Here is a 108,063-nt window from a genome sequence, read left to right on the forward strand (position 1 = left end):
GTTTCCAGACTGACGGTGCAGCCGCAGTTCATTGATCCAGCATGGATCTACCGTCCCAGTCTGCTTGTTTGACAGTTTTAGTCCATGTATCAGATATCAGCACCACTCAAGGTGACAAAACTTGCTTATAATTTTTGAAAAGATCCACATCTATATATGATATTTTGGTATGATAACCCTTCCTGAGTGGCAGCTGTATCATAGTTATCAGCTCATGAAGTTACCACCCCCTTCAGAACATTACATTTTAGATGCTGGTGCATTTCCTGGTTTAGACTCATGTACAGGATATCTGTCAATGTTTCACAATATTGTCTTTGGTATCATTTTAAAGGGGACCTTTTAAGCATTCATTGAAGCTATATGTGAATCTTTCTGACCAACATAGAGTTCACTGCAGCTCTTTAAACTATAAACAACACACATTTTTACACAATTTTCATCTAATGATACCTTTTAGCCCTGTGTCATAGGAACAAAAGAGACACAAAATACAAAAACTGGAATACTCACAGGACCATAAGGATTCAGGAAATGTATCACATCTTAGCTTGAAGGCATGCTTCAAAGGTCCCTTTTAAAATGATACCAAAGACAATATTGTGAAACATTGACCTATATCCTGTACATGAGTCTAAACCAGGATATGCACCAGCATCTAAAATGTAATTTTCTGAACTTCATGAGCTGATAACTATGATACAGCCAGTGGCGTCAATTCAGTCGAAGCTAAGGTATGGCAAGGTTACGAGTCACATAACTTAACTAGAGTATCAATCAACACGTCCAGCAAATACTCATCACAGAAGTCTGCTATGTAGCTTATCTGTGTGGTCAAGAAAATTTGAACTTTTTCAAATGCAGTCTCGCTCACTGCAAAAACTAAAAAAAAAGGAATATTTGTCTTATTTCTAGTTAAAATGTCTAATTTTTAGTCAAAAAATCTCATTACACTTAAAACAAGAGTCATCACCAGAAAAATTACTTGTTATTTTACCATGTTCACCTGTTTCAAGTAAATTTTCACTTGAAATAAGTAGAAAAATCTGCCAGTGGGACAAGATTTATCTTCTCATTACAAGCAAAACAATCTTGTTCCACTGGCAGATTTTTCTACTTATTTTAAGTAATAATCTACTTGAAACAGGTGAAAATGGTTGTTTTTGAGTCTTGTTTTAAATGTAATGAGATTTATTTTGACTAAAAATTTGACATTTTAACTAGAAATAAGACAAATATTCTTGTTAAGATTTTGAGTTTTTGCAGTGTATAATAACTAGTGAAATCAATCATGTTGTTCTGATTTGCATTTGTAGTTATTCTATATGTATTAAGTAATAGAATAATCAATACAAATAGACACAGAGAAATTCCATAAATGTATTAAAAAAACAAACATTTACATTTTCCCTTGAAGCCAAGGTGTGGCGGCTGCCATACCTTGCCATACCCAATTGACGCCCCTGGATACAGCTGCCCCTCAGGAAGTGTTATCATACCAAAATATCATCTATAGATGTGGATCTTTTCAAAAATCATAAGTACTTTTTGTCACCTTGAGTGGTACTGACAAGTTACATTTTGGGCTCTGGCCCCTGGACTATTTAGGTGGCCTCCGTTGGGGGGGAGTCTCCATATTCCGAGTGTGCAACGGGCTTCCGCGCGGCTCCGTTGCGCAGCGTGCTGCGCCTCATCGTCTGGCGCAGGGAGGACATGCGACTCCTGAAGCCCTCCCCGGAGAAGAAGTACAGCATCGGATCGAAGCAGGAATTGGCGGCGGCGAGGCACAGAGTCACCACCACGGATTTCTGCATGGCCACTCGCTCGGGGCAGGTGGTGTCTTTGCGGGCCAGGAAGTGCAGGTGCACGGTGCGCTGCACGTGGTAGGGCGTGAAGCTGATCAGGAAGGTGAGCAGGACCACGGCGATCATCCGGATGGCCTTGGCCGCGGACTCCTTGTGCCGGGGGGCCGTGGGCGTGCGCGACAGCAGGGTGCGCACGATGCCGGCGTAGCAGATGAGGATGATCAGGAAGGGCAGCGCAAATCCCAACACCAGAGCCAAGTAGTTCAGCACCTGCAGTTTGGGCAGGCGCCCACCTGAAGGCAAGGCAAAGCAAGTTTATTTATGTAGCACAATTCAACACAAGGTCATTCAAAGTGCTTTACTATGGAGCTAGAACAGTCTCGTAATTCACAAATGCACAGGACAAATTTCACAAATGCACAGAACAATTCACACGTGCGTAGGACAAGATACAGAAATGTGATAAACACACAAATATACAAACATTTTTTTTGTCTGTGAGCTGTGCTGGATTTGTGTGTGACTTTTGAGACTCCCCTGATGTGCTCACAGACAAAAAACAGTTTGTAAATACATTTGTGTATCTTGTCCTACGCACGTGTGAATTGTTCTGTGCATTTGCGGATCGGCGTGTGCATTTGTGAAATTTGTCCTGTGCATTTGTGAATCGGCGTGTGCATTTGTGAATTATGAGACTGTTTTAGCTCCATAAATAAATGAAATGAAATGATAAGAAAAGAGATAATATAATAAAAAGCACACGTTGTTAAAAATAAGGGCAGTAGAACCTAGTACCTGAAGGCTCTGGGGGCTCGAAGCATTTGATTTTATTTGTCGAGTTGTCAAAATGCTGACCAGACATCAGAAAGGGGGAGGATGAAAAACTGCTAAACATCCATATGGACACGCACACGATGCGCGCACGGTTCACCGTCACCAGCTGCAGGTTCTTCACGGGGTAGACGATGGCCAGGAAGCGCGTGACCGACATGGCTGTCATGAAGTAAATGCTGCAGTAGAGGTTCACGTAGAGGAAGTAGGAGCTGATGCGGCAGAGGAAATCCCCCTGGTCCCACTGGCCCTTCTTGGCGTAGTAGAGCACGCGCAGCGGCAGGGTCATCACGCACAGCAGGTCGGACAGGGCCAGGTTCACCATGTACACGTGGAAGGGGGAGCTGTTGCGGCATGTCTTGATCAGCACCAGCAGGGCGAAGCCGTTCCCCACAAAGCCGAACACGGTGATGAGGGAGTAGAAGGTGGAGTACACCTGGTTCCGGAACTCGTCGATGGATGGGCACTTGGTGGAGTTGAGGTCCAGGCTGCCTGTCATGTTGCCCGGCTCCATCTGTGCTTGGACTGCAGAGACACATGGACCGGACAGCATCAGAGAAGCGCATGCACGTCAACACCACCACTTGTTGCACCTACAGACGCGCATACTTGCGGCAAAATGAGCGGTATGAAGCCTAAATTAAAATAAAAAACAGAGATTCTTTTAATTGGTCCAAGTGCTCTAATGGCAACATATTCTCCCTTTATTAAAGCAGCACAATGTAACTTTCAGCTTTTGTTGAGTTTGGCGGCTCCTTTGGACAAAAGCGGTAGTGCTTTACCAGAAAGAACACTACATTTCCCATGAGCACCAGCGCGTACTGCCGGAAAACTCCTGTGCCCGTCGCGTGCATTTGCTTTGATAGCAAATGAAGACGGGACAGACTTTCAAAACTACTCTTCTGTTTCACCAAGTGAACAGACGGAACGCAAAAGAAAATATGTTAAACTGCTGGAAAGGAAATGGAATTTACTGGGAAACCTTAAACAAGGAAGCCAGGGAGCGGTATATGGAGAAAATAATGATTATTAACGGTTTGGGTTCATATTAAATCCCTATCAAAGAGTGGAGCTCCGATGAGGACTTACTGCCGCAGTTCTGCACAACCCACGTCTTAGGCCACCTTGTTTAGGAGTGTTTGGCAGCTGTTTTGGTAAATGTTTGACTCGCCATGTGTTTCAATAAATTAGTATAATAGTACAACATACAGTACATGTTTTGTATTACTCTTACTTTTTTCTTTTCATTTTTTTGACTGCTATATTATGCTGAAGAGGCTCCAAGGAGTGAGCAATATTTTTGTTTTCCTCGTGAGATTATTTTTTCCCTCTGCAGCTACCAATAGAGTTAATATCTTTTCCTCAACAAAGAGGATGGAGAAGTGGGGAATAAAACCTGTGTTTTGATCCGACCCCGGTCTGTGTGAGTGTTTGTTTGTGATACTGTGTGGAAGGTTATGTTTGGTCGTTACAGCCGTGATCCAAGCGAGCCGACGACTCTCTGTTATATCAGATACTTGGCCTCCGTGGTTCTTCCTCCGAGCAGGAAACCGTTGAAAAGTTAAACCATTAGGATCTTTTCCCTGGTCTGTTATGTGGAGCTGCTGCAGCCACAACGCAGAAACGGGTTACCAGCTTCTGCTGAGCTGCGCTCCACGCCCCGCCCATTTTCGTCTCGACTACGAATCGGGAAGGAGGGGGAAGTGACTATGCCGTAAAGCAGTCAAAGCCGTAAATATTTGTAGTTTTTTAGTGTGGCAGGATTCCTACCATGCTCCTCAAAGTTACATAGTGCCAGTGAAGGCGATACAGACACCTCAGACCATGAAAGAGGTGTCATTAAACCTGTTGGAAGTTGATGTACCATCACAATGACTCTGGAAATATGATATTAAGGTGGAAAAGTTACATAGTGCTCCTCTGTCAGTAAAACCTTGTGAACTTGTCAAAAACTTGGGTGTTATGTTAGATGCTGATCTTAACTTCCAGAAATACAGCTAATGTCTCCAGGACTGCCTTCTATCATCTTAGAAATATATCTAAAGCAAGATCCTTTCTGTCACAATCAGACTCTGAAAAGCTGGTTCATGCTTTTATCTCCAGTAGATTAGATTATTGCAATGCACTTTTTGCAGGACTAACAAAGCAAGTGTTACATAAACTCCAGCTTATTCAAAATGCTGCGGCCAGAATTCTAACAAAAACCAAGAGGTATGAACACATCACTCCTGTTTTATCCTCTCTTCACTGGCTCCCTGTTAAACAAAGAGTAGAGTTTAAAGTACTTCTTATTGTCTTTAAATCTATAAATGGCTTAGCTCCCTCCTACATGGTTGACATGATCACTGAATACATACCGGACAGATCCCTTAGATAATCAAATAAGAGTCTTCTCATCATACCTATTTAACACTAGATCTGCTCATGGTGCTTTCAGTCACTAGGGTCCCACTCTCTGGAATTCCTTGCAGGAACTAAGGTCTGCTCCAACAGCCCTCTTTCAAAAGCAGACTAAAAACGTACCTTTTTGCGCATGCGTTTGAGTAAACTCTACATGGTTGGCTGGGTGATCGCACTTTTGTTAAAATGGAATTATGGTTGTTATTGTTGTTTTTCTCTTGTCATACTTTTTGTCTGTTTCTGTTATTGTAAACTTGTAATCTTGTTTGTCTGTTTGTTTGTTTATGTATTTGAGCACATTGAGTCCATGCTCATCATATAAAATGTGCTTTATAAATAAATTTGCCTTGCCTTGCCTAAATTATGGTTCCGCGTTAAATCGACGCAGACCTTACGCCGTAGAGTACGGCGCAGGGTTTGCGTTGGTAACGCGGAACCATAAATCAGCCTTAATTATGCAGGTGCAGTTTCAAATGGTGGCATATTTTCTGCTCATGTGAAAAAGTAGAACCACAAAGATCAGATAATGTTAAAAACCCGTTATCCTGTCACAGTGACGTGCATGTCAAAACAAGATAAGATTGACTAATATCTGTTTCTGCCGAAGGCTGCGTTGGTTCAGATGCATTTGTGGTTATTTTGTTGTTTGTTGTTGAGTTGAGACACAGTTGCAACAGGCTGTGTTAGTTCTCACAACATTTCTGAGCTGAAGGAAGAAAATTGAATGGTATGAATGTCAAATTTAACGGTATCAATACATCTGTGTTTGGGGGACAAAGAAACAGCTTGCGCACTTGTTCCGCTGAGTTGCGGTCTGAACTAACACAAACAGAAAAAAAGCCTGTTCCGTGGAACTGCAAAGCACTTAATATTGTATATAATATCGACTGTACAGTTAAGACATAATAATATTCAACACTCATTAATGCGTATAGTTTTGTTACTATTCTATTTGTTTTCTATATGACACAAGTTTTACGAATGTATAGATATATCATAAATATGAGACATTATACTTACTTGCTCGCGCCCAGGTTCCAATCCCGCAACAAAACCGAAAACACTGTAAAAGTATCTTTTTTCCGATTAAAAAAGATTAAAAGCAGTGAAAAGTGAAAAGTGAAAAGTCTTAAACCGGCTGGTATATGAGCGTCTCTGCTGATGCTTCAGAGTGCGTCTCCTCCGCCTCTCTGCTCATCTGCCAGATGTCACTGCAGCAGGGAGAGCACGCTTCCTTTTCACACCGTCAGATGTTTGAAGGCTTTTAAGGTAGGACCGCTCTTTTCCCCTGTGCAAAAGAGCGGACCTCGTGACATCACAAACCTGCAGCCCCATGCTTTTGGTAAACGAAGAACAACTGGATGCTCAGAGGAGATATTCATCCATACCAAATGTTGTGTTTATTCACCTCATAACGTCAGTTTTGAGGCAGCTAAATGAGCCTTGACAAGTCCTTAACCCATGTCTTGCGCTACTTCTTCCTCCAAACAGGAACAAGTGCGTGCCGGTGCCAATTCATTCTCTTCCTTATCTCATGCTCAGACTGCCACTGGCTTGTTTTTTCTTGTCAGACTTGCTGTAATTTAACCCTGTTTACACAGTAAACATCTTCAGACCAGGGCACTCTTTATTAAACATGCAGTGGATGATTCATTATTTTTATTGGTTCTAAATTGCTGGAGTCAGAGTTGTTACCTATAATCTGACCAGTTTCATGCGGTTATTTCGCATGAAAAACTCAGAAAGAAGTTGAGATTACACAGTGATGATAATGATAAAGATACTTGAGCCAACTAAAGCAGTCTCTCTTCCTTGAGGCATTTCCTCTCCTTACTTGCTAATGACTGTGGTTTACAGTAAGTTAATGGTTTGTCCATTTCCACCACACAGATAATAGATACACCCATTTTTTGTTGCTGATAGGCCTTTACATTGGAAAGGCGATATAAATCATGTGTAACTCATTTAGTTGTCAGACACCAGCAAAAGCCAACACTGCACCACAGTTGTATATCAACACCAGTGGCTCTGTTACTCTGTGGGCTCCATCAGAGTGCATCAGGGGGAAACCAGAGAAGTGCAAGTGGCCTTTTGAAAGCTGTTGAGAGTGCATTTGTAGGGTTTAATAATCTCCACTCAGCCCTTCCAAGGCGATGATGCCTGTTTTTTCTTTACAAAAACACACACAACAACAACTTTGGCTGTTTATGTGTTCATATTTCATTTGTGTCATTTGTTTATGGCTCAGCCGCCAAGCTCTTAAGAGAATATTTTCCCAGTAAGATCACAAACAGGCAAAAATATACCAAGGAAAAGGAGTCAGCTCTATGGTTTTGACAAATAAATCTCATACAAATGTACAGCTAAATAAGGCCACCTTCCAGTATGTGTACGATAGCAAATACCTGCCCGATGCAGGTGGTTGTTTGAGCAGTTGAGGCTGCTAATGACAATAAATGTATTGATCTTCAAAAAAAAAGTAAAAAATCTGATGATGTAGGTGGAAAGTGGATTGTCATGTTGCATACAAGTTTTTTTTTTTAGTGGATTCCTGCTAAATACCTCTGGTTTACAATCCAGTAACATAGCAGCATGTTATTATTGTACAGACTGAAAAAAAGTGATGTGTTTATCCCTTTAACCCCTGAAATATGAAAACACACACACACACACACACACACACACCCACACACACACACACACACACACACACACACACACACACACACACACACACACACACACACACTACATTTGTTTTTGGAAGTGTTAATTATATATTCCAATCAAAGAAACATGAAATACATTTGGTACGCTAAATGTAATATTTATTTAGTTGTTTGATTTTTTATAATTTTTTTGGTATGTATAAAACTGTTTTCTCCCCTCCTTTGATTATTGAGGCTGTAGAGAGGTCTCAGAATTGCATACCTGCAGTTTGATGGTGGCATGCAGGTGAGGAGCAGGCCCACAGCCTCCCAGTGTTCATGAAGCTTTCAGATCGCAGATAAAATCGCAGAGTGAGTGTGATGAGGGTGATTTGCAGAGGAGTTTAAGTCTTTTATCTTTATTTTTTTTCACAAAAATCTTCTCAACGTCCCCATCCCAAAATATGAGCATTCTCACTGAATGATGTTAATAATGATGTTATTTTTTTTAATCAACTATGATGACTGATGTCTATATGACAGTAGTCAGATGTGATACATGGTGAAATCTTGTTGACCTCCACATTTAGCCACGATTACTGACTGATCTGATATTCCCCTCGGACTATTGCTGCTAAATCTTTGGCTATGACCGCTCTAGGAGCTCACATTTTCTGCGGTTTTTGGTGCTAAACAGATAGCACACGCTCGAAAAGTTGAATAAACACAGCAGCGAGTCAACACAGGGACTCTGGGGCGTTATCTATCGGATTGGGAATCGCTGATTTGAACCTTTGAGTGTTACATTGGTTCCTGACCTTTTGGCCGTTCTGCATCCCAAATTATCCAGATCTGAAGCTGGAGTGTGAGCATTGAAAGCTGGATCAAATGTTTTATTGTAGTTTTTGGGTTATAAAATCATACCCACAAAGATGACTCGCACAATAACCGAAGGCAATTTATACTTTAATGAACTGATCAGTATTTAATGACATCAGTTGCAATGGTTTTGGATGAAGCCTGCTGGAGCCACGTTGTTTCGGAGGTTGTGTCTAGTGCCATTAGGGGTATTATTGCACTGTAAGACGCTTATGCCTCAGCTTTCCCTCAGTAGATGGCTCCGTCCATCCTTTATACAGCGCATGATCAGCACCTGCTCATGGTAGGCATGGTGAGGCAATAACCCCAAAGATGGATGTATCCTCCCAGTCTAAGAAATGAAGTATGTTTTATCCTTAAAACTGCATTCTAAATAGTGTCCAGCAGGGGGGCAACATTTGAAGGTCGCAAAAGTAAGTTAGTACAACTGTTTATGGGAAAGAGTCACAATCTTAAGTGAGTTGTTTTGAAAAGCAGTGACAGGCCTCGCATTTTGTCCTCTTTGAATGAGCACTTATTCACTTTTGTTTACTGGACATGGATTGCCTGCATATTTGACCGGAGCTCAGCCCCCCCACTGCCGCTGCAGCTGCCCCAGTCCTTTCATGGAAGTGTGAGCAGCAGCGCTCTTTGTTCCCAGATCATTCTCATCCGTCACTAGCTCACATCAACATCTACGAGCGTGCACACAGTTAGGACGATTCTTAACTCCTCAGAGAAATGACAAACAGTAATCAGTAATGAAACTGTCGTGTGAATGTTTGGAGTTTAGACACACAGTAGGAGCACTGGCTGGTGTGCTGACATCCATAAATGATCACTTTACGGTCCGTCATTCATGCACTCGTCGTTGTTGGTCTTACCGGGATTTCAACTCATGGTTCTCACCTGCAAGACAAGGATGTTTATGTAGGTCGCCTTCAGTCTGACATTTACCTTTCTCTGCAGGCGCTCGTGGATAGTTTCATAAATCAGACCTCAGATAAGCATCCCTCCTCTATAGCCTTTGTGGTATCGTAGCTGCTGACAATACACAAAGTTTGCTTTTTGCAGAAATTGTCGCATACATCGCAAAGGCTGCAAACTGTATCTCACGTACTGAAAGTAAGAACGACGCCTTAATGGCACATTTTTTGTGAAAAACTGTGCAGTATGAAAGCCACAATTCAAAATCCATTTACAGTATCTATTAAACTGTAAAAGTCTTCAAAAAGTCTTCAGTCTTCAAAAAATGTTAATGCTGTGTACAATGTTTTTTGGTGTTGTTTTGTGTTGCAATGACTGAATAAGCTTCATTCATTCATTCAAATTAGACCAAGGGGTGCAAGCAAACATACACAGAAATTTGTATCTAACAATGCACTTCTCTTTTCTTACAGTAATAAATGAATAAACTCCCACTAGTTAGTTTTTATTGGAAGGATGGTGGTCACAGTGTACAAGTATAGTGTCAAACAAACTATTGTCAAAAAAAAGAAGTAAAATGGTTCATTATTCTTCATTTTCTTTTTCGCCAATCAGTAAAATTGTTGGAGAAAGGCCTTAAAACAATTACTTTTTGCATAAAAAGCCTCTCATCACATCAGACTTGAGAGCGACTTGAGAGCAAACGTCACCCTGCAGAAAGGGAGAAACGTGTGGATATATTGCATCCGGTCTTAATGGGCTAAATGGAAGTCAAACTGTCCACATTGAATGAGGTCGGGCTCTCGATTAGACGTTTATGAGCTCACTATCTCAACTCCAGCCCTAGTTCACCAGAGTCGGCTCTGGGTCTGAAGCGCAACTCTGGACAGATATTGGAGGAGTCAATCAAATAATTCCACAAAGTTTCCCGTCTCTGTAAAGACACCAGCCTTCTTTCTTTCAATTGTGTCTTTTGTGTTTGTGATGTGCACACGAGGAGCTGTTTGTTCCTGTTTTTGCAATATCTTGATTTCCATTCAGCTACCCTGCAGCATCAGACTGGGCTACACTTTCAAAATGATGTTTCGAATTAAATAACAGTTGTCTGATAACTAGCCTTTCTTTTATTAACTGGCATCAGCTGTAAAAAAAAACACCCATATTGTCAATATACACAGAATAAAACTGCACAATGTTCAGAACAAAATGGCCGTACAAGTAAAAGTCAGCATTAAGCGACCCCTCTCAGAACCAAGCTCAGATATTGCATATTGCAGATCTATGAGTGGCTGAGGCATTGTGGGGTTAATTATTCTGCCCCAGGAACATGACTGGGCTGGAGATCAAGCCACAATCGTAAATCTTCCAGCTGGAGGGGCCACCAACTCTGACCTAGCTTTTGATCAACACTGACAATTCCGTGTCAGACAAAAAAATAAATAAATAAATAATAATAATGATAATAATAATAATCATAATTGGACTATAATTTATTTGTTGTATATGCCTGCACTTTATTTTTGCCTATTCCTCACTGCGGTGTTTGTGTCTGTGTTTTATTTATTTACATGTGAAAAGAATGCTCTGAGTAGGCATACTTTTACCAACGTGACAATTTCCTATGTGTGTTACACAAATGGCAAATAAACGCAATCTGAATCTGAATTCGGCACCAGAGAGACTCATGGAGGAAGAAATTATCTTTAAAAGACCTGTTTCCTCCATCGCCCCTAGAGTCCAGTCGTACAAGGAGACACGGATAAAGTAAAGATAGTGTTGTGGAAAACCTATTAAGACCTCGGTGTAATATGCTTTAACACTAGTTGAACATCTGGACTGAAACTATCTAAATTACCAGGAATAAGACTTGAGAGATGAGCCAGATTTCAGTAGATTTAATTAAGCAGTTGTATGCAAGTGGGTCAGAAAATACATATCGCATCTCGATGCAGGAAATGACCCAGAACAAGGGATGCACATTGATTTTAATCACACCAAAATGATGACGAGTCCTTAAGATTCTGATAAACAGTTCAGGTAAAGCATTTTTTTTCACTTTGCACGCACACATTTACAGAGACATAAACACCTGCTCGCTCACCTGACATGCTCACCCCCGCCAGACAGATAATCGTAGCTTAGTACTTCAGTTTTAGAGACCTGGAATGGTTGCCGTTTGGGTCTCTCTCTGTTCCCGTTTCTGTTTGTTTCTTTTCTTTCTTGCAGATTTCAAAGGCTTGGACTTGCCCGTTGTGTGTTTTCCTGTGTTTCTCTCATGTCAGACTTTGCAGCGGGATCCCAGATAGCCCAAACATGACCACCACCTAAAAGACTGCGATTGTTGCAAAAACAAAATGCTCCAAAGTGCTGCTGATTAAGGGAACTCTGGTCCCCCTGAGAGTAAAGCAAACATTAAGGCAGGGAGCTGGAGTGGGTGTGCATGGCTTCAGTTATGATACTGACATAAGACATATACAGCTTTTTGCCAACAAATGTCAACTTTGTTTAGATTATTAAGCTTGTAATAGTTGGTATTTTTCCTGACGGGAGCTGTGTAAATCAACTTCCAAATGTGGTAAGTGGGTCTGGATCCAACCCAGCCAAGTGGAGTAAGTTTGTCACCAGCTCTGAGAGCCTATACTTAGCTACAGACGGGCGTTGAGTCACGGCCGAGTATCATCACTGCTGGGAGGCTTGACGATGGCTTCAAAGCTTCACATCACGGTTGAGTCAGATGTTTCTGATGAGCCATTTAGTTAGAAGAAAAAGAGAATAAATAAAATTGAATTGACATCACAATTCCAGAAAACACAAACGCCTGGATTCTTAAGAATGCGTTTATTATGTATACAGCACTTCAGGGAGTTGGTTAACACTTTATAATACAAATGAGATTTTTTTAGTTTGTATGTATAAGCACAATTCAACAATAAGGAGATTCATGTGCGAAAGTGCTTTACAAAGACATTACAACATAACGGCAGGGCTGCCCTTTGTCACCGGTCCTGTTCATAATTTTTATGGACAGGATTTCTAGGCGCAGCCAGGGGCCGGAGGGGATCCGGTTTGGGAACCTCAGGATTTCATCTCTGCTTTTTGCGGATGACGTTGTCCTGTTGGCTTCATCGGACCGGGACCTTCAGCATGTGCTGGGGCGGTTTGCGGCCGAGTGCGACGCGGCAGGGATGAGAATCAGCACCTCCAAAACCGAGTCCATGGTTCTCCACCGGGAAAGGGTGGCGTGCCTTCTCCAGGTGGGTGGAGAAGTCCTGCCTCAGATGGAGGAGTTCAAGTATCTCGGGATCTTGTTCACGAGTGAGGGAACGATGGAGCGTGAGATTGACAGACAGATCGGTGCAGCGTCCGCAGTTATGTGGTCGGTGTACTGGACCGTCGTGGTGAAGAGGGAGCTGAGTCGAAAGGCGAAGCTCTCGATTTACCGGTCAATCTACTCACCTACCCTCACCTATGGTCATGAACTTTGGGTAGTGACCGAAAGGACGAGATCTCGGATACAAGCGGCCGAGATGAGTTTCCTCCGCAGGGTGGCTGGACGCTCCCTTAGAGATAGGGTGAGGAGTTCGGTCACCCGGGAGGAGCTCGGAGTCGAGCCGCTGCTCCTTCACATTGAGAGGAGTCAACTGAGGTGGCTTGGGCATCTGTACCGGATCGTCCTGGACGCCTCCCTAGGGAGGTGTTCCAGGCATGTCCCACCGGGAGGAGACCCCGGGGAAGACCCAGGACACTCTGGAGAGACTATGTCTCTCGGTTGGCCTGGAAACGCCTCAGACTTCCCCCGGAAGAGCTGGAGGAAGTGTCTGGGGTGAAGGTAGTCTGGGCATCCCTGCTGAGGCTGCTGCCCCCGCGACCCGGCAACGGACAAGCGGGAGAAGATGGATGGATGGATGGATACAACATAAATAGAAAGCACGATTTAAAATTTAAATAAACAAGAAAGACATAAGTACAATACATAAAATCAATTGTTAAAATATGATTAGTTTTTGAAACTCAAGCTTAAAAGTAAACGTGCTTGAGCTTTGTTCAGATGCAGCTGAGGACAGGTGAGTCTTCAACCTGGACTTAAGTGTTCCAGCAGATCTGATGCATTCTGTGAGTTTGTTCCAGACATGTAGAGCATAGAAGCTGAATGCAGCTTCTCCATGGCTGATTCTGACTCTGGGAACTGATAACAACCCAGATCCAGATGACCTGAGGGGTCTGGAAGGTTCATACTGGGTCAGGAGGTCGCTGATGTATTTCTGGTCCTGGACCATTCAGAGCTTTATGGACCAGCATCAGAACTTTAAAATCTATCCTCTGACGGACAGACAGTCGGTGTAAAGACCTCAGAGCTGGACCGATGGTGCACTTTTTTGGTTTAAAGGGGAAATATTATGGCATTTAATGTATATTTTAAACAGGCCTTGAATGTCTTAAAAACAATCTAAAGCTTGTTTTTTCTACATAAATTAGAAATTCAGTCTCTGGGCCGTGTCTTTGGTTTTACCGCTTCTAAAGCCTTTTTCTGTGCTTCATTCTGAGGGGAGGCGAGGCTATGATAATGAGGCTCTGCGCTGATTGGCTGCTTAAATGACGTGTAGCAGGGGAGGAGACAAAGCGTCGCTCCGGGGAGAAGAGCAGCGGCTGCGTAGCAAAGCGTGTCCACGGTTCTGCGTTAAATCGACACGTACCCTACGCCGTAGGCTCTGCGTTGGTGAAACTCGGAACCATAAATCAGCCTTTAGTTACCTCGTCTTCACACAGGAAGATTGAATTTAATTCTAAACAGGTACACCACGGTTATTTACTCCAATTCCTTCATTTCACTTCTTATGTTACAAGACAAATGAATCATGTTAACTGTAAAGAAATCACAACACTGAATTTTCACAAATGGCAACTTTATTGTTAAAATATATAAATAAAATGTATGCACTATTGCTGGCTCAAGGAAGGACCGCGCGTCTTCTGAATGTGTCGTTGAACAGCTCCAGGTGCATTGCTTGGAAAATCTGAAACCACAGAAGAAAAATGTATAACGGTACTGAGCCGCCGGCCCCCCGGAGCCCCCGGGTTCGGAGCTCCGGGCCCGGGGGCTCCTCACCGGTCCGGTCCGTGAGCAGCTCCGGCAGCTCCGCATGCGGCCCCGGTGCTCCGGAGCTAAGCTAAATACTTAGCCCATGCAAAGATCATACAAATATAAATAACATTAAAAAAAACCTAACTTACCGCTGACTCGTGTGCAGTTGCCGGGTCCGTGCTGTTGGAACTGATCCTTTTATGAGGGTAAATGTCGATGCAAAACCTCATTTTAACTCTCCCTCGCTGTTGAAACCGGTGGAAAACCACTGCTGAACAATGGCGGAGCTCCAGCCGGCGGAGAGAGCTGGTTGTGGGCGTGGTTTCAGCAGCGGAGGCTGAACCTATGGAAATCTGCTCCCGTCGTGACGTCACGACAGGAGCAGATTCTAAACCGCTCAAAAAAATCACGTGACACTGGGGGATTCTGTCGGGCGGGGGTCACAGACCTTGCAGAAATTCATGGGATTTCGTCTCCCCTCTGCTGGCAGGGTGAGGAGAGACCACTTTATATATGTTAAAACAAGAAAAACCGTGTTTTTCCCCTTTAATGCCCCCTTTCATTTTTTTCATGAATAGAAACTGAATTGCATTTACAGTATATTGTTTTCTCTTTTTCATATATGAAATAAAACAATCAGCCAGTCCTGCTCGTGTGCTGTTTTATTAACTGTTTTAAGTCCCGTGAATCGTAACACCCACAGTGAGACGAGTGATTCATCAGTTTAGACATGAATATCCCAGTTGGACGGCTTTGGAAAAGAGTTCACACCCCGGTTGTTGTGGATACAGATGTTTGTTTTACACGTGAAACATCCAACTGACAGGTGAGTTGTTACCTTTCAGTGAATCAGGAGCCTAAATTAGTCAAAAAGCTGTGTAAGAAATCTTATTTTTTGGGGGGTCAGTTTCATGTAAGACATTATGAAAAGCTCTTTGTTTGATGTTGATGTCAAAACTGTAAGTGAAGCATTATGGCTAATCCTTCTCAGGTACTGACTCCTTTCGTGATTCTGTGTTACCAGAAAGAAAGAGAGAGAGAGAGAGAGAGAGAGAGAAAAGCCAGTTGAATGCTGTGAGTGATGCAAGACAATGCCCGCGAGCATAAACTGAGAACCATGAATCATTTGCTGCATGACTTTCCGCCAGAGACATGATGGCATGTGTCGACAAAGCCGCTGGAGATGAATCAAACACCTGAAGCGACCAATCATAAAGACGAGGGAGAGGTGAATCCTCACACATTTTCAGTTCTGTCACAGTCGAGCCAGGAGAAGGGATAGACATGGGAACCAGGTGACAAAGGGACCATGAACTTCAATCTCAACTGCCTTTTTGTGCACAGGTGAGTCCTGACAAGGTGTCCCCTTCACTGTACGATATCAGGTCTGCATGATTTGTCTGTATTCAGTTCAATATCTGTCTGTCTGTCTATCTATCTATCTATCTATCTATCTATCTATCTATCTATCTATCTATCTATCTATCTATCTATCTATCTATCTATCTATCTATCTATCTATCTATCTATCTATCTATCTATCTATCTATCTATCTATCTATCTATCTATCTATCTATCTATCTATCTATCTATCTATCTATCTATCTATCTATCTATATAAAATGGGTTATAGCTCGTTTCATAGCAGACTTAAATGTAGTGTGTAATGTGCAGTTTGAAGTTTATCTTCTGAAAGAATGTTGTGAAGAGACTTATATGGAAGAAATGAGCCGGTGCCTGCATGAGTACGTGCATGAGTACGTGCATGAGTGTGTGCATGTGGAGCACTGATACAGTATTTTTTTTTGTCTTGCTGCTGTTACAATGATGAATTTCTATAATAAAGGAAAATCTAATCTAATCTAATCTAAAATGAGATCCGTCTCTCTGAACTAATCTCCACATGTTGAACTCTGCAGATCACATCGAGTCTTACAGTCGGTGTGGCAGGCGAGCTCCCGGTGTTGGCCTGGCTCCGTCACAGAAGGAGGCTTGCCCGCCTCCAGGGGATGGCTGCGCCGCTTCTTACTGCTGAAGTTGATAACTGTGCTGCTGCTTCCCCACGGAGCCGCCCCCCCTCTGCTAGTGGGCTGCACGTTCAGCCTGTGGGCCCTGCTGCTGCTGCGCTCCCCTCACATCTCCACCAAGCCCTCCACGGTGCTGCTGGCCCAGCTGGCTCTGGCAGACAGTCTGGTGCTGCTGCGCTGGCTGCTCCAGCTGGGGATGGCTCTGGACCAGTTGATGAAGAGAAGGATGGGCCGTGAAGCTGACAGCAGCCACGCGAGGAGGGAGGGGTCCGTTTGGTGCCGGGACACTGCCAGCATACTCTGTCAGCAGCTGCTGGATGCTCACCAGCTCATCTCTCTGCTCCTGCTGGGCCTGCTGGGTCTGGAGGCCATGCTGGTGCAGCGCTGGCCGCTGCAGACTCGCAGGATCAGGACGTCTCACTGGACGCGGCTCAGCTGCAATCTGGTGTGGATCTTGGTGCTGCTCGAACTCGTCTTTCAGGTTTACTCAAGACATTTGCAGGACTTCAGACAGCAGGGTCCCCCCTCATCACTGCCCGGTATCTCCGTCTGCCTGAAGAGGATGCTGTGGATGGTGAATTCCTGGTTGCATTACACTGTGTTTAACAGTAAACCACGGAGGACAAAGAGTTCGTTTCATTAAAAGTGGACTAGAAGCTTTAAATCCATTCAAGTTTATGCTTCAGACTAGGGCTGTGCGATTAATCGATTTTAAATCTAAATTGGATTTATTAATCACAATCGATGTTAAAAAAAGGAAAATCGGAAAATCGATTTTCCTTTTTTGCAGCTGGCTGCATTACAGACAGAGCTCGTCTGGTCATCTTTGTTTGGTCAAGAAAATTGTAAATGTTGTCACTTTACTAAACTCAAGGAGGATTTACAGTATCTTTCAATTGCACTTCATTCCCAATAGGGAAATTTGTTTGCTATTTTTCTTTAAAAATAAAGATAAAATATTTGAAACAATTTATTCCATTGTCTTTTGTAGTTTTACCAAAAAAAATCGAAATCGAAATCGAAAATCAGGTTTTCAGAGAAAGAAATCAGGATTTTATTTTTGTCCAAAATCGCCCAGCCCTACTTCAGACTTTGAGTCTTTAGACAAATTTGTTTTGTAAATCTTCAAGTAAATTGTTATGTAGTGTTTTGCAAATGTTTGCATATAAGAGCTTTGTGACTGCAGGACAGTGCTGCTCCAATACCACTCCTGTGGTTTCTTGCCTCACCTTGATGTTGTTTTATGGTGTTTTGTTAAAACATACACCCTAACTTGATTTTTTTTTTTTCTCAAACTGAAATTAGCTTTATGTTTTCTTGCACCATCTTTAATGTCTAGTCTCCCAGCGACTTTAAGTGAGTTTAAGTGAGTTTAAGCCGTCTCTCATACAGGCTGGATTGGTGCGGCTGCAGGGATGGTTGTCCTTCTGTAACGTTCCCACGACCACATGATCTCATCAACGATGACTATCGGCTTATTGGTTACCCGTCTGACCAAGACTCGTCATTCTCCCTGTGTAACTCTGAGTCTGGACTATCGTCATCGCGGCGGAGCTTCCTCCTCTGATCTCAACCTGACACTTCCAGTCTTGCCGGTTTAGGGACAAGTGTCTCGTCTTTATTGTGTCGCTTTCACCGTGACCTGAACCACCAGCTGACAGACATTATACACCTAGGTGTGAACGTCTTCTTAATCATTTCCTGTAAATTCAACGAGGAAGAAACAAACTTGTACAGTAGCAAGTTGAGACACATAACAGCCACCACTAACAGAACTAAGGTGCAGCCCAGCACAGCAGTCACAAAAGGTCCATATATGTAAAAATATGACATTATTCTGTTATTTTTTCATGTTTGTTGATACTTTATATATTGTGAAGTATGCAGATGTTGCTGTGAGTTCTCTCTATTGAAAATTGAAATATTTATGTAAAAGAGCAAGAAAAGAGTGTGAGTGCAAGAGTATATGTATATATTATTTATTTAACAATTGAAGAGTGCTCAGGTTAGCCAGCAGGACGTGCCAGACATGTCTTATCAAACCTCATCTAGTAAAAAATAAAGTTTCTAAGTGACAAGAAGCCTTTTCTCCTTTTCTTTTTACAATTTATTATTTTTATTTGTGATTTATGACGTACATAATTGTCTCTCCGGAAGTGCATCCTCAGTTGAGAAATGAGATGACACTGATCGTAAAAAGGCTCTAATAAATACTTTAGCTGGAGTTTAGTGTTGTAACAGGCCTGTTAATGTTGTGAAATGTGGCCATATAAGTGATGTTCAACCAAAGCCCTCCACAGGCTACCTTCAGGAAGTTTATGAAGTGATCTAATGTTTTAGCAGCCGCGCCTCAAGCCCTCTTACTCAAGGTTCACCCATCCAACACTGTGTAACCAAACCTCCCTATACCGCTCTGCATGAATCAATCTCCTCTTCCCTCTACTCCTCCTTTTTTAGGCACCATGTGTTTTCACTGGCCGCTTAGGTACGCCAGATGTAGCTAATAAACCCAGACAAGCCCAGTCGAGGGCTCTCGGCATCGAGCTGTAGCCCCACACACACAGCTCTCTTTTAAGGTTCCTGTTTATATTTTTCTGCGTCACTGTTAACAGCTAAACCCAATCTGGTAGCTAAGTAGTGGCATTTTTAATGAATGGAAATGGCCTGCAGTTAATTTGCTTAATGCCTTCCATGGACCCAACCTTTCAGCTTGCTGATTGCTATTATTTAGTGCGCACACTTGTCGGAAACACATTTTCTGTGTATGAGTCAAACTGGTGAGACGAATGCCGAGCACTAAGCATTGGAAGAGTATCGAGAACAGGGATGGCAGATGTAGCAGCTGCTGATATTATCCTTGCGTTTTGAAATTTGTCACAGAAGATGATCAAAGAAGGATAAAAGAGGAGCCATGTAAGGGAATTACTTGTATTTGTGACGTAAACGTGACGGCGTCTTTGTCATAACCACTTCAAACACAACAATAAATGGTGAGTAATGTCTGTTGTCACACTGATGCAGAGATGACAAGGAAAACCACCGTAAAGGGACAAGGGGACGGATGCATCAGCAGGTGGTCTGGGACACTTGAGGCAGCTCTTCTGAATGAGCCTCTGATGGTGAAAATGTGCTTCTGTGGCCGTTACTCAGATGAGTCTGGAGTCTGGAGCCCCATCAGAATCCTTCACTGTGATGACACGCTAAGTACTGCAGATGGAAATATCCCTTCAAATATGTTTGTCACACTACTCCCACCACAATCTTGCCGAACACAGTGACACGAACAGGCATTTCAAAGGAGTGCACCTGTGTGTGTAAAATACAGTCTGTCAACTAACCAAACATTTAATATGTAACCATACCACTTTGTGTACATATCAATAACAGCAGTCTAATATTTGTTTATAGCTTTAAAAAAATGAAGAAGGTTCTTTCGTTTTATTCAGCGGCTGGTTTGCTGGTCCGACTCCTCCTATTCAGGGATGTCTCGTGGCTCCCCTCAGCACGCAATCCTTTTGTTCCTGCCTCCTACTTCCAGAATACGTTGTTGCCTGCAAGCACTCAAATTTTGCATTGCACTAAATCATGCATTAAAACTAAGTTCTGACTCAGTTTCTCAGATATTATTACAGTTTTATAACCATCACTGTTCTCCAGTGTTCTAGTTTGTTTGCAGGCCAGAGCTTCAGGAGCTGCATGCTCAACTGCAGTCCCACCGTCTGATCACCCCACTGCTTGCTCCACCTGTCTGTATAGATGTCTGTTATCTACTGACATCCTGACTTGCAGTCGGGGGGAGTTTTTTCTTGACACTGTTTGGCTTAAAGGAGCATGAGGCAAGAATAAGAAATGAGACTCATTAGCGCCACGACGACTGTCGGGGTTACTGCAGCCAACAGCGAAGCCGGCACGGGAGCGCGCACGGACTCCTCACAGCAATGCAGGTGATGTGACTGAGTTGTTTACGGTGTTTACGTGACGTGTGCAAGACCTCTTCAAGCATCATGTCAAGCGACGAAGTAAGTAACTAACAATGTTCATTTTAGTCTAACTTTAGTGAACAAGTATGGCGTCAGCAACCATTCACTGTCTGCTACACAGCTGTGGACTAAGTTACTTCTTTGCGGCTAACGCTACTTAGCACGTTAGGCCACTCCGACTCCTTGGTAATCTCATGTGATTTTCAAATCAAGCTCTAAATATGACTTACAATGTTATCTTACCTGGTCAGTAGGAAATGAGCAATGTCAGCATCTGTTTTCAGTCCCAATTCAAGTTGAAGCTGCCTCCATGACTCAAACGCGTATCCAATGTTTACTCGTGTGCCTGCCCGTTTTTGCTCGTAATTTCTTTTCGACTCGCGACTTGTCTCTGATAAAGGCTTCGTTTTCTTCTTGGTAGCACTTTTTAGTGGGCTTTGAGTGGCGCTGGGTCGTTTGCCGGCTGTGGAAGAATCACATCCGCAGGACAGTGCGGGAATATCGGGCCCAGAATTGCAGCGCATTTTGCCGCACACAGCCTGTTCAAGGCAACGGAGAGCTACACTAGAGGGCTCATTCTTTTTCGTTTGAAACGCTTCATCTGACATTATTACTAGAAAACTTAAAATGTATACGGATTTTTTTCATAAATCCTGCCTCATGCTCCTTTAACATTTTTTCCCACTAGGGGAGTTTTTACCTGTCATTGTTTATGTAATAATTGCTCAGGGGTCATGTTCTGGCTCTCTGGAAAGATCCTGGAGACAACTTCTGTTGTAATAGACGCTATATAAATAAAATTGAATTGAACTGACCAACCTAAACATCACAACATGATAATGTCATAATGATCAATAAAGTGATTTCCATCAGCAAGCCTACATACGTATGATTGCTGAAGGTTATTCGCAACCTTGATTTAGCCAAGTCCAGGAAATGTCCCAGCAGCTCGTTGCCGAGCTTAGAAGATGCACACTTCACACATTCTTTAATTGTAAATAAGGTCTCGTCTCTACTGTCCAGGGCAGAACTTGCACCTAAATATTTATTTCTGCAGCACAAACTATGCCCAGCAGGAGGAAGTAAAACACAGCCCAGTCTTCTTCTGCAGGGAAGCTGCTCTAAGGAGCTGGTGCAAAAGGCTGAGGGTCCTGAGGAGGCCTGAGGCCCTCAGTGTATACACCATGATAATTAGCAGGTCTGTGTCTGTGTATGTGAGCAGCTTCAAGTGTTCCCTTGAAATTATCAGTTAAGGCGGGAAACCCAGGGATAACAAACCAAAGAAGGGTGGCCGCTTCCTTCCCAGGATGCTCTCTGCTGCGGCAGATCTACACATGGCTGTCACTCCTGAGTGAACAATGTGATAGGCCAAACTTTGGGAGGTAACAGAAGTTCTTGTTTGGCTTGTTTGTGAACTTCTGACTTTGAATGAGGACAGAAGAGGGATGGTTAATTACAAAATGTAAGACAGTGAGGTGGCATGTGTAGTTTATAGGCTTGTATATTGAAATGATTGATGGGAAAGGCTGGTTATGTACTAAAATCATTACACTTCTCAGTCACAAATATATCAAACCCCATCAAACACTGCAACTTTGTACAATGTGCTAAATATCCTCTTACTTCGACATGCGGCTCAACAGCGCCCCCTTTAGGCGGTGTAACGTGCTCAGAAAACATACCTCTTACCAAAACTAAAGATACAACCCTTTATTTGAGATGATATATGATGCTAGTTAACCAGCTTATTGTATGTGAGGCATTCTGCATAATAAATGCGTTTCAACTTGTTAAAACAGAAGAATAAATAAACACAAGGCAAGTATTTGTAATTTACCTTGTTCTTAACTGAAATTAGTATTGAACTAATGACTAAAATACAGATATATACAATCAAATATATATATATATATATATATATATATATATATATATATATATATATATATATATGTGTGTGAAATAAGGCAGGTAGAGGAACGTCACAGGACTCACATTTGAACTTGAGTTAATAAACACCTGTGTTTCACTTCATCTTGTTAAGTTGCCTCAACGTGCACTTCTTCTACTTTTTGAGTCGTATTTTGAAAAAAAAAGAAAAGAAAAAGGCAGCCATCACAGCTTTCTTTGTCTTTTTTTTTTTACATCAACATGGATTCTTTATGAAAAGCTTCACAAGGCCAGCGTCCTGACATATATGACATGTTACTGCCTGTTTCTCCACACGCGGTGCATCGCACATACAACAACATAGAATAAAGTTAATTAAATTTTATAAAAATACAAGGTTTGGTTGGAGGTGCTTGGCAGCCCCCACAGCAAACACAATTCCCCACTCTTACCCAACGGACTTTGTGAGGGCCCATTAAAGGTGGGGTACCTCATTTTTGTGGAAGGGCTGTTGATATTTGAACTCGACAGCCAAACTAAAACAACGCCGTCCTTTAGTGCTCCTTCAAAAGCTGCAACCCCCCCCCAGATTCATGGACGTGCATTGCCATAGCTACAACTCCAGCAACTGGGCAATCTGACCAAAACAGAAGGGTTCAGACGTGGATGCCTCCTGCACAAAGCTCAAGTAAAGCGTAAGTTAAGAGGTAAAACCTCACGTGCATCGACACAAAACTCGGATGACATATCGGTGTTATGTTACTTTTAAAAAATCACTTTGATAAAAGAAAAAAACACAAGCAGTACGATACAGTTTATAATACAATTATAATAGGTATCCCAATACCATATATGAATGTATCATACATGTAAAAACCAACTGCAGTAGTTAACAGGAAAGGTTTGGAGGCATCTAAATACTGTATTCCCACCATGATAAATGCTTTAAACTAAACAAAATGCTGAAGACTTCTGTACACTTCCTGTCTGTGACACACCCATCAGTATCCACGGTCAACTGGTTCGAAGTTGCTTGAAGAAGAACTGATTTTAAATATTACATATATTATATATAAATATATTTCACTCGTTTATTATGGTTACTATGTCATGTTTTTGATGTTTTAATTGTTCTTAATTGTATGTCTGTCTTTTTATGATGACTGTTTTTCCCATACTGCTAAATGAATTTCCCCTCGAGGGACAATAAAAATGATTCTGACTCAGACTCTGACTCTGATATATTATTTATATTATATTATTCATATCTGATATATTATTCATATTATATATATATATTATATATTATAATATATATATATATATATATATATATATATATATATATATATATATATATATATATATATATATATATATATATATACATATATATATATATACATATATATGGTTTTCACTATCTTGTTTTGTTGCTTCAACATGCACTTTCTTCTGCTTTTTGAGTCCTATTTTGAAAAAAAAAGAAAAGTTAGAGAAGAAGGTTTGCGTTTCTGTTCATGATTCATAAGCAGCTTTTGCTTTCCTGAAGATGTTCTGTGTTAGATTTACATTTAAAAATTCAGACACATCTGAACAGCTCAATAGATACCACCGCGCTTCTGTTGTTAACGATAAGGAGATTCCAACTAAACACTTTGGTCATGAGGGACATGAAATGATTCTGCTTGCTTGGCTGCAGCTCATAAAACGGCCCGGCTGTAACCAGGAGGCCTTATCTGCTGGGTCATGCCAATAAAGCAGATAAGAAGTGAACAAAATCCAATTGTTCCCCTTGAGATGTGCCAATTTACTCCTCAAGAGGAGCGTATATGGGAAAGGAAGTGATAGGATCTTTGAGAGGTGATCTTGTCTGTACCCTAGATGGGGTCAATCGGCCTGTTACATCACCGAAACAAGCAGCTCTGTCTGCCCCGGCTGAGGTCAGCCTGGTCAGCCTGTCTGCCTCTCCTCTCAGTCTGGGGAACAGGCTCTCACCCGTGGCTGCTCACGCCACTCCTATCCCTTCTGTGGAGTAAACAACTTCTGCTCAATCTGGAGATGTAGCAGCCACAGAGGGAGTGTGTCTGCGGCCTGAGCCGCCGCGGATGAACCGGTCTCTCAGGCCAGGGATGCATTCATGTTAATATCAGTCCATAAAGCCCCCAAACCCTCCCCAAAGCCTGTGTTGTGTGGCCTTGCTGCCTTTGTTCAGCACTGTTGTCAGGGCAGAGGTATGCATAGCACGACAGGGGCTGCTCCTAAACCTTGATGGAGCCACTGAATACAAGGATGAACTGAGGCGAGCGGAGGAAACTAAGGAAATACAGTCATCATCACATTAAAAGAGGGCAGGACGGAGGGGAAAAGACGGGAGATGCAGGGACAGAGGAGGGCGGAGGAGCGGGGCTGCAGTAATGGGGTCTTTGTTGTCGCCGGTGTGAGTCACAAAGCCTCGGTCGGGCAGCCCAGCTTAGTTACCGTTACCAAACACATAGAAAGAGGAGGGAGGCGCGTATAGGGACAGGGGGGATAATGCTGAACTCCTGTTTAACCTTACATGTGTATCACTTGATCCAATTATGAAATGTCAGCCGAGTCTTTGAAGCTCTGCTCGGATTTTATTAGATTTGTCTCCTTGCACCTGGTTGGTCGGACAGTCGGTGTCCCACAGACACGTATCATTACAGGACAGCAGCACAGCCACCTTGAAACACATTGTTTTGGGGTCAGACACCGTGACTGGAGGAGTCGCTGATAGGTGGAATGAGCATGAACTCCGGGATCTTACAAGCCTTGGCAAGCCAAAATATAGGATTTGAAGAATGTTCTATCAACTATTTTTTTTTTGTTTTGTTTTTTAAGAAATCCTGTATTTAATAGCAACATTTGTGCCCCAGACTAAGGAAAGGAAAACCTATGCACAACCATAAATGTTCTAATTTATTTGCTGACCTGAAACTGTAGCTGCACGTAACGTAACACGTAACGCAGCCTCAATACGAGACATGTCAGCTGACACAAAGTAAATATAATAAAACCCTGTCAAGAGGGTCATTCAACATAAGGTGTCATAAAAAGATATTTTCTGTTGTTTTTTTCTTGTTTTTTTCTTCTTATTTGTGTCTTAATTAGGTAAGGTAAGCAGGATAAGGTTAGGTAATCAGAGTAATAAAATATGAAATATGGCAAAAGCAACGATAAACAAATGAGCAGAAGCATTTGGGACAAAGATTTAACAGGATTTATGTGAAGAAATGCAAATACAGGCCATCATCAAACATGCACGCAGAGAAAAGCAGATGCAGACATGCCCGTTCTGGAAAAGGAGATGATGCTCGGACCAATAAAACATATTAATATGGCTGCCTGAAGGAAAGTCCACATTTACTGATGCTATGGGTGATGTGTTCAGTAAAAGAGCAGGAGAGATGGTTTTTGTTGTTGTATTATACATTCAAGGTTTTCCTCAGGAAAGACTCACCAACTCTGACGTGACTCTGAGTCTCATTTAACTTTTATTTGTTATTTAATCCATGGGTGGGACTCGCCTTGGTAATCTTGCAAATGAAGGAGCGGCCCGTCTAATTTCATGGTAGCACCGGTCATCCGTGTTCCCCTCAACCCCCATAATCACATTCATCAGGTTCCAGCTCCTCTCTATCTACAGCCAATTTCCACCGAGCTGCAACCATTGAAGATACCGAAGATAAGTAGTGAGACGTGTCTCCGTCATTGATCTCTCGCTTAAATGACTGGAGATAGTCCAGAGACCTACTTCCAGCTGCTATCGCTCAAAACTTCTCCATGCTTTTTCATCCAAACTGTGTTGATATGTTGAAGTGAGCAGATTAAGAGGTTGGTGCAGGAGTAAGGCGAGGGGTGGGGGGGGGGTGTGGGCTGCAGCTTCTGAACCCATCCAGCCATAATAAATTGAAACTCACCTAATGGAGAGTTATGAAACTGAGGTAATATGTTTTCACCGGAGTATGTGACTCCTGCACACACATGCTCTTTAACGCCAACAATTAAGAGGGTTAAGCACATCTGCTGGTGCGTGTGGCCTCGTGTGCGTGTGCAAACAGTGTGTGTCTTACTTCAGCAGTAAGCAGGATGTCCTGTCCTTGCTGCTGCTATTGTGGAGTGGTCAGTCTGCCAGACGCTACCCCCAAAGACCACTTCCCCTCTGTCAAGTGCCTCTTTCTCCCTGTGTCCTCACACCCTCTCTCACACACACACACACACACACACACACACACACACACACACACACACACACACACACACACACACACACACACACACACACACACACACCCTCTCACACACACACACACACACAGAGCCCAATGCCAGCCTGAACACAATGGGAACCTGTCCAACGCCGCCCTGTCACCTGCTTATAAATAACTCCTTTAGTAGCCTCAGACATCGTGATTGTGTTGTAACAATGGCGTGGCAGCACTTTGATCAGCCAAAATAGCACTTTGCTTTTATTCTGAGGTATCACTCCTTGCAGTTTATGGTTTATTTGGCCTGGGTGACACTAGCATTCCACTCTGGAGATGCTGTCGCTATTTTGGGCTTTCATATTGGACTTTCTATTTTTTGATAACCTTTATACAGCAGGTTTATTATGATATCTAAAGTTAGCCGACTGTTGGACAATAGCAGCAGGAGCTCTCTGACCCTCTGGCTTTAGATAAATGCCTGTCACATTTAAAAATTGAAAAATTGCTGTTTATTTGACAGAAAATAAAACTAAAATGTGATGAACATTTTCAATTAAGTTTTTGCCATCCTGCTGCCCTCTTCTTGCAGACATTTCTATTAATAATATAGATACAATCTGTTGGATTGAAGAGCGTAGCAGACCTGCGCCCAAGTTTAAAGCTACCTCAGGTCTGAAAGAGTAAAACAATATCAAAGTAATCTGAGAGTCGATGATCGTCCTAACTGGAGCAGCTGTCTGCTGCTAAAGAGCATGTAACACCTCCTCGTGCTGAGCCTGAGCAGCCTCTGTCCTCCCAGCATCATGCTATGATGCACTTTTTTAAATAGCTGCTAAACTAAAAAAAAAAAAAATTGCTGCTAAACTTATTTTCCACTTAGTGTTGGAAAAAAAAATACTTAACTCGATCAAGCCACTTTTTCTGCAAGAATTTCACTCCAGTTGGACACTGTTCATCTTAAAGACCTTTTTGGCAGTCAAGGCAAAATGTTGTTAAAGCTCTGAAAGTGTGTAATTCAGCTAACAGTTCAGGTTTTCAGGGAACTGTTACATCCCAGAGCCCTGAGAAGAGCTACCCAAGCTCTTTATCTTTGATACTAGTGATCTACGAGTTAGTTTTATATCCCAGCCAGACAGCTCTTCGTCTTGTCTTTGATTTCTTTTCAGTGGAAAATCCAACTTTCTATTTTTCATCGACAGCATAATGGCAGAAGATGCAATAGTAAAAAAATGCATGTTTACACTGGTGAAAAGGTGCCCATGTAAAAGAGAGAGGACAGAGGAATGGACCAAGAATGAAGCCTGAGGTTTATTGATCCTTGATGTAATGTATAAATTATGATGTTATTATGACTAATTCAACCGGATCAGCAGCAGCTCCAGACCTGAACGGCACCATGTAAGTACAACTTGAAAAATAAAACCAGCAGATTATTGATTTGATGATTTGATTAATGGTTGTGTGACCTCTCAGACCTGATACTTTATACTTCCACACATATCAGTTAAGATGAAAGAGGAAACCTGTACGCGCATTTTAATAAAAGCCGCACCCTGGAAAAGAGACATTTTAATCCAACCGCTTGAGATGGAGCCAACATGAACTATTCTAATAGATAGATAGATAGATAGATAGATAGATAGATAGATAGATAGATAGATAGATAGATAGATAGATAGATAGATAGATAGATAGATAGATAGATAGATAGATAGATAGATAGACAAAATGGATTAAATTCATTTTTCTCCTCAAAATTCTACACACAACACCCCATATTGACAATGTGAAAAAGGGTTTTTCGAAAATTTTGCAAATTTATTAAAAATAAAAAAACTAAGAAATCACATGCAAATAAGTGTTCACAGCCTTTGTCATAAAGCTCAAAATTGAGCTAAGGCGCATGCTGTTTCCACTGATCAGCCTTGAGATGTTTCTACAGTTTAATTGGAGTCCACCTTTGGTAAATTCAGTTGATTGCACATGATTTGGAAAGGCACACACCTGTCTATATAAGGTCCCACAGTCGACAGTGTATGTCAGAGCACAAGCCAAGCATGAAGTCAAAGGAATTGTCTGTAGACCTCAAAGAGAGGATTATCTCGAGGCACAAATCTGGGGAAGGTACAGAAACATTTCTGCTGCTTTGAAGGTCCCAGTGAGCACAGTGGCCTCCATCATCCGTAGATGGAAGAAGTTTGGAACCACCAGGACTCTTCCTAGAGCTGGCCGGCCGTCTAAACTGAGTGATCGGGGGAGAAGGGCCCGAGTCAGGGAGGTGACCAAGAACCCTATGGTCATCCTGTCAGAGCTCCAGCGTTCCTCTGTGGAGAGAGGAGAACCTTCCAGAAGGACAACCATCTCTGCATCAATCCACCAATCAGGCTTGTATGGTAGAGTGGCCAGACGGAAGCCACTCCTTAGTAAAAGGCACATGGCAGCCCGCCTGGAGTTTGCCAAAAGGCACCTGAAGGACTCCCAGACCACGAGAGACAAAATTCTCTGGTCTGATGAGATGAAGATTGAACTGTTTGGTGTGAATAGCAGGCGTCATGTTTGGAGGAAACCAGGCACCGCTCATCACCAGGCCAATACCACCCCTACAGTGAAGCATGGTGGTGGCAGCATCATGCTGTGGGGGTGTTTTTCAGCGGCAGGAACTGGGAAACTAGTCAGGATTGAGGGAAAGATGAATGCAGCCATGTACAGAGACATCTTGGATGAAAACCTGCTCCAGAGTGCTGTTGACCTCAGACTAGGGCGACGGTTCATCTTTCAGCAGGGCAACGAATCTCAGCACACAGTCAAGATTTCAAAGCAGTGGCTTCAGGACAACTCTGTGAATGTCCTTGAGTGGCCCAGCCAGAGCCCAGACTTGAATCCCATTGAACATCTCTGGAGAGATCTGAAAATGGCTGTACACCGACGCTTCCCATCCAACCTGATGGACCTTGTGTCACGGAGTGGTTGGATGAGGACCCAGATGCAGGAGAGCGAGAGGCAGGAGTTCCAAAAAAAAAAGGGTTTATCTTACAGAAACCAAAGCGCTGCTTAACAGGATCAAAAAACACCGAAACGGGGATCGAAAAACTATGGGACAACATGGAGGGAGTAAACAATACGGAACCACAAGGAGCAAGGGGAAGACAAGACCAGATATACACAAGGGGGTAACGAGACACAGGTGTGAACAATCAGGGCAGATGGAAGACAGGCGGGGCAGAACAGAAAACAAACTGGGGGAAATGTCACACACTTGACACCTTGAGAGCTGCTGCAAAGAGGAATGGGAAAAACTGCCCAAAGATGGGTGTGCCAAGCTTGTGGCGTTATATTCAAAAAGACTTGAGGCTGTAATGGCTGCCAAAGGTGCATCAACAAAGTATTGAGCAAAGGCTGTGAATACTTATGTACATATGATTTCTTTGTTTTTTATTTTTAATAAATTTGCAAAAATCTCAAAAAAACTTTTTTCATGTTGTCATTATAGGGTGTTGAATTTTGAGGAAAAAATAAATTTAAGCTAATTAAGAATAAGGCTATGACAGCAAAATGTGGAAAAAGTGAAGCGCTGTCATGTGAATACTTTCCGGATGCACTTCACTGTAGATATATGTAGATAGATATAGGTAAGTGGATGGATGGATGGATGGATGGATGGATGGATGGATGGATGGATGGATGGATGGATGGATAAATAGATAGATGACACCCTTCCTCTCTGTTCAAGCCCCCCTCTCTCCTCCTCCTCCTCCTCCGAGCAGACGAGCTGCTATTGTGTGGTTTCCTGTGTCAGGAGGCGCGCCCCCGGGCCGCGGGAGCGCGCCCCTTGCGGGGCTGATGGGCTGATGCTGCGGGTCCGAGTGTGGGTCGGGAGGGAGCGCGGCTCCGGGATTAGGATGGGAAGGACTCACGCCCGCCGGATCGCCTAGGGGTTTATAAGCGGCTGCGTGCGCGCTTTTTCCACGCAGGTCAGCGCGCAGTCGGACTCGGAGAGGTGGAAAATGCGACGGGAAGGAGCTTGGAGAGCAAGGGTTGTGATTGAAACGGTCGGGAGTGTTTTCCTCCTGACAGCTGCAGCGCTGCTGGACTGACGGACATCAGCAGGAGGTGAGCTGTCACCACTCTTACTCTCTACACATTTGCACTTTTTCTTTATAACTGGGCGAAAAAAAGACACAGAAAACAAAACATATCAGTTTTCACCTGAATGAAAAGGATCAATAACTACCAATACTAAAGCCTGAATTATGGTTCTGCGTTAAATCGACGCAGAGCCTACGGCGTAGGGTACGGGGAGACGCACACCATACTCTGCGTTGGTGTAACGCGGAACCATAAATCCGCCTTAACATCAGGTGACTCACGGATGGTTCATCTGTTTTCCACAGTTTTACTTTGTCCTGCATCAGCCACAGACTTTTGCTGTGGCCTCAAATACTGAAGGACTGAAATTTCAAACAGACATATGAGATTTACAACAGGGAACTTGACAAAGAGGTTCTTCAGGGGAACTGTGTGGGGGCAGTATGTAAATAAACATTTCAGGCCTAACTGAGCAGTTGTGTGGGCTATTGTTGAATATGCAGCTCCACTAATGAGACCCTTTTTAACTTCACACAACACCGCCACGGATGGAAGCAGCCGGGACACTGCACACAGCTCGACTTGTGGATTTTCTCCAAAATCTGATTTAAGTAATTCAGTTTAATAATTTAAATTAGACTAAATTTAAGTAGTTTAAATAATGGCTATGATATTTTGCCACATCTGAAATCCCCTTTGAGTCCAGTGTGAGGGCAGATGGACCCGAGTGGGCTCCATCTGCATTAAAAGTGGGCTGTTTGGGTACAGAGGGGGGGGAGCTCGGGCTTGAAACAGGCAAATAGCATGGGTCCCTCATGGTTTCAGTGTTACGGGCTCCAAAAGGGAAGCCTGTGTGGTCCAAGTGTAGGGGGCCCAAGAGGGATGCCAGTAAGTGCACTAAACGGGCTCAGAAAATGGCAAATTGTGTGTGTGTCTCACACAGTTTCAGTAACACACGCCCCACTTTAGAAAATTAACCCGTCGGGCCCTTGTAAACTCCAGGTAGGGCCCTCTCAGAGTCTGTAGCCTGCAGACGAACCCGTGTGGGACCTCATTTTGCAGTCTTGGGATGCTGTCTGGCATCTGATTATTAGAAAGAAAGAAAGTTAGTAAAGGAAGCCAGCAGCTTGTGTAAAAAGGGATTGAACTGAATCACTCATTTTCTGATGTGACTGCTTCTGCTGCTTGAATGTGACTGTTCAAGAGATGCTGTTGAGACGTTCACGGAGGACTCGGCATTCATGTGTTAATTTTTATGAGTGGAGTGTACGTTACTTGAACGTAGGGCTGGGCGATATGGACCAAAAGTCATATCTCGATATTTTCTAGCTGAATGGCGATACTCAATATATATCTCGATATTTTTTCTGTGCCATGATTGGGGTTTCCCCGTAAGCATAGCATCTCTGTTAGCTTCATTTTTTTCAAAAACAGTCAGTTTTAATACAAAGCCTCGTGCCAAATGTCACACAGGTTCCTTTATTAACAGAGGTCTGCACAATATCAAAATGTATAAAACAAATGAAATAAAAATAAACTGCCTGCATATATAGAATAAAAATGCTTCTTGAATAAATTAAAACAAATATCCCTTTCCTGCATAACAATTAAATTAAAATACACTGTGCAATTAATACAAGGTAGACAGTAACAGGCAGACTTTTCCACTGAGGTTGACAGTTGTGCAAATAACAAAACATTTGTGCAAATCTCAAATAAAACATTCAAGTCAATTTGTCACAAAATAAGCTATATTAAAATCATTAAAATGTATTTATTTATTTTTTAATTTTTTTAATCGATAAAAACGATATTTTCTCGTACCATATCGCGTTTGAAAATATATCGATATATTAAAATCTCGATATATCGCCCAGCCCTACTTGAACGTGAACTGTAATCTCTTAAACAGTGAGATTTCCTCTTTAACAACACCGCGAGCGAGCGGCCCGCCCTCCACCTTCAGCTCTCCTCGTCCTCCTGCTCCTGGCACGTGAGAGAAAGGAACAGCTGGACGTGAGCCGAGCTGAAGTTGATCTGTTCGTATCAGCGGGTCCCAGAGGCCTCTTTCTGACACCGCCGTAGCTGTTCGCGGGGGGAAACCCTGTTATTGTGCAGCTGTCCATGGCAGGACTCCTTCTAGAAATACCCAGCACGCTTAACTTTGCTCCAAATCTGCAGCAAAGGAAGGAAGAGACTTTTTGTTGTCCTTCTGAACCTTTAACTGTAATTGCAGCTGAATTCATCGTGGTACAAGACGGCGCTCGCTGCGCAAACATCACGAGCAGAATTTGAAACTGGCACTGCGCGGGGTCCCGGGCCCCGGGCCACAGTACACAGAACCCTGTGTGAACACTGGCACATGTGAGTGTTTTCCTGCTTGTGTGTTCGCATGAAGAGACTGTCAAATATGTAAGTGTTTCTGGTGCAGATGGGTACAGTGAGGGCATTGTGAGGGCTAGTAGGAGCTCTTTGGTGGGGTGTGGGCGCGCGGGCGTGTGAAAATGCAGTAAAGATGTCACACTGCAGCTGGCACAGGACAGGGCTGATGGACTGGGAGTTTACGCTCACAGCGTTCCCTTTGTACGTGCGCTGGGGAGACAAAGTGAATCTCATCCAGGCAGAAAAGCAAACCACCTCACTGCTGGTTTAACTCTGTTGCGTAACACAGGATACGGCCAGTTTAACTTGTTAAATCAGGCTCTGTGGCAGTTAGGAATCCCTCCCCGGCTAACGTGGCGGAGCTCGGGTCCACCCTGGAGAAAACCAGCGCAAGCAACAGCAGAGGCTGAGATGACGTGAGATCGGCGGCAATAATACACGTCAAGTTCAATAAAAGTGGGGTCAGCATCACTTCTAAGGTGTGTCAGTGTTCAGCTTAATATCCCAAAGCAATTGTGCTGTGAAGAGTCTTTCTCTTAATTATTTTATTCCAAATTTCAGACAGCTTGGCCCTGAGTAATACACTGAAATGAATGTGTCCAAGTGTAAACTTTCCCATTTTAAGACTGAGGTTAAGTTCAAAAGGGAAAATCCTGAGAGCAGTTTAAGGACTGAGCCCTGCAGCTGAATGCTGTCATTTGTTTTGGCTTTTTTTTGTTTTTTTCTTGACTGAACTCTGTTAACTTGGATACCGTTGCACTCTGTCGCCTCGTCCCGTACGGCTGGGGCAGGAATCAAAATGAAGCTTTTAGTTTCTTCATTCCCTAGTTTGATTCAGACTTTAATAGTTTCCTAAAACTTCCAAAAGCATCTTCTGATGGACCACTAGATCGGATGGAGTTAATGAGCAGCTTCGTCGGCATGAGAAGAACCATCTCATGTTTCACGATAACATCAAATCCTCATTATGATAAGCGTAAAAACCAGCAGGACGATATGCTTCCAAGCATTTTCCATTACAGATTACAAACTTGTTAATACGTTATAATGACATCCATGTGATGATATGATTTACTAAGAACTAGCCATTACACAACACCTAACCCAACAAATCCGGGGTTGGACTTGAGGTCGTCCCCGAGTGCCCTCAGATGACCTTTGTTGTGAAGCGGAGCTGCGTGAACAAAGTCAATTGAATTAAAATTGAACCCAAATTGTACATTTTCTTAATGGAGGCGCTGCCATTTCCGGCGTTGAATAAATATCCAGCGCGTTGGTAGCGTACAGCTGGACAGCTGGATGAGATTCAGAGTGCTCCACGAACTCAAAACATTCCCAACAGTCTGCTTCCAGCCCCGACGTCGCACATTCAAACACAGATTCGAGTAAATAACAAGAAAATACATTGTCTGTCACAATGGTGCATCGCTGTAATTGTAAATGAAATCAAACAAAGCTATTGTGTTTGGTGTGCAGCGGGGCTCTGTGGTGGTGAGAGCCGCTCCGTGCTGCGTTTCCTACGTACCGACCTGTTTACGTCTTCCTGCCGGAGCCCGGCCAGATATCCTCGCACCAACTTTAATGACTGGAAGTGGATTTTACTCTGAGGTTCAACAGTTGTGGATCGTGGAGGCGAAGATGTTGTTTGCTCTCATCAACAGTCACTCCACCATCCTAGAGACCACATGAACCCCCGGCGAGCCCCGCTGCCCCGGGGGCTGCACCCACCCGGCCACACATGGACTGCGTTTACATGCACTCAATGACCCTTTTAAAACCCAAATATTGGCAATAACTCGAATTTGCACGGCCATGTAAACACCGAATTTGCTCATATTCCGGTTTTTCAAAAACCTGAATATGAGCCCTGGGTTACTCCTTTTAAAACCCGAATATTCGATCATGTAAACGCCTAACGGAATATCCCCATCAAACGGAACATTAATTTGTTTTCAGCGCATGCTCTGTTCGCAAGGAATCCTGGTCTTTTGAGTCCAGGAAGTTCTTATAAACACGGAGAAACGCAAGACCACACCACACTTTTGGAGTGAGGAGGAGACTAATCACTTCATAAATGTAATGAAGGATATGAACATTTTGGCATTTGTAGACGGTAGAAAGTACGGGGATAGCGAGATTTATAAGAAGGTGAGCGAAAAGTTGCGCGAAGCAGCATTTGTTTTGAATTTGGATACAGGAAAAAGACGCGGAAATGACGCTAATTGCGTCATCACGTTCTCCGCGCGTCGCTGGTTTGATCCAGATATCCCGAATTATTAATTACCATGAAGTAGGGCTGGGCGATATATCGAGATTTTAATATATATCGATATATTTTCAAACGCGATATGGTACGAGACAATATCGTTTATATCAATTTAAAAAAAAAAAAAAAATCTTTTTTTTTTTTTGATTTTGATATACCGGTAGCTTATTTTGTGACAAATTGACTTGAATGTTTTATTTGAGATTTGCACAAATGTTAACCTCAGTGGAAAAGTCTGCTTGTTACTGTCTACATTGTATTAATTGTACAGTGTATTTTAATTTAATTGTTATGCAGGAAAGGGATATTTGTTTTATTTTATTCAAGAAGCATTTTTATTCTATATATGCAGGCAGTTTATTTTTATTTAATTTGTTTTATACATTTTGATATTGTGCAGACCTCTGTTAATAAAGGTACCTGTGTGACATTTGGCATGAGGCTTTGTATTAAAACTGATTGTTTTTTTAAGGGTTGCCTCAGAAAAAATGAAGCTAACAGAGATGCTATGCTATAATGCTTTGGGGGAAACCCCAAATATAGCACAGAAAAAATATCGAGATATATATTGAGTATCGCCATTCAGCTAGAAAATATCGAGATATGACTTTTAGTCCATATCGCCCAGCCCTAACATGTATACAGGGATAACCCTGTTTGCTCACGCATGTAAACGGAATATTCCGAATGTCTCAGTAACCGGAACATTAGCAATAACCCGAATTTTGACTGCATTAACGTAGTCATGGAGGGTCTGGGTGTGCTGCTGGGATGTTATAGCTGTATGGATGCCAGTACGATTAAGGCTCCTCAGTAGTGTTTTGTGTTCTGCTGTTATTGAAGAGGATGTGCATACTTTAACTAAGCACTTTCATCATTCACAACTGTGGTTTCCGCGGTGATCCTGGGATTTTGATTCGTCCTATTGCTTTATCAAGCTTCAGATAAGCAAACTGATGCTCTTTTGCTTTTGCAACCTAGTTTTGTCTGAAGCTTTATTTTCTGTTTTATTCTTTACAAGTGCCTTTCCCCGGAGCGTGACCTATTTTGTCATCCTCCGTCTCAAGTGTCCACAGCTGCGTCGTGTCAGCCCTGGAGTGTCCGTCAGTGTGCACATAAAGGGGATGTTTGTAGCCACGTACCGTACGTATGACCATCCCCGGTCCTCGAAGGCCGCTGTCCTGCATGTCTGAGATGTTTTCCTGCATCCACACATAAACAAATGGATTACTATCGGCTTGCCATCAGGGTCTACTCAAGTCTGCTGAAGAGGTGAAACATCTAAAACTTGCAGGACAACCGCCCTCGAGGACCGGAGTCAGCCGGCCCCGGCGTACTGAATAATGCACATACAGTACAGGACGAACTATGTGATACATCCTTGTGTGGTGGCTGGGAATGGGCGATATTTTACCGTTCACGATATACCGTCCAAAAAATTCCTCTAAGAATTTGTCATCTTGCGGTAAAAACGATAAATTCCCTTTGATAAAGTTTTTGTGTAAAAATGATTTATGGTTCTGCGTTAAATCCACAACGTACGGGAAGGAAGGAAGGAAGGAAGGAAGGAAGGAAGGAAGGAAGGAAGGAAGGAAGGAAGGAAGGAAGGAAGGAAGGAAGGAAGGAAGGAAGGAAGGAAGGAAGGAAGGAAGGAAGGAAGGAAGGAAGGAAGGGAAAAAGGAAGGAAGGAAGGAAGGAAGGGAGAAAAGAGGAAGAAAAGAAGGAAGGAGAGAGCAGGAAGAAAGAAGGAAGGAAGGGAGAAAACAAGGAAAGGAGGAAGGAAGGGAGAAAAGAGGAAGGGAAGAGGGAAGGAAGGTAGGAAGGAAGGAAGGAAATGAGCCTGAAAGAAAGAAAGAAAGAAAGAAAGAAAGAAAGAAAGAAAGAAAGAAAGAAAGAAAGAAAGAAAGAAAGAAAGAAAGAAAGAAAGAAAGAAAGAAAGAAAGAAAGAAAGAAAGAAAGAAAGAAAGAAAGAAAGAGAGAAAGAAAGAAAGAAAGAAAGAAGGATAAATTCCCGTTGATGACGATTTGTGTAACAAACATGGCGGATCTGAGAGCGAGATAGATTTATAGTTACAAAGGTGGAGTTGAATTGGTATTTTTTAATCGTTATCGGGATAAATGCCGGAAATTATCGTGATACATTTTTTAGTCCATACCGCCCATCCCTAGTGGTGGCCGTTAGTACGTAGCATGAGACTGTAAAGGGGACTGAGTTTCGGCAGAACCAGAGGCCGGACCCTTCCAGCTGCTCCAGGAAATCTTTTTCTTCTGTCTTGAAGTCTTAAAGTGGTTTATTTCTGCACCGGTAGCTTCAAAGCGAGGAAGTGACCAAGTGCTTTTTCCCTTTCTCTCTCCTCAGGCGGACTGGCCAGCCGTGCAGCGCTGCACCCCGACTCTGCAGGTCTCCATCTGTGTGTCTGAGGGCCCACGATGAGGAGGCTTGACTGGAGAGTTTCCTGCTGACATCTCAGATCCACAGATATCTGCATCTTTTTTTTTTCTGGTTGAGATTGTTCCCTGCGTGAGCCGTCGTCATGGCTAGCCTGGTCATCAATGAAACGGGAATGGAGGACTGTGGGATCGACGACTCCTTCAAGTACAACTTGTACTCGGTGGTTTACAGCGTGGTCTTCGTCCTGGGCCTGCTGACCAACTGCGCCGCCCTCTTCGTGTTCTGCTTCCGGATGAAGCTGCGCAACGAGACCACCATGTTTATGACTAACTTAGCGTTTTCTGACTTAGTGTTTGTGTTCACGCTGCCGTTCAAGGTCTTTTACAACGTGAACCGTCACTGGCCTTTCGGAGACGGGCTGTGTAAGGTCTCGGGCACGGCCTTCATCACCAACATCTACGGCAGCATGCTCTTCCTCACCTGCATCAGCGTGGACCGCTTCTTGGCTATAGTGTACCCGTTCCGCTCGCGCTCCATCCGCACGCGCAGGAACGCGGCGCTGGTGTGTGCCGCGGTCTGGCTGACCATCGTGGGCGGAGGGATATCCGTGACCTTCTTCTCCACCATCAACAGCAGACACAGAGCCACCACATGCTTCGAGGGCTTCTCCAAGAGCACCTGGAAGACCTACCTGTCCAAGATCACCATCTTCATCGAGGTACGCGTCTAATCTAAACACCTAAACGCGCAGCAGGTCCTGCTGTTTTGTCTAGGCCTGGGGATCGATTCAAATGTCAAGAATCGATTCGATTCCGATTCTTTAGATTCAGAATCGATTATCAAGATTTGATTCGATCCGATTCGATTCCGATATTGATTTGGGTTAGTGTTATTAAAACTGTTTTTTGAGCTGTTGCATGAATGATTTGACTGTAGTTATGCAAAATATTACTACTAGTATTATATTGAGATTAAACAGCAAGTATTGGCAGCTAATGATGCTGTAAGGACCAATCAGCTCCCAGAATGCTGATAGAACTGATTTAGGAAACATCATGTGGGTCAGAATTATCAAACAGATCCAGGGAGGAAACAGAGACGGATGAAATCGGTTTTATTTTTTCCCACATTCCGTTTTTATTTGTTCCATTTTCGGTCTATTTTGGTTTAAAATTTTTGAGCATTTGGTTTTTAGCATTTTTTGCAAATGTAACCCCAAGACAGTATATAAAGTAATGAAATATAGACAATTTATGCAATTATAACACTTTAATGTTTTCATACCTTTAGACATATATAAAGGCAAAAACATGGCACCAGTTATTCTCGTGTCCAACAAAACATTCCTTTTTTGGGGATAAACAAAAAAATAACCAAAAGTTGTAATGTAATGATGAAAAAAAAAAAATACATGTACATAAATAAATTAAAAAAAAAAAAAAAAAAAAAAAATCGATCTTTAGACATATTAATCGATTTTTAGGAATTAATATGAGAATCGATTTAGAATTGGGAAATCGATTTTTTCAACACAGGCCTAGTTTTGTCATGATTTTATTTCCTCTCATCATTCCAGATTGTGGGTTTTCTCCTCCCTCTCTTGGCCAACTTGGTTTGCTCCTCGCTGGTTCTGCGGACGCTCCGTCGCCCGGTGGCCGTCGGTCATGGCTGTGACAGCAAGAAGCGTGTTTTACGAATGATTCTGGTCCATCTCGCCATCTTCATCATCTGCTTCGTCCCTTACAACTCCATCCTCTTCGTGTATGCACTGGTGCGGACCCGGGCGCTGGCTAACTGCGCCGTGGAGCGCTTCGCCCGGACGCTTTACCCCATCACCCTGTGCCTGGCCACTCTGAACTGCTGCCTGGACCCCGTGGTCTACTACTTCACCTCGGAGAGCTTCCAGAAGAGCCTGACCAAGGGGGGCAAAGGGCCCGGCTCCCGCCCTGAGAGCACCCCCCGCAGCGACGCCGAGACTCAGGACACGGCGGTCGCACAGCCCAGGGACACCCAGGCGCTGGCCAGCAATGGAAAAGAGACAGTGATATCTGACAGTCAGCTGTGACTCAAACTGGAAGAAGGATGGTAAAGAAAGACGAGAGGGGGGGGGGGTGTTTGTGTGACGGCAACCCCCTTAACTTAAAAAATAATACAGAAATCAGCTGTTTGATCCTGGAGGTGGCAAACAAATAGCTGGCCAGATTAGTTAAGGCCTGAGGTAAGTCCTGAGGTATGGCCTGAGCTTTGTGGATTAATCCACCGGCGAAGGACGGAGGAATGTATCTGTGATTGTTAGAGAGCCCTGCAGGACCGCAGGCCCAAACCCACCAGGACCCCCGCCACAGTCCAGACACTCAGAGTCTCTAAAAGAGGCTGGAGCAAGTCATCACTCAGGCTTAACACGCAAAAAACACTTACAAACGCACTGAACTGTGCTTAAGATGGACAATTACTTCCACCTCTGTGAAACATGCTGTTAAGTACTTTTATAACAAAGATATCCTTAAGTCTTAACGTTAGAACGTTCAAACTGTCACTGTCTATTACGTCACGCTCAGTACTCGAGTTGTAAAAAAAAGTCAGGGGGGATGGTGGATTTTATCATATGGGGACAGATAATTTGTGCTGATTACAAATAATATAATATATTACAAATAATAGCACTGACCAAAACACCTGCAGAAATATTGCAGGAATGACATAGCAGCAGTTTTCTGAACTTATCAATATGCCTCTGTCCTTCACAGGATAAGTCAAATTTAGTTTCTAGTTAAAATGTCTCATTTTAGTAAAAAAAATCTTATTACACTTAAAACAAGACTCATCACTGGAAAAAACAACAATTTTCAGCTGTTTTAAGTAGATTTTCACTTGAAATAAGTAGAAAAATCTGCCAGTGGAACAAGATTTTTATTGCTTGTAATGAGAAGATAAATCTTGTCCTACTGGCAGATTTTTCTACTGATTTCAAGTGAAGATTTACTTGAAACACATGAAAATTGTCAAATAAGTTATTTTTCTGGTGATGACTCTAAATGTTGTAATAGCAGTAAAACCACATTCATTGATGAAATGACATAAGGGATGGAAAGGGGGGATGGCAGTTTTTCAGGGGGGATGATTTTGACCGTTTTTATTTCAGGGGGGGATGCCATCCCCCCTCATCCCCCCTCAACTCGAGTACTGGTCACGCTGAACATTAATGTCCTGACTGTTGTTGGTGTGTGAGATCTGTTGTTACTACTGTATAACACAGTACTGTGTTGAACTGCTGAGTTAAATGTGTCTTGTGTTGAAGTTTGACGAGACTAAATATCCGTTTTGAATTTCTTTTATGGCTGCATTTATTATTTCTGACCCCGGGTCTCATGCTCGCTCGCTCTCTCGTTCAAACCTCCCCATGAACTGCTCTTTGTCAGCGCGATTGTAAATCTGAATTCACGGAGGAGGTTTTTTTTTTTTCGGCTCCGGCCCTTGGTTTTCCCCCGCGGGGGCCACTGTGAGCCCACTTGTGGAGCAGAGGGCGGCCCTGATTTATTCGAGGACCTTGGCCTGTGTGCTGTGTCACAGGCCAAATGCTTATTATGACTGGAGCAATGGTCCATTGTTTGCTGCTGAATGAGGGCTCTCTGCCTTAATCTGGCCTGAGACTGCAGATCTGCTCAAAGTCTCTTACACGCAACAAATATGCTCACATTCCAAAGTACGGATGAACTGTTTACCCAAAATCACCATCTTACACAACATCAAGCAGGAATGAGTCAGCAGATCCAGAAATGTGAAAAGTGATGAAGTTGCATGTATATGGCTGAAAATGTCCGGAGCTTGACTTCAGGTTTAGCACGCAACCCCAGCCTAACACAAGCCCAACAGCAACATATGTGCATGAGCTGTTAGCAGAAGTGGATTTTACCTGCAGAAATGAAGCTATAGTTTATTAGTTGTGTCAGCAGAGAGGAGGATAACGCCGCTGAAGGGGCTGGAGGGACAGGAAATAAGAGGAGAGGGAGTGTAAAAGTATGCAGAAGCCCCCTTTCACCCTCTGTAGGATCAGGCTTAGTCTGACAGAAGAAAGTACTCAATTGTTTAGCAGTAAAAACATCAGTGGAAGAAGCAGACTGTCACAGGTTCAGGAGGGAAAAGCTTCCAGCGGCTCAGGAAACTGAACAGTGTCCTCTTCTGCCATCTAGTGGGCATAATGAGGAACAACGTACAGTACATCTGTGAAAACCGGCCCAGTCTGAACACTATGAACACATATGCCACACATCTCAGCATTGGTAGCAGTGGCACAGGAAATGCATACAGTCACCCTCATGGGAAAACCCTGTACACCCTCAGTAACTTACTTTCAACGTGTGTGAAAACAAACCTAGAGGTACGAAACTACCAGGATGAAAAGAAGCTCTGCTCTTGTGCTGACGTGTGGTTTTACATAGTTGGCTTGTTGTTTAGGTGGGACACGGCTAATAGTTGAACTGAAAACAATCAATTCACTATCAGTCAACACGGGAAAAAACAAGAAAAGACACAGACGCACTTCAAAGTTCCAACGTATTAATAAACTCATGCATACAGTTTGCCTACTTACTTTAATAAGCATCAGATTAAAAAGGGGAAGTGGCTCAAGTGATTGGGGAAGCAGATAAACGTCTGCATTTTTGACACAACAGAATTCAAACTGAGTCAACGTTTATGCAGTTTTATTGTGTCAGAAAGGAGCTGTGGTAATCAAGTTGGATGAAAAGAGAAAAAAGTGAATTCTCATGGGGGTTTTTTTTTGCATCCAGTCACATTTTCACCTTTAGATACATCCAAGAATCGAGACAGTACACCTAACATCCATTTGTCGTCCTCCATGTCGGCTGTTATGTTGATTCTTAACCACACCTGTCCCCAATTCTATGTCAGCGTTCTGTTTTGGCACAGTTGCTAAGAAAGCAGTGACGTAACAAACGGCAGAAAAACACTTCAGCGCTCTGAAAGGGCAGAGCTTCCTCTTTCCTTCACCATCATGCTTCAGCAGCCGAGAGCCAGTCAAGTCTGTGAGCAGCCCACAACAGAGCCCACCGACTCATGAAACCGCATCGGTGGCTGGGTAAGACTAAGTTCAGATGCAGAAGTGGGATGTATGTTTGTTGTTTCTTTTGTAAACATTGTCACCAGGAGGTGTTGAAGCTTCTGTTTGCTACTGTTTAGCTCCAGTAGGAGTCCGTGTTTGTAACGTTGCAGGACCACATGGTCCCCAGTGGTGCTCATCTTTGGGTCCGAACTCTTCTCTGCATGCATGCTGATGATTACAGGAGCACAATGTGAGGACACACATTTTTATACACAAATACTTAATGAGAAGTTGCATGGTTGTTCCTTGCCATGTTTGGTGTCAGATATTTGCGCTTAAATATGTCAACATTCAGTAAAAGAAATGCTACTTTTAAGTTTTATTTTAATTTTCAAATAGAAAATGTTGCAAAGTTTTTGATGATTTGCTTTTTAGTGGCATGCTACTTTAAAATGTTGTCAAGGATTTTATTTGAAAGCAGTTCATAAGACTGCTCACGAGCATCTTTTCATGCAAATAAAAGTCTCTTTTCTCATTAACAAATAATATCATAGATCAATACGAGTCAAAACTTCAGTAAAACCACAAAAAAACTACCTGTTCTTTTATCTTCCCGTCGTCAGACTTGCATAGGAAGGGTGTGGACCGCTTTTTACGGCTTTCGGAGGAGTGATGCTTCCCTGCTTACCAAGTAAATACACTGCTTTTCTTCCATCCATTTTCTGCTGTAGCTACGCGATCTATCGTACTGTTATTTTTATTCATTTTTCTGTGTCTTACTTCATACCGAGCAAGAACAAAAACACAATTTTACAGTTATGTGAAAAAGGTGCATGCTTTTATGTATCACGGTATGAAAATGTTAAAATGCAAAACAGTTCAAATTAAGCAAAAATAACCTGAGATGAACAGCGACACATGTCATATGACACTTTGTCAGAATGTCTTTAAGGAAAACTAAGCGCAGCAACGGTCTGCAGCATTTAGCAGTAACTGAGTCATTGTTTCTGCGCGCTGTCATTGGTGTCTCATGTTGCTTTTTCTGGTGCACAGTCTTTAAAATATCACTGCAACCTTGAGGTTTATGCACAGAACTCTTGCAACAGCGTTTCTCTCTGTCGTTTTGAAAGCTGTCCTGTTGCATGATGAAGTTTTATCCAGGCGTTCGCTTCAGGACATCAAATCCGGTGTCTGTAAGGTGCCCAGACTGCGGCAGCAAAGGAAGCTCAAGTCGTCACTCTTCCACCGCCGTGTCTGACACTTTGCATGAAACATGCTTGCCTGATGTGCTGTTTTCACTTAACATGAATATTCACTTCGCTCTTATTTGTGTAAAGGACAGTGTTGCAGAATAATTGATTTATGCAGAAGTAGGTAAAAGGGTTGACATGATTACGCTGGCTTGTGAAAATGCCGTTGATCTCCGGCAGCATGAAAGTTTGTTTTTCAGCAGCACTTTCATTCATCTGGAAGACCACTGCAGACTGGTTTACCACGTATCTTACACTGCATCTCGGTCTAAATACAATTCACTATGAATAAAAATTGATCCTACTTGTCCCATTATAGTTATACAAAGATTCAGGTTTGTTTTCTTTCTTTTTAAATTTAGAAATGCAACCTTTATGGAAACACAAAACAATATTAAGTTAAACAACAGTAACATGACACAGCAACAAACACTTAACATTTACACGTAAAACATCTTAGTGGCAAAGAAGGAGGAACAACAAGGGCATGTACATAAAAGACAGGTCTACTGAGACGTGCCCTCATTCAGAGCCTTAATGAGTTTTTAAATATGTTCCGGTTAGCCTTTGGTACATTGTACCGTCTACCTGAGGGAAGTCATTTAAACTCTAAAGCTGCAGAGTGGGTGAGTAGGATCATTTACTATCCTAGCAGCTTTTTTCCAAATAACTTCCTTGTAAATGCCACTTAAGTTTCTCTGTGTCTTCCCTATTATTTTTGAGGCTAGATTCACTATTCTTTGTAGCTTGGATCTATTTTTTGTGTTAAGGTCGCCGTACCACATTGCCATGTTGAAGGTTAAGATTCCCTCTATGAGGATTTTATAGACAGTCTCCATAATCTTCTTGCTCACACTAAAAGAGTTGAGCTTGTGTAGTAAATGTAGCTGTTGATTGCAGGATTTAAAGATGTGGTATTAACCTTAAATAGGTGGAATAGGTTAGTACCATTAAAGAAACTGTTAACTTATTTATAAAACTGCTCAAAAATGTTGATCATTTCTGCAACATACACATTTAAATTTGGACTGAACTTTCCAGAAAACTGGAAAACTTTAGCGCTCATTTATTGATGATTACCAACAATCTGAAGCTGCAGACATGAGATACAAAGTCGAGACTGAGAAGCCACGTAAGGTACTCTCTACTCCCACGGATTAAGATCTTGGCCCCGGATATTCTGCTGCCGTTAAAGGATCTTGATAGGTTTTATGTAGACGTGTTGTTTTATAGGCGCATAAACACCTGCCGAGCACAAAACTGAAAGTAAGCTTGTTTTGACACTTCGCCCACTGCTGAGTTTCAAATATGAGCTTTCAACTGTAACTTCCAAATCAAGAAAACAAGAAGTCCTCAGAAATGTATGTTTGATCATTGATAATAAAAGTGGTATTACTTCTTTTCACTATTATTATTACTTATCAGTGAAAATATATCATTGATAAACTGTGAATGATTATAATCTGTTAAGTAACACTGTAACTGACTAAAATGAGATAATGTTGCAAATGATGACTGAAATTGTACCCATAGCAACCTGTGAGCTGTTTCTGAAGTGTTGTGTACCAGATGAAGTGCAGTTCGTACCCGTCATACGCTTTTATCTCACTGCTGTTTCTCTTTAAGGTGCTAAAAATGTCTGAGCAAAACACGACGGGCTGAAGGAAGGAAGGCGATGCCACCAGTACCCGCCTGAGACACAACATGACGTCAAACACGACCGGATCGTTGGGGGGGTTCTCAGCCCTCTCCCCGTGCAATGACAATTTAACCAGCTGGAATCAAACCATGGACAAGATGTACACGTACTTCTACCTGATGCTCTTCATCCCTGGGCTGCTGCTCAACACGACTGCCCTCTGGGTGCTCTGCAGGCACATCAGGTACTCAGACAGCACGCAGAGCATCACCCACGACGAGCAGGGTCTGACTCCCCTGTATGTTGTTCCACAGCAAAAAGACCAAGGCGGTGATCTTCATGATAAATCTGGCACTGGCGGACCTGGCGCAGATCCTGTCTCTGCCCCTCAGGATCTACTACTACTTCACACACGACTGGCCCTTCGGACAGGGCATGTGCCTGTTCTGCTTTTACCTCAAATACCTCAACATGTACGCCGCCATAGTGTTTCTGGTAAGAGGTTGATTTACAGAGAACAGTGCTGGATATTATACCGTATTTTCCGCATTATAAGGCGCACATTCAATGAATGACCTATTTTAAAACTTTTTCCATATATAAGGCGCACCGCATTATAAGGCGCTACAGTAGAGGCTGGGGTTACGTTCTGCATCCATTAGACCAACGGTCGGCAACCCGCGACTCCGGAGCCGCATGCAGCTCTTTCAACCTTATACTGCGGCTCCGAGTGGCTTGGGAAAATAAATTACAAACAAAAAAAAAATATTTTAGTTCTAAATTGGAATATTATTGTGATCTTAACATATTAGAATAAATATATTTTATTGTTTTTCGTCGCTCAAAATAAATGTCATACTCGCGAAAGCCGGTATACCCGCCAAAAAAAGCAATCCATTCATCGCGACTTTCAACCCCAGCAAGGCCAAGTATGGAGAAATGTAAGAAAAGAAAAATATCTGAAGAAAATCAAACAATCAATGATGCCTGGGAAGATTCATTTGCATTTAGCTCTGATGAGAGTGACCTACCAGTAGGCCTAATTTGTGGAGAAAAACTGTCTAACAATAAAGGCTCAAATGTCGCAAGATATTTCAACAATACACACAGAGCCTTTTCTGAAAAATATCCAGAGGGAGAAGAGAGAAAAAAAGCTGTTTCGGAACTGATGCGGAAGGCTGATCTGACGAAAAATCACTTCAAGAAGTGGGTGAAGTTGCGACTCAATATTGATCCATATATAAGGCACACCGGAGGCGCATGGTCAGCTTTTGAAAAAATTGAAGGCTTTTCGGTGCGCCTTATAGTGCGGAAAATACGGTAATTAAATTCACAAGGGGAACAAGAACATTCAGATGAGAACTCAAAATAATGTCAATCCCTGTTTATCTGTTCATTTATAACAGGAAGTCATTGTCTTTCCTTTCGTCACATTTCACAAAACAACTTTGTGCCAAATCTCTTTCAGGTGTGCATCAGCGTGCAGAGGTGTGTCTTCCTGCTCAACCCTTTCTCGGCTCGTCGATGGCGGCGCCGCTACGACCTGCTGATCAGCCTGATCGTTTGGGTGGTGGTCGGTCTGGCCTGCTCCCCTTTCATCCTGATGCGGACCAAGAGCAGCGGCGTGTCTCACGTGCCCGTTCCGCAGGTCTTCACCTCCACCCAGCAACCTACGGGCTCCACCGAACCCATCCCCATGACCTTCGCCACGAATTTAAGCAAAAGTGATCCCGCCAACGGAAGCTGCTTTAAGGACCTGCCCATGCGTAAAGTGTCCCTCTCTGTAACGGTCACCATGCTGCTTCTGGGCGAGCTGTTTGGTTTCTTGATCCCTCTGTTCTGCATCAGCTACAGCTCCGTCCGCATCGCCTGGTCCCTGAGGCGAAAACAAATCCAGGATAAGCAGAACGACTCGACGCGCAGCCGCCTCCAGTCCAACACGTCCTGCAGTCTCACAGATAAATACCAGCAGAAGCAGGTGAACAGGGAGAAGCAGCGGGCGCTGCGGATGGTGCTGAGCTGCTCCGCTCTGTTCCTCATCTGCTTCGCCCCGTACCACATTAACTTCTTGCTCTACCTGATGGTATCGCAGGATGTCGTTTCTGACTGTGCCACCAGGCTGGCTGTGAAACAGTTTCACCCGGTGTCTCTCTGCTTGGCGAGCCTCAGCAGCTGCCTCAACCCTCTTCTCTATTACTTTCTAACAGCTGAATTCAGGATGCACCTGACGATCCGCACCTCCTCCTTCTCCTCGTCCCACATACCCTCCCCGATCAGCTCCCCCACCTCGTGCCCGGCGCAGGGCAGGTTACTGAGGATGGAGAGCAGCTGCTCAGAGAAGGAGTAGACTTATTCACCAGATAAGCTTGTGTTTCCTCGTGGAAAAAGGGAAAGGTGGAAAACCAACCCTGGATGATTCTGTTCAACTTGAAAACAGTTCTGAGGAGGATAAAACTGTTAAAGATCAAATCAAAACTGACCTAGAAAGTTTTAACCAGAGTGAGAGAAGTCGTGCGTGATCAGATGATGAACATGTGTTTCTTGAGCGTGCACAAAAATGTTGGGGAGTTCTCTTTAAGTCTGTGCGTCTTTGGGTGTCACCGTCTCTGTAAAATGCCACAGCTTCCAATAAGCTATCTCATAAAAGCTGTATCTTGAGCTACTGTCAATAAAAATGTTCTTCTTGTCTTATCTGTGCATTTGATGTCTGAATTGAGAGTGCGTGTTATCATAATGAGGTTTCCTCTAAGTGACAGGCAGCACATGCAAACAGGTCCCCCCAAACTGCCTTTGCCTGTGCTTCCTGTCACGGTGCAGAGCAGGCGAAGACAGTTGGCAGCAGTTGTGGTACTTCTGAAAATCAGCAACTGTCAACTTCTGAGACTGGCGTTTCGCCAGAGATTCAGGTCGCGATGCACACTTTTGCAATCCCTGAAAGAAAACTGTTTGGTTCAAACTGGTTGGGTGGCCGCTCTGACTCTACATCACCACCAAACTGAACCTCGCTCTTATCTCCCTGCTGTGAAACTCCAGCATCACACCTCAGCTATCATTTACGTGTCAAAAAGAACGCACGATAACATATCTGGTAAAATGCATAGATCTGCCGTTTAGTTGGCTCACATCACAGTTAGATATAGTGCTATGGGCCATGTGCTTAATAATAGAAGTAGTGATGTTAAAAGTTCTTGTAAGCCACACCCCCTCTGTTCATAGGAAGCTCTTGTGTGAGCCAAAATCCCCAGTGCTGCTAAAAGAGAGACAGAGAAAGGCCACAGAGCTATTGATAAAAATAAGGAGCGAGAATACAACAGGAAACGCTTCTTCTCCACACAGCTGATGGATTTGTAAGATAGAAAAGGTGATAACGTGAAAGGAAACAGTGACAGAAGAAAGGAGACTGATAAAACTGTTCGATGAGGAGGGAGAGAGAGAGAGCAAGAAAGAGAGAGAGAGAGAAAGAAAGAAGTGTGTTGGCTGATGTTTCACCCTTCTGCTTTTTGATGTTATGGCGGTGTGAAGTTTTGAAGACAAAGAGGTGAGAAATACCGTCGATATTCTATATTTTTACAATTAAAAAACCGCCCGTGAACATCTGAAAGTAGATTCTTGGAGTGTGGAGTCATTCCTCGTGGGGGATCTCGCATGTTACTCCAGTGTGAGGAATGTCTGTTATGTTGAGGGAGTGTGTGTTTGTATGGATGTGTGTGTGTCTGCCTCCGTAGGCGGGTGTCGGGTACGTCTGTGCTCATATGTGTCCATGTGAAATGTGCTTGATGGGGGATTGTGACATGTTTTTGTGTTGTTTTTATGTGCCGGAGCAGCACGCATGTGGAGGAGACCTGCTCTCTCCGGCAGCGTTACACGAGGCCAGATGTCACGTCTAAGTGGAAAAGCTGTCACACATCAACTGCCCACACACTGATGATTCACTGCCGTTCCACCGGGGTGCCCACTGGCACGATCTGAGGACTGAAGGAGTCAAACCCCAAGGTAAGAAAATGTAACCTTGTTGCAACCTTAATCTGAAGTTTGAAACAAAAAAAAAGTTGTATTCACATTCCTTCAGCTGCAACTCAGAGGCATATATATATATATATATATATATATATATATATATATATATATATATATATATATATATATATATATATATATATATATATATATAATATATCCACTGATGTCGTCGTAAACAGGAAATGAAAACTCAGCCTTAGACGATGGCGAGCGATATGTGCAAAAGGGAAAGTAACAAGTGGAAAATCCGTAACACAGAGTTCTCTGCTCATAGGCGTTGAGATGAAGTCTGAGGACTGATCGTCTCTGGGGGCTCTTTCTCAGAGCTGTTTAGTGAGCCTGGCTGTCAGAGAACTGAGGAAGAGTTCAAACTGAACACAATCCTCTCCTAAAGCCAACATTTCCACCACTTTCTGACGGGAAACTGTTATTACATGTTTTTTAGACTTGTTGAATATCGTGGTTCCTTCCTGATGAGTTCCTGGCAGCAAACCAGCCAGAGAGCGTGACTCACCCCCGGGACCCCTCGCCTTGTTGTGAAACCCCCGTACCTAAAAATGTAACTTTCCCCCTACTGCCCTCAACCCTGCACTCCATCCACCCTCTACCCCAGTTAAAAAAAAAAGAAGTTGACAGTGTTTGGTTTTTTTCTTTTCCACCCCATTAATCAAGCCCCACCCTCTCAGATGTATCTTGTGAATGTTTGGAGGAGGCAGATCCGGCCAAGAGAACTTCCTGATAAATCTTGCTAACTTTATTTGAGGACGTGACACCAGCTGCATCAGTAATATGCTAATTATGACTGTTTCGTTCTGTCGACCCACCAGTATTTTGATATGCTGATACTGATGTTTAGGCCTGGAGACATAGTTTGAGTTAGTGGATTAAGACACCCCCGAAGCAATGAAAACAACAGGTTGGGGGCTGGATATTGTCTATATTCTTCTTTTTATTTATTTATTTATTTTTTATTTTATTAGTTTGCACACAATAAAAGTAACACTTACAATCAAAATAGTAAAACAAATGTGACAGGAGAGGTCAAAAAGCCAACAGGTTTATGCAGCGGACCTCCCCTCAATTTAGGAAGTAAAACAGTAATTACAAAAAACAACTTTACCGGTAACAGTAAATTTTGCAATATATTTAACATATTTAAGCACGGAGAAATACCTATGATACGATCTACAACCCCCCTAAAGTGGAGTGGAGTGGAAGGAGTGTTGCTACTGCTCCTGTTGATGCTGTATTAACTCATCCACCCGTCCATTTTTATATTATTTTGTTGACAGGGAAATTATCAATCAATCAACAATTATTGACTTTTTTTTATTTAAATCAAACTGTGGCTTAACCCACTTAATACACAGGACATGTGGTGATTTCCCCCCTAATCCTCCAACTGTATGGTCATTTTTCTATGGCATTTGACATCCCAGTTAAGGGCCATAGAGAAAACCTATGGAATAAAATAAAAACCTTACCATAGTCCATCCAGCCTTGTTGTGGCCAGACTTCTACCTTCTTGGAAAACATCCTGCTGGAACCTTCTCAAGCTTTAGATTAGATCTTTATTTGTCATTGTTATATAAAAACTAAATTAAAAGAGCCATCAGTCAGTGTTACCAAACAAACAGTTAAGTGGACGAGATGCAGCAGCATCTCTGTGATCAAGATTCAAGGGTCTTTATTTGTCATCGAGCCAACGTCAGAACAAAAAACAAAAAAACAAACAATCAACAGGAGGCATGGGTAGACAGGTGCCTGAGGCTGCAGCATGAGGAGGCGCCGCCCTTAATCCACTCTCCTCTAGTCATCCTCCTGTTTATTTAAAGCTAGACTCTGGCGTTCAAGCAACAATAGGTCTGTCGCTACGTCATAACGAGTGTAAACTTTTATCGGAGAGCTGAAGGGTCTGAAGTAAAGCAGTTTTAACTTTGTACTGAATTTACACTTGCAGCACGATGGCATTAACTTTGGCCCAGAAGACGAGTGAGAATAAAATGTTATTTTAATCCCCTGAAAAGACTAAAACATGTCATTCCACTGCAGTGATGTAATTTACAGGATCCCCAGAGACAAACTAAGGTCAGTGTAACTTTATGAGCACATAAATAAGTGTGTTACACAAACTGTTTGTACTTTATGTCTCTGCCGTCTTAAATAATTAACTACTGATCGTCAAATATTACTGTTAATAGTGAAAAAATGAGGAGTTCATGGACACTGCTTTCATAGTTCTGTCATACTGATCGGGTTCTGTGGAACTCAATATAGTTATTACCATCTGATAATAGCCCGAGTTGATTTATTCCTTTAAGGAAAGGGAGGACATACGATGTAATGCAAAATGATATTCCTTAAAACAAAGATTGGTAAGAAAATGATGTTCACTTAAATCAGTGTTGAGCAACGTATTCCCTCAAGTCTCAACATTGATTTTTCATAAAAGTTTCGACAGTCTGTTTCAAAAAGTATCCCTCCTTCTCCCTCCCTCCCTCCATCCAAGAGTTGTTTTAGGACTTGATTTTGCATCTTATTTGCATTGTTTATCTCCCATCAACCTTGCTGAGATAATGACAAGCATCCGTGCTGCTAAACCCTTAACATTTCTGCTGGATCGTGTCCTAACTAGTGTTTAAGTATGTCACGGTCCTCCTCAACACCTCTTATCACCATTGTTTCATGCTTGTTTGTATTTAGATATGTATACAAAAAGACAACTGAAGAATAAAGAAATAGCTGATACAGATAATTTAAGAAATGACATATTTTTGCCGGAAAATGCTTAACAAATGCCGGAGAAGTGAGACGGCGTACCCTGAAACCAGTGTCTTGACTCTTTGGGTCCTGGGCTGTAGAGCTTATTGCCCAAACGCAGCAGCTCTGTCGGTATGCATGTTTCCTTGATCCAGACGGCCGTACTGCTGCAGCACAAATTATCTCCGGGCCTTATCAGTGCTGTCTGGTCTCAAGGGCTCCTCCGTCAATAACAGGACATCAAACATCAACAGAGGTGGGCAGAGTAGCCCAAAATTGTACTCAAGTAAAAGTACTGTTACTTCAGAATAATATGACTCAAGTAGTAGTAAAAAGTAGTCATCCAAATAATTAAAGTAAAAAAGTACTTGGTGAAAAAACTACTCAAGTAGCCTACTGAGTAACGTCTGATTATTTTTTTTTTGACACAACCATTCAAACAGACAAAAGTACAAAATTATCATCTTCAGGCAAATTAAATCAATAAAATAATAAAAATAAAAATTAATAAAAAATAGCTTAAATTAAAATAAGCTTAAAGTAAATTCAAGTACTTTAATAAATAATAAGATAAATTAAATAACCGAATAAAAAAATAAATTAAGCACAATTAGCACAAAATTTCAAGCCTTTGTACTTTTCTTTTTTAACCAGGCAGAACTAGAACAAGCCCATGAACTCATAGAAACTCTGTGTGTGTTTGAGTCTGTGTAAATGTGACAAAACATGCAAAACATTTTTCCCAAAGAATCACCCAGTGATGTCATGAGATTGACGCGTACGTGGATAAAAGGGATAAAAGAAAAGTAACAGCTCAACGTGGCCTAATGTAGCAGAGTAAGAGTAACAGTTTCTTCTTCACAAATCTACTCAAGTAAAGGTAAAAAGTATAGTGATTCAAAACTACTCCTAAAAGTACAACATTTCCCAAAACTTACTCAAGTAAATGTAACGGAGTAAATGTAACTCGTTACTACCCACCTCTAAACATCAAGCACGACAGTCTAGTCAAGACCTGCTGCCGCAGAGAACCGTTTTGGGAAGCTGTCAGCAACTGAAGTTTTTGTTTACTAAATAAACGACTACATGAACTCGCACCAAGAAAAAAAAGATGGAGTCATGTTGACAAAAAAACAAACAAACCTGCATTTCAACGGTCCTGTCTTGCGGCTCCTGCAGCCTCCTGTGGTCCTCTTTTACTCTTCTGCCTCTCCGTCTCCCTGCCGTGGCTGCACCTCCCCGCTGCCCGTCTCCATCTCCTCTGACTCCCACTCAGTCCCCTTTCGGAGGACAGAAACGTTGACATTGATTTTCAAAAACTAAACCATAAGAACTAAAACCTCCTACGCGTCAGTAAACCTACATGTGTTATACTGTGCATGTACCAGACTAAGTGGGAACACTAAATTGCTCAATTAGTCTCCTCGCCCTTACAGTGACCTGTCTCGTGGTTTACGTAAAAAAAAACAAATGTTAAAAATAAAGCTGAAAGTGAAGTACACAACCCGGCTTATTTCATTTGTTCAAGACTGTGAGCTGTCAGTGATTACGACGTTGTACAGAAGCTTCTGTGGCCGTGCATGTTCAGGTTCATTCAAGGAAATTCATTTTGTTTTAGATGATCAAATTGTTTGAGATCTCAGGTCAAATAAGCCTTTGAATTTTGCAACACTGAATAATGAATCAACCTGCACAGGCCGGTTTATGAAACAATATGCGTATTAGCTTTCTCCGACATCTCGCCACAATAATTGATTAGTCTGCAGAGTCTATATTCAAATGCTTTACCATGAAGTCGTTTGCCTAGCTACTTAAAACAAACAGTGTTTATATTTGGCCTTTTGTGTTAGCAGTAACGGCTCTACCCTGTGAGTATTTTTTTGCTTCCTCTGTAGTCCCATTGCTTCTAAACCCCATTAAATTGATATACCACTATTGATTAGCACTAGTCAAAACAATATTTAAAAACAAATGTTGCTCATTTGCAGCCACTGACAACTAGAGCACCTAAAAAACTTGAGCATAGAGTCGGGACCGAGAGTGCAGCATTGGAAGATTCTTAAACCACTGGGATTACAGGGTTATTTTGGAGACAAAACCCTATTATGACATTATTTTTATTTTAAAACAATCAAAACTAGTTGTTTCTGGTGCTAAAAATGTCAGACACCCTATCTAACTATACCTCATTTGCAAAACTGTAGTACTATTAATGTTACTAAAGCAGAAGCAACTTTTCTCATAATTACGCCGAAAAATTGGTTTGTGCATCATCATTGAGATGACTAACTTCTTAAAAATCCTTCAAAGAACCGCCTGGTACCTGGTATCACTAAAATGCATCATAATTCTCTTATCTTGTCTCGTCGTATCATCTTTCCTTGGATTTATGTATATTTTAGATTGAGTTTAACATTATTTTATGACATGTAAAACCTTTCAGATCGTATCGGAAGACTTCCCCACTCTCACAAAGCCAGTTTAGATTTTCCAGGAAGTAAAGCTTTTCATAGAAGTGAAAAATATAATAAACATTTAGACAACAAATTACTAAATAAACTAAAAATATTTCCATAAAATAGAGTAAATAGATGAGGGAAGTAGGACATCCATCAGGCAATAACCTGAGTAAGTAATGCAGACCTACTGTATGTTGGGTTGGTGAAAACTTAACATCTCACATAAAAACAAACAAAAAACGCTTTAAATGATTTCAGTGCTCTTCTGGGAGCCAGTGGAGGGGGTAGACGACAGGTGTGATATGGTCATTTCTCCCTCGTTTGTCAACAGGTGAGCAGCAGCATTCTGTACAAGCTGCAGGTGATATTGTGAAATTTGATTAATATCAAAAAATTAATGTTGCAGTAATAGAGCGATCTGACATGATAAAGGTCACTACTGCGCAGGAAGGGATGACTTTAGCAGGGATTGGAAGTTGAAATAAGGCTTGACTAGACAAAGAAAGTCTGTCTGTTTATCAAATTTTAAACTGGTGTCTGAGGCCACACAAAGATTTTTGATCACATGATTAAGATGAGGGGCCAGAGCATCAAAACCTGGAACGATTGTAGACACTGCTGGGCAGCTTGGAGGGGGAAAAGACTAACTTTTAGTTTTGCTCTCGTCTAAACAGAGAATTTGATGTCATCTAAACAACTGTGGGTGGATTTGAAAGTGCTTGATGAATTGGACATGAATGCCAAATAGATTTGTAAATCATGCAGATAAAAGGAGACATTATTATGTGAATTTACTCCCGCTAATCGCAGCATGTAAAAAAACAATAGAACAGGGCCCAAAATAGATCCCTGTGGCACACCAGAAGTGTTGAGGAGGGGGATGGGTCATTGATCATGATAGAGCGAATCCTGTTTTTGAACAGGACGTAAACCACTGCAGCACAGGTCCCTGAACGCCAACAAGCTGATCCAGACATTTCAGGAGGACTGGGTGGTCCACAGTATCAAGCGGTGTGGATCACTCAGTGTGGACCGACTACAGCATTTGATACTGTTAAATTATGAGCCCTCAAGTCCTGGTCCAAGACAAATGCTCTTGCTCAGACAGCGCCACATCAGAACAGGGGTGTCCCTCCTTGAGGGCCGGTGTCCTGCATGTTTTAAGTGTTTCCCCCCTTCAACACAACCTAATACAAATGAATGTGTCATTGACAGAGTTGTGCAGACGTTGATGAGACATTGATAATGACCATTAATTAGAATCAGGTGTGTTGATGCAAGGCAGCATTTAAAACATGCAGGACAGCGGCCCGTGAGGACCGACTTTGCACAACCCTGCCCCAGAACATCTGAAACAAGGAGATGAGTTTTGGAAGTCTGTCTTCTGGTTTGACACACAGGGATGTTGAAGGAGAAGAGAGGCCTCCAAATCAAAAGACACCGTTCTCATTGTGAAACATGGCGGTGGGAGCACAATGCTGTGGGGCTGTTTTGTTGCTTCAGGCACAGGGAACCTCGTTTCAGTGAACAAGATCATGAAAAAAGAGGATTATGTTATGTTCTGGTATTCTGAGGAGTGATGTAATCGGTTTGTAATCGGTTTCTGCAAAATCTTCCAACAAGACAAAGACCCAAAATGTACATCTAAATTTGTACAAAACCTTTCGATGACCACCACAATCAAGGTCCTGGAGTGGCCCGCTCAGATCACAGATCTCAATCCTATGGAGAATCTGCAGAGCTCGAGGGTTTACACACAGAATCTCACAATTTGAGTAGCCGGAGGAAATTGCTGTTGAACATTAGGTTCACATCCACCAAGAGACTGTTGTCATAGTTAATTGTCAAAAGTCTAATCACTTTGATCTTGGCATATCTCTGTTTTTCTTGTTTCACTTGGGCACAAGACCAAAACATTTTAGTTTAGCTGAATGGAGTTTGTGTTTTGAAACCAAATAAACCAAATAAACTACTAGTCATGACCTTTGAAACTGTCATGGCAGATCTTATATGGTACAAAGGGTTTTGTTTGTTTTGTTTCATAATGGGAGGGGGGTAATTCTGACCTTAACTATAGATAAGACGCAAAGTTTTCCACAGTTCAGAGAGTTGGGAACCAACTGCCAAGTATTTGACTTCACTGGAAAATCTCAGAGTCACTGCCTGAACGGACGGTTAATTCTTTTACGATATAAATCTTTTCTTGTCCCTTTACTTCAGTACTGAGACAATTCAGTATGTAAAATCTGAACAACTGATGTATCTTTCATCCTTTAATTGCAACAGTATTGGTTGTGTTACGTATTCATTGTCAGACACTTTGATATTAGTTGGTCGGAGCCTGTTTTGTTTTTCCACAGGTCAGTTGTGTCTTTGGTTCTGGAGCAGTGTTGTGTACGTTTTGTGTGGCCTTTGTTTACTGGCTGTCATCTTTAAGCAGCAGACTTTCTTACTTGAAAGAATCAGTGAAAGAAGTGTATCAGGTCTGAGTCAATAATTACACCAAGATTTCTGGCTTGATTCGTAGCTGTCAATGACATGGAGTCAAGGTGAGCGCTGATCTTTTCCCTTTCATTTTTAGGGCCAAAAATAATCACCTCTGTCTTTTCTGCATTTAGCTGGAGAAAATTCTGGCACATCCACTCATTGATTTGGTGAATACAGTTACTCAATGACATCAGAGGACTGTAGTCACGTGATGACACTGAAATATAAAGCTGTGTGTCATCGGCATAAGTATGGTAGGAAATGTTGTGATGTTCCATAATCTGAGCTAGCGGTAGCATATAGATGTTAAATAGAAGCGGCCCGAGAATGGACCCTTGAGGAACCCCACAAAAAAGTGAAAAAAACAGAGACTTAAAACACCATAAATCCTGTGTATTTAACAACATTCAAAATCTGTAAGAGCATCAAAAATGATAACCTTTTTGTGACTCTGGTAAACTGTCCAAATGAGTTTGCAGCAGGAACTTTACACCCACAAACGTTGACAAAGGTGGGTGAAGCGCTGGTCTCGATATTACTGTGTATTTTCCACCTGAGATAAATGTCAGTATGTGCAGCTGATCCATGTAAAAGAAAGAAAAAGGTATCTCAGATCGTGTAAACTACATTTATTTTTGTGGTCTTGTGCACATGAGGAATTAAAATGTGCTCTAGGTGTTAATCGCTTTTTTAAAAAACACTGGTGCTTTCGCTCATCGTGGAGACGGCAGGTTTGTCTAACCTGTTAACCATTTGTCTGGTGTACCTCTGCAAACCCTGCTTGTTTCACTGGTGCTTACCCTTGTGGTTGATCAGACCGGCTCATCGTACGCTTAGCAGCGAGCGGTATGTGGGCGTTCGTCACATCTACTTCTCTGTGGATTTTCATACTTACTGTAACAGTCAGTGCAAAAGGCTTTGAACAGGAGGGGAGCTGCTTAAGAACTGAAACTGACCGGTTTATAATGTGATATGTGTGATCAATAAAAATGCCTTCTGCAAAACTTGTTTGGTTGCCTGTGAAACATGCAAATGTCGCTGTCATTAGAAGCAGCTTTATAACAACAAAATGTCTATTACATCTATCCCACTATGCAAAATGCATGAGGTGGAGCCTGATTCTGGTAATCGCAACAACCATATCTCTCATTCATTTGCTTTAGATTCACTCACTCACTTTTTCTTTTTCTTTTTCACCAGGCTACTATGGTTTGACAGGAAGAGCTCAAAAACAGAGCAGCGCAGGACGCAAACGGCACCAAAATACCTGATTCTTCTGTTCAGACTGCTGCAGAGAAACGACAGCACAGGTCACAGCGTGAACTCTCTACAATGGACAGCATGGATGCACCGACCTGACCGCCAGCTGATCACAAACCGCTTCTTCCTCTTATAAACTCGCTGCAGACTTAAAAGGCAAATCGCTGAAGAGCTGACATGTCTCTGATGGAGAACGCCACCTGTGACAACGGCACTCTAAAGATGTACCAGCACCACATCTATGCTGTGGTGTATAGTGTGATCCTAGCCCCAGGCCTGCTGGGTAACGTGCTGGCCATCTGGGTGTTCAGGATCTACATCAGAGAAACCAAGAAGGCCGTGGTGTTCATGATGAACCTGGCTGTGGCCGACCTGCTGCAGGTGAAAACACCCCATTGGTTTTCATTCTTTTATTTACTGGGCTTTTGCATGTAACCATACTGGTTCGCTTTCCCATCTGAGCGCTCATAACTTGTTTTGTTTCCTTGAGCAAAACCAAATAAGGCAGTCATGTGATGTGAATGTGGTGAGTTTCATTCATAACTCAGGTGCAAATGTCAAGCCTTCCTGCTGAGGAATAACTGTGGAAGTCACACTCACTCCAACTTTAAATTAATTATTCATTATATTTATAATTTTCCATGGCTAGACAAGTCACTATGAACTTTTGTTCAGAGCCACATTGCCAGGCAACCCGTATAAATATTTGTCTTACATTGGAAATAAATAGTGTGTAGCAACTGTGTCAGAGGACAACATGTCACTTTCAACCTATAAAGCAATTCCAAGTGTTTATGCAACCTATAAAACTATTTTTATGTCGTGCAAATAGAGATTTCCAGGTCCCAGCAAACTTCTCTCAAAAGTCTCAGAAGCAGCACAAAGGAGTATTCTTCATGTTACAATATCAGTTTCTGCCTCATTTTGAAGGACTATAGATTACTTTTACGAAGTGTCATCAGGGTCTCGCAGCCTAAACAGGCCTAAATAAATCATGACTCCCATCTTGGTCCTTTCTTGCAAATTGAACAGCCTTATATCACCCATCAATTTTGGTAAAATGCATATTACTAAACGAATTACTAAATAAATACATAAATAAATGGTCTCATCTCTGAAGAGTAAATTAGCTGTGTTTGTGTAAAGGAGCTTTTTGAAAGCAGCAAACCTCCCTCATTGGTCAGACAGCTGATTTCCACTCTTTAACCCGCTTTTCTTTGCTCAAGGCCAAATGGGCCACAGAAAAGGATGCTAAATAATAATAATAATAATTTGTGGCAGCAGATTTACAAAATGCAATTTCACGAAGGATTTAAAAATGCAGCGGTGAAAGGAAAATGGAAATGGAAACATAATTAGCTTTTTAACTCCCTGAATAGAAAATGTATTCCTGAATAAATGCTCAAATCCAATTACTTATTAATTTTGAAAATGCTTTTTCAAAAAGGATATTAAAATGTACTCTTTAAATGTATTTTTTTTTAAATTTACATCAAATTTACATTAAAAATTACATTTTCTAATAATGAATTTATTATACATCTGATGGTGAAAATGTTTTTATTATATCATCATGGTATGGCTTGTCCTGCAGGGTGCAATTTACTGGTAGAACGAACAATGGATGTGACTTCATAAATCAGCAAATACTTGAGGTAAACATCATACAGTTAAAAAAAATGGAGGAAGATGATAGCAAATGGTTTTTACCATCATATAAACATGAATGAATAAACTTCATTGATTCATTCATATCTTAAAATCCTCACCATTAACTGTAGGCTTGTGAAGTGGGTTAAACCAGAGGAGCAAAACTGCATCTGCTGTGGTTGAAATAACGAATCCGCTCTATTTAACCATCATTCAAAAGGACAAACTAAAAGCACTGATTAGTCATTTACAAAAGAAAAAGCTAAAATGTTCCTTCACTTTAAGAATAGAATAGAATAGAATAGAAAGCCTTTATTGTCATTATATTTCTACAATGGAATAAGGCAGCAGCTCCGTCAAAGTGCAAAACAAATGTAATATAAACAAGTAAACTGTACACAAGAAATATGAACAAAAGAAAAAAAAAAAAAAAAAAAGTAAACATAAATATATATATATATACACTATAAGGAAAGAGTGAATGGGAGAATAAAATAAAAATGTACATGGATGGGTGGAGGAGTGTGCATTTATAGATGATTTAGCTTTTCTTTTCCCTGCAGTTCTTCTTCAAATAACTTGACATGTGCTTCTCCTCAGGTGCTGTCGCTGCCTCTGCGGATCTACTACTACCTGAACGACACCTGGCCCTTCGGTCATTTTCTCTGCATGATCTGCTTCTACCTGAAGTATGTCAACATGTATGCCTCCATCTACTTCCTGGTGTGCATCAGTGTGCGTCGCTGCGAGCTCATCATGCGGCCGCTGGTGTTCCACTCGTCCAAGCGCAAGGGAGACTTGTTGATATGTGGGCTGGGCTGGCTGCTGGTGTGTCTCTGCTGCCTGCCTTTCCCCGTGCTGAGAAGTTCGGACCCAGATATTCTCTCAAATTCCACCCAGTGTTTCTCAGAGCTGCCGACTAGGACTATCAGTCTTCCAACGGTCTGGGCCATCCTGGTCACAGCAGAACTGGCGGGCTTCATCATCCCCCTCATCTTAATGCTGGCCTGCGCCTGCATGACCTCTTGGAGCCTCCGGGGGACGAGGGCAGGGGCTATTCCTGACACGGGGGAAAAGCGGAGGGCATTAAGGACGGTGCTAAGCTGCGTTGCCGTCTTCTTAGTGTGTTTTTTACCTTATCATATCACTATGCCCCTTGATTTCCTGGTCAAAGCCAAAGCCCTCACCAACTGCACCCTCATGGCTTTCATCCTGCGATGTCACCCCGTGACTCTCTGCCTGGCCAGTCTGAACTGCAGCCTGGACCCCATCATGTATTATTTCACAACCAAGGAATTCTGGAGGAGACTGAGCAAGCCAGAGATACCAGACAGCATCCCCTTCAACAGACGCCTGTCCTGCATGACGGGAGGAGATGACGACTAGTCTGTGTTTGCTGCTCACGGAGAGCGCTGGCGTCTTCTCAACCACTGACTCCTCCAATAAAGACATTCACATATAAACCATAATTAACATTCAATTAAGTTTGTGAAAAAGCAGAACTGATGTTTATGGGTTGTTTTTTTTTTTATTTATTTATTTCTCATTAAAATATGTTTTTAATACATGTGGACCTCTTGGTAAGTGAGACGCAGAGCCGCTTGGGAGATTTGCGAGGCCCTGTGCGAAATGGCCGGGGGGGGCCCTCGAAATTTTTGGGGGTTTTCGGGTCAGATCGGGTGTCTATATGCGCAATTTTAACTCTCCAATTAGCAAAATACTGGATACCTTCCCCTGCCTCATCATCATCTGGGCTTGCCTGGACGCGGGGCCACACGGCTGCTTGAGACCCGGTCGGATCAGTGATTTTTGTAACAAATTTATCAAACGAGCCTTTCAGAGAGGCATTAAACTCTTCCATTTTCTTTAGTTTTTTTCTTTTTTCATCCCCTGATGGAAATTTCCTGATTCTGTCTCGTTCTCTCGACATTGTGTGACAGTTTGTTCCAACTCCACCGTCTGGATCAGAGCAGCTTGTGTCTGCGCTTGGTCTGATCAGTTGTATTGAACAACAGACACGCGCATCATTGCACATATATTTATTGATATCCACATACTAGTACACATTTAGGTCTGTAATGGAACGTGACTGTTGATATTTATAAGGGAAAGAACGGCCCATAGCGCGAGGCCCCGTGCGGTCGCACGGTTCACACACCCCTTGCGCCGGCCCTGGTGAGACGTATCTGTAATGTAGAATCTGCATCAGAAACCTCCGTCTGACTTGTTTTGTAAAATCTTTGAATAAGTTTGCAGTTTGTCGCTGACAGTGAGTGGGTTGGTGTGAGCCTTCGTTGGAGCTGCAACAATAATAACCACACTGGCACAGTTTTCAGTAGGTAAAGAAAGTAGCTTTATTCAAACAACAAAGTGAAGTTCAGTTCAGTAGTTGCACATAACATTGTTTCTATCTAATGCATTAGTGTTCAGGTAAAAAGCAGACAGGAACCCATTTTTAGAAACAAACCTCCTTTTGATTGTCTTCCTGTGCAAGCATCGCATATGAAACCTCTCAAAATGACTTTGAGGTTATTTGGCAGAAACTTTCTTTTTTTTTTTTTTTTGTATTTTGGATCTTTTTCACAAGGGATTTCAAAATCAAAGACAACTGTGTCGCTCCTTTGTATAAATGAATCTGAACAAGTAAAGTGTTCTCATAACAATTTCAAATCTCAGACGATTACGACAACAGGTGTCGTCATTGCAGCTGCCGCAGTTAAAACTTAACTCCTGAAATAGGACTAATCTTCCATAAATAACAGCTCATTTTAGACAATCGTGTGCTTTCATGTCATATTTTGTGCAATTTCCCTTTAGTTCACGCCGCCCCTTCAACTCATTCAAGTTTACAGTCACGAATGTTTCGACACAAACACAAATACTGCTCATATAGTGCGTCAGAGTTTTTACTACCAGTTACAATAAACCATAACACAGCGGGACAGAGGAGATCTGTGGGAGCAGCAGGGCATTCTGGGAAATATCTACAAACGTAGTGGCTGGTTTTGCATGTCTGTTATGATCCGGTAAACATGTTTTTTAAAGTATACTATCACAGTTCTGGGCCATACCCCTTCACACGTACCCGTGCCACACGACGGCGGTCCACCTCACCCGAGCTGCTGCATGAGAGAGGTGACAGGAGGACGAACAAGACAGGTCTGACATGAGAGACTCCCACTAGCACCCCCAGTATGGTGACTAACCGCTCTAGTCTGGGGGCGGCTCAATGTTTTAATACAGTAACATCAATAAGATCAGTCTGAAGGAAACTACAGTGACGAAACAATATTTAACGTAACAAATGAAACCTAACGACGCTTTAAGTTAATAGTACGAGACTAGCTAGTGAATATTGAGCGAGAGAGCAATGAGCTTTAGAGGTTTAGAGGGAAAAACATCAGGGGGGGGGGTTTAAGCGTCACTGCTGCAACTTAAGGTCACTCAACACAAGCTAAAACGCAAGAAGAGGCAAAAACTAGATTTTTATACAAAAGTAACTTTCAGCTCAACCTTGCTCCCATCCTCATCCACACCCACCCATCCCCATCCACCCCCCCATCTGTCTCCATCACTCGGACATCCCTCTGACACGCGCTCGTACGCTCTCTGACCTCACGATCGCATGTTCCCATCAAGCCTTGCAGATGCGTGTCTCTGTCACAAACTTGTTCTCAAAGTGGTGGATGGTGAAGCAGTCCTCGGCAGAACGCTTCTGGATGCCCCCACCTGAGAAGTACAGAGGCACAAAAAAACTGTTGAAGAACATGTTTTTGTTCTGTTTCAAGTGACACTGAACCTTGTCGGAGTTTTGACAATCAGCAGTACTCGAGTTGTAAAAAAAAAAAAAAAAAAAAAATCAGGGGGGTGGTGGATTTTATCATATGGGGACAGATAATTTGTGCTGATTACAAATAATATAATATATTACAAATAATAGCACTGACCAAAACAGCTGCAGAAATACTGCAGGAATGACATAGCAGCAGTTAAATGCAGCCTTCTGTAAGCTTTAAATATCCACTGGGCTTACATCAAATACATCAAAACACAACAATAAAAAACACTTTTCTGAACTTATCAATATGACTCTGTCCTTCACAGGATAAGTAAAATGGATCACTGCAAAAACTCAAAATCTTAACAAGAATATTTGTCTTCTAGTTAAAATGTCTCATTTTAGTAAAAAAGAAAATCTCAAGTAGATTTTCACTTAAAATAAGTAGAAAAATCTGCATGTGGAACAAGATTTTATTGCTTGTAATGAGAAGATAAATCTGGCAGATTTTTCCTACTTATTTCAAGTGAAAATTTACTTGAAACAGGTGAAAATTGTCAAATAAGTAATTGTTCTGGTGTTATTTTTCTGGAGATGACTCTAAATGTTGAAATAGCAGTAAAACCACATTCATTGATGAAATGACATAAGGGATGGAAAGGAGGGATGGCAGTTTTACAGGGGGGATGATTTGGACCGTTTTTATTTCAGGGGGGGATCTCATCCCCCCTCAACTCCAGTACTGACAATGAAGTGAATCGATGGAAGAAAGACTGTTAACGTGAGCGAGTTGCTGTCAGTTGGTTCTGAAATACTAAATGAACACAACAGAAATAAGTGCTGCTGTTCCATCAGCTGAGTGTAATAAGTGACTCAGCGTTAACAGTACAAAGCCCGTCTGGTTATCCAACCAGCCTCCTTTTTGTGAGTGAAAAACAAAGTTTCCAACAGCAGATTCATTATCAAAGCTGGCGTGCATGAAGGGAGCGTGCAGAGAACAGATATCAGTGTTGTTATCAGAATGCTATTTCTTATCAAAAGGAGAATAAAGCCTACATTTAAAGAGACATAATAGCATCTGCTGTGCTAGAGAGAGTATATTACTGAGTAAATATATTGCTACATGTAAGAAACACAAAGATGTACCACAAATTTAAAAACAGGCATGCCTCACAGATGTGGGTGGAGTTTAGATGCTGACTCTAACCCCTAAAACTTCTTACTGCTATTAACAATTTTAAAGAGGGCTAGTACTGTATTTTTAATTTTATATATATATATATATATATATATATATATATATATATATATATATATATATATATATATTTATTTTATTTTTTTTTATTCAAGCCTGTTCATTTTTCTTTCTGTAGTCTTTAGTGCAGCTCCTGGCTTTTAGCACTTGAATAATCAAGAGAAAATTAGCTTTTAGGGAGTGAAATCTTAAGAAGACCCTAAAAGATGACTGTCAGCTGAGCTGTTTAATGAGCTAGTATATCATACATACATTTTGATTTGTGCATTAATACTTTAATGCAGAATCCCAGAGTAAAAACCCAACTGGACATGAGCACTAGGATTGAATGTGTCCAGCACAGCTGTACCTGGCAGGGTGGAACGGCGCTGCATCTTGTATGTCTCCTTCCCATCACACAGCCGGCGGATATAGAAACCCAGAGGCTTGACATCATCAATACGCTCTGTCACCACGAGGTCCTCGTGCACCAGGTAGCTGCGGTATGAGTCAGACTGGGGCAACGAGAAGGAAAACAAAAGCAAACATGATTATAGCTCTATGGTAGCGCCACTGCCTCCAAACAACAGTTAGTGTTGTGCAACGTATCACCACACATTAACTGTTTACACCCAAAGTGAGAAAAAAGAATATTTTCATCATCTACAGGACTGTCTCAGAAAATTAGAATATTGTGATTTTCTGTAATGCAATTAAAAAAAACAAAAATGTCATACATTCTGGATTCATTACAAATCAACTGAAATATTGCAAGCCTTTTATTATTTTAATATTACTGATCATGGCTTACAGTTTAAGAAAACTCAAATATCCTATCTCAAAAAATTAGAATATTCTGGGAATCTTAATCTTAAACTGTAAACCATGATCAGCAATATTAAAATAATAAAAGGCTTGCAATATTTCAGTTGATTTGTAATGAATCCAGAATGTATGACTTTTTTTTTTTTTTTTTTTTTTTTTTATAAATTGCATTACAGAAAATAAAGAATTTTATCACAATATTCTAATTTTCTGAGACAGTCCTGTATATCTAAAAAACAATATAAAGGCACATTGAATCCTTAAGTAATATTTTATCTGTAACATAAGAGCTTAGCCATGCTCCTGTGTGGGGATGCTGGGACACCCTCAGGTCCTGCTAGTAACTCACTCACCATCAGCTGAGAGAACAGATCAATGAGGTCCTGAGGGGGGAGCACCACCGAGGTGTTGAGAGGAATCACGAAGCAGGTCCTCAGGGTCAGGTCCAGATACGCCGTCAGCTTCTGCTCACATGAAATCATCAGGAAAACAAATGTAAACGCCTCCCTAACACGCCCGCTCAACTCCACGACTGCACGCGTGACTCTCCCTCGCCCTCACCCTGTTGAAGTCGTGGAGGATGTAGGCAGGGTCTCCGGGTCTGAAGCGGGGAGGGGGCACGCTGATGACGGCCATGCTGTCCGAGATCTCCACCTCCTCCTCCACTCTTGGCAGGTAGTACGGCTGGCTCTCAGGTCCGCTCGACATGTCGCTGAACTGCATGGCGCCATGATACACCCTCTGGCAAGCATAAACGAGAGCACATAAACGGCTCTGCAGCACATAAAGGTGAGTGTACACAGATGAAAACTGACATATGCGCTCAACACATTCGTCATCTAAAGGTATTTCAAGCGTAATACATAGGCCTGTGTTGAAAAAAAATGGATTTCCCAATTCTAAATCGATTCTCATATTCATTCCTAAAAATCGATTCATATGTCTAAAGATCGATTTGTTTTCTTTTATTTATTTATGTATTTTTTTTTTCATCATTACATTACAACTTTTGGTTATTTTTTTGTTTATCCCCAAAAGAGGAATGTTTTGTTGGACACGAGAATAACTGGTGCCATGTTTTTGCCTTTAAATATGGTTAAAGATATGAAAATATTAAAGTGTTATAATTGCATAAATTGTCTATATTTCATTACTTTATATACTGTCTTGGGGTTACGTTTGCAAAAAATGCTAAAAACCAAATGCTCAAAAATTAAAAACCAAAATAGACCGAAAATGGAACAAATAAAAACGGAATGTGGGAAAAAATAAACCCGATCTCTGTTTGTTGTTCTGGATCTGTTTGATAATTCTGGCCCACATGATGTTTCTGAAAGCAGTTCTATCAGCATTCTGGGAGCTGATTGGTCCTTACAGCCGTCATTAGCTGCCAATACTTGCTGTTTAATCTCAATATAATACTAGTAGTAATATTTTGCATAACTGTCTACAGTCATATAATTCATACAACAGCTCAAAAAACAGTTTTAATAACACTAACCCAAATCTATATTGGAATCGAATCGAATGGAATCAAATCTTGATAATCGATTCTGAATCTTAAGAATCGGAATCGAATCGATTCTTGACATTTGAATCGATCCCCAGCCCTAGTAATACATATTCAGGTCGAGTCAGCGTTAGAATGTGACCGTGACCGCCTCCGCCACCATGAAAGCCTCGCAGGCCGTCAGTTTTCTACCTCTCTGCTCTTCGACTGCCCCACAAACTTCCTTCTCCAGCAGCTGTGAGCGGCCAGGCTGCCAGGGGGAGACAGAGCGCATGCTGGGTTTGGGTACACTGACGGCACGGCTGTTCTTTCACCGTTCCAGACCGTCTGAGTGCATCTTAATGGGATGAAACTGCCACGTGATGCAGAGAGAACTTAAGTGTCTAAAGAAGTGCTACTAAACTGTTAAGCAGTAATAAAAGGTTGAAAACGGACTCAGTGCTGCACAAAGTGATGCTGTATATGGTGTTTGTTATAATTAGGATTTTATAAATGTATTTAATGGACATACTTTTTAAGTTTTGAATATATATATATATATTGTTTAAAAGCACGTGTTAATATGATAGAATCTCTTATTTAAACTCCAGCTTAAACACTTATTAATCCCCAAAATTGTTTTTTTTTGTTTTTTTTTTACTAATGCAATCTCTTAAAATCCTCAAACGGGTTACAACCTGGGATTCGAATTGATTGTTGTGGGGTTGTGTGAGATCAAAACAATATTCCTACTTTTTTAAATACAATAAAACTCAAATGTGCAAATGTATTCACTGCCAAAAAAAGTAAATTCTTTATAGAGTCCTATTTTGCAACCAGTTTCCACACTTCCCCATGTTCTTGGCCCGTACAGCCACTGGGACTTTTGCCCAGTCCTCAAGACAAACTGCTCCAGCTCCTCCAGGATGGATGAGTTCTGCTGGGGTGAAGCAATCTTTGAATCAAACCAGAGAGTTTCAGTGGGACGGATGTCTGGACTTGACCCTATCGAGACTTCAAATGTTTCCCCTTAAGCCTCTTAAGTGCTGCTTTAGCAACTCTCTTCAGGTCATTGACATGCCGAGAGGTCAATTTCCACTCAAGAATACATTTCTGGAAGAGTAAAATAGTTTTCCTCATGTTTTTGGGTTTTTTTTTTTCCCCTTAAGTTTAGCAGCATCATCTATTAAAAGTGGTCAACCTTCAAAAGGACCGAGGAGAGACGATTACCAAAGCATGATTCTGCCACCGTCATGCTTCACTGTGACGGTGTCTCTAAACATGCTTACATTCGCCTGCTTCAAGGAATGAGCTTTTTTTCTGGTCTTTCATTCGTAAAGACCTTCTTTTCAGAATGCAAAATGCTCCTTTGGAAAGTCTAAGTCTAGTTTCTTGTGTGGATCTCTGCCGGCCCATCAGGGTTAACTTTGGCATCTTAGTTAATGCTTCTCTTTCCAGGTCCCTGCCTTTCGGTGGTCTTCCTTTTTACAATAGACCTGTTTTTAGACATTTTTATGTGTGAATTGCCTACTAAGCTGCTGCTCGCACGCACGCACGCACGCACGCACGCACGCACGCACGCAAAATGACAACCACATCAAATATCAGTCTTGTCTCTGTCTCGGCATGATGACAAACTCAAACATGTCTAAGGTTAATCCAAGTTTTTAAGTCTTATCTTGTGCAAACTGTGTGAAACCCTGACACAGTTAGTGTTATGAGCCAATGATGAGTGTAGTTGTAGCTCTGCAAACAGTGACCTCGGTAGAGCCCCAATCTGTGTGTCTGCGATTAAAAGCTTTAGTTTAAAGTCTTTTAAAAATCTTTCGAAGGTTTTGGAAAGTTGTCTGGTGTTTGGTCTGGAAGTAACTAGGAGAACCGGATGCTGGTTCACGGATGAATACGTCTCCGTGTCCAGCTCCTCTTTACTTTTTGTCAGTTGAAAAAAATGTTTCCATTTAAAATATTATTTCACCACTTTGTAGTAATTTGCGTAGGTACATTAGATGACATTAGGAAAATAATTTATTTCCAGGTTGCAAGGAAACTAAACAAACAAAATAAAAAAAAAAAGCTAGCTCCATGTCTTTTATGCATCTAGCATTGAAGTATAAGATAATTTAAATACTAGCCACAGCTCTATTTCCACCACTTTGTATCCTCAACTCAACCTAAATCACATCTGACATGTTGGCTTGATTATTATTAACTTAATAATGTGTTGCCGGTGTTATATAACCTATTTCCCCATGACCAGCTCTGACAAGTCCTACTTGTTAAGATTGCTTCCTTATGTTTGTCACCCTGGCTGGTTAAATGTGTGTTTTAAGATCACTCTTAGGCAACATCTCCAGTGCACAAATGTTGCGTCACTATTGGTTTGCCTTCAAGCACATGAACGAATACCACATGGACTAAACGCGGGCTTTAAAATTAGATTTTTATTTAAGAGTTTTTGTGCTGCGTATTAACGGTTTCAGACAGTTTTACTGGATTTGCTTCATTTGCATTAAGCGGGCATGCAGCTCCTTCAGCCGACTGAATGCCTCTCACAGACCCTTGCAAGATTTGAAAAGGTGACGTCAGCACTTTAACTGAGGACACAAGTGTGCAAGAGTCAGCATTGTTATTTCCCACCGACGCAGGAGCATTTCCATCAGCTTTCACAAGCATCCTTGTTAAGTCTTCCTAAACTTACGAAACACTCCTCCTACCCTTCTGCTGCACCTCTCCGGTCAAACCGACAGTAACTACTAAAGGGCTTTTGAATTAGGTCTACTTAAAGGGGACCTATTATGAAAAACAAGTTTTTTCTTTCAACCGGCTTTCAACGCGAGCGACAGGAAGAAAATAGAAGCAGCGCGTCCGACAAATGTTCAGCTCAAAACAGCGCGCTGCGTCGCGCTGCGTCACGCTGCGTCGCGCTGTGGACAGTTAGGACAGTCCAATAGGAAATAAAGCAATGGAATTGATTTTGTCACTGACGCAGTTAGGACACGGTGTAATTCTGCCGGCCGGAGCTTCCATTTTTTTTTTCGTAGCGGTGTATCGCATCATTCAGGCAGCCAATCAGCACAGAGCCTCATTATCATAGCCCCGCCCACTCAGAATCCCACATAGATAATGAGGTTAGAGAATGGGAAGATAAAGACATGGCTCAGAGGCTGAATTTCTAATTTATTTAGCAAAAACAATCAAAAGCTTGTTTTTAAGACCTGTCAAGGCCTGTTTAAAATAGGTATTAGATGCCATAATAGGTCCCCTTTAAAAAAAATAAAAAAGGAAAAGTCAGCACCTCTGCCTCATCAGTAGTGTTGGGTGTAACGCGTTACTTTGTAACGCGTTACACCCAACACTGTAACGAGATTACATTCGCCAGTAACGCAGTAATGTAACGCGTTACAGTTGTAATTTGGGTAATCCCGTTATAGTTACTCTAAGACAAAAAAAATACGTTACTTTAGTTACTTTAAGCTTTTCAGCTACATGTAGAACGGGAGAACAGAAAAGAAAATCAAACTTGCCTTTCATGCGTCTTCACGTGTTGCGCAAAACACTTGTCTGACTTAAGGCTGATTTATGGTTCCACGTTAAATCGACGCAGAGCCTACGGCATAGGGTACGGCACCGTACGGTGCACGTCGCCGCGTGCCCTATGCCGTAAGTTCTGCGTTGGTGTAACGCAGAACCATAAATCAGCCTTTAACGTGATCTTACGGGATTTTGCGGGATTTTACGGGACTTCTGGTGCTGATCTGGGCACTGCAGTAATAAGGTTCCAACTACAGGACTTTCTCAGAAAATTAGAATATTGTGATAAAGTTCTTTATTTTCTGTTATGCAATTAAAAGAAACAAAAATGTCATACATTCTGGATTCATTACAAATCAACTGAAATATTGCAAGCCTTTTATTATTTTAATATAGCTGATTATGACTTACATTTTAATATTAAGATTCCCAGAATATTCTAATTTTTTGAGATAGGATATTTGAGTTTTCTTAAGCTGTAAACCATGAGCAGCAATATTAAAATAATAAAAGGCTTGCAATATTTCAGTTGATTTGTAATGAATCCAGAATGTATGACATTTTTGTTTTTGTAATTGCATTACAGAAAATCACAATATTCTAATTTTCTGAGACAGTCCTGTACATGTTGTTCATTGGCAATCGAGTTATGGTGCAGCTCAGGTGATATTGAGGAGTAATCCAAAAGTAATGTAACTAGTAATGTAACTAGTTACTTTCAGCAACCAGTAACTAAGTAGTGTAAGGGATTACTTTTTTTAAAGTAACTAGAAATATGTAATGGATTGCTTTTTTTGAGTAACTACCCCAACACTGTGTAAAGTCGATGCAGACTAAAATGTAGACCGAAAAACAACCAGTCTAATACATTTATTCTAGCGGATTTATACAGTAGTGCGTGGTAGGGCTGTTCGATTTAGCCCAAAAATAAAATCTCGATTTTTTTCTCTCAAAATCCGATTTTCGATTACAATTATTTTGTGAATTGACAAAAGGCAAAGAAATTATTTCAAATATGCTGTTTTTTTATTGAACATTTGCCCCATTGGGCTTTAAGTGCAAACTTTGCTCTTATTAAACCAAAAATGAATGAATAAAGTGCAAAACTCTGTAAAATAAGTTGAAAAAAAGTTTTAAAAAATATAATAAAATATAAAGTTTTATCTCTGAAAAAAAAAAATCAGCAAATCAGCACTTGCAAACATACAGTAAGTTATATTTCCAATTAAATAAAACAAGACATTTTCTAATTAAACTAAACTGGGTCTTTGCATGCTAAATAATAATGCAACCCATGAAGGAGGTAGAGGTGTGTAATGGGGCAATTGAGAGGTATTTCCATCAATCATTAATATGGTATCAATCATTAATATCTGTGCAGACAATGTAAAAAAAAAAAAAGTGAAAAATCGATTTTAAGATTTTCATGTTTTAACATCGTTCTAATTACATAATCGCGATTACGATTTAAAATCGATTAATCGAACAGCCCTAGTGCGTGATTGTGCCTACACACGGACCTTTGGGGTGAAGTAGCGGTACAGACACGCTCCCCCCACGATGAGCCCGCTCAGGATGAAGGCGATGCCGAGCAGGGTGAGCAGACAGCGACCTGTGGAGCCCTCGGTCACCGACGGAGCTGAGCCCACTTCAGGGTCCTAAACGTGCACACAAACACACACAGAGACATAATCTGGAGACATGGGAACCTCTACAACCAGGATCATGATCATCGGTGCAATGCAAAAAGCATATCCAGGCTTTATTTAGCACAGCAGCCACATAATCCCAGACAGTCGTCGTCCTCTGCAGAACAGCTGTGCAGGAGATGGGCGGTCCCGCCGCGTCCTGCATCAGGTGCAACGCGAATGCATCCGAGACATATACAAATCCTACAACTCCACAATAAATCAGCCCTGCTACAGGGACGGTTATGTGGGGATCCTGTCGGGATCTGCACATGGGATCTGCAGGCCCGCGACCAGGCGGGGGAGACTCACCTTCACCGCGGCTGGCACCTCTTTCCCCAGCGCCTTCTGCGCCAGAGCGGAGTTAAATGCGATCTTCACCATGCTGGCGGAGAGAAAAGCAGGTCGGCTTTTGCAGAAGGCAGACAGAAGAGGCGACTGGTCGGCGCTGGACCGCAGGCTGTGCGTAATCAGCCCAGTGACGCACTTTGCAAACCTCGGCTTTATGTTGCGCTTCCGGTGCTGGGATTAAGATCAGTTTCTGTACCAAAAACGCGCTGCCCAAAGAAATCTACTCTACACTCGAATCCACCTTTGAATATGTGGCACTGCAATACAGTGGCTTGGTAGTAATGCTTTAACAAAGACACAATAAGAGCATTTACTGCCTCCTCCGGTTGCTTCCTCTCGTCGTCATTTAGTAGCTTTGCTCCCATCTACTGGCCATCAGGGGGAAACATAAAGGGAAAGGTTTACAAGAAGCCAGACCTCCTCTACACTGAAAAAAATACATCTAAGCGCATGTAAATAACGTATTTAAATCTGTGATATTAACAATTAAAAATGAAGTTTGTATAAACTACTCAATTTTTAGCATGTACAAAATTCCTTTGCAAGTAAAGTCAACTTAACTTTTGCAAGTAAAGTCAACTTCATTTTTAATTTTTTATTTATTTTTTCCTTTTTTATTTTTTTTTATTTTTTCCTTTTTTATTTTTATTTTTTTCCCTTTTTTCTCTTTTTTTCTTCTTTTTTTCTTTTCTTTTCTTTTTAAAGTCAACTTAATTTTGATAAATAAAGTAGACTTAACACAATTAAATTGACTGTACTTGCAAAATGTATTATTCACATACATAAAATTAAGTAGTTTATACAAGGACTAGTCTTTCTTGATCTACATCAGTGGTCCTCACTCCGGGTCCTCGAGAGCCGCTGTACTGCATGTTTTTGATGTTTCCCTGCATCAACACACCTGATTCTAATTAGTGGTCATCACCAATGTTTCCTCCAGGTCTGCAGTTCTGTTGGCACAGTCATCTGTATGAGGGTTTACTGGAGCATATGATAGCATAAGATATGCAGCATAAGATATGGAGCACAGCGGCTCTCGAGGACCTGGAATGAAGACCACTGATCTACATAATAATCTCTTGCAAAAAGTTGACTTATTTTTTTTAAGTAGATCAAGCACAATATTTGTATCAGGCTTGGAGGTCATACGCATGACCAGGAGACAGGAAGCAGAGCCAGTGTTAAGAATTTTGTTGGGAGTGATGAGGATGGGTAGATTTAACAAAACGAAAAAGAGAGAAACAGGGCCCAGGTGAGACATCTTGGTGATAAAGTAAGAAAAGTTTGAGTTTGAGATGCATATATAAAGAGGAAAGGAAGTGAATAGACGGTAGAGGGGAGTTGGAGATGGAGCTGCCAGGCAGGAGAAACGGTGAAGAGCAACGATATGATGTGGTGAAAGCAGATGCAGTTGGTTGGTGTGGCAGAATAAGATGGAGAAGTGAGTATCTAAGTTAAGTTTATTTATATAGCACCTTTCATAGACAAGGGAACGCGCAAGGTGCTTCACAAAGAATAAAACAATACAATAAAAGTAAAAATACAATAAAAACAAGACGATACAGATGAAAAGCTCCTGGAATAATAGTACATAAAATCAATATGATGGTCATAAAACAAACCTCTCAGTACTAATGTTTAAAACCTTTGAGAAACAGGTGGGTTTTATGTTTGCTCTTAAAAGCATCGATGGAGTCCAGCAAACGTAGAGACAGCGGGAGATCGTTCCAGAGCCTCGGTGCGTCGGCCTGGAAGGAGCAATCTTCTCGCGTCTTAAAGCAGGTACGAGGGACCATGAGAAGGCTCTGGTCACATGATCTCAGCCTCCGAGATGGAGTGTAGGGGCACAGTAGGTCCTGGATGTAGGAGGGGCCTGACCATGCAGAGCTCCCAATGTCAGCACCAAGAAATGAAAAGGGACGGGGAACTAGTGAAGAGTTTTTAAAATTGGGGGGATGTGAGCCCTTCTATCAGAGCAAGTCAGCAGCCTTGTTGCAGAATTTTGGACTTGCTGAAGACGCAACAGTTCTTTCTTTAGGCAAGAAAACAAACTATTGCAGTAGTCCAAATGAGATGACACAAAGCATGAATAATTAACTCCAGATCATTTTTGGAAACAACTGTTCTTAGTTTTGAAATATTCGTCAACTGGTCAAAACAGTTCCTCGTCAGCTGGAGTGGTGATCTACTGACATTTCTTTGTCAAAGACAACACCAAGATTTCTTAGGCTTGACTTAGATGAGACACTCAATTCACCTAAAAACTGGTTGATAGCTGGAATGACATCATCAGGGCCAATCACCTGCACCTAAGTTTTATCAGAGTTCAACTGCAGAGAATTTGCTCCGAGCCGTTGTTTTATCAAGACAAAAGCGGACCCAAAACAGAACCCTGAGGTACTCCGCACAGCAAATCAGCAGAGTCAGACAAGAACTGGTTTGCTGAAACACTAAAGCTCCTACCTGACAAATAGGAAATGAACCACAATAGAACAGGTCCAGACATTCCAACCAAATCCCGCAGTCTTGTTAGAAAGAATTCATGATTGACAGTGTCAAATGCCGAGGAAAGATCCAACAGGATCCGAACAGTGCATTTCCCAGAGTCTCCAGACATCATAGAGAAGACAGGATTAGATGGAAACAGATGATCTGCTGTGGTGACATCTGAAAGGAAAACTGAAAACAAGAAAAACAATATATTTACTTGTTTGTTTTAAACCACATTCCCTGCATGGTGTGCAGTATGGCGCACTTGACATCAGACAGTCTTCCATTGGTGATGTAGTGAAGATAATCTTTTGCATGTATAATATTTCATATTTATTTCTGTAAATATTCCACTCTGTGAACTCTGTAAATACATTCCCTCCTGCATGCTGTGTCAGGCTGCCAGCACGCCTGCCCACTCGCACTGACACACACAGTACACAGCCTTCACTGCACTGTGTGGAAACACAGACCAGTGCCAAGGTTATACAGTCTGACACATATCCTCAGTCCTCTCTCTGTCTCTGGCCTCTGGTGGTCCTCTGCTTCCTCTGCTTTCACTCTGCTCAGTTAGGGTTGTACATATGAGTAAATAAACATTTAACTGCTGCACCAGTTCTCTAATTACACACAACCCAGTGGCATCTCTCCAACCCTCTGCTCTTGCAAGTGTACCATATGCATCTCCCGGTCTCACAAACACATGCATAAGTACACACACACACACTCACTTTGCGAGGCTACGATATTTCCTCTGTTAAACAGACAGATTGGACCGGTAATCACCACTGAAAGGTACATAAACAGAGCAGCTGATTTCTGTACCTAACTCCCCCTCTGTGTGCCCCTCAACACTGACTCTGCCTGAAAATCCTAAGTGGTCCTGAAGGCTTGTTTATGAGCTCGTCTTACGCTGTGTTTGATCTGAAGGCTTGCCCACACATGCATGCGTGGACGAGCACACACACTGTGCAAGAGAGAAGGGGAACCAGCATTAGCTGTAATAGTCGAGATGTTAAACAAAAGACTTAGGTTTAATCCTGGGGGCTTCTCAGCATCGCAGACGAGAGATGAAGATGAGGAGAGAGCTAGAGGGCCGACTTCTCTCTCGTTACAGAGGGAAACAACGAAAGACTGGGGGAAAGGCATGGAAGCAGGTGGTGGTGGGGAGGTGATTTAAAGAGAGAGAGAGAGGGAGAGAGAGTGAAGTGATAACTAGGGGGAAAAAACACGGAGGGAAGTGCATCTGATGCTTGAGTGGGTTTTCCAGAGAGCTGATTAATGGCCTGCGAGGTAGAATTTCTGTGCTCTTCAAACTTTAATAAGCAAAAACATATATAAGTGAAGACAGTGTTTTTGTGGAAAGGCCTACAGGGGCAGCAGGCCTCATATTGGTGGATGGCAGGCGTGTATGACGGAGTTTGAATACCAATGTTTCCCTGTGGTCTGCAGCAAACGTCCAATAAACCCAATAAAAACACCCAGGCCAGCACACTCCTTCACAACTGCACAACTGCTCTCTGCCTGCAATGTCAGCAAACTGTGAAAGTCTGCGGAGGCAAAGAGCAAACCTCATATAAAGTGACAAAAAAGAAACCCGTGGATGACATCATTCACTCACCGGCCAACAAATATCATCACATGCACAGAAATACACCTCACAGATTTGTCATCAGTTTCACTAGCAGACATGTGAACCCGCAAGTGACAAATGGCTTCGTCTCTTTTCACTGTTCCCAAACCTTACATGCACTGCACACACACACACACACACACACACACACACACACACACACACACACACACACACACACACACACACACACACACACACACACACACACACACACACACACGCACACACACACACACACTGCTATGGCAACAGCTGGCCACAGGGCTGTATTGAACCAAAAAGTTAGACCATGGACGGTGCTTCATAACGTCATGACATGTCTTCATGTGGATCCGCCATAATCACCGTGTGCGTCGAGAGAGAACGTTTAGTGGTCAAAGATTTGAGAAACAGAAGAGCAGATCTGTTGGGCAGACCTGCTCAAGAGAGCAGCGATGCTGCTTCAAAGTGCCCTTCACATTTCTGCAACCCCCTAAATCAGCGTTCATCACACACTTATGATCCTTGCCCCACCGCACGCCATCTTTTAGCAAGGCACATATGGCTTTGAGACAACGTTGACAAATGAGTTTTTCTCTGCGAGTATCAGCTTCCACAGCTACCTTTGCTCTCTTGCACCACTGCCTGTCTGACGCCCTTCATCCTTTCAGCTCGGTCATCTTTAAAAAATGTGATTATTTCCCATTGCTGGTGGTATGAAGAGCTGCTCAGGGGGATTAAAGCCCAGACTTTGGTCAAAGCAGTGATGATATAAGGTGCACCAGCCAGTTTTTTGATGGACGTGCAATTTTGAGATTTTGAAGTAGTTATACGGAAAATTCATAAAACAAACTGATTTATTTTAACTGCATTTTCTCTGCATGATAGTATGGAGTCATAAAATAGATACGTAAGATGCCCTCTGACACATGATGACATAATGACATTTCCTTCAGGCACATTATAAATGTCATCTGCACCATTTTCAGTCATTTTGTATTTATTTTAAATAAGAAAAATGAAAGGTCAGGGGGAGGTTTGACGCAACGTCTGAATGAAACTTCACACATATTTAGATAGACAGCAGTTTCTTTTCAAATGTAAACTACATTAATGGAACCTTGCTGTGTGAACTTAACTGTCTGTGTTAATAAGCTGAGTAAGTTTTGAATATTTTACAATTTTTACCCAAGAAGTTTCCTGCCAGAGCTTTTATTTCCTTATTGGTTAATGTTATATCTGGAAACAACAATCACTTTTCAAATCAAGTCACTCTAAAGCAGCATAATCATTTGAAAAGTCCATCTGTGACTTGTAAATATGATTTAGATTTGATTATGTGTGCATTTATGAGAAACAAAGCAAAGTTCTCATGCAATAATATAAAATGTTTACTAAAGCTGCTGGTGTCACCTGCCATACCTGTACATGTTAATATCATCTTATTATTGTGACCTTAACTTAGCAGTTAATAAATCTCCACTGGAAGAAGCCGTAGACATTTTTATTAGTTGTTATTCCTGAAGTCTTGATAAAATGTTTGATACATTGAAAAATTCAAAGGGATAAAGCTCGAAAGGACTCTTCTCATTTGTGTCATTACAGTTTTGTTCATTGCAGCCAGATTTTAGGGGGAAAATGACTCCTCTTCTTTGTGGGGTATGCATCTTTTTGGAAATTGCTGACTTTTGAGGGACAACAAATGCAACATAATGTAAACTCAGGCGACCATAAACATGAGCAGACTTTTTACTCTGATCTGGGAGTTGTGTACACGCAAGTTTTGTGTAATGTTGATATTGTTGAGTTATTTTTGTCTTCAGATGTATAAATATATTTATGAAAGCCTGTTTTTCTTAGCGTGTCGCCTTTAATGAACTCTTTGTTGTACTGTAGATAGGTCAGAACTAATCCATTGCTGCTGCCTGACTGTCAGCCTTGACAACTTGAAGTAGGAAGAAGGTTGTAAAGACAGAAAAACATCCAGAGGATGATGGGATGAACGTTCAGGAGTCAAAGACAGGACAGAAAAAGAAAGACAGATGATTCAAAAAGGAGAAAAAAGGCCAGAGAAGAGCAAAGGTGTGGAAATGGGCGACTGTCTGTTGTGTTTTTGAGGGTTAAACTCTTGGGAAATGACCTCATCATGATACTGCTCCAGAGCGCTGCAGCCCTGTTGACTTTGCATCGATGCAACACACACACACACACACTCACACACACACACACACACACACACACACACACACACACACACACGCACACACACACACACACACACACACACACACACACACACACACACACACACACGCACACACACACACACACACACACACACACTCACCCTGTGTTGAATTGTGGCCAATGGCATCATGGCCTGGGCGAATCACTTCCAGATTCAGTGACATCACCTCTGCCAGGTTCACAGGAGGAGCATGAAGCGCACACACAAAGAGGACCTTTCCCCCGGAGGGCAACACACCGTTTTGTATTTTTTTTTCTTCAATTATGGCACAGAGACTGCATCAAGGCTTTTTATTCCATCTCCTTTAGTGAACTCAGAAATAAACTATCCACAGATCATACTGTGGGTACAGAACAGACCTGACAGACTTACACTCCCCCGTGGACTCTGAAACCACCCTAATAAGGTTTTATTAGCCTGCAAAGGTTTAGGGATGAGGTCGTTGGAAGGACATTGGTTTATAAATTAGGATTACATGGAGAATGTGAGAGTTGGACCGATACAGACCTTTGCATCTTCTGTTGTTGCTCCAACGATCACCTAACGCTGCAACATGTCTTTGTGCCTGAAAGCAAACTGCGCTTGCTGTTTTGTGCAGCTCAGAGGTGTGAGATCAGCTGAAAATATCCAGTTAGTTAATGATGACCATATGCTCATAGATCAGCCCTTCCCTTCTGTTAATCGTCACTTACATGTAAATACAGTATAAAGCCTTAACACCACTTAAAAAGTCATTTGTTACAAGCCAAACACCTCAAGGGCGCATGTCACCAGAATTAATGTATTATTTTTGCAGATTTGGCTGGTTATGCAAAACACATGATTCTGTGTGGGACACGTGGAAGTGTTTGATAGAAAAGGATGCTCAGAGGATGTGAGGATAAGCTTCCACAACTGATGACCTCCCCTGCTCCACCCCTGCTCCCTGCTGTGTCAAAGTTCACCGTGCTGCAAGGGAGACAAACGTGAAGTGAGACACCGTGGATGGAAGTAGTGTGTGTGTGTGTGTGTGTGTGTGTGTGTGTGTGTGTGTGTGTGTGTGTGTGTGTGTGTGTGTGTGTGTGTGTGTGTGTGTGTGTGTGTGTGTGTGTGTGTGTGTGTGTGCCTGATTGTCTGGAAGGACTTTCCAGCATTTCAGAAGTTTAAGCCCTGGTCAGGATGTAGTTATGGAGCGCTAATTTGAGAGCTGTCTGATTGCGGGGTTTCTGTGGGCCCCTACCAAACACACATCTTCACACACCCCACACCCACACACACACACACACACACACACACACACACACACACACACACAACACAGAGTACTGCCCATCATACGATCACAGCTACACACACACACATTTTATCAGTCATTAATCTGTCAGCTGTCATTAATGGTGGAGGATAGGCTGATTGGAACCAGAGGGAGACGGGATGATGTCAGGCAAACACACTTCACTGCCAGAGCTCTCGTGTGTCTCCACATCTCCCTTTCATCCTCGTCATCACCACATACACTCAGACTCGTCCATGTGACTGACAGACGGACAGATAAAAGTCCAGAAGTTGGCATGAAAAAGAAACTCTCCTTTCTTCTTCTTGCTTCCGTAAAAACAATTTTTCCTGAAGACTGCAGAAGCTCTCAGTGTGACTATGATGTCAAAGCAACTGTTCGTAGCGGTGAATGTATCGTAATGAATGAAGATGTGTTCAGATCAACCTGCCTACATCATTTGTACAATTTTAACACTGAGTTAAACATGCACGCTATACCCGGCTCTGGTTGGAGGACGAGCTGTTGTGCAGCCCTGACAGTAATCCCCTAAAGATGTGCCGCGTTTCCGGGGCTGAGAATGGATCACTTTATTAGCGCTGACGGGCGATCATTATCTGTAAATACAGGCGGGAGCCACTAATAAATCATTTCTCGTGGCCTTGATAGAGTGGTAACCGCAAGGCATTAAAGCGTCGTGAAAGTAAGCCGCACGCTGGCAGGCCTGCTCCGCATGTGTGTGTGTCACACTACGCCTTGGCAGGCATGGATGACGGGGCGAGAGCCGGACTTTTGATTGAAATAGCATGCTGTCTTGTGAGCTCCCATTATGGCAGTATTTAAATTATAGAGTCTCCACAGGGCTGCCGAAAGTCTCCTGGGATGGGAATGAAATCAGTAGGGGGGAACTCGGTTCCACATGTCAGAGGGCATTCTGCCTTGTGGACGCTGAACAACGCTCTAGTGAATTATGGCTTTTCTTGGGCAGTTTCAGGATTAAATAATTCCTCCAGCTTCCAAATCAGTGCCAAAATCCTTGTGTATGGATTTGTATGGGTGCAGGTATTGTGTAGGAGAGTAGAAATGAGGACAGATGAGATTCCAGCAGCTATTCATAGTACACATGAATAGCCTACTTGCATCGTGAGTAATAAAGTTATCCTTGACACATCATAAGTAAAGCTCAGAATTAAGTATTAACACTTACCATAGAGGCATAAATACATACATAGCATATTACTCAAATCTAAAAAATAGCTGCTCTTGATTTCTGCAAACTCTGCAGGAAAAAGAAAAAAAGGTTTGGGCCTTTTTATTTTTCCAGTTTCCATTATTGTTTTGAGTATTGATCACATCACATGTGAAGAGCTTTTGGCCTCATGTGCGTAAACATAAAATACGGCTTTAAGACGGCGAGTTCGTGTTCTGTTTGTGGTTTTTTGTTGCAGATTTCCAGTGCTTGACGTGTGTTTCCGTGTGTTCCTGCTTCCTGGATTGGCAGTGGATGTCGTGACCCCCCCCCCCCCCCCCCCCCAAAAAAAAATCACTGGGTCTGTATGTGTATATTTATGTATGTGTACGCATATGTATGCATATATATATGTATATATATTAAATATAGTAATAATGCACATATATATACCTTTGGTTTCTACCGTCATGGTATCAATCATTAATATGTGTGCAGACAAGGTAAAAAAAAAAAAAAAAGACGGCGAGTTAGTGTCTGGGACGTTTTGTTTTCTTGTTTTCCTCTGCTGTTGAACTGTCGCCCGTGCACGGAGCAGGAATTCCTGGCGTCTACCCGAGGCCCAGAGACATGAACAAGGCCACGCTTCATCCACACATTGACTGATATTTTCCAACCAATCAGAATCAGAAATACTTTATTGATCCCCGGGGGATAATTTTCTAACTCATACAAGTCTTAAACAATACGGTTTTATTTCACAATGTGGCTTAAGAATTAAATATAGATATAAGTTATGATTGCTGAACACAAAGGGAGTCTGTTGCAGGGAGTGAGATGTACAGTTATATGACCGCAGGAAGGCTCCGTTTCCTGTGGCGCTCCGCGCTGGAGCTGCTCATTGTGGCTGGCCAGCACTTCATGAAGACGGTTGGAGACATTGTCCAAGATTTCATGCAGCCTGGACATCATCGTACTCTCTGAAACCCCCATCAGTGTTCATCTCCGTCTCCACAATAGCCGTGGCCTTGGGGATGAGTCTTCCCAGTCTTTTGGCATCTGCAACCCGTCAGTCTGCTGCCACAACACACAACAGCATACACTCGTAAAACATCCTGAGCGTTATCTGGCAGAGATAAAAGGACCTCATCCACCTCCACGAACAGAGACAGCTCTGGTTCTTCCTGTAGAGGGCATCGCTGTTCTGTGTCCAGTTTGTGAGAAGTATGGACTTCCAGATCTCATAATCATCTCCGATGTCCACACTAACCTCAATTGATGGAATCACCGACCTCCTCTCCGGGTTCACAACCGATTCATTGGTCTTTGTCAGACAGAGCTGTAGATGGTTCTGCCATGTGACTAAGTCATCCACAGCAGCCCTGTTTTCAACACGTAAGCGTAGTTTTTTTACATGAGTCATCCATCACTGAAACCAAACCTTGTGGAAAATTCCTCTCAGGGGGAAGATAATCAGAGGAGCAGCTTGGGTGCACACGTGTAGACAATGCAGGGCCTTCGGGCTCGGGATGTTCGTGTGTGTCTGTGCGATCATCTTCTCTGTTTACATGAGGCTGCACAGGCTGTACTGTAGATTGCAGTGCAATTCACCGCAGCACACCGAGAAAACATCAAGAAACTGACTGATATTTTAGCATGAAAGTGTCTCAAATAAGATGCAGATTTTTTGTATCTATTTTTTAGACAATGCTGTGTGGACAGTGGGCCTTGCATAAGAGATGGGCGTTGCTTCTGTGAGCTCCATTGATTTGTGAACTGCTGCTCGCTTAAAGGTTTTTTTTTTTAGCAAAAAAATGTGCACAATAAAAACTTTATTCTGTTGTGGCTTAAACTATTTTAATGAGGTCGGAGTTTTTTTTTTATCGGTACTGAAACTATCATTATGCAGTGTGTGGCATGATTTTGAATTTAAGGAGAGGTGGCACAAACACTTTCATCTAAATTTAAGTGTCTCCAGACAAAGAACAATATTTTCCTGCAGAAATTAAAAAAAAGAAAATAAAAGCACACATCACTTGAACCATTCATGCACGGTGTTGTTCTTTGGGGATACCTTCTAATCTTTGTGACATTTGGCTTAAAAACATCAAATTCTTGGTAGATGAAGAGTACTTCCTCTCCGCTCATTCTTCCCTCAGTTTGTCCTGTCTGCTCCGGCCAGCTTGAGCCGGGCCAGCCCAACCAAAACTCTGACGGTTTCACCCTCATCAGAGGTCGCTCTGCTCCCACAGCTGCGGGTCCAGCACAACCTCCCGCTGCAGCCCAATCACATCCCCGTCCGGGCTCCTTCTGCCGACATGTGGGAATGAAAGGTCTCATTGGGGTCTGCTGGAAGTATTCAGGATACAGTCCTCACCCCACCCATCCCATCATCCCGCTCCGTGGCCCCTTCTAAGCGAACCCCTCTCCCCTCATCCCAGCGCTGCGCCGGGCTGTGATTGGCATGTGAATTGCAGTGTGTGGTGATGATAATAAGAGTGCTAACTGGGTCCAGGCCTGCGCCTTCCAGCCAGCCGCCAATCCCAGCTGGCACGGCCTGAAAGACAACGGCTGCCACCATCTGAAGAGGCAAATAAAAATGACAAGCTAACTGTTGAAGAACTGCTGATTTTTCACTTGTTTTTAAAGCTTTTGAGGCTCTGCCAGATTCCTCTTGCAACTCTTTCTCTTAAGTTTTCATTCTTCTTCCCCCGAAACCACATCCAGATATATGAAACCCCTCATTTATCAGGGGAATCTAAAAATAATGTGGTGCTGCTCGGAGTGATTGTGCTCTGTGGGACAAAAACAGATAGAGACATGTGTGACTGAGGGCTTCCTCAACAACCTTCCACCGCATGCATGCAACGCTATGGATTTCCCCTGAATAATTACTACTTCCTCTTACCGTGCATGTTAACAACACTAAAACAAGCACTCAGCACATTTCAAACTTCTGCACCAGTCAAAGAGCCCCTGCTCTCTTTTATACATTATTTTATCCAAATAGTCCAACATCATGTGGTAGTTATATATTATGGTATTAGGAAATTACAGTAATACCCGGCAGATTAGTTTTCCAAACCTTGACATCCTTCTGGGTTAAACAATTGCCATTCCCAAATCCCAACTCCCTGACGCTGTGTGGATCTGTGTGCCCTGCTCCGTCTGCTTGGCAGGGCCGCTCGTCTGTGGCAACGGAGACGGAGGAAAGACGCTCAGCTGAGCTCCCCACATGCAGAGTCTGACTCTCATTATCAATTAGGCTGTTTTTGTTTCTTTTCACCGCAGCCATTAACCACACAGTTACTGGAAGTCAGAGACACAGAAGGAGAGAAAAGGGAATTTTCATCAAAAAGAATTAGCTATCTAAACAAGCGAGATGGATGTGCCACAGAGTTGGAAATGTGAAGCATTGTGGACAGATGAAGATCTATATGTGTTTAATGGGACGATGGTGAGTAGTGCAGGATAACTGAAGGCTTAGGGGGCGAAAGGAGGGAAACGAGGGAGAGGGAGGGAGAAGATAATTCACAACACTTGTGGTGAAAGGAGGAGGCAGCATCTTGGCAGAGAGGGTTTCATCTCCTGTTTTCTTTTCACCCTCAATCCCTGCTACCCTGCAGATCAGGCTGAGGCAGGAGGAGCCAGTGAAGCCTGGATGCCGTGGCACATGAGCCATTAAATCTTCCTACACTGTGGGCAGCGGGAGGGCGGTAGTACCAGGCCTCGTGCCCAGGATCCCCAAACGCTGCCAGCACGGAGTCCAGAAGAGCCGCAGAGGAGAAAAGCAAAGAAGCTCTGGCCCACTTTTAGCTCTGCGATGACCTCTGCAATGCTCTCCTGCTCAGGCTGCTGGAAAACTGAAAGAGATGGTGCTACCCCCATCACAAAACGCTGCTAGATATGGAAAATGTAAATAATAAGGAAAATGAGGCACAGCACATTTTACTGCTACTTTTACTTCTCTTGCATAAAGTTTTATGAACCTGTATGAAACTTTATGGTTTTTTTCATGTCACTTTAACTTAATGTTTTTAATCCATCTCACCTTTTGCATTACAGGACTACCAACCATGAAGAAAAGAAAAAGAAAAATGAACACTTATACAACTTTTTGACGTTGCCAAGCAAGGAGACATTTGAGTAGTTATTTGATCCCATTATAAGTCAAGACTGGATGAGATTTTCATATACCTGTACCCTCTTCTCACACAGCCATGCTGCCAGCTTGTCATTGTAAAAACATGTGTGAACATCCCTGACAGATGTTGCCTTGAAAGCAGCATACGTTGCTCTAAAATCTCAGTCTAGTTTTGTGCACTAATGCCGCCATCACAGAGGCCTCAGGCCACTGAATAAACCCAACATCCGCTCACATAAGCTTGACATTTTGCTTATAAAAGTCCGGATGTTGCTTTGTGTCTTTGGCTTGGAGATCACAACCTCCATTTCTTCCAACAGAGATCTGGAAAACTGATTTCCTATACGATAAAATACAATATGATCCATTCTCTTGTGGTTATAGCTATTGATAAATGATGGTGCCTGGTGCGGTGCCTTCTGAGCGATCAAAAATCAGGGCGCACCGCTCAGGTCTGGACGCTTCCCCCTCAATGCACTGAACTTGATGAGTTGGAGGAACATCAGAGTATGAAGGATGTATATTAATGAATGAAATTAGGTTGATGGCAAAAACACACAAAATATCTTGGATTCATACTGTCTGCAGAGAAATAAATGCCAAAACATATGTGTGAAGTGCAGTGTCGTTTTTAAATTTGGGTTCTAGGTCCATAATCTGTGTAGAAGTCAAAACCATAGGCTATTACACTGGTTGCCAGCCATTTCTCCCATTTTATATAGTTTTTATGGTACTTAATATTCCTGACAGATTAATGGCCTAAGTGCTTTTGAAATGCTTGAAAATGAACCAGGAAAACCTTTCATCCATCAAACCTTTAGTTTCTCTAGCATTACCACAAACATTTGGTGAGGCAGCTTTCAGGCTATAAGTCATTCAAACCGACGGCCACAGCGTCTGAACGCAGCTGAACGTTAAAGATATGGAAAAGCCAAGGCTGTCAATATTCTAATATTGTCAACACACCCCATCACTTGTGAGTGAATTAAACCTTTCAGAGGGGTCACACGTGTGTAATTTTTCTCATTCTAGTAGCTCTGCAGTTTAGTTTGTTACCATAGCAACACAAACTGCACCATAAAATTCAAGATTACGGGGCCTAGTTGACATCTAACAGTCCTTGTATTCGGGCTTTGCCCTAAAGGTAGGATAAGTCATCGCTGGGTGATCTGGCTGATAATTGAAATATAACATCAACACAACAAGGGACGCTAACTCTCCCTGCCCGTCCGTACAGTGCCCGAGGTAAGAAATGCCCCATCATGAATGTGCATTTCCAAAGCAAAAGCAACCGCACAAGCACAAACCCTCCTCCCGCCTGCGGCTGCCTGGAGCAATGCTTACTCTGGTCCGGGGCCAGGCTGCACGTGCTCTGTTTCAGGTTTACAGAGTCAGGCTTGAGTAGGAAGAGCCTTTTTTTTTAGCAAGCGGATCGGGAGGAAATATTCCCTGATTGTGAGGAAAAAAGTGTTATAAATAAAAATATTAAATAAAAAGTGCAGCAGCAACAATTTCTTGAGGCTGGTTTGACATTTTTCTCCCATCATGATTTCAATTTCTCAATTTTCTTAACAATTTAAAGAGTAGTCCTCCGCTCCACTTGCATGATTAAGCTGTCATGATGATATTATAAGGGGAAATGGTCATAGAATTACAAAGATATACTTTGGTTATTTGAGGATAATCCGAGTGCGTGAGTATCTAACAGTGGGAGTTCCCTTCCTTTCAACACACATCAAGGAAGCAGCCAAATGAGATTAAACTCAAATTTCCCTCGCTGACAACTGATGGGAGAAGCACATTTGGACAACTTTCAACAGCAAATCAGAGGGTGAGATGCAACAGTGTTGGCAGACACAGTCAATTAACTCCTATAGGTGGAGAAGGGTGTGATTAGCTTCTCACTCAGTCTCCCATTAGGGGTTCAAAAGCAGCAGAGGAAAATTAGACTTTATTCTCACACAGTGAGATTGCTGCAGGCAGTCAGAGGGATGAAGTGGACTTCAGACTGCAGTAAACTGGCTCAAAGACGGACAAAATAGAGGTTATGAGTTGCAGATGTGATGTTTCACACTCAGAGAGACACATAACACACACGCATGCATCATGGAGCTGATGACATCTCAGGGTCAAAGGAATTTGTCACTCTGTAATCAGTCATGTTGGAAAATGCTCTGAGTAGTTGCTTTTGCTCTCTTCCCGCTCTCTTGCATCTATTCCATCCGTCCTCAAACGATGGAGTGCAGATATCAGCAGACAGGTCAAACTTCTTCCAATCCTCACTGTTTGAAAGTTTGAATGTATAAAAACCAGCGTTGGAAACGTTTAGCACATCACTGTCGCAGCAGGGAATGTGTTTATTCCAGGTGGGCCTTCGCTCGCTTCCAGTGCAGAGAATTCACATCTCATTAGTGCTGCAATACAGTAAGCATTTACAGCGTTCAACATTCAAACACTCCACCAATGTCACAGCAGAGGGGAGGTGGAAGTTTGACGTTTGGCAGTGAACGGGCATTCGCTCAAGCAGCCCATGCAGAAAAACCCTCAAACACACAAAAAAACACACACTCAATGCTCAGCATCAGGATCCAACTTAAAACAAACCATCAGGGGGCCCGTCACAACCATTCAGCACTGAGATACAGGAAGACAGGCCTGTTTATAAACACACAAACACTGCAAGCTGTGAGAGTGTGCACGTATACCAAATACACTGATGCCTACTGGTGTGCAACTGGTCGTGATTAGTCTTTGGGCACTTGCCTGCAGCTGCAAACACGCACACCCGTACACACACACACGGCACACACATACTTCAGCCCTGCAAGTGAAAATCAAATGACACAGGATAAACAAAGTATGAAATACAGAAAATATGTACGAAAAACAGAAGGCCTTCCCCTCTAAATGAGACAAAAAGGATCCAGTTAAAAATCACTTGTGTTCGGGCCTCCAGTTGGTGGATACGGTTCAGACTTACCATAGGCTTCAATAGAAACCAATTATTTTTAAATGGGTATTAATTATGCCTGGGATACAAATCAACAGAATGCCAGCGGGCCTGAAGGCGCAACATGATGGGGAACCCCAATTAGAGCTGGCCATCAAACTTCCGCATTAATGGAAACCCGAGGCCACTGCCAAATTGGATTTGAGGCTCTTGTTTCCGCCAAGCGCTCGTATTGTGCTTAATAAGAGGAAACATGTGTGCCAAATATCCCTGAATGAGACGAACGCAGATTTGAGCCGGATTAGGAATCAGAAAAGCAGCGAGGAGGAGTTTCCTGTTGCTATAGCAACGCGAGGCGGGCGACCGGCCGTCATCACTCCGACGACATCCCGTAATCCCCACGAGGAAGATCTGAGTTGACTGCTGAAGACAACATGGGAAAGCAATCAGACGTGCGTGAAAGAAAGCTGCACTAGACTATATATATATATTTTTTTTTCCTTTTTCTTTCCCGCCCGTCTTTTTTCAATAAGAGGCCTGTGCGCGTAAAACCAGACAGGTATGTTGCGCTTTTCTGTTCCGCAGCGGCGGATGTTTAAGATGCACTGGAAAGAAAACGTCAAGTTCGGGAAAGAATAAACATAAATCCAGCCCGGCGTCCTGAAACAGGTTCTGATGACAGAAAACATGTGATTTCAGTTGGTCATAGTTCTCCATTTCCCGACTGTTGTCAGAGATTTCCATCAGCAACCAAACCAACCGTGCAGTAAACACGACCCTCATTTGTTTTCTCCTCAGAGCAATTACACCATGTGATTAAAAAACATTTTAAATAGAGCCTTCGTTGAGTTTTATTTGTGTAAAGCGGATCTATTTCATGTTGAGCAGTAATGTAATAATCCCGAGCTGTCATTACAGCCCAGATCTCTCCCTGTGCGCAACACTCCATCTGATCTGTGCGTTTATGAGAACCAGAATGGCGCACACCCTCGTCGGGTACACCAACTGGAGAAAAAAAAGGGGGGGGGAAATCCCACTTCTGTAATGGCGAAACGGGAGACAAGAAAGCGCTTCAAGGAAAGCCTTCAAATTAATGTAGGAAATGTTAACTTCAACAGAAAAACAGCCAGTTTCACGGAGATATTTTACCTTCCAGATGGCTTGGATTATAACAAACTTAAATATTTGTGCATCGACTCCCCTTCAATACATTTTATTTATCTCTCAGCAGTCAAAGTAAGCCACTTCGAAAAATATTGAAAGATTTGTTTTTACTTAAAAGAATCGTCTTAAGGGAAATGGTCGTGCAAAACACAAACTGAATAAATTCCAGACCATCAAATCACGTATTGCTTTGCAGTCAAATTGTCCTATTTAAAAAATAAAGTTATTTTAATTCAGAAGTTTTACATAATAAATGTGGACATTAAATTTGGTCATGTGGTCCTTGCAGGTCTCAAATTCAAATTAAAAACAACATCAGATGCCTGGAGGTTAAGAACACATGACATACAACTCTGCATCATTATTTTTTCAAAAGAAAAAGAAATCTAAAATGAAGGATCGACGTGGGGAAAAATAATTAAGTCTTAACCAAATTATTCAAGGGTTAGAACCAACTTTACCTTGAGTTGTCATTTCAGGTTGGCCTTCTCTCTTATTGTAAATTCATTTTTTAGCAAATCCTTTCCACAGTGTGGCTTTAGTTCACTGGAGCTGGTGCATTTCTTTATGCAGGACTCTCTTAAAGTTCTTTCAGCAGATCTGCTGCTTTATTGTTGTCCTGTTGTATGATTTTCAGCCAAATTTAAACTGTCATGACGGATGGCTTCATATTTCATTCTCAAATACTTTCATGTGCACAGAAGTTCAACAAGCCCAAACCATTGCCCCTCCACCACCGTGCTTGTAGTTAGAGTGATGTTTGAAGAGTTTGTGGTCATATCTTGTGTTTGATTTGCACCAGGCACATGTGGTTTATGACCAAACATCTCCACATGTGTGTGTTTTGTTACTTTCTTTTGTTTTGTTCCCATGAAGTTTTGCAAACTTTGCATGTTCCTTTTAGAAAAGAGAAAAACTTGATTGAAAACAATCCAAGCAATTGTACTGCCATTTAACTTTTAACATTTAACTTGCTAACCTGTAAAGTCTGGGAATTAGCTCTTTCGTATTTTGAAATTTATCTCAACATTACATGTCTGACCTCGGGATGAACGTCCTGGAACATCCACTGATTGGCAACTGTTGTAAATGTTTTGCACTTGTGGATAACCTTTTTCACTGCAGGGGATTCCACATTATTTGGAAACAGTCTCTTCCCAGACTGTTGGGCAACAACAACTGCTTCTCTGATCAGTGAGGTCTCCCCCCTTGACCTTGTGTTAACAAACACCTGAATGCTTCAGACCAGCAAACTCTTTTTACAGTGGTGCTCACACTTTATGATAATAAAGTGTTTTTTCCTGATGGGTCATTTCAGCATTTAAAGATAGTTAACTATTCTGATTGTGTCTGTGACTGAATTTGGTTAATGTTAAATGGCCCGAACCTCACTAAACCAAATATTCTTGCACTTAAGTGTCAGACTTTGGTGGGTTGTGCTTACAGATGCTATACTGCTTTCACACAATGTCAATTGACACCACTGTCAAAATAAAAATTAAAAATTAAATATATATGTTTATTTATTCAATCAGGCTCCTTTCTGGATAAAACTTGTTTTCCTAGCTATTTCAAATAAATGAAATGGAAACAGAATATATATAAAGCCTATATATTTATTGTTTAGCATTGAAACTCAACCTTGACACTTTTATGGGGGACTAAGTTCTCTTTCCTCTTAAATTAGATGGACAGTCCTGAAGGGTATGTTTTGCAGCGCAGCCCCGTGTAAAGGAATGCTCGGTGCAAACTCTCCCCTCCCTCTCCGTGACGCGCAGAGGGGAGTCGGAGGAACAAGTCCTCTGTGAGGCAAAGAGGCAATGGGAGACGCTGAGACGGATAAAGGGGGAGAGAGGGACATATTGCAGCGAGGAGGAGAGGCGTGCCAATAAACACGCTTTTTTGGATGAGAGCGCGCGTCTCGGAGAGCACATGGCAACGCACCGGATCAATTACGCAGCGTCACGGAGCCGCTGTGAGAGAAGAGGGGCTCCCTAAGGTGCTGCCCATTCAGCTGCTGCTTATTCTGCTTATTCGGCCCAGTCCCGAGCTGACTGCGCTGGTGACGCCGATCCTTGCGCGGGACAGAGTCAAAGTTCAGGCAGAACGCACGGCGTCTTTCTGCAGGATGCAGGGCCTGAGCTCCCGGGCTCACGCCTTTTCTGTGGAGGCTCTGGTCGGGAAACCCTGCAAGAGGATGAAAGTGTCAGAGAGACACGAATCCAGTTCAGCAGGAAGCCCCGGCGGTGACAGGATCACCTTCACCGGTGAGACACAAGGACGCGCCTGCACGCCTTTCAACAACGCCTTTCTGTTTTTAGTTGCAAGAAGTTTCTGCTTCTTTCGACCACTGCTTCGTGAAGCTTGTAACTGTGCGTTTAGACACTTTTATATCACTTTGGGCTCATTTAGATCTTTACTCAATTTAGGGTTCCGTTTAAAATCCACGTGATGATAATATAAAAGTCCTTTCCATGGGGTAAACATTTTGTAAATTGCTCTTAATTCAGTGCACTGGAGGAACGTTGGCCCATAAATATTTTAATAGGCTAATATCAGAAACGAATCCTAGCTTTATCCAAGAAAGAAAGAAAAAATGTCAATTGCAGTAACTTGTAAATCTTTTAGATATTACAACCAGATGAATTTTATACTTTTTCTTCAACTTTATAGTTTTCTTTGACACTTTTTCAGACCAGCATGAATATCCCAGCAGCCTGATGAAGAAAGCAGGTTCTCCAGTGAGGAGGCCAGGAGAAACCCCCAGTGACCCCACTGATCTGACTGACAGGCCGGGAGCCGAGGACTCAGATCCGGCCAATGAGGAGAGCGACTGCCCGGCGGACAGAGAGGTCCGAGTGGAGCTGCAGGGCTCCGAGCTGTGGAAGAGATTTTATGAGATCGGCACTGAGATGATCATCACTAAAGCTGGCAGGTATAATAATCTGGAAGAGAAGGACTGCATTTGGGATCTGCTGCTGTTATTGTGGCATGCTTTGCCTTTTTGCAAGTTGGCCCTTAATGCGTTTACTGATTTCATGCAGCCTTTCGATAAAAGGCCAGATTTATTCAGCCTCGTCTTAACAACCAAAAATATATTTGGTCCCCAAAAAGTTTATATTTGCGGTTTTATTCGTCTTAAATGACACTTGACAACACCCCAAACCGCAAAGTAGGACACATTGTGCGACTACCATGGCTTTACGGACAGTTGTGCCAAAATAAAAGTCTAAAATGATGTAAAAAATGGAGGCACGTATCACAAATGTTTAATTTAATTTTGAATACTGTACAGCCTTATGGACCACATTTGAAATGTCGAGTTGCTGCGGCAGTTTTTAAAACAATCAGTGGAATATTATTATCAAGTCCATATTCACTTTACTGTTGGTCACACGTGCGCATATCCGGTGTGAAAGAAAAAAAAACGTTCTGCCAAATTTTAGACGAAACAATCCATCCCAAAGAAATGACAAGGGTTTACCAGCCGACATGCAACACAAAACAAACTGAAAACGCTGGTGGATTTCACTTTATACCAGAGATGCGGGACGTGCATACAGACATTCACGGAATGTTTTTGCGTTTCGCTCATACTTTGGCAATATATACAGCAATTATTATTTAAATGTATTTATTTATTGTATTGGTACATACATAGTCTGATGCTTTTACATCTCCAGCACTTATTCAATTAAATTCAGTTCAATTTAATTTATATGGCCTCTATTATATGCAAGACCCAGAACATGACATGCACACTTATATGGACACTATTGCCTTTTGGACACTATTGCTTACCTCGGCAGCAAATGCTCCTAATGTTGCTGGCAGCAGGCCTGCCGCTGCACGTAACCTGCTGCTTTCGCCCACCCACCTTTTTTTTCTTTCCTCCTTTCCCTCTTGCTCTCTTAATGTGCCGCTCTTTGCCCACCTAATTGGCCAACGGGGATAAATAGTTGTTTTTTTTTTGTTTTGTTTTGTTTTTTTCCTGATTCTAATTCTGATTCAGCAAAGAAACCAGTGCAAGAAGTTGAAGGAGGAAAAAAAAAAAAAGCTCATGTGGAAATGAACGGGGAAAACAACAAGTCTGCTTTAAATGCCCGTGGACTGTCATTTGCACGCGGAAATCTCGTGACACAACTCGGCAACGGGTTTTCCTAAATTAACCTTGTTTTTCTTTCTGAAAGAAGTGTGTTTGTGGCGTCATGAGTATAGCCGTGCATGTCCTCTCCCGTTTCCCCGAGAATGACTTATTGGAGCTTAACCGCCTGCTGAGGTCTGGTCGGGCCGCGTGTTGGTCCGCTCACTTACCAGAACGCGCGCCGTAAATCTGGCTTTATGGGCCGCGATGGCCCTGCAGGTCCCTGGACTCCCCCCTGAACCTGACCGACACCTGCACAACCAGCCTTTTCTTTTTTACACTGTATGGTATCTTTTTGTGTGTGATTTTTATTGATATTTATAGTTTAGTTTAAAATATTACTGCAAATATCCTGAGCCCCTTCTCTCACTGCGCATTAGGAGAATGTTCCCCTCTGTGAGAGTCAAAGTGCGCAATCTGGACCCTTGCCAGCAGTACTACGTCGCGATGGACGTCATGCCCGTGGACTCCAAGCGCTACAGGTGCGTAAATACGCACTATTTAGACTGTTAAACCTGAATTATGGTTCTGGGTTAAATGTGTAACGCGGAACCATAAATCAGCCTTTATTTGTCATCTGGCCCGCTGACCTTTCCGCACTTTCTCAGGTATGTGTACCACAGCTCGCAGTGGATGGTGGCCGGAAACACGGACCACTCCTGCATCTCTCCCCGGCTTTACGTGCACCCGGACTCCCCGTGCACGGGAGAGACGTGGATGCGCCAGGTCATCAGCTTTGACCGGGTCAAGCTCACCAACAACGAGATGGACGATAAGGGACATGTAAGTGACCCGTTCACGGCCAAATAAACTGTGGATATACAAAAGGACACCGTTCTTCTCTTCTGTAGCTCGTTGTAGTTTCTGCAGTTAATAAAAGGACACATAAAGAAATCTGATCAGCCATTGCGCTTCCAAGTGTTGCTGCTGGTATGCAGAGTCGGGTTTTAACTGCTTCAGACAGCTTCAGTCGTCCTTAAATCCATGTCACATCTTGAGCCCCGCCTGTTCTTAAACTGTATTAAAGAGGAGAAGGAAGTGGAAATTCTTCTGGGCTCCACGCTTCGTGATTCTCAGAGATGCAGTGGTGACTCAAAGGTTAAAGGAGGCTTTTCATCCCCGGCTAATGAAGCCTAACTGGAATTTGTGTGTCTCAAAGATTCACAATTCCACAATTCCCAGAATATATATAAAAATTGGTTATTTCTAACATCATGCATTTATATTTGCAAATTCATGATTTTTTAAGCAAGTATGCAAAAAGAGCATAACAGGCCAAAAAAGTATGTAACTGCAGAAATACCTTGTGCAAGTATATTTTCTTGACCTCGGCATTCTTACTTTATAATGCATGTTCAAATTTACTCAGATCATTTGGTGAGGCGTCAAATGTTAATCGTTTCCACAAAATTATTATTACTGCTGTGACACACAATAAATGATGATTCATATTTTCTTTTTCGATTTTCATCCAGTTAATACAAACTATCATACCGGTCAACACAAGCAATGTCATTTACCTTTGAGATCTCATTTGTGTTGTGTAAAAAAAGTCTTTCTTTCTTTTTTTTAATTCATAATTTTAGTCAACTTTGGTGGAATATCTATCTGCATGCCTCAGATGACATGTTCAGTGTTTGCCTTGCAAAGTTTGAAATATTTATATATCTCGATCTTCAGATCATTCTTCAGTCAATGCATAAATACAAGCCTCGCGTGCACATCATCCGGCACGACCCCCGGATGGACTTGTCCCAGATCCAGTCTCTGCCAGCTGAGGGGGTGCACAGCTTCTTCTTCCCAGAGACTGAGTTCACCACAGTCACAGCCTATCAGAATCAGCAGGTAACTCTCACAGAGAGAAAAAGCTCTCCGGAATAACGGATGTATTTGACAGCCACGTATGAAAAATGTTGTATTTGTTTGAAAAGAGAAACTTAAAAAAGAAACGTTTCCCACCCTCTCTGGGCCAGATATCTTAAGGCTGATGTTTAATCTTTGACATTTACGTGGTAGTTACTATGTTGACACAGTCAGCAGCTTAGGCAATTTGACCTGATATAAATATATTTTCTAAAATGCACATCATTAAGCCGATGTGGTTTCTCATGGTTCCCGGTGAAATCATAAATTCCTGTAGTCCTTGTTGTCTGCGTGGGCAGTTGCTCAGAGAGGGAGTGTGTGTGTTCACACACAGGGGACCTGACCCTCCTGTTGGCTGCCATTCTTCCACTAACACAGCCGTCTGCACGGCCTGCCAGCTCTTTTCATCAGGGCTTATTTTACTATCAGAGAATATATTATTATAGAAACTCAGTAACGAGCTGTGACTGTGCCGACTGCTGGAGTCCGCAGGCTATTAAAGCAGGAAATAAAAGTGCACAAACCCCAGCGCTCCTTCCCTTAGCAGTGCTGTTTGACATGGCTGATCGCCCTGGGTGCTGCTGGGAGATGCAGTCCCCGAGGGGAAGCCCTGCCACTCTCCGCGCTGCTGTAAAGCTGAGATCATTGTTAACTTAACACGTCACCGGTGGAAACGTCCGCTCTAACCTGTATCTGTTCCTCTCTCCTGGGCTAGATCACAAAACTGAAGATCGACAGGAACCCCTTCGCCAAGGGCTTCAGAGATCCAGGCAGGAATAGGTACAGAAACCTCAGCGAGCGCTGAACATCAACACTCACACTTTAGCTCGGAGGGTAAAGGACCCAAGCGGGACCATAAGTTCAGGCTCTGAAATGTGAAGCCACGTAAAACCTTCAAATAAAAATGAAATGCAAAGTGCTGAATTTCACACCCCTCAGAACCAATATTGAAATCCCTGGAATAACATTTTTTTTGCTGCGTTTACAGTTTATATCTGTGTGTGCATGTGTGTTTGTGCATAGGGGGGTTTTGGACGGGCTGCTGGAGTCGTATCCCTGGAGAGGCCCTCTCACCTTTGACTTCAAGCCTTTCACCATACAGCTGCAAGGTAGCGCGAAGAACATTTCTCACTTTCTCTGCTCCGATCTGGGTTTTTTATTCTTTTAAAAGTTGTGATTGATTGATTGATTCCTGACGTTTGCCAACAGGGAGCTCGGGGTCGCCGGCCGGCAGCGTGAAGAGCCTCTTCCCTCTGTCCTCCTCCTCATCTCTTCTCCCACACTTTGGGCTGTCCTGCCCGGACGCTGCCCTCCACGCCCTCGCTCTCCCCCTCTACAGCAAGACGTCCCCCGCCTCACCGGCCATGTCCCCTCTGCCCGCCGGCGCCTTCTCCTCCCTGGCTGCAGACACGGCGAGAGGCCTGCCCTCGCTGCCTCCGCTGACGGACCTGCCGCTGCTCTCCGCGCTGCAGGTGAAGAAGTGTCCCCACTTCGGGGAGTCGTGTCCTCACAGGGCCCCCGGGAGCCCCGCGTGCCTCCTCCCCTCCCTCCACAACCCTCTCAGCGCCCAGGGGTCTCCTCTCCTCCCCCATCTATCAAACTCTGCAGTCCCCTACTGTTTCTACCGCTACAACTTCCCCTTGAACCCCCAGCTCTCAGCTATTTCCCGGCACGCCAAAATAGCTGAAGACACCCCAGACTGTCTGCTGCGCCAGTCGCCATGGCACCCGACCACCAACCACTGCCTCTGACAGCTGGACCACACTTACAGACTCCGGCCCATTGAGTGGAACAAGCCAAAGCTCACTGACTGCAACAAAACATAATGGGCTGGTTCTCTAGTCAAGCCAGGCAGGAAGGAGAAATGTTACTGTGTGGACATTTTTTTTTTTTTTGTATTTAAGAACTGTTTCTCACATTGTGTTGGATGTTGCAGCACAAAAACTGATGGTGAAGCACGTTCACCTCCAGCCAAAAGGTTCCAAACATCGGAGTTGAATGAAACATGTCTGTTCAGGCAGGATGTTAAATCTTTATTTTGGACTGAAAAAAGTTGTACTTTTCTACAACCTTCTTTTTTCTTTCTTTTTTTTTTTTCTTTTTGTGATATTTCAGTCCCCCGCGGCTGTTACCAAAGAGCACCAGCAGTAGGACCTGAGGTATGTGCCATAGCGATCGAAAAACACCACCGTTGCTGTTAAAATGACCACAAATGCCCATTAAAGTATTTTTCATGTTTTTGTTAAAATCAAACACGTTTAAATGGTTCTTTTTCCACACATTTGCTGATGGAGACACATGCACACAAAGAATTTTCCAGCGTTTGTCAGAGTAAAAGTACAATAGTGCTGCATATGTGCTATTGTGCAACAGGAACTGGCTTTGATATGAGACATGATGCTCGGACAGACATTATGTTGCAATTATCCACTGGTATTCTCTGAGACTGAACAAAAGTGTGTTTTGTGTTTATTCTGGAGATTCGGTGTCAGGCTTGGCCACCCCTGACCAATAACATGAGCTCATCAGGTCTCTGTGATTTTAGGAGAAGGACAAGAGCTGCCAGGATTCAGGCAGGCAGTTTCCATTCCTGTACTTTATTACCAATAATAGGACTAATCAGAGACGCATGGAGGTGAAACGGTTATTCTACGGAGACCGACAGACGCGCTTGAACTTTAACAGGACTGGAACAAAAAAAAGTCTTGCCATCCGAAACAGTTTAAAGGATCCTTGTCATCATTGTTCTGGTGATGCTGTTTAATTGTTTCAGGACCAGCAGTAAACGGATACTTAACTTTTGCAGTGAGGAGCCTTTCCTAAAAGTAACTTCATGAGCAACCAACGGCGAGCCAGGGCTAGCTCTGTGTTTTCTTGTACCAGAGGGGGCACGCCCGTTCAGCCGCTGATGTGATAATTCCTGCCTTCAGCTCAGACTCTAAACCCAGCTCTCATCCCTCCCTCCCCTTTGTCTCCGCAGGGCAGCGGTTTAGGCAAAAGCGGCGGGGGGAATGGCACGTTTCCCGGCAAAACGGTCATAACCAAACTGCAATTTACTTGTCATAGCCGAGCAGAGGCAGTGAGCTAACGTGTGCTGGACGTGGAAATAGCAGGAAGGAGTTAATTGAGGAACTCAAGCGGGGAATGCAGGGTGTTTGAGCGAGTGGTCAGGTGCAGTGCTATCAGACAGCCTGCCCTTTGTCTGCTGGCAGGCATAATCTGCACCGGTTATTTGATACTGTCTGTCATTTCCATGTTTGCCCAAGTAGGACAATCATTTCAAACTCCCAACTAATTCCTGATCTTTCAATTAGACAAATTGCTTTCATACCAGGAGAGCTGAACCCTGCACCTGCCGCGTCCTACCAAAATAAAAGAGACGCATGCTCGTAACAGTTACTGTCTTTATTAATGTCGTTCGTTTTTGTAAATCAAAAAGTTGTATATCGTATGAGGTGGTATACTTTTTTATTTTTGCATTGAGAATTATACGAGAGGACTGATTGAAGAGGCTTACGTCAGCTTTTTAAAAAGACTGCAAAAATCTGCATCCCAGCACCTCTAATGCTCACAATTATACAACATATATGACATTTACACCATCAGTGATGAGCAAAAACAAGCAGATGGAGATCATTTAGCAGCTTTTTCTTTGTGCACTCTTCACTTGCAGAAAAAACAGACGACGAATGCACCTGAAAAAGTTACTACATTACAATCGTGAATGTGCTGTAAAACGTGCCGACCTAATCCTCTCGTAGGCGGTGGCTGAAACAACATGGAAACGGTGCTTATTCTGGTTTGCAATAACACAAAGAGGGATGTTTTTGGACTGTTGGGCTGTGATTGACAGCGAGTGAAGGGAGAGAAATTTGACCCCGGAGTCATTTGTTTCCAATCAAGTGAAATGGCATCCTGGAACTGGAGGGAAGCTCGGCGGAGAGACGGGACGTGTAAATATACTTTGCCTTCATTAGATTAACGTACGTGCCACACACAAACGCAGTGCACAAACATGTGTGTGTCAGTTATCTCCTAATAATAGATGCAACACACCCTTTACATGCTTTTACACGCACACACACACACACGGACACACACACACACACACACACACACACACACACATTCAATCCTTTCAGCCATCCGTCTTCATGCCCTGCAGCCTGGCCGTACTTGGCTCACTGCGTCCCTTGTGAAGGTTTATACTGGACGCTGTTTTCTCTGTAAACTCAATAAAAGCTGGTTATTTATCAGGTCAGATTATGGAACATGACTGAGCTCAGCTGTAAAGTTGAAAATGAAACCAGCTGTGGCTGAAATTGAATTACTTTCAGTGAGTAATGTGAAAAGCAGGAGCAGTTTAACAGTTATTAAGAGCTCCCCTGCACCACCCTATCAGGGAGTCGCATGCTCCAAAGACCCAGTGAAGGGGCTCCTCCACTGCAAAGTTCATCATTAAGAGAAACCACAATTTGGCATATCTATTGATATTAATTTTATCTGCACCTAGCAGAATCAGAATTCATGATTTAGCTTTAACTTCTTCATTTGTATCCTTGCAGAATGGCCATAGGTGTGTGCAGGCAGGGGTCAGTGTGTGGGGCATTGCATGGCGTGTCTTATAGGAGCAGAGGTCAGGTGACTGCAGGACAAACAGCTTTAACATGTGGCCCAACAGCTGGACTGCATGTTTTGCATGGTTGTTGAGTTTCCTCTAAAACACGTTTTCCTCTTTCTCATAAGTCATCGCTCTCTTTTTCTCATGTCTTCTTCCTTTTTTACATGTTTTGCCTGTACTCAGTCAGTTTATGTGCACGTTTCTGCTTCACCACGCATCTGTTGAAATGGACGTAGTTTTCTGAGGTCTCAATTGAATGTCCGTGTTTAAAGATCAAAATTTTTCTTTTCACCGCTGTTCGTAGCCGCAGGTTCAAGAGGGTGGCGTGAGATAACTCCTCTCTGGTCTGGCTCTGTGATGTCACAGTTCCCTGCAGATCTCAATCACTCAGTGAATAACAAATGTTCACACCTAAAACCACTGTCTTTGGAACCAAATAAACCACATAAATGTGCTAAACTTGAAAAAAAGGGATTTTATTTTCTTAATATGTTCCTTTTTACTTTACCCGTGAAGCGCTGCGTTGATCCCTCGGACAGGTTTCAAATAGTGCATGATGTTTCAGATGGATGTGTTTTTTTTTCTAAATTCACAAAGAAATTTATATTCTGAATCAGCAAGTTTTTTTTTTTTTTTTTTTTTTTTTTTTCCCCTTGTCTGCACACATATTAATGATTGATACCATGACGGTAGAAACCAAAGGTATATATATGTGCATTATTACTATATTTAATATATATACATATATATATATACGCATACATATGCGTAGACATACATAAATATACACATACAAACCCAGTGATTTTTTTTTATTTTTTTGGGGGGGGGGGGGGGGGGGCATCCACTGAATCAGTACGTTTTTTGAAAGACAAAGACTTTTTTTGATTTCCACTGTTTGTATTTTCACCTTGTATATTTGTACTTTGATTATTTTCTTCTCATACAAGTCAACTGGTTTTACGACGAGTGGCGTTAATGTGATTCCCCTTCCTTGTCGAGTGTTTGTTGATCAATGGAGACGGGAGTTTCAGTGCAAGGTGGCAGGAGAAGAGCTGTCAGCACTCGGCTCATGACCAACAAACATCACACACAGGCTCTGACCTGAGCTGTCCGTCACGCGCAGCCGTCCCTCCCCCCGCCAGCAGAAAGCAGCGTGCTCACTCTCCCCCCTGGTCAGCGGCTCTACAGGTGATCCTGGCATTGTTTTTATTTATTACAAACCTATAAATCAACTCTTTTGGAACAAGAGATATGAGATATTAATTTTCTCTCCTGGCCCTGTCTCTTGACAGAAGCATAGATCTCTTTTCCTTTCCCTTACTTCCTGTGTATGACAGGTTATCCCTCCAGGGACAGATTCGCTAGAGAGGGGAGACCAAGAGAAGAGGTGGGGAGTGATTGAGTGAGAATGATGCTCTGTGGCTGATGTATCGGATGGCAGACAAAAGGGCTGGGTGAGGGTGTGGGGTGGAGAGAAAAGAGTGATTTAACGTTGGCTTGCACTCTCCTCTACTCTTATCCCTGTCTCCCTTCTTTCATGTTTCAACCCAGGGTCAGATCCGCCTGCTGCCCCAGATGGTGCTGTCCGTCTGGGCTGCCCTCTACAGGATGTGTCCTCTTACCCTCGCAGCTACAGACCTATACTCCTTTAATTGATTTCAGGGGGGGAGGCCCCTCTTTCTGTTTCACACACACACACACACCTACACACGCAGACAGCTTGCCAACAGCTAGTGCCCCCAGTGTGGACACACATACACGCGGCTGGCGCTGGGCGCTGTCAACGCTAATTCAATTTGAGACGCGGAGTGTGACTAACAGCAGACCTGCAGAGTGTTTTACCATATGCACCACCACACACACTCAGTCCTCACATTCACTACTCGAGCATATCCACCGGAGTATAGTAGTAATGTAATTTCACAGGTTTTAGTCATATTAATATATCTATCCGCCTGGTTTCCCTAAACGGAAACAACTTGCCCGTCAGCAACGGCTAAAACCTTTACATCACGAGCACCATCATAACTAAAATAAGGATTAATAAGTGAGGATGGACACACTTTAGCTGGTATTATGTCCAATCCTAACTTACTACTTGGCTACAAACATCACACAAACATGGTAAAGATGAAATTAAAGTGTAAACGTCACAGGACTTGAGAAGAAAAGTGGTGCTCAGAGTTAAGTGATGTCATCTTAAGATGCTTACAGCTACCATTTGAGACATTTGAGCACATTTGCATTCTTACTTGTAAATGAGCACTAAATCCACGTGTTCACACACTCCAACGTCATACAACCTCCAAAATCACACTCTGAGAATCACAGCACACTTATATGCATTTCATATTTTGCACATGAAAAGCAATTAACTGCACAAAAACCTCTGCGTAGTAGTAACCTATAATTATGGAATAAAAACTGACGTTTGTTTATGTTCTTGCATGGTTACCATGCATAGTCAAAAATACCTCTCTCATAACTTTAGGGCCCTTCGATTTCTTAGGTTTTTTTCTTTTAAGCTTGGACTTTTGAATATTGGACTCTCATCTTAGACTGATGGGATCTGTGAGGGGTTTTTTCTCATGTTGGTCACAGGATTAATCATTTAATTAGATACAATGAAAAAGATGGCTATTGTTTCTTTTTTTGTTATTTTGTTTGTTTGTTTTTTGTCTTTTGTTTCATTTTTTTCATTATATCTTTTAGAATTCATAGAAGTTTTAGCGACAAGTGGACTCAAGGACATGGTGCAACTTTTTCCTGTACCCTGTGCAAAATAAGATGCACAGTGATTTAAGTTTATCTAAAAAGATTGACTAAACTAATTAACCTTGTTATTTGCATTTTTAAAGGGTAAAGCGCCCATTTATACTCCACTTGTGTACATTTAAACATCTGTCCCTTGTAAACATCATCCCCGACCCCATCTCAGTCACTCACACATCCGTATAATCGCATTCCTGTGGTTGTTTAGCAAGGCTTCCACTAGGGGGCAGTAATGAGTCAATTACTGATGGCGGTGAATCTTTTGCTGTTCATTTAAGCAAAAACAGTTTCTATAAATAAATAATATATCTACATACAGCTATATGGAGTGACCTTTGACGCCACTGCAGAACAGTGAACTTATTAATGTTCAATATATTTTTTGCGCGATGTCTGAGGAAACGAAAACATCGGTTCCAACAACGTTGGAGTGTGAGACCACTGAACGAAAGTTGGTACATAAATGGACAATTCTCTCATTTCATTTTAGCAGCACACCTATGAAAGTGATGGGCAGATTGATCCAGATATCAATAATATCGATACGAATATTAATACCAATATTGGTATCGATGTTATGCTAGCGTAATGAGATCGATACTCTAGTTTCAGTTTAGTGACTTCATTAAAGAGAAACAGTAATAAAAAACATATTCATTATCCAAGAATCTGACAAATAAAATGAAGGAAAACAGAAAGACAGACATTACCCTCTGCTCACTACATAGTGCACTAAACTGCGTCGCCATGTTAGTGTACTCTCCAAATAGGCCATGACAACTGCTATACCCCATAGTGCACTCAACGCCTCCCTCAGTGTATCATGAAAAGTAATGCACTACCAAAGGTCACTGCACTGGGCGGCAGGATCTGTCACATTTTATCTGTGTGAAAGATTTAAACTGAAATTCAAAAATGTGTGCAAATTGGGGGGGTGGAGGGTCGACACAATCACAGCTTTTTTTCATTATTTATTTATTTATTTAAAGTTTATAAGGCTAGGGCAGTGCAGCTGGTATCATAACTACGCATGCAAGACTTATAGTCTCACCAAACTTTTTGTGTAACTTGGGAGCCCTGAAGGACATGTGCAATTACATGTAATTAATGCTCTTTTTTCAGCTTTGCTGTTTTATACAGCATCATAGGCATTATCATTCTGTTATTGATATTTTATTGATCTGTGTCTTTCTGCCTGTGTTTGTGTGTGTGTGTGTGTGTGTGTGTGTGTGTGTGTGTGTGTGTGTGTGTGTGTGTGTGTGTGTGTGTGTGTGTGTGTGTGTGTGTGTGTGTGTGTGTGTGTGTGTGTGTGCTTTTAAGTTATCATCACCCTCATGAAATACTGACCTAAGTCATATTTTTTCTCAATGTTTTCAACAAAAAAAACCTGAAACAAATATTTGCTTTAGTTTTTTTTTCTGATTTTTGAAAAACTTTTCTGAAAAATATTACTTCAGCCAGTCTTTCAAGAGTGTGATGTTACGGTAGTTTTGCACCTTAAAACTAAGGAATTAGATTTAAGTGAGTTCTTGTTAAAAAAGAAATGTGTTTGAAAATATAATTTACGGTGATGGTCTAAAATTACAACGCGTAGGGGAACAGAGGTGTCAAAAGTATTCACATCCATTACTCAGGTAGAAGTATAGATACTAGAGTTTAAAAATACTCCTGTAGAAGTTGAAGTATCAACTCAAGTTTTTTACTCAAGTAAAAGTATAAAAGTAATGGTTTCAAAACTACTTAAAGTATAAAAGTAAAAGTAATGTAAGGGGGAAAAAAGCCATTAAGGACAAAAGCCATTGAAAATGAATGTATCTTAGTATAATGCAAATATATTAAAGAACCATATATGTGTACTATTGAGCATTAACATGTGTTTCAGAGAGCAGGAGATGTGATGACTAGTTGCCTATAAATATTGTAATGGTGCAAAAAGTTAAACTTCAGAGGCATGTTATCATTTATCCTAACCTTTATTGGAATGTACATCCAAGTTTAGTTGCAGGAATCTGAGGGCAATGGAAATAAGAACAAAACTGGACAAGAAGATCTGTGCCACAACCAAATTGCCTCTACCCTGATGGAGCAATTTAACTGGATAGTTTTTTTTTTTAAAGGCCGAAATGAAATAGAGTAACAAGGCTGTTTTTTAAAATGTAAGGAGTAAAAACTACAGATAATTGTGTGAAAATGTAAGGAGTAAAAGTAAAAAGTCGTCTGAAAAATAATTACTCCAGTGAAGTATAGATAACCAAAATGTCTACTTAAGTAAGGTAACGAAGTATTTGTACTTCGTTACTTGACACCTCTGTAGGGGAACGATAAATCTGCAGCCCTTTCAAAAGTTTCCATCAAGACACAAAAACACATCAAGGTCCCATTTCTTTTCTGCACCAACTGAAACTTATGAATGCTGGAATTCCCCTGAAACCATTTATTATCTGAGGTAAAACATAAAAATGTTAAATAAAAATACAAATATTGTGGCAATCTGCATTCATTCCCTGCTGACAGACAGCCCTCAAAAGACGAGGCTGTGTCTCCATGTTCACGAGGCGTGAGACACACGAGGACGGGTGATGGGGTGAGAGGAGGGTTAAGTTGGGGGGGTTGAAGTGTGAGGATGGGGGAGGCCGGATCAGGTGTGTGTCTGCGTGTGTGATGGAGGTTGTAAGAGCGCAAGGAGACTGGTTAAATCTTAATGAAGCGTGTTGCGGAGGGCAGGGATGGACAGGGCCAGATGCATACAGGCGTGTGTGCACGAGTGTGCATGAGACAGTAAAACTGATTAAAAGCAGCATTAACACGTCTGACAGGGTCCAGTGGTCAAGAGGTGAGTGGAAACTGAGGGAAGCTTTGGTCTGGAACAATTGGACACACACACGCACGCACGCACACACACACACACTCACATACACGTGCACGGCAGCAGCAGATGGAGACTGGGGGAAGCCCTGGGCAACAGTGATTGGTCACACATGCCCATCGATATATGAGTAGAACCAATCAGCTCAGCTTCCTGTGTTTGACCTGACCCTTCATGGATGGTAATTGAATATTTCAAATGGGAAGATGAGAGGAAGAGGGAAGACAAGCAGAGGAGAAGAGGAAAAGAGACTTCACTGCCTCGTTGTATGAAACATTTCCATCTGAGATTCCAACCATTCTTGAACCACACATATTAAGATACACTTACAAAGCAGTCAGTAGTGGGAGAAATATTGAAACCGTCAGTCCACGAGTGCAAGTACTGATGGGAAAAAAAAAACATAATTAGGAACACAACAATAAAATGGCTTAAATGTATTAACGTGAAGGTTTGAGCGCATGTTACTTTCATATCTGCTGAATACTCAATATAGTTTCAGGAATTTGATTTCAGTTTGAGGACCTTTATAATTAACTTTAATTTTAATAAGATACCAGATCATTCATTTAGTAAAATGAAGTTGTCGAAGGCTCGAGGGCGACGCAGCTGTGTAGCTGTTAACAGCTCATGAACGTCTGATATGGGATGCCAACTTTACACAGCTTCAAGATGATGGAGGGCGAAGAAAAGGAAGCCCAGTTCTGTACTTAAAGCTTGTTATTTTACCCACTGCATAAAATATTCATATTGTAAATCATGAAAAACCTGATCTCTGTAATTAATACAATAGAAGAGAAAGCACAATATTCAACTCAAATGCTCTGTAGTTTAGAGCGTCCTTGTCTCCTTCATCTAATTTTCTACCAATTATGTACCACAAACATGAAGCATCAAGGTTTATATACATATAAATATATATATATATATATATATATATATATATATATATATATATATATATATATATATATATATATATATATATATATATAGTGTGCACAGTACAGATTGTGTATATGTATATGTATATGTGTGTATATAATTTCCTTGGAAATGGAAGACAACCTCAACTAATTTGACTATTGAAAAATGATTTATAAGGAAATAATCTATTATAAATTGAAATTTCTTTCATAGCAAATTTAAATTTCTATTTCTTTTTATGTTATTTGGAGTAATCAATTACTTGTTTATTATTTTAATATTATATTTTTAAAAAGAAAACTCCGGCACACCTTCTTCTCATTGTACTGCAGCTTTCCTCCTCCGACGCACCTTTCTGCAAATCCGGTGTGCAAAAGGTTTTCTACTTCAAATATTATATTTTTTTTAAATCAAATATAATATATATCATTTGTTTGTAATCATATATAATACAATGGCTATTTGTTGTATTGTTTATTGAGAAATATTTTACATTTTTTCATATATAAAATATCTATTGT

At 42.2% G+C, this 108,063-nt stretch overlaps 6 protein-coding genes across 6 annotated transcripts; 4 read left to right on the plus strand and 2 right to left on the minus strand.

Moving 5' to 3' along the window:
- Positions 1-1,223: 1,223 nt before the first annotated feature.
- cysltr1 (cysteinyl leukotriene receptor 1) lies at positions 1,224-3,155 on the minus strand. The gene is made up of 2 exons (XM_061726367.1): positions 2,601-3,155; positions 1,224-2,098 (listed from the first exon to the last, which is right to left on the minus strand). Exons 1-2 carry the CDS (start codon positions 3,148-3,150, stop codon positions 1,605-1,607), a joined length of 1,044 nt encoding a protein of 347 aa, XP_061582351.1. The 5' UTR covers positions 3,151-3,155; the 3' UTR covers positions 1,224-1,604.
- A 12,687-nt stretch (positions 3,156-15,842) lies between these two features.
- LOC133447645 (uncharacterized) lies at positions 15,843-17,476 on the plus strand. The gene is made up of 2 exons (XM_061726368.1): positions 15,843-15,896; positions 16,473-17,476. Exons 1-2 carry the CDS (start codon positions 15,862-15,864, stop codon positions 17,221-17,223), a joined length of 786 nt encoding a protein of 261 aa, XP_061582352.1. The 5' UTR covers positions 15,843-15,861; the 3' UTR covers positions 17,224-17,476.
- Positions 17,477-30,507: 13,031 nt separating this feature from the next.
- On the plus strand, positions 30,508-48,444 carry LOC133447391 (uncharacterized). Its single transcript, XM_061726063.1, has 6 exons — positions 30,508-30,792; positions 37,776-38,526; positions 39,385-39,869; positions 45,785-46,003; positions 46,074-46,254; positions 47,228-48,444. Exons 2-6 carry the CDS (start codon positions 37,951-37,953, stop codon positions 48,104-48,106), a joined length of 2,340 nt encoding a protein of 779 aa, XP_061582047.1. The 5' UTR covers positions 30,508-30,792; positions 37,776-37,950; the 3' UTR covers positions 48,107-48,444.
- A 577-nt stretch (positions 48,445-49,021) lies between these two features.
- Positions 49,022-61,933, plus strand: LOC133447646 (probable G-protein coupled receptor 174). The gene is made up of 4 exons (XM_061726369.1): positions 49,022-49,297; positions 49,584-49,752; positions 58,686-59,126; positions 60,996-61,933. The coding sequence occupies exons 3-4, from the start codon at positions 58,923-58,925 to the stop codon at positions 61,779-61,781; spliced, it is 990 nt and encodes a 329-aa protein (XP_061582353.1). The 5' UTR covers positions 49,022-49,297; positions 49,584-49,752; positions 58,686-58,922; the 3' UTR covers positions 61,782-61,933.
- A 791-nt stretch (positions 61,934-62,724) lies between these two features.
- LOC133447204 (integral membrane protein 2A-like) lies at positions 62,725-73,644 on the minus strand. The gene is made up of 6 exons (XM_061725745.1): positions 73,256-73,644; positions 72,776-72,913; positions 66,797-66,976; positions 66,589-66,699; positions 65,781-65,925; positions 62,725-64,124 (listed from the first exon to the last, which is right to left on the minus strand). Exons 1-6 carry the CDS (start codon positions 73,325-73,327, stop codon positions 64,030-64,032), a joined length of 741 nt encoding a protein of 246 aa, XP_061581729.1. The 5' UTR covers positions 73,328-73,644; the 3' UTR covers positions 62,725-64,029.
- Positions 73,645-92,474: 18,830 nt separating this feature from the next.
- tbx22 (T-box transcription factor 22) lies at positions 92,475-98,518 on the plus strand. The gene is made up of 9 exons (XM_061726370.1): positions 92,475-92,630; positions 93,046-93,281; positions 94,871-94,972; positions 95,099-95,273; positions 95,740-95,742; positions 96,171-96,335; positions 97,069-97,133; positions 97,377-97,462; positions 97,563-98,518. The coding sequence occupies exons 1-9, from the start codon at positions 92,475-92,477 to the stop codon at positions 98,102-98,104; spliced, it is 1,530 nt and encodes a 509-aa protein (XP_061582354.1). The 3' UTR covers positions 98,105-98,518.
- Positions 98,519-108,063: the final 9,545 nt, after the last annotated feature.

This window comes from Cololabis saira, chromosome 7 (assembly GCF_033807715.1).
Source record: "Cololabis saira isolate AMF1-May2022 chromosome 7, fColSai1.1, whole genome shotgun sequence".
Lineage (NCBI taxonomy): Eukaryota > Metazoa > Chordata > Actinopteri > Beloniformes > Belonidae > Cololabis > Cololabis saira.

Excerpts from the sequence above, each read along its gene's own strand:
- cysltr1 (XM_061726367.1), bottom strand. The coding sequence starts at position 3,150 with ATGGAGCCGGGCAACATGACAGGCAGCCTGGACCTCAACTCCACCAAG. Across the intron at positions 2,099-2,600 it reads CGAGCCCCCAGAGCCTTCAG|GTGGGCGCCTGCCCAAACTG; the intron begins GTACTAGGTTCT and ends CCTTGCCTTCAG.
- LOC133447645 (XM_061726368.1), top strand. The coding sequence starts at position 15,862 with ATGAACTTCAATCTCAACTGCCTTTTTGTGCACAG. Across the intron at positions 15,897-16,472 it reads AACTGCCTTTTTGTGCACAG|ATCACATCGAGTCTTACAGT; the intron begins GTGAGTCCTGAC and ends TGAACTCTGCAG.
- LOC133447646 (XM_061726369.1), top strand. The coding sequence starts at position 58,923 with ATGTCTCTGATGGAGAACGCCACCTGTGACAACGGCACTCTAAAGATG. Across the intron at positions 59,127-60,995 it reads CTGTGGCCGACCTGCTGCAG|GTGCTGTCGCTGCCTCTGCG; the intron begins GTGAAAACACCC and ends GCTTCTCCTCAG.
- tbx22 (XM_061726370.1), top strand. The coding sequence starts at position 92,475 with ATGCAGGGCCTGAGCTCCCGGGCTCACGCCTTTTCTGTGGAGGCTCTG. Across the intron at positions 94,973-95,098 it reads GTGGACTCCAAGCGCTACAG|GTATGTGTACCACAGCTCGC; the intron begins GTGCGTAAATAC and ends GCACTTTCTCAG. Across the intron at positions 97,463-97,562 it reads TTTCACCATACAGCTGCAAG|GGAGCTCGGGGTCGCCGGCC; the intron begins GTAGCGCGAAGA and ends GTTTGCCAACAG.
- LOC133447391 (XM_061726063.1), top strand. The coding sequence starts at position 37,951 with ATGGCTAGCCTGGTCATCAATGAAACGGGAATGGAGGACTGTGGGATC. Across the intron at positions 39,870-45,784 it reads GTGATATCTGACAGTCAGCT|GAAGGAAGGCGATGCCACCA; the intron begins GTGACTCAAACT and ends GACGGGCTGAAG. Across the intron at positions 46,255-47,227 it reads ACGCCGCCATAGTGTTTCTG|GTGTGCATCAGCGTGCAGAG; the intron begins GTAAGAGGTTGA and ends AATCTCTTTCAG.
- LOC133447204 (XM_061725745.1), bottom strand. The coding sequence starts at position 73,327 with ATGGTGAAGATCGCATTTAACTCCGCTCTGGCGCAGAAGGCGCTGGGG. Across the intron at positions 72,914-73,255 it reads AGGTGCCAGCCGCGGTGAAG|GACCCTGAAGTGGGCTCAGC; the intron begins GTGAGTCTCCCC and ends GTGCACGTTTAG. Across the intron at positions 64,125-65,780 it reads GCGCCGTTCCACCCTGCCAG|GTGGGGGCATCCAGAAGCGT; the intron begins GTACAGCTGTGC and ends TGTACTTCTCAG.